Source organism: Falco rusticolus, chromosome 1 (genome assembly GCF_015220075.1).
Source record: "Falco rusticolus isolate bFalRus1 chromosome 1, bFalRus1.pri, whole genome shotgun sequence".
Taxonomy (NCBI): Eukaryota; Metazoa; Chordata; class Aves; order Falconiformes; family Falconidae; genus Falco; species Falco rusticolus.
The window spans coordinates 122,944,788-123,066,683 of NC_051187.1; the positions used below are offsets into that span (position 1 = coordinate 122,944,788).

Consider the following 121,896-nt stretch of genomic DNA (forward strand, 5'->3'; position numbering starts at 1 on the left):
ATAAAACCTTAGGCAACGTGCCCCTAACAAGCCAATTAGAAAGACAGGACAAAGCTGGGAACATGTTCCTGAGCTTTTGTGCCACCAAACGGTGAAGAGGAGCGGGCAGGGTGGGGGTACCTGTGGCCGGTGGCCCCACAGCCCTTGCCACGGCCCCTGGGCACCCCATCCACCTCAGCCTTTCTAAAACCAAAACTGACTGTACAGAAGAAGAGCGGGACAGACGGAAAGGCGATGCAGCAAGTGGCCCCGTGGCACATGGTGCTGGCAGCCCAGGAGCCCGCTTAAGCGCTGGGAGTAACACTTGACAAGGGCTTCATTCAGCCCCCGGCTAAGACAAGGGCCCTTCGAGGAGGGAAATAAGGAGCATTTAATTAAAGACCGGACCCTCACGCGCGGACAAAGAGACGGAGAGCGTGAGGGCTCTGGTGCCACTTGCCCTTCGGCAGAGCCCCACAGCCAAAGGCTGCCGGCGGCCACCACAGCTCCCTTACAGCATCTCTTCTTTAACTTGCAAGACCGGACGGCTTATTCGCCACCGGGAAGGGCTCTTGACTATACAATGGCACTCTTTGTGGGGGGGCAGGAGGTGGGGAGACAGTACTGGCTGCCCGTTGACCTTATAAATCCTTCACTTGAGTTGCACAATGAATACCATGCGTCAGTGTCTTTGACTTCGCTTCTTCACAAGAAGCTGCTTTGAGCGGAAAAAAAAAAAAAAAAAGGGAAAAGAAACGAAGTCTAATAGGTCGGATCTTTCTTTCCTGTGGTTTTTTTTTTATTTTCATAATACGTTCTAGACAACCTGCATCACTCTTGCAGGCCATCCACAGCTTTCTTTAAAGAGCAAAAAGCATTTCTGACTCCAAGATTTCACTCCCAAAACACAAGCACAAAACACACGCTGCGAAATCCGGCACTTTCTATGCAGCCCATACTCGTTTAGCTGCTGCCTCTCTCTCCCCAGTCTCTAAAAGCTGCTTTTACAAAGTACATTAAAGGCCCAACCCAACACTTGTGAACAACAAAGTTCTTTGCTCAGAGTTGGGAGTAAATTCATAAGCACCTCAGCCAGGCCATCAACATTTTTATATTTTTTTTGGGCTGCAATAACCACCTCACAAACATACAAAGTGCTTAGTGGATCTCTAACCATCTCTAAGTTGGGGTGGGACAGAAGGAGAAAAAAACTTGTAGTTTAAATCCCCTGAAGTTCCCATGGTAATAACCACAAGGCATACAAAAGGTGCAGATGAGTGTGCAGTAACCTCCTCCTCAGAGGTTTTATTACTATGAAACCTAATGCTCCCTCACTGAAAAGAAATTTTCATGATATAAAGGAGATAATTGGGAAGAAAAAAAGACAAATCACGTTTTATGACTGGCTATAGATGAATAACATTTGATGTCCGACAGTCTACACTGCACCATAATCATCCACTAATGACTCGAAAACTCACTGTGAAAATTACAGAACCTAAACTGGTGGGGTGTTAATTTAATTTTTGGAGGCAAGAGAGAACACGGCAGGGAGGGAAAAGAAAGGGAGCACTTAGCTCCAACTCCCAGCGTGGCAAAAAAATTCCTCCCCCCCCATGCCTGGCCGGGCAGGAACAATGCACAACAGCCTGGCCCCGCCGACTTTGCTGAATTATAACTCCTGCTAGTTAGTTTAATTATTGCACATACATTTCTGGAAAACTCCATTTGAACATCCGCTTCTAATTGGAGAAATTGCTCTGGGCATGACTGAAGGGTTATTATAAAGTTTGGACACTTCTTTTCAAGCAATCGTTACAAAAGGGCATGGCCCTTCCACGAAGCATATGAAAACCTCTCAAAGGTGCCCATTGTCCAAGACACAGAAATCAAGTGCAAGAGATGCAGAAGGAAGTCTCCGTTGGGAACACAAAAGGTGATGAAGACAAGAAATTGAGGTGCAACACCCTGCTACACCACCAGTGCCTCACACAGAAGAGCTGAAAGGGGGAAAAAAAAAGTAATTCAGCTTCCAGGATGACAAATATCAGTAAGTGCAAATGGAAGGTGTGTCAAAGAAAGAAACCTTATTAAAATACTAACGCTCATTAAAGACTTAAATTTCAAAAGCCTTACAAAGTTACAGGAAAGCCTCAAATCACTCTTACCAAAGACAACGAATTTCATCATGGGACCTATAGGTTTGCATAAGGCTTCCTTGACCCCCTAAATCAGCATATTTAGCATGTGCTGGTTTGGGATGGTTTTTTTTTCAGAAACTGTGTATGTTTCCCAAAGCCTCCCCTCCAGCCGACTTAAAAAATCTAGAATACACCCACCAATCTCCTAATACCCAAGTAACTCTTGATCGCTGCAAAAATGGATGCTGGGCAAGCTTTGGTGGCATAACCATTTCGTTTAATAAAACTTGCAGAGAAGTAAGTTTTCAAGTCACACACGAAACATCCCCTGTATCCTCAAGCCCTAAGGTGTTGGTGCTAAAGCAACTTTCTGATATGCTTTGTATTCCTGCCCTCTTTCATGGTAGAATCTTATTGTATAATTTGAGCTAAATCTCTGTACACTGGAATCTCACGTGGATTTAATCCATTTGCTTTCTGGCTCAGATACACCCACACCAAGGATACTAGAACTGCCCAGTCCCTGTTAGCTATAGATTACACTTCCAGGAACTTTTCATTATCAAGCCAGGGTCACTTAAACGTGGAAAGACTATTCAGAGACGTCTCTCCTCCCGGTTTACATTTTACAGTACCAGCAGCAGAAAACATGCCATGCATATTAGAGGTTTAGTATTCTTTCCTTCTCACCAGCTACTTTTTCCTCCAGTTATTATCCCTGTGGCCATCACAACCCATTACTCATCAGACCAGCCAAAGCTCTGGACCACAACGAACAAGAAATAGCAGCTACACCAGCAGAGGTTTGAAAGCCAGGCTGCGGTCGGAATTCCTGGGTCACGTTAGCACTTCACCATGTGGGTAAAGGGAAGCGTTGTCCAAGGCTCTCCGGTACCTGGGCACGGAGGTGGTGCAGCTGAGGAGGCATTTCTGTCCCTTGCCCCCTGCCAGGCGGCAGTGGGGAGTCAGGACGCTTTCCCCACGCTGCTTTTGGGGCAGGCAGCCTGGCCCCCAGCTACCCCGTCCAGCCGTGCTCCAGGGGCAGGTGGGGCAGAAAGCCACCCCCACCTTTGTGCAATGAGAAAAGGCAAGACCGACCCCACAGCATTGCCCGGGTTCTCTACACACCAGGGCCATGGGGGAAAGACCCCCATGCACCCCCTCACTGCTACACCCGGCCAGGGCAACCCCCTATTCCTGCCACGGCACGGGGGCTACCAGCTGGGGCAGAAAACAGCAGCTTCACGTTCATCAAAAACACCGTGCCCCTTTTTCCCCTTGATCCCACCAGTTATTTATTAACAGTAGTTAAGTATTACTGTTCCGCACCTCCCAACAGGCAGCTTTTCCCATCAGGCTGAGATACCTACCTCTGGTTTTGAGAAGCAAAAAGCATAGGGACTTTTTGTCTGTAGGTGTACTGTTTGCTTCTTTAATGCTACAAAGTGGAGAATAAAGTGTGAGAGCGCTCCTAAATAAGTCACAGCCATTTACACATTAGGCACCTAATTATGTTGAAAATACAATTACACACATTTAAGCAGCTGCTCATGCCCACGGGCCAGGCCCGTTACTTTGACAATTCTTTAACTACCTAACTTTACAGTAAGTGCAAGTTGAATCTACGTAGATACTAAGACCTGAATTATCAGTCTGGGTGTGGAAAAAAGGCACTGGGGGAAACAAACCAAAAAAAAAATCAATCAGTTGTTCTCGTTTCATTTAGCGCATCTAAGGACACTGCACAACAGGCAAGACTCCCACAAGGTCCCCGCTCTTCTTGCATAGCCTTTAATCAAATACTGAAAGGCAGTTGCTATTTTTAAAGTCGAATGAAAACTTTTGGCTCCGGTCGTGTGCAAATTCGCAGCAAAGATAACCCACCCCACCCCCAAGGAATGTATATTATTTACACACCAGCAAGCTTACTTATTAACGCAAACTTCTAGTGAAAGTTGTGTTTCCGTGTTTTAAAACCGGTCACAAAGACCTGTTTACATTCCCTGTCTGGCTTTAGTAACATCAAGGTCAGAGCCCAGCCTTCCACAGCCCTCCTGCGCAGTGGGCTGAGGAATGTCGCCTAGTGGGTAGAGTTCAGGGACACCCCACAAACCAAACACTGACCTTTACACTCCATCAGGTGATGGCACCCATTCAAAAGCTCTTCATCCTTGGTCCAGCTGGAGCCAAAAAACCCACATGAGCTACACTGAGCAGCTAGCGTTGACCGCTGCCCGAATCTCTACACTTACCAGCACACCCTGTTGCAAAAGTAAAGGCGTGAGGATGTAAAGCCCTGGGTGGAAAGCAGCACTCGCAGGTTTTCTCCCCTTGTTTGCTGGCCAAAAACAGCAACTCCAGCCAAACTTCTCCAAGTTCACTACCCAGCTTTCTACCCTCCTCTAAATACTGGTGGAATGCAGAAAACTTTTCTAACACTAGGACAAGACTTAACCACCTGCTCTCCAACACTGGTTTGTCATCAGAGGTTCAGAGGAAATTTCACTATAATGAGGGAAAAAAAAAGGTCCATCAGCTCATTTTTAAAGGGACGGCCCTGAGCTTCCCTACCAGCACGGAAGAAACGGTAATAGTCGAGCAAGTCTATGGGGAAATAGTGAGCCACACAAGTGTCTGAAAACCGTGTGAGAGACAGACCGCTGACAAACAGAAGAGATCAGACTCTGCATTGCCTGTTCCAGAAGGGCACTGACAGCTACAAACATTCAAAACTGAGACTGAAAAAAGAAACCGTGGAACACGGAATATTCAGACTTCGTTCTTTGCAGGAACCTTACACAGCTAATATTTTTAAAAGACTTGCAGGCGAGCATCCCACTTTAAGGATCTGAAACTCCCAGTGCAGAGCGCGCATCCCTAGCTCTGTGACCTGGTCCAGGTACCCGCTGCATAAGGCACAGATGACAGAGGGAATACTTAAGGAAGAGACAGTTTGCCTCACCATCACCGCTGGAACAGCCACGGGAAGCAATGAGACCTTTGCAACAATAAACCAAATCTTCACAGTTTGTCTCCTCTCCATAAGAGAAGCTGCCTGTTTCAATCTGTGAAGGCTGCAAGTTACCTTAAATCCTAAGGAAATCTTCAGTTCTGCTGTCCTTCACAACTCCCCGATATATACAACAAATAGCTACAGCTTTATTTCTTAGAGAAGGGGTTTTTTTGGGGGGTGGGTGTCAAAACAAGTGCTGCAAACATGTTTGCTCTCCATGCTAGGATTTTTTTTTTTTTTTTTCCCCTGAAGTCAGGCAGAGATGCACTCCTTCCCAGGCCGCTGTACACACTGGCGGGATCCCCTTGGGGAATCATGCCGTAACTTGAACCTCCAGCCCACCACAGAGCAACAGCCTTGCCATCTACCGCCTGCGCTGCAGCCACCTGCCTTGCACTCAAAACCGCCTTGCACCCCAAACCCACGTCCGCTCCTCATCTCCTGCCACTACCCTCACCATGGCAGACACCCTCACAGCAATACAGCGATACAAGTTTAAGCTACCAAGTAGATATAAAGCAAAACACTGGTTCAGCGAGCCTAGAAACGCTAGACCGTACTTTTAATTTTTCCAACGTTGGCAATTATTATCTTTGATTAACCGATTACCAGTCTGGGGAAAAGCTCGCATTCTTTGTAAGCGTGAGCAGTTATGTGCTGAACGGTGTGAAGGTCTGTAAAGGTCTGGTAGCGCAGGGGGGCGCGGGACCCCGCTACCGGGCATCGCCTGGGACCAGCACGCCCGAGGAGCGAGCTGCGGGAGCCGCCCGGCGGGACAGCGGGACAGCGGGGCTTCACCTCGCCCGCCGAAGGAGACGGAGGAAGGCGCCTCCCCGGCCCGGCCCGGCCCGGCCCGGCCCGGCCCGGCCCGGCCCGCAGCTCTCCTGGCGATCCCCGGCACCCTCGTAACGCCGCCGGTCCCGTCCCGGCTCACCCACCCCCGGCCCCTGCAGGGGCAGCTCGGCGGGGCCGCCGCCACCCGGGGCAGAGACACCCCCACGTCCCCCCGGCCCCGACGGCACCTACCCAGGCACTTGATGTGGAAGCCGCTGGGGGGCTTGAGGGAGCGGCGCGCCCAGCCCTGGCGCAGCACCTCCAGGTGCTCCTCCTTGCCCTGCACCAGCAGCACCTGCTCGTCGATCCAGCCCAGGAAGAAGGTCTCGGCCACCGCCGCCGTGGCCCGCCGGTCCCAGAAGTGCTGCATGTTCTCCCGCTTGAAGTCCGCGAAGATCTCGTAGCCGATGCGGTGGCGGCCCAGTTCCGTCGCCGGCCCCGCGCCGCCGCCGCCGCCGCCCCCCCCCGGCCGCCCCCCGGCCGCGGCGCCCAGGACGATGGCCAGGGAGTGCGGGGCGATCTGCAGGCACCGCTCCGCCCTGCGCGGCATGGCCGCTTACCGCCCGCCGCCGGGCATGGGCAGGGGCACGGGCATGGGCAGGGGCACGGGCATGCCTCCCCGCGGCCGCGCTGCCTCCCGCGACCGGCTGTCCGCCCCCCGCGCCGCTCCGCCCCCGCCACGACACGGCCCGGCACGGCCCGGGCCGCTCCGCCCCCGGCACACCCCGGCACGGCACGGCACGGCACGGCACGGCACGGCACGGCACGGCACGGCACGGCACGGTTCGGCGCGGCACGGCACACCCCGGCACAGCACACCACGGCACAGCACACCCCGGCACGGTCCGGCGCAGCACGGTCCGGCGCGGCGGGGATGCTGCCCCCCGGCAGCCGTTTCCCGCAGCGGGCAGGGGCCGCCGCCACCCGGCGGGGCAGCCCGCACCCGGGAGCGCCGTCCCCAGGGACGAACCGAGCCCGCTGCCCCGTCCCGGCGGGGGTGCAGGCTGCTCGCACCCGCCGGTGTCGGGACACCGCACCCTTCCCCGTCTGAAAGACAGGGGCCTCCCCCCGCCACCCCCGGGTTATCCCAGCAAGTCTCAAGGTCGCTGTATTTGTGCTTCTTCCAGTGGTTTCCCAGCTGCAAACACCCGGTGAGCTGCACCCACCCCGCTGCGCCCAAACGTCCGTCACCACCTTCGTCGCCGCAGCCATCCTGTGTCCCCCTGTCCTTAGGGGTGCTGCCAGCCGAGAGCGATGCTCGGAGCAAGTGCAAGGTTTGCTCCCGACTTCTGTGGCTTTGTTCCAGCAGTTTAATATTTTGCTTCCTCTGCGCTCGGGGTCACCACCTGCCCACCAGGCGCGAGGGAGAGCCCAGCGACAGCCGGCAAGGTGCGAGCAGGACTGGGGGCCCTTCCCGGCCTGGGCTGTGCGTCAAGGTGGCTGCCGAGGCGCGGGCGGTGGTAGCCAAGGTGCCGGTTACACTGGTGAGAAGGCAGATTGAGGAACCTCGCTCCATAGAAACCCTCCACCCCACAGTAAAACCGAGTCTCAGTTCTGAAGACAGGGCTCGAGTTCCTGAACCGGCTGTAGCTGTTGGGCACCTTGGTGCTGCGCCGACTGTGCTGGTGGCTCCAGTGGCACCCGGGCCCTGCCCCAGGCAGCGGGGCACCATGGCACTGGGGAAATGGGCGGTGAAGTGTCGGAAAGGTAAGGGACACCAGGAAGAAAACGGAGCCACAGAGAAGAGGGGCAAGAGTGGAGGCAGAGGAGTGGGCCCCAGTGGGAGGAGAGCGGAGGCAGCGGCTGCTCTGCCGGGCACTGTGAGAGCTGCTGCAGCCGCTGCGCTCTGCGCTGTGCACGAGCTGGGGTGGTCAACCTGTTGCTCCTGAATTCACTCACATCAACATCCCTCGTCACTTTTGGCCCCTTGAACTATCACCCATTCGGTTCTAACCTCGTTCACATCCTCTGGCGCTCTCCATTTGGTTTCATCCACATCCTTTTCCAGGGCACTGTATAACAGTCAGGCTCCTCTGATACCCCCCACTCCCCCACTTTTGGGGTTTCAGCCAGTGCTGTCTAGGTACTGAGGAAGGTCAAACTTACCAGGATTGCAAAGGGTTTTACAAGGGCACAAATTGAATGAAACCAACTTTACCAAAGGGGAAATCAAAGGTAAAATATATTATCCAGAATCACTGTGAGTCATTTCGAGCCGGGAGCAGAGCCTATTAAGGCTGGCTTGCAAGTCTCTAACCTCTTCCCAAATATCCAGCACAGCCAGATCTCAAGAGGCCCTTCATCTCAGCCAGCAATAGTTTTGATGGTGCTGCTGTCAATATTTCAAAGGAGCGCTTTCGCGTTGTCATTCAGCCCTAAACTTTGCAAGAAGACCCTCCGGCATCCTCATTGTCCTCCAAACTGCTTCCCAAAGTTCACCTGAGCCACTGATTCCCTGTTAAAAGAGCTAGTCTTAATGTGTTGAAACTACTGTCATGATCTCGTCATACTTGTGTTATTCTTACCTTGTGCCTTCCTCCTCTCTGCATTGTATCAGCCTTTTATCTTGCCCATCACACCTGGATTTCAGGTCTCCTGGGCAGGACTCACCTTTGCGTTGCCTTTGTGTGGAGCACATCACATTGACATCCCAACCGCTGATCGGAGTCACCAGGTGACTTAAGGGCCTGGATGGCTTGCCAGATTTTATTCCTACCTGCAAGAACAAAGGAGCCAAATTCATCCTTTTGATTGTTTTTAGGTTACTGCAGCAGATATGTACTGAGTGCTTGGATGCAGGGTCCCACGTTTTGCCCCCAGCCCCCAGATCCCGAGGGCTAGCCAAATCTGCCTGCGATCCTCCTGCTGCCTCTGGAAAAAGCGGGTGCTCAGCACAGCATATCTGGCAGCCTTTGTTCACGGCATCAGCGTTGCTCTCTCCATTAGCTGCACTCCTTTTCCTTTCAGTACTAATTTCTGAAGCAATTGGTGTGGCGAAACATGCCACGCAGTCGTTTTCCTCCCCTTGTGAGGCATTTGCAGTAACGTTGTGGGCTGTCAACATCTCTCCTACCCCTGGCTTGTTCTCCTGTAAAGGCTGGTCCTCAGCCTGCTAGTCCTCTCCCACTCGGCTGTCATCACCTCTTCCCTCACACTGCTTCACGCCTCTCCCCTGGGCTCCAGGCTGGCCCTCCCTCCCTCCATCCGCACGCTGCCCCTCGCCGCGGCTGGCACGCGTGCCACGCACAAGCGTAATGACAAGGTAAGGAAGGAGAGTATGCTATGATTTGTCCCAGACATGTTGGATGGGGCACCACGATTGCGGCACAAATCAAAATACACCATGCGCCAGGGGCCAGGTGCTGTCCCCGTAAGAGCCGGTGCCAGGACTGTCTGAGTGGGACCTCAAGGCCCTGGTTAAGAGACTCCCCTTCCTTCATGGGCCTGGGGAAAGGCTGTGGATGACAAGTATGTACTGAGTAAACTGTTCCTCATTCCTTATTCCCCCTTTTTTTCCCCATCTCATTCCCGTTTCAAACAATTTTTTTGCCTCAGCATTATTTTTTTGGGGGGGTGGTTTATTTGGGTTTATTTATATTTTGTTGCTTGCCAGTTTGGGGTTAAAGAGCATCTCCTTCCTTTTCATTAATTTTCACTTCAGGGGACTTCTTCCAAGCAATCAAGATCTATAGCCAGACTAAAGCTGATCTGGCACTTCCCGGTAAGAAATACAAGCGAGATGACAGCCTACAATCCTCTTAGAGCCGAGTAACGAAAGCGGGTGAAGTGGAACCCCCAAGTGCCTCTGAAGTGTTTGGAAAGGCAGAATTTTGCCTTGCTAGTTGGGCAAAACTCCTGAAGAGGTAGACATGTCCCTGAAATGCATCAGTGGTGGCAGGAGATCTGCAGCAAATGGCTCCGTTTATTCCAGGAGGGAGCAGAAAGCCAAACCAACCTGACCAGGCTGTGTTCTCCAGCTGCCTGTGCTGATCCCTGTGATCCAAGGCCACCGAATGGAAAAGAAAGGCTGAGCTGTAATACATGTATAATTAATGGTGGTTGTGCATCCTGGATTTGTACACAGCAAGGCAAGTTACACAGTTCCACAGCCTACGCGGTATTTCAGCAGGTGATTTGCTGCAGATGCTGCGTTCAGGTAGTAAATCAGCAAGTGCCCTACTCAAGATTTCTTCTGTGAGAGGTTTTGAAAGAGTATTTCCTATCGGAAAACTATTTTTTTTTGATCTCTCCAGTGGTTTTATACAGGAAGAAATGATACCTTCCCTCCTTGCTGTCTGCCCAGTGTTGTTACCTGCCGAGAGAGTCCAGCACACTTCCCAGCCGAGTCACCTCATTCCCAGGAAGAAGCTGCTCTTACCATTACATGGGTTTTCAGGTGGTTGAAGTGTGTTTGGCAAGAAACCCCCAGCTACAGGTTGGATTTATAAGATATTTCTGTCTGGGCTTCTTTTGAACATGCCTGCATCTATTCCCCTGCAGAAGGCTGCTGAAGCTGGAGACTCACGCTGGTGGCCCCGTGACACAGAGCTCGGTGTGACTGCCATCGTCAAATCCGGCACTTACTGCAGCCCCAATGAGACCAGAGCTTACAGACCTCGATAATAAACGTTGAGAAGGGCTGCCCCTTCCTCCTGCCCTAGCTGAGAGCTACGTGAGCCCGGCCAGAGTCACTTGGACACGGAGCCGATGTGAACTGGCTCCGGCTTCTGGCTTTGCTGCTGCAGGCGTGCAGGAGAAGGGGCAGGAGCAGGTATGCCAGCAACACGCAGGCCTGACGCTGCTCTTGTCATACCCTGAGAAAAACCAGCAGCTATCTCAGAGGAGTGAATGCTGTAAAACGGCGGAGATCATGAACAGTGACGGTGATTTGTATCTAAGAAAAGCAAGATGACAGGAGACGTGCTAGCAGTCCTTCCTTAAAACTCTGCCCAGAAGCGTGGCAGCCTTCGCAGATAAGTACAGCTCTACAGTCGCCTAGTTTGTGTTGCACGAAGACACTGATTTTGCCACTAAGACTTTCTAAACCAGCACCTCATTTAGCCTTACCCTTTTGTTTTGGTGACCAGTTTTTGTAGTAGGGGCATAATAATACTCACGTTTGTAAAGTCCCTTGAGAACTGCTATTAAAAATCATCCCAGGAATGGCTGTTTGACACATTCTGCTCTGGTAGGAGCTAAGTGTTTCTGCCTTCGGTCCTGTCCTGCGATCCTCCACCACAAAGCCCTGCTCAGAAGTCCTGGCTCAGGCTGAGTTCCCAGTGAAGTCAATGGGAGTTTCCCACGTGAGGAGTGATGAGCTAGGTCCAAACTAAACACCCAGCTAATAAGCAGCGTAAGAAGCAGCTGACTGCATCATTTTTAAGCTCTGTGCTTTTACCTGACTCAGACCTGCTGGCATCAACAAGGATCCCAGGGGCAGGATGCGAGCCAAGGGAGGAGAGGAGATCCCTGGTTGTTGCAGGTTTGCCCATCTTCCTCCTCAGGAAAATCTTTGGCAATGGCATTAAATCTTTGCAAGGAGGTGACTACTGCTTGGATAGGTGAGCCGGTAGGTAGACAATTATCTATTGTCTGCTTAACAATAGCCTACACATAGTGGTGAAGTTACGCTGATCAGGAGAAAAATCAGCTCCCAGCAGACATGGAAAACAAATTCCCACTTTACTCACAGGACATGTACAATTCAGGTACAATTCAGGTACGTTTAGACAGGTAAATAACACTGCACTAAAAGCCTGGGATTGGAAAGCCCTTTACTTTTATTTATTTACCAAGTTGCAAAGCGGGAAACAAGATTTATAGCTATTTTGAAGCCAAAAAAGCTGGTAAACAGCTCATCACAGCGCTGCACGCAAATGGGGCCAGAACAGATTCCCTGCATGGGAAATTCTTGACTGTACATTAAAAAGGAGGGAAGAGAAAGGTATGTTTATATCTTAATCCTCTAAATATATTTCTCTAGAGTAGAGAAATTTTTATGTGCCTTCCAACCTATAGTTCTCTTATCTGCTGTGATGCTGATGGCTGCTATCAGCCAGATTACAGTCAGACACTAAGGTGGGGGCTTAGAAGATGTTTTCGACAAAGAGAGGCGTTTTTTTCCAACTCTGCAGTGGTGCCCTACTGAAGCCATACAGGAGTCAATACTTGCAGGTAACATGCAATTTTAATTATGGAAATGGACACTAGTTGGCTTAAAATATCTGCTTGTCACATTGCTCTGCAGGAACTGCTGCAAACACGGTCGGTGCAGCTCAGGCACTGACAGACCGAAAGAACTGGGGTTTGGTTTTACGATTCCCCTGCAAGTACTGGAAAGACATCGTGAATGAAACGCCCGTTAATTTTCACGAGTGCTCTGGAAGAGAGAGCAATAAAATGCATTTCTCTACCTTTTTTCTCCCTGCCTTCCACAGCCCGTGGGCTGAAGCGCTGGGGGCTCTGCTGCCTCCTGATCCAGCCAGGCAAAAGCGTGAGGCTGATCCCTGGCGGTCCTCACATTGCCGAGTTAGTGACTCCACGGTCAGCCCAAGGAGATCAGAAGGTCTCCGCCAGCCTCAGCGTTCTAATCTGAAGTTTCTCTGCTTTGAATAGATGGGTTTCCTCCCACAGCCCTTTCTCCTGTAGCGCAAGTTGTGAGTAAGTGCTGCGGGCAGTGCGAAACTGCGCTCAGGAGAACAAAATTACAGCGAAATACGTATACCCCTAAGAGTATGCAAATGTAAATGGCTTACACAGGCAAAGTGAGGTAAAGGGAAATCCTTGTTCCTGTAACATGCATAGCTGAGAGCTGCAGCCTGTACTGGCTCAATTTTCCTGTAGGGATCCCACTAGACGGGGGACCAAAAGGATAGCTCGGTGGCCTGTGAGCCTGCGCTTTCGTTCGGAAAGTCTGTTCTGTGCTTAAGCCAGAACGTGAGGCAGAGCTGACCACTTCTAAATGAACAATTAAATCAACTCTTCCACCTTTCAGAAGAAGAATTTATGTAGGGGCTGCTGTTGCAATACCCACTTGAGGGGTGTGTGTGGGAAATTAAAAAAAAAAAAAATAATTAAAAAAGAGGATCCTGAGCGACAAGCCACTCTGCAGGCAGGGTGATCAGCCCACAGGGTGTGGGAACCAGAGCTGGGCACGGGCTTGTAGGCAGCCTTGGCTCTGCCCTGGCAGCGGAGCTGTGGGCGATGAATAGATGTCAGTCTCAGCTGAACAGCTCTGATGTGGGCTTGAAAAGCCTGGGCATACCACTTCTCTCACTCAAACTGGAGCTGTAATATACTGGGTTGGTGAGAACTGCGCAGTCCATCCCTGCAGGTAGAGGTGAGGGACCTCCACTTGTGCCCCCAGGCGTGGGGGGAGCTGGCACAGAATGCTGGAAAGACTAGTTCCTGCATGTTGGCTTCTTGGAAACCCCCTTGGTGGCACAGATCAGGGGAGGCTTTCCCAGATCACAGGATGGAGAAGCTCCGCGGTCATTTGGCGTGCCAAGTTTTGGATGACAGCACCTCCTTTCCGACTGGGGAAAGGGAAGGTGACCGGTGTTGCTGGGTTTCAATAAAAGCCCTTTGAGATTTTGCCTTGCCTTTCAGGCAGGCAGGCAGCCGTGCTGATATGCAGCAGAGGGATGCAGTAAATTAAGGTAAAAGGAGGCTCCACCAGTGCCAAGACATTCTTGCTTTTCCTGCTGGGAAGCACAGGCTGGCCAGAGGCTTGCCCTCTGTAACCGGCTGGTGACATCCCTCCACTCTGTGTGCACCAATCCACCACCACAACCCGGCTCAGAAAACACGAGCCAGGCTTACAGCCTTCCCCTGGGCTCCCCTAAACCAAGGGCACGAGTTTCCAACGCCAGAGCTTTGCAGGAAGAAGATTTCTGCACTCAGGGAAGGAAAAATGCCTGTGGGAAGGGGGACTAATCCCTACCACAGCCTTTGAATGTAGGGGAAGGCTGGATATAGCAAAGGGCATTGGGTAACGGACCCACCTCGGGTTTTAATTCACTGCCCCGCTTGCTGTTTCTCCAGCCGCTGACGTCCTACCAGCATGCGTTTAACACGTCTGTGTCTCTTCTTGATCAGAACATGGATTTCTGGCGTTTCTTTGCTTGATACAGACGCCTCTGGAAAAGGACAACACAGCTCTGAGGAAGAAATTACCATCATGGGATTTTTTTCTCTTTTTTACAGAAATCTCTTACTGTTTGCTGTGTTCAATAACCTTCTCTCTTCTCACTTCACCTCAGGCCTTAAGTTTCTTGCCCTCAACGAGCTAGTTCAGTCAAAGCCACGCTTGGTTTAAACATATGAAAGTAACAGGCACCTTACAGCTGCCTACAAAAAACAATTCTTACTTTTAAAAACAGTCCGGTACGGGTTACGGTGCGGTGCGAATCATCCCCTTTTACTCTTTGAACTGGTGGGGGGCTGTGGGATAGCCCAGCGCATGCTCACGTGTGCGGGGAGGGAAGTGCCAGCCACTTTCTCCAGCAGGACCAGCTGCAGCCCTTCCAGCACTGGTTTTGTACCCGTCGGGCGAGTGCCAGGAACTGGTGCACATGGAGGTTGCGGTGCCTGCCAGCCATCAGCTAGCTTCTCTGCTGCCCCAGTGGGTTCCTGTCACTTGGAGCAAAGAGAGAAATGCGAAGGCTGATGGGCTAGGTGCTCACTTTCAGGTCCCCTTTGGCACCACCAAGCCAGTAAAGGGGTGGTGGGCTGGGCGTAAGAGAATTTATTCCTGGTTTAACAGCCCTTCGTTATAGCTAAGCCCTTTGCGCAAACGGCAATTTGGCTCCCATCGCCTGAACGCTGCTCCCTTGCATTAGGCTTTTTATAATAGCTGTAATTACAGATGCAAACTCTGCTTTTATTTTATGGGAGCCGAGGTAAACCTGCCCGATGTCACAACCGGCGATCCTCAAGCACAGCCAAGTCTGTGAGGCAGCGTCTCCGACTGGGATTTCATGTGCGAGTCATAGCGCAGACCTGCCGGTTTCCACGCCAGCCCTGCCTGCTCTCAGGACCGATCTCTCTCACAGGTATTTTCGGCAGCCATCCTGCTGCTCTCCTGCCTCTTCCCCTTGCCTCGGCTTGTCAGGATTAGACGGTTTAACCAATGCCCCCAGTTGTCATCAATCTCAATATTGAATGCACCGAGATAATACAAGCAACTCTCTGCTCTGTGAAGACAGGCATTTATGAAGTATTTGTGAAATCATTTCAGCTAAAGAAGACAGACGGCTCTATTTTGTGTCTAGTATTGCCTGACAGGTGTGGACACACCCTGGGATAACTCTCTTGTCATCCTGACTAGAAGGTCAAGACTCTACATTTGACAGAGAGAATCGCCTTTGGCACTCCGACAGAAAAATGAGAACACAGCACCATCCAGAAAAAAAACAAACAACAAACCCCTTTGTAAACCAGATGCGCCAGATTTAACGTTTCCCAGAGCTTAATTCCTTTTAAATTTTGTAGCTCCCCTTTGAAGATTATCCACAGACCCAGCACCAGGCTAAACCAGAAAGTTTAGCTTTTGTTCTTCTATTAGTCATTATTATCGGCTTATCGTTCTGAGCATCCTGGGCACAGTGAGCAGCGGGTCTCTCTCCGCTGTGCTCCTCTTTTCTCCTTTCCTCCCCATCCAGCACCGCCCACCCTCCCCTCTCCTCTTCCTCCTTCATTTTCCTGCTTTCCCTAGGGATGTCCACGCCACCCTGCGCTTCCCCGCCATCCCCAGCGCCCAGCAGAGCTCGGCTATAGAAGAAGAGAGCAGGGGCTGGCCTTGGTCACGGCGGCGGCACTGCTGGGACCCACCACGGCTCCTGGGGGAAATCCTGGCCCCACCAGGATGCGGAGGGTGGGCTCAGGTCGAAAAATTTGCCAAGAGCTCAAGAGCTCTTTAGCGGGGCCATGAGATGTACCAGGGAAGAGTCAGAGCTCTCCTGGGGCTGTTTCTTGGGCTGGTGCAAATTTCAGCAGCTAAATCTGAGCCCACTTCACTGGTGAATGTCAGACCCAGAAGGAAACATGGTTTCCTGGTAAGGCAGTAAAGATGACTCCTATAAGTGAATTTGGTCTTGATTTTCATGGAAATGAGGTTGTCTGTTCATAAAAAATGGACACATCACTGCTTCATATTTATGCAGAGGAGAGTTACATGAAAGTATCCAAGAATCAGATCATTTCTTTGCAAGGAAGAGGTGGGAATGAATAATTTTTACCAGTGGTGTTATGGAATGAGCTTTGTGGTGGATTTAGAAAAAAAAACTACTTAGCCTTTTCCTTCTTTTTGCTGTACAAAATGCCGCAAGCTACAGAACCGAACAGCCAGCTTCTGTATTCCTGCTTCCCCACGCTGAAAGAGCCCATTCAGAGGTGCTGCAGCCATCGACCGTGGCCAGCCCAGCGTGACCTTGGGGTCCCTTTTGAGGCCAATCTAGTGATGCTTTCAAAGGGTGGGTGGTTTTGCGTGGTTCGTACCGACATGGGCACGAAGGAGGCAGGAGTTTATTGGGAGCGCGGAGGAGGGAAGAAACCTCAGGGTTTCCTTGCCTCCTTTTTGGCTCACGCTGCCTTCCTCGCTGTACGAAGCGCTCCAGGCGGTGCAGCTGAAGACCCCTGCAGGGATCAGGGCTGGATGTAACCCTGCTCTGACCGGCCGGCGGCTGTGGCGGCTCCACCGTTCTGAACATCCTGGGCACAGTGAGCAGCGGGTCTCTCTCCAGTACGCTCCACTTTTCTCCTTTCCCCCCCATCCAGCACCACCCACCCTCCCCTCTCCTCTTCCTCATTCATTTTCCTGTGCGGAGGGGAGCAGGGGCAGCTGGGGTGACTGCGGCTGATCTGAGCCTCAACCGCTTCGGTTTCCAAACCCGGGATCTTTTTGACATGCACGGAGCGCACGGGCACCCGCAGGGCTCCAGCAGCCAGGCCTGTGCCTTGCCCCCCACCCTTAGCCACAGGCACCCTCGGGGGGAACCCGAAAGCACAGAGCGTGGCTGGCACACCTGGCACTCACTGAAAACCAAGGGTGTAAGGAGTGTGGCCGATGCTGTTGGGGTAATGAGGGACCTGACGGACCTGCTGCTCCACCAGTGCTGGTTTAGGTGGCCCTTGGAGCCTGGCCTCCATTCCAACACCTTCCCCTTCTCCAGGGCCAGAGGAGGAGTCACTCCTCTTCCTGGGGATCTAAGCCTTGGCCAAGACTTCTTCAGGCTCCAAAGTGGGCAGCAGTACTTCACAGCTGGGGGTCCTCACTCCTTCAGGTCTGCAGTGCCTCGAGGTCCTTTGCCCAGTCCATTTCCATGGCCCATCAGGTTTTGCTTTCACATCCTTTAACCATTGCAGTTCCCAGCATCCAGGTTTCCCACAGCGCTGCATTTATCTTTCAGCAGATCTGGTCCTTTTCTGGCCATTTAAGAAAATCAGTGAACATTTTTCTGCTCTTTACAGTAACGTCCTTCTTTGCCCTGGCTGAGCTATGATTGTTTTCACTTGGTCCCTGTGCAAAGCTGGGAAAGAGGTGCCCATTTCCATCCGGGAGCACAGCACATAGCCCCTCCAGCTTGCACGGAGCGTGCCCAGGAGGAGCAGCAGCAGCAGCACTTTTTACCCCAGGCATTTTCCACCTGGTGTCCAGCCCTGGGCTGGGCTGCAGCCGTGCCTGGGTGCCTCAGCAGTACGGGTGTGTTCCCAACGTGCGTCAAGCTTGCCCAGGGCTGGTGGGACAGAGCATCTTGCTCACAGGCACACTCCAAATGGGCACCGTTTGGTCACTCAGCCCTTGTCAGCAGCGCTCCAGGCTGCAGGGCTCACACCCTACTGTGGCTTAGGTTGAGGAGGAGCAGGGGTTCGCCCCTGCCAGGGAATGCATCCAGGGAAAGCCCCAGTGGATGCTGCCTGGCACAGGGGACGCGAGGCCGCATGAGGGTTGAGGGTGGCCTGGCTGCAGCCACGGGTGTGCGCTGCCTGTGGGAGCCCCTCCGCCTCCCTCATGCAATGCAAACAGCTCAGAGCACGCCGCAAACTAAACATGACAGAGAAGCAGAAAAATCCCAGTTCAAGATTTATGTAAGCTGGGGGGGCGGGGGGGGGGGAAGGGCTTTTCTTTCTGGCAATAGCTATACAAAATCAATCACTGCTGTGCATATACCCTCAGGAGACTGTATCGGAGAGGCATCCCTGCAGTGCAGCCCCTCCTTCCCACAGCAGCGCAAACCCTGGCTCCAGGACACAGCAAACGCAGAGCTCCTGTTCTTGGTGCTAGCTGGCTTTCCAAGACAAGAGCATGGATAATACCCAGCTGCTTTTGAAATCCCACATGGTCACTAACATGTAATGTCATTATTTTGTGATTTACCGGCAGAACAGGTGAGGGTCAGTAGGACCCCTGCGCGACAGCACAGGCTGGGGAGGGAGCCTGGGGCTGCCGTCGCGCTGCGGGCTGCGGGCTGGCCTGGCTCCAAACAGGAATCCAGAGCACAGACCACATGCACCGACACCACTGGCAGAAAGACAGCCTGCAAGCAAGAAAACGAAGGTTTAACCAAGTATTTACCAAGTGCCATTAACCCAAAGAGAACTGAGAAAGTCTCAGTTCCTAGAAAGTCATTTCTCTGAGGCTTCGTGGACTCCAAACGGAAAAGCTCATCCTTTATTTTGTTGTTTTTTTCTTTTTTTTACCATGAAAAAGATCACCATACTTAGCAAACTGCGGCATGGGCTGTAGTCACCCTAGGAAGGTGTGCTTGAGGAGCGCTTGGCAGCTTGCTCCCGGGTGGACAGGAGCACAGCTTTCCTTCCAGCCTGGGGGAACGGGGCAGGGAAAAAACTCCAGGAGATCCAGATCCTGGTTTGCAGGGGACAGCCATCGGTTTTACAGCCTAAGAAGGCAAGTTACTTGCAGTGAAGCCATATAGCAGAGTTCAAACAGCCAGCATTTGTTGATGTCCTCATAGGGATAAATTAATAAAACATCAAATTAATTTGCCTAGAAATAGGACAGCAATCACAAGCCAAACTTTACCGCAACGATTTGCATCACAGTAACAAACGCGAAGCTTAATCATAGCTGTACATCCCTATTTCCCTATGGAAAACGCTACGCCCTCTCCTCATCATGGGTAGCTTATAACTGATAGTCCTTGTAACTATCACTGGTTTTCCCCTAGCAATAACATCCCGGGGCAATCCCACGTGCCCTGCTCAGCAGTGCACGTTTGATCCCACTGGCAAACCCTGGCACAAAGAGCATCCTGCCTAATTCCGCCAGGTGCAAAGGGGTACAGGTCCTTTCCAGTCACTACGGCAACATCAGGTTGCTCCTGCAAAGAGCACGGCCTCCCATGGACATGTAACTGACCTAGGAAAGAGAAAAACATTTCAGTTAAAATTACCTCGGGTACTCGGTAGTACCTGGCCGAGGGGGATAAGAGCATTCCTCTCTCACTACCTAAAAACTCCTTCAACCGGATTCATTAATCATTCTTATCAGCATCCCCTTCGTTCCTGGGCTAGAAGCATATTTGACCTAAAAACTTCTCAAGTCCAAATGCACCGTGTGGAGCGCTGAGTATCTTCAAGGTCATAAATCAACACAGGCAACTGCTGTGTTACCTACACAAAAGTCCTCAGTGGAGGAGCAGTGACCCTGAGAGAGAGAGACTTCATGAACAGATAACATTTGTCTGACCGCTCTGCAACCTCCTAGCCAAGTAAAGGTCTTATGAACAGGTTATTTTGTAGCAGACAGAATAAAATTAGTGTTTTCCTTGTTATAAAAAGACCGGTAGTTGAAAACTGGATTCAAATATTTTTATTTTGCTTTTTAGCTTCCCAGCGTTGGCCCACAGAAAAAAAAAAAAAACATACGGAAAACCAAAGAGTAAGCATTCTAACCTTTTTCAAGTGCATTTCTAATTTCCTTCCCTCTGTGATCACGACACATTTTTTCATATTTATTACAGCTGTTTGCTTTGTCACTTGTGGACTATCTGGAGAGAGATCAGCCCTTACAGCTCCTTACAGAGAATCTGTTACTGAGCACGTATGCCTGAGTACCAAACTTCCAGGAGATGTTAAGATGGGATTCCCTGACATCAACAACAAAATAAAGGATCTGTGTGTGTATATATCTATATACACGTGTACATACATGCTTATGCCACTCATAGCTGGTGACTCTGGGAAGGGTGGGGTACTGGCTGCATGGTTTTGCTCACTTTTTAGGGCTGGAGCAGGCACTTTGAACACCCCCAGCTGAGCAACCCCTACTACTGCTCTCAAAAACAGATGGCACAAAGATTTCTAGGATGGCACCACGTAATCAAACAGTGGGAAAAAAAAAATATCAGTCTAAGTTCATCCCATGCTGCAAGCTAATGGAATATCTTCTGCGCGGGACGGTGAACTGAAATACAAGGGGGTTACCTGCATTTGGGTGTTGATTGCTGTTATACTCAAATTTATTTATTTCACTGGCATACATAGGTGTGTGTACATATGCATGTATGTATATATAAAAGCTACATAATGAGAACCATTTGAATTCAATATATTACACTTGATTACTTCTTAAAATTGTATGGGATGAGAACTATCTGAATTCAATATATTACACATGATTACTTCTTAAAATAGTTTGGGAAATGAATTTAAATACTGGTTGAATTTCTTAAAAAAGAAATTCAAGTATGGAAAACAAAATATTTTTAAAAGTTCAAGCTTTTCCTTTAATAAGTTTAAAATATTCAAAACCCCCACGGTAATTGCCAAAGAATGCAGGTAAGACAGAAAAGCTAAACATTTGCATGCAAAATGCTTTACAAGGAGAAAGTATGTGCATGCTTTAAAGTAGAAATAGTGTTGGAGGATGAACAATTAAACTTTCAGAAAGAATTACTGAAATCTCAGCCTGAAGGTCAGCTTGGAATGTTCCAATGGAATCAGATACTTTTTAGCAACTCCTAAATGCAAGCAAAAAAAATGCCAGCTACGTGTTTTCATTTACTTTCCAGGGAGAAATCTTTGACTCCCAGATCTCCCTATCCCACTGACAAGTTCAGACTATGGTAACTAGCACGCATAGTTAACATAGTTTTACATTAATACAACACATCCTCTGAGCATGGCTATACAAACTTGATTGCCTTTGCCCAATATCATGTTCCCCAGCAAATTATCTAGAGATCTGGCAAGGAAATTCAACGTAATTTTCTTGAAAAAACTAAACCAAAATATTTACATTCTGTTCAAGTGAGGGAATTTATACTGTATTGAATAAATCTTTGGGGTGTTTTAAAACTCTATTCAAATACATAAATGCTGGGGTTTAGTTACCCAGCACTTACCATCTCTTTGGAAGTAAGATGACAACACTGAGAAATTCAGAGTTTTCCTTTCCTAAAATCTGATTCATTTCCATTAGCATTTGTAACTTGCTCCTTTCGCATCTCCCCCAGAATTAAAACTGTTTTTGTAAATGCTCGCAAAGACAAACAAGATTAATCAAGCTGATTCTTTTTCACTTCGCTTATCATGCCCAAATCTAACGAATGCAACACCCTGCAACGTGAAACAGTCTTGCATTTTTGTTAAGTTTCACTGGCAATGAGACAAGGCAAGGAATGCGAAGCCTTCTGTGGTAAAAGCCGAGGAAGGCTGGTTACTTCTAACCCGAGGGACTTTAAGATATATGACCAAATACACGTACACCAAGGTGGGAGGCTTTCCAAGCTCTGGATGGCATCCCTGGGGGTGTGAAAGAAGAGGTGGCTCAGAAACCGGATAAAAAAGGAGCAGAGCTCTTTTAGAGAAGTCGTTTAGAAGAGTCAGAGTTGCTTTCTCCCAGCAGGACTTGGAAACGGGGGAGAACGAGCGAGCAGCCATCTTCAACATGCCCAGGTGAGCTGGCACATGAGTACCACCCCGTGAGGAAGCCACGGTTGATCGGTAGGTAACCATCCTTCCTCCTATCAGCTGCTGTCCCTACGCCTAGTCATGCTACAAGGGGCCAGGGGACGTCGAGTGGTTTCCACCAGTCGCTGTGGAGTAAACACAGACAAGTCTCAGAGCTGCGTTACGACTGGCAACTTCTCCGAGTCCTGCACCCTGCCCAGGTACGCCCAAGTGGGGCAATACCAAACAGCATTCCCTCCTTGCCCAGAGCCTGGGGGAGCTCTCTCAGAGCAGGCTTATTATCACAGAAACCCACCGGCAGAGTCTCACAGCACGTCCCAATTCAACCTGCTGTAGAAACAAAGCGACGGTTTTCCCAGGAGTGCTTTGCCCTGAACAAGCAGAAAGCTAAGGCATGGCCGGCATCCGAGGTGCAAAGGACATTTCAGCCAGAGTTCTGGGGTCCAGGGAAGGTAGCAGACCAGTTAGGTCCCTGACTGATTACAAAAATCAGAGTTTATTCCAAAGGAAACTTGCAGAACTCTTTTCAGAAAAAAACAAACCAAAAACACCAACCCTATCAGAAAATACAATATAACGTAAGAGAAATCAAACAGAAAGTCACAGTGACTTCTAGAAGCAAGTACCTGTCTGCAGAGGCAAGCGAGCAGGCAGGGAAGCGCACGGGCTGGGTTTGAAGTGAACCTTCGAGCGATCTCCTGGAGAAGCAGGGACCTCGCTCCTGCTGAGCCCCCTCCGCCAGGGCAGCCAGTCACCCTCTGCACGGGTGGCGTCTTTGCCAGCAGAGAGAGATCACCAATATCTGAGCAGCGAAGCAGAACAGCTGGGATAAGTTCTGACCAGTTTGCATCTCTCGGGACCAGTCTGTGTAGCGTCTGCAGTCACCTCTGTGTGTTTTGCAGAGCACACAGCGGCGTAGCCCAGCATACGAGTCCTTAGACTTTGCCGGATTAAACAAGGCCCAGGTGGCACTTAACGCTTCCACTAGGCTTGTTCTTCCCTCGTTAAAGAAATTATATCAATAAATCTAGGGTTTACTTTAGCAGAAACCTCAAAGCAATTAACTGGTTTTCCCCTTACCTAGCTTTATCAGAGTATAGCACCCAGAACCATCCTCACAGACAGCTCTAAAGAGCCAATTCTCTAAATTTATTTCACACATCATATAAACTTATTTTCTGAACCTTCTTTAAGTGCAACGGCTAATTGGAATCTGTTTTTAATTTTTATTGACTACATTGTTTTATTTATCTGGGGTTTATTGCCTGCACAACTCGCTTTCAGCAGCACTTGACAGCTATTCAAATGACAACCACGTTCCTGGTGAGGCAAGAAGCCTTACAGCCGTCAACCGTTCTGTAACCCAGCGCGGTGGGGCAATGGGACAGACCTGCTAGGCTCCAGAAGCTGCCTCAGGACCCCAGTGAGCAAACAGCAGTCAGGGCGCACCCGACACCCTGAGAGCCAGAAGGTGTAGAGCAATCTGCACCGTCTTCCCGAATCTGGGAAGCTGAACACACCGGCGTGAGTCCTGCACGGGTCTCCATCCTCCACCTCAGTTAACCCGGCAAAACGCCTAGTCCTTGGGAGAGAGCAGAGATGACTGCTCTTAGCCCTACCAGCCTCTGCTCAAAAGCAGCCCTGGAGGAGGACTGGCCAGGCAGGCTGGGGTAAGATACTTTTACTGTCGCTCTCCTTTAGCTTAACAACTTCTTTATTAAAAAAAAAAAAAAAAAAAAAGCCACAAAGCAGGAGCAGCTCATTGTTTCTCAGAAAAGGAAGCAGCAGAGTAGGTTTACGGAATGAGGTGTTTTTGAGAGTTTTTTTTTTTTTTTTTTTCCTTCTTCCAGCTCTGCACACAGCAACCTCAAACCTGAAAGAGAGTCGTAGTAGAAGTATCCTCAGAAGCAGACTTCCAGTCTCCCAAGTGAAGGCAAGAGAAAGCATGAAGAGGAACACCTTGTTTATTAGGATACGCAAAAAGGAAGCTGGTAGAACCTCCAGAACCCCTGTGTAAATCAACAGTCCAATAAGACATCATGCTAAATTTCTCATAATTTTTTAGTGTTAAAATCTTTAAATTCTTCACATTTCCCGAGCTTCTAAGAACTAGAGTTCAGTGGTCAGAAGCAATGAAGGAGGGATGGAGCGCCTTCCTTTGCTCCAGACTTCACCATAGGCCAGGAGATTGGAGGTGATGGGACATGTTTTTCTCCTCTTCATGCACTCAGTAGTGTAAAAGGGGAGGAAACAATCTTCCTAGGGCTAAGTCTCCAGCTCAGCAGCAGTCTGGACATGTTGATCTCGGAGTTTTTTTTCCCCTGAAAGCTATTTTTAAGCTAGCCTAAAAGTAGCTTCTCTTTTCTTTGATGCTTAATTAGTTCCAATTAAAATAGACTACAATTTAAGTAGTGTATGTTGAAGTTTGAATGGTGCTCATCAAAATACAGTAAACTATAAAAAAATCTGCACTTAACACTGAAATATACATGCCCTTTTTATCTCCTCAAGACTTCCAAAAGGATTTGGGTTATGAATCACAAACATTCCGCTCAGCATCAGAGTCTCATGAGTCAGGAAGATAGTCATCATTAATCACTCCTCAAGTATTTTTAACGAGGTGGCTCCTGCTTGCTGCATGTTTTCATTCACATCAGCCATTTACATAGCAAAAGAGGTGTGCCTAGTGCTCGACAGACAACAAGGACAAAAGCCTTGGCTTTGTAGTGCTTACAGCTACAGTAAGATCACACAAAACAAGAAAAGATTCTCTTTGCAAATTAAAAAGTATACATTACAACTATGGCAAAGTATCAAGTAATTTTTCTCCACGGTGGGAGAAGCTTGTGTTTGTTTTTATACAGTTCCTACTTTTACTACTCACCATTTAAAGTAGAAAGCTACTTACATTACACACTTAGACTTTAATGTCATTGTCAGCATGAACAGATTTTATGCCATCCCCTTTCTCAAAAGGGATGCAAATCACCGTTCCGTTGTTAGACTGTTTTGGGGCAGGGCAAAGAAGGCACCCCAGTTCTCACCGAACACTTAACACCACTTGCATCAACATGCCTTTTAAGAAGCAGTAGCAGAGATGCCAGAGTTGCTGTAATCTCAGTGGCTACTTAAAAAAAAAATACACCTGGAAATGAAATACATTTTCCACTCTTAAAGAAAAGATGATACCTATTCCATAACTGCCACTCAGTTCATCCTATTTAAGCAAAGAATAAGGAATGTTTCATTTATTCTTCCCAGCATGGTTTGTCAGTCATCTTTTCCTCCTCCTCTATACACTGAAAAACACTCAGAATACAACTACATCTGCTCTCCATGTGCGTATATGCTCATGCATATTTTTTCAGGACTGCCAATTAGCCTACAGTCGTTTCACTGGCAAGGAATGTTTTACATGCTTCTCTAACACTTTTTTCCAAGTATTACAGCTGTTATTTTGGACTTCAGCACCCCAAACGAACATATCAGCCCACAAAACAGACCAGAGTTATAAAACAACAGCTGTGAAAACAATGCAATTAAGGACACAGTTTCAGGAGTACTCTGTCACAAGCTGTTTATTAGAACTTGACTTTGACAATAAATAAGGTATTTTTCAAGCAATCAAAATGTAATTATTTAGAAAATTATACTGAAGTTTTCACAATGGTTTTTTTTTAATATATATATACACAATTTACTGTATTTTAAACACCAGTTCATCCAGAGCTGTACAACAGTAGGATGTCCGTTTTTTAAATTCACATAGCAGAAGACTACCAAGACATCTCTTTCATCTGGAAGCTGTGTGTGTAAAAATAATCCAACACCATATCAGCTTCAGGTTGGATACTCCAACTGTTATGAATTAATCTCTCTGTTCATTAGACTAGCTGCTGAATTCAAATTTGGATATATGGCTTACCCAGGAGAAAGAGTGCTTTTTAGATTTATGGTTTTAAGGAACCAGTAAGCCGTGCAACTCCAACAGTACAACGTAACCATTTGCAGCTTACTGTGCTACTGCACACCCTGTTCTGCCCTCAACACAAGTGGCACAGGAGAAACTTCCATAAAGGATGATCATTTTCAATGTTATAAATCTCTAATAGTAAAGAGAAACTTTGCACTTCAACTTACTGCTACTTATGAAAACATTTTTTTCAGTTTCGGTCAAATGAATTAGCATTTCTTCACTTAAATACTCAATGCATTTAATATGCCTTAATACTTTCAAGAGTTTGACATTCAAAGTTAACTTCGAAAGAATGTTCCTGTTACATAAAGCACTGAGTTCTCCCCATATGTTTATTCCTTAAAGTCAGTCTATGAAAGACTGGGTTTTTTTTAAACATTATTTCTGCTAAGAGTTGCAATTTAAAAATGAAATTTAATTCTTATAGTTTCAAAGCCATGTTTCCAAAGTGAGCTTTACATATTCTGTGCAACATCCCATTTCAGTGCAGAGGTACAGGTCTCAAAGTTACGCAGCTGCAATCGAGTTATCATCTGCTCGACGACCCTGAGGCTTTAAGAAAACAGAGACAGAGAATTAAAAGCAAAAGCACAAAAAACCTGCCACAGACCCAGGAAAGACTAAGGCCATTACGAAGCTCATCCTGTGGTAGGTGACGTTGATCAATGCAGCTCTAGTACCCAAGCGCAGCATTAAGCCCACCCTCAACTCCTAATGGCTTCCAACAGCAGCACAGAGAACATCCAGCTGAAATTTCAGTTTGGCCCAGTGAGTACTTGGCAGAAGCCTCAGCTCCTGAGCTGCCCCGTTAAATGTCACCTCCATACACAGGTGGACAGCTTAGCACAAGGCCTGGCTGAGCGGAGTTCCAAGTATCACTGCAGTATAAAAAGCTGATCATTATCAATGCGTAAATAAGCAGTGGGACTGACAGTTTCTTGGAGGAATTTTAAGTAGAATCACCAGAGATGGGAGAGAGCAACGAAGCAGTTTTAAAGAAGAAAGGGCATCCTTAGAATAAGTTTTTTTCGAAGCGCTGACAGCTCCAAAAGCAGAAGGCAAGGCATTCTGAAGCCTGAGAGATTCCACAGGAGCATCGAGAACACTGTGCTTTTCAGGAAAAAAGCCTTTTGTATTGACTTTGGAGGACATCCTGACAACCAATCTAGAAGAGCCACTGATTGACAGCATATGCAAAAAGTTAGTTCTGCCTATCTCTTTTGGCTAAAACATAACTGAAAGAATGCCAGGCCTGTTTCCTGGAAACAGGATTACAGATGTCTGAACAAGTCCACCTCAGGTCATATAAACAAACTCTTCAGGCTCCTTGATCGCTAAGAGTCTGACTAACGAGCGAATACAAGATTCTGGAGACAGCAGCAGTGGAATGAGAAAGCATTGTTTTAGGCAACTGGATTTAAATGGTTCTTAAGAAGTCAAGAGAAGCCTGTGATCCATTTTTCATGACATGATCGAATTGTCTTCAGAGTCATACCACTTAAGAAAAAAAAAAATAACCTAGACTGAGTGATTCACTGAGAGGATGTGTTTTTAGAAGTTATTTAAAGAGGCGTGGGATGCTACAGTGTTTCTGAACCCAGTCATATGGACTGCTCAAACACTTTTTTTCCCCCCCCAGAGTGCTACAAATTATGGTATTGAAGTATTTCATTATGTTTAGCTCACTCCATTGTACTCAAAATGGAGACAACTTTAATTTTAGAGTAAGGCACAGAACAGGAGACAGGCTAAGCCCGTTCAGCTAGTTTATTTAATTGCAACCAAATACCTGTTGCACTAACAGATTTCCTAAGGATTTTAGTTGACGACACCAACGCACAACCAAAGACTTTTCAAAGCAAATAACTGTTCCAAGCCAGCCATTTTAGCCCGCTTAGAAACACTCAGCTTTGAGCAGAGCTAGGGTGGTAGCCCCCAAAAACCGAGCAGCCCCACAGGAAGCCTCTGTAGACACAAGGCACTTTTCACAGTCTTACCTTTACGAAAATGTGCGTTGGTATGAATCGTCTGAGCAACTGATTAGTGAAGTTTGGGAATCGCAGCAAGTTGACGTGAAGAGATGGTAACTGCTGGTATCCAGCCATCAGAGGATAGAAGTTATATAACATTTCCTGCTGTGTGCCAGGAAGGATTCTTAATCGGATCTTAAAAAAAGAGAAGACCACAAACATAGATAAGTTCTGTGACCAAAAGTAGTCCTCTGTTTATTTCTATTTATATACTATTTACTTTCTGGAGTTGGAAAGAGGGTAACTATTTGCCTATTCCAGTTAAACTGTCACTTCTACGCTGGAACACCATGCTACCCATAAGCAACACGGCAAATGGCTCCTGGTCAGGCTTCCACTTAGCCCTTCTTTCAATGCAGGCTGTATCCACGTGTTCCTCCAGACAGAGCTGACCATAATTTAAACATCTAAACCCCAATGAGTTTGTCCTCTCTCCACATCGGTGTAAGTCTAATCAACATATCCTTCGCTACCAGATAAGCCCACAGGATCAGTAGAGGTGACAACTTTGTACCTGTTTGAGGCCAGAGAACATGAAGGCATCACTGGGTTCCACTGACACCTCCACATCCTGGACTAAGTTGGTCTTATTTTGCAGGTGATATCTGACAGGCAGAGACTCTCGGACTCGACCAAACGATGGCAGATCTTTGGAAAGAAAGAAAGTAATCTCAAATACAAAATACATTTTAAAGTTCCATACATAAAAAATACCTGCAAAGAGCAGTGAAAAGTTTGAAGAAAAAAAAAAATATACAAGGCATCTAAAGCATTTCTGACAAGAATTTTCAGAAAAAGATTAAAGAACAGAACACAACTTCACTACAACGTTTCAATAATGCATCTTGAGCATCTAGTTACAAAACCTCCAACTGCCAACACTGTCCAGGAATGCTAACTAGGAAGTCACTTTGGTGCTGCCTGATATTTGCAGCTTACCAAAACCTTATCAGATACTGTCAGGAAGGTCCTTCAAAATAATTTAAGAAAGGATGGTGGAAGAACCTCAGTACAAATGAAACCGTCCTGAGGAAAGCATAGGAATTCTGTGTGTTTGGTGAGCATTCTGGTTCTGCTCTTGGGCAGGTGAAGTGCTAGAAGAGAAACAGTTCACCTGCCTGCAAGCTGCTCCAACCTTTCAGGCTTACTTTCCTGGGATGCAGCCAGGGTGTGGGTGGATGGAGTAATTCTTGCCTTAGATCTCTAGAGAAACCTACCGGGAAGGCATCATCAACTCTGGCATCTGTGCTGTCACACAACACAGGTCAATCCATTGACAGCTTTTAAGAACATACTTGTGTAACCACCTTCCAGCTCCTCCCTTAAATTGAAGGGGGGGGAAAAGAGGGGCAAGGCTTGAGGCAGTCTAAGCAACGATACAGTTTCTTTCACTAGCTCCATAACATCCAGCAACAGTTTTCTGTCTTCTGCTACCATAAATGCAAGCTCTAGGCACTGTGAAACTTTGGCAGTCCTAACAATTCCAACTGGGATGTGTATGGTGCCAAACTAATATTACCTGCATTAACATGGAGGGGAATGCTCTCTACAATCACATGTGGTAGAGTGATGACTGTACTAACGACAGGTACACTTTCCACAGGTGAACTTCTGCAGGAAAAATGTCAAACACAGACCGCATCGGAAGTTACACAAGATAAAGTATCAAGTACGTACACCAAAAGAACATCACTTACATTTGACTAAACTAAAATTACAGTAATTTCAGTGGTGGAAAGAAAAAGCCCAGATACTGATATTTGATTGTTTGCAGTGAGTAAAAGAAGTGCCACAGCATGGAGAGAAGACAAAGAAGCAAGTAAGGAAACTAAACAGCTCTAAAAATTAATAAAAGCAAACTAAGAAGATGGATAAACCTCAAAATTTGTCTTTGAAAAAACTGAGTGACACCATAAACCCACAATCTAGGGTGGGAAAACAGTTTTCCCATTTAAAAACTGTGTTTCTACTGCTGCAAAGCTATTCTTCTGACTTGGCTTCTCAAGGGCACTATTTCATAGGAGAAAACAGGGAGCAGAAGGGGACAAAGCAGCTTTGTAATTGACCTAATACCTTACCAAAAAAGCAAGCTTTGTGGAATGTCAAAACCATAACCACATAGCATTTATCTCAAGTGAAATACATGTTTAATCAAGTCTAATAAGCTAAACAGTAATTAGTAAGGTCCAAAGTCTAGATAACGCTTGCTACAGGAAGATCTAAAATAAAAAAAAAAAAAAAAGAACACCCCCAATGACCACTAACACCCAAAACAATAACCGTCCCAAATAAAGCCAAACAAGTCACTGGGATCCCTAAAAACTAACCAACTTATTTCCTCTCCCCATCCAGGCCAAAAGATACTCACCTCTTCCAAGAAATGATATAACATCCAGTTGCCACTCCACTAGCATTAGTAACTGGAGGACATCGAAGGCAAAAGCACTCACTGGCACTCTCACCTGTCTGTAAAACAACTATCAGCAAGATTTTGTTTAAAAATCAAAGCATAATCATTACTGCAGAAGCCACCAAATCTAAAAATCCAATGACACAAACAAGTATACAGCCAGAAAGGTCTTTGAAGTGCTTTGCAAAGCATACCTATGTAATACATGCATTCAATAAAGATTGTGAAGTATCCCAGTACATGAAAAGGTGATGTATACAAATGTGAGTTTACTTTCTGAACAGCACTATGCAGTCTTTCATACACACACAGAACAAGTCATTGCAAATGTAGAGTTTGTGCACACACACACACAAAAGCAAAAATAATGCCAATTCAAATTCTGTACTTCTCCCACAGCAAATTTCAAGACATCAGCATAAGACCTCTCTCATTTTAAAATGAAAACGAACATGGACATTTCTCCTCTCCCATCCAAACGAGTGAGAGGAAACAAGAAGAATCTACTAGCTTTGAGTTTTCACTCTTTTTGATTTTTTCTTTCTCTCTCTCCACTTGAATGAACTAAAGAAAAAAGTACCTTTTCACTTGGAGTGATTAAAAAAAAAGTACTAAGATAATAGATGTTCCGGTCATTCAAAATTAGTCATTAATATTTAGGTCTTACAAGTAAAAAAAAAATAAATCGTCAACAAAAAAGTGGACAGCTGAATAGCTGGTATCTGAAGGGGTTCAAACCTCCTGGCAGTTTGCTCTTCAGAAGCATCAACCAGAAGCCATGAAGCACAAGGTGCCAGAGCTGAAGATGAAACACCATAGTTTGAAGACTAAAGGACCTGGGAAAATTGCTTTTTGCCAGGTAATCCTTGAATCTACGGAGGAAGTAGAGTCTTGCAAGTCCTTGATTACACTGGCAGACAGCTGCTCCACGATCAGGCAGCCACCCAGACTGCTGCATTGTATTCCAAGTTTTGACAGAATACACACATTTTCACATCTCTGACTCAGCAAATGCAAAGACAACATTTTGCTGTAAGATTTTGGATCAGCTCTACTGCTAAGTAAGCCATTTATTTGACTTTAAAGTTAACATGCTGCACTCTTCAAAATTGAGACCTGCAGGATTTTTAAATTTTATTTAACATTTAAGTAACAAGTTAAACTGTTAGGATTAAATATATATATATATATGTTCAGTTCTAACTGTTCTTTATAGCCCAACCTGCTTAGCTTCGCATTTTTCAATTTCACAACTACAATCACATACATGGAACACTTCAGCCTTTGGATGCTGCCTGTATCAGGTGGTAAAGTGTTTGCATTCCAGAAAGTAAATGCACCTCAAACACTGGAAATATTGAGTATGTTTTCACATGGATATCTAAGAAGTTGCATATCAGAAGTGCTTTCAGGTGCTTTCCCTTAAGCCTGTTACATTTAAAATTTTGGTTACCATCCATCATTCAAGTCTATTTACTTGATCTAGTGAAGTAGAACTACTTTTTTGAAGCATACTGATAGTTGTTTGCCAGAACACAACTTACATTATTAACCAGCTTTCTTCCATTTAGAGTTTGATAAGCAAATGCTGCTTAAAATGTCCCCATTTCTTTCTCCCAACTCATGCAAACAGCATCCTCCTTATAGAGAGGATAAGCTAAGAAAACTTACCATTCTCCACGTAAGATTCCAGTTGATCTACTGGGGTCATGGAAGCTGACAGCTGTAACTGGCTGGTTACAATAGTGAGAGGCCAAGGAGAGGCACTCAGGATGTCAGTCATCAGTAAAAATGGTAAATCTGCAAATACTCTGTCCAAGTGCTCCAACTGTCAAGACAGACACAAGCTCTGGCTATTTTAACTAAACAGGGTGCGACTACCGAAAGTGGCGTGACTCCCAAGATATCAGCAACTTTTCAAACACATACCTTCGTGGAGACAAATTTGACAGCAACGTCAAAAGGAAATACTGTTTCTATGGTTACAGTTTCATCCTGTATAGATAACAAAAAGGGTGGGAAGAAGAGGGAGGAAAAAAGTTATATTCAGTTTCAGACCTGGCTATTGTTGTCAAAGGTTACTAACATAAAGTTATTTTTAATCTTTATTTTAACTAATTCCTCCTCAGGGCAGAATGTATCTTTAAGATATTTAACGAAACACTTATTCTGATTATTCTTACGAAAGTGCTCACCCTAAACTGGTCTACCATACAGCTAATTTAGCATTTTTTTCTGTCTACTAGAAAGGCTTCTAAGAGCCTTGGAATGACAGCCTTTAGATTGAGAATATTTCTTGTATTTCATTATCTCCAGCAACTAGTACATCTTTACATCCTACCCGGTGGCACTTGCAGATGATTTCTTTCCCCTCAACGACAGTGTTGACTAAGTAAGAAACGTAAACCAGAAACATTCTTGCACCAACTGTTCCACAACGAATGTATATTGGTTTTTCCAGCTGCAAAATAAAGGAGACAATATGAGCCAAACGATACCTAAATTATATTAACTGGGCCTAGAGCTGTCCAAAACTTGTTAAATATCTTACTTGGTCCAAGAGGGCAATAGCAGAATGGGTATTACTTTGACCATAAAGAATCTCCTACAATGCGTGATCTTAGTAATTTAGTGAATTACTTTAATCAGAGTAGCACAGCTCCAGTTGCTTCACTACTGATGCTTGTCTGTTACTTAAGGGTACAGGAAAAGAATCATTACTGTGTAATATACCCAACTTCTAATTTACTAGTCACAATTCCAGTTTGGTGCAACATCTGCATATTTGATCCTCTACCATGCCGAATCGCACTTGCTGACTATTATTATCTCCTGTCCGTTAGGCAGTGCATTTAAACTGCTGAGATTAGCCTCCTTATTTTATTTCTTATCTCCCAGCTGTTATCAGTCCCAGAACGTACCTTACTCCCAAATTTAGTCCAAAAGGGGATCTAGCTAAAGAAACTTTAAGTAAACAATAAGTATGCCATAAGCATTTCATTTACCAGTTCAGATATTTGAAAGTAAACATAGGTCCTTCTAAGAGTTTATTAGTTGATCCCCATTTTCTTCAGTGTGATATATAAAGAAGGTTTTACGCCTTCACCTTTTCCCCTGGTTGCAAGTCTCCTACAGGGATATCGGGAAGCAGTGCAGGAAAGGAGTCATCACATGCATCTGTTCCATGAAGAGTCACTTGAGTTTTCTGAGTCAGGTTGGCATCTTGCCCTAGGATTCAAAATAGGCTTCATATCCAACACAGGTTTACACCACTGCAGCATGAAAGCAGTAACTAAAAATAATAAAATATTCATCTCGAGAAGAAATGCATGACAAACAAACGTCGTTCCTTTGGTTGAGGGAATCTTTCAAGAGTACCAAGAGGGTAAATCTGACAACATCTAAAGTTTTCTGAATTGGAGAGTTCACATCCCACATGGGTCAGGGTCAAAAGGCCAAAAAATAATCTCAAAAATCCAGATGTTCTCTACCATACACAAAATACAACATGATTATGCGACCTAAGTTTTTCTTGGTACTCCATATGATGTAAAAAGGAAGTTTCACTCTTCTGTTTTCAAGAGCATGACTTAATGATTTTACATCCTTTAAAATTGTTCTGAATCCATGTCAAAGAGATGTGAAAACAAATGTATACATGTTAAATGACACTGTTAAGTCAGAGGTTGACTAGAATAATAGCATTACTGCAACCACGTGGGATCATTTTCAAAGCAAAACAAGGCACATCTTGCCAGAGTTGCAACTGTAAAAAAGTCACCTTCCCTATAAATGAAATGTCAGATTTCAATTGTTCTTTTAATGTAATCAGCAAGCCCACACTGACCTTGTATTACGTGTTAAGAGTCAAGACCAAGTGGAGAAAAAAATAAATGTCAAGACCAACAATTAAACACTGCTTTCGGAGCCAAGCCCAAGCATCCAATTAAGTAAGTTTAAAGAACACTCCACTGACTTTAATGAACCATCCAAATGTACAGGGAATGTGGTTTTATTTCAGAATACACAGCACATATTACATCCTATATGCTAGTGGCTTAAAAATATTTTTGCCTTTTAGGATAATTGCTACAAAGAGGTGTACCGAGTATGACATTTGGACTTCAAATATTGAAAACTGTCAGCAACAACTACATACAGATAACTAGGACATGTAATATTTGCATTTTTTCTTTTTAATTTGAAGGAATAGCGCTTCAGTTCACCACCAGTCCCCAAATGTCAAGTAGCTTGAAGACCAAACCATGCTGTCCAGGGCAAGGGGAAAAAAAAAAAAAAAATTGTGGCAGAAAAGCCACAGTGGCTATATTTAGAAACCATTTTATTTAGTACCGTCTTAATGCTTTCATCTCAGCAAGAAAAAGATCCAACTCTTGGGAAAAGAAAAATTCAGTTATGAGCAATTAAATAAAAGATTAAGGAGGAATACAAAAGCTTCCATGTTTTCTTTCAAGCTTGTAAAGACATGTTTTGAAAGTACCCATGTAGACAGCACTGACAAGCAGTGGTTAGGATAACCATAACTGAATTAGTCTGTTAGCTCTTCTTCTGACACTAGTATCTCGCCAGTCCCAACCTTCACTTTGGTTTGAGTCTTAATTACTGCAGGAGACCCTTTTACTCTTATTTCTCTGCATAGCATCAAGAACAAGGAGTCAATTAGAAGACTGCTGGATTAAAAGGAAATAACCCCAAATACCTGGCTTTAGACCTGCTGTAAGCTTAACATCTTTGGCCACTGTCTCCTCATGTGACTGGATTGTCACAATCAAACAATACATTTCATTAGTCAGGGCAGGAGGTTCATGACGGAGCTGAACAGAAATGTTTGGCACTCTAGAAATAATCCTTTAAGAAAAAAAAAGACAAGACTCAGTTATTGTATGTTTCTTAGATAAGAAGTTTTTAAGCCTAGTTTAAAGGAGATTAAAACAGCCTATTGTGTAAGACAGTCCTGACAACCACCGGCCTATTCAACTAGGATATGCAAGACTCCTGAAAAGCAACATGATGGGAAAACATTTTGGAACCCTAGTAACAAACATTAATGGTTCAGATGTTCTGCCAGGAAAAAGTACCCCCAACAGCAACTGGATTTAATTCCCTTGAATACATCTAAATTAGAGCTAGCCTATTTATTAATAATTATTTCCAATACATTTTCTTAGGGATTCTTTCTTTGTGTGATGGCTTTTGTAGAAGAACAAAACCACCTCCTAGTTTGCACAAAAATCTGGGAAAGTCTGCCTAGCAAGGTTAGGTGAAGGGGAGAACCAAAGCATATTTGATATACTCAGGGATAGAGGCAAGCTTTTCCTGTACATCTAGCTATCTGGAGCTTCAAAAGTCCTAAAGAATTAAGATAATACCTATCTTATCCCCAGTTAAGCAATGACATACTAAAAAGCTCATATTAAAGTAGTCCCAACAAATCTGTTGTCTTCTTTTGGGCAGAGTAATCAGGACTTCACAGGAGACTCTCAGGGATACATTATATACTTATTTTCAATTTTTTACTCACATAGTGCTTGCCTGAATAGTCAAACTGTCCCAGTGCACTTCATTATCTGGAAGCTTAGGTCTTCGCCTGAAGGATCGTGCTGCCTGCAATGCTTCTTGAGAAGAAGCAGCATCTCCACCTCCCCCACGCCAGTTCAGTACCACACATCGGCCAGATTCGCTTCCCAGGATCAAATCCACAGAGGTGATCTGATAGACACAAATTTAAACATCTACTGATCACTTTGTCTTCAGATCACCTCTGTAAGAATATAGTTTTCCAATACATACAGGCACAATAAAGATGGGTATCACCAAAAAGCTTCTGGCAGCCTTGCAGACCGAAGACACCTCACCACTTCAAGATTCCATTTAACGAAACCGTAGTAGGAAAAGTATCACTCGGGTGTGTGTGGTGTAGGACTTTGTAGTTTCCTACCCTCCCATAGTGCTACACCACCCTTCCCTTCATGCACCTCCCCCCACCAGGCTTCTTTTTAACGTATTGCACATATGAAAAAAAACCAAACAAAAAAACCAATCTTGAATTAATACTTAAGTTTTTGTGATAATTTTTTGTCTTGGCATTGTCAATAAAATTGCACTCATTTTTGGTACTTCATTTCGAGAATTCAAACATTTGGAAATGCAGTGACACTAGTAACTGCTGCCAGATTGGTGGCAGCTTTGTAGTTTTGAGTTCTTTGTAAGCACCAGTAAGAAAGGTGTAAAACAAGTTGACAAACCTCAATCTTCTTTCCTACATCTTCAGTTTTTGCAACGAATTTGAAAGTGAACTTTCTCGTTCTGCCAGGGACTAAGCACATCGTTCCTTGCGATGAGTGTTCTAGAATATCACTTTTTTGATAGGCTTCTTCTACCACACAGTATTGGTTGTAATCCTACAATGGAGGAGCGGGGAAAAAAGCTGGTAAATCCAGACTCAAGACATCTTTAGAGAGTAATGGTAGCACAGCAAATATTAAGGCTCCGTGTTACCAGATTGAACTATATGGATTCTTGCTGCTTTTCACACTGCTGAAGATGACTTAGCAAGTAATTACAATGCAATTCTTTGGTACAAGATACCAATTATATTAATGTAACTTCATGCAAGAACATCAAGAGAAATAAGACATTAAAATGATCTTTCTGAAACTTTACAGACAGCTTAGTAGAATAACGAGGATATAATAGATGAACTGCATTTGGGAGTTTTATCACAGTATCAATACACTTGTCAAAAGGAAAAGATAACGCAAAAAGAAAAAGCACCTTTCCAACTTAAATATCCATACAATCTTGGAAAAGAACTTTTGAATTTTTTTATGTTTAAAAACATTATTTCATTCTTATGATAAGCTTCTATCACTAGGTCAGAAATAGAACATGGTTACCTGATTATTGAAACTGATGCAGAGCTTCGAAAACCTGATAGGATGAGGACAATCAGCTCTCAAATACACATCAAACTGCACAGGAACATCAACATGAAAACTAGGAGCAAGAAATTTCGCTTTGCATTGCACTGGAAATAAAAAAAGATAAATAAAGAAGTAGGTGTTCAAACACAAACTACAACATTTAGTTCTAGAAGCACACTCTTCAAATAATTGTGTTAAGGATTGTTCTGTGTATACTCTTAAAACTTTACTTTGTAGGTAAGTGGCACAGATTAGGCTACTAACACTGTCACAGAAAGCTGATTTTCAGCACTCTGCCAAAATCTTTGCAGAGGAGAGGAGAAGCAGATGTCCAGCAGGAAAAAAACCAAACAAACAACATCCTGTATGTTTAGACTTCTATAGGTAATGCTCATTCACATTCCCCTTCTGTGGGAAGTACTACTTCACACACATTCTGCCCTTTTTCCTCAGAATCTGACTTCAAAGCACACCAGAATGACAGAAGTCTTTCAAAAAGCAAGGGATTCTTTAGTAATCCGTTTCAGGGCTAAGAGATCACTGGCTTCTCTCCCATGATTTCTTATCTTACTGATTTAGATGAAGAACAGAGCGGTGCTGAAACAAGTGTTTCAGTGTTGCTGCCTTTAATACACACTTTATATTTTTTCCTAATGAGTTATTTTCAAGATACACCAGATCATAAATTTTGACATAGTTGTAAAGTTGCTTTCTTACTTACCAAATGGTATAAAATCTTGGACTTCTATTGTAAAAATATTACTGCCTGCCAAGGAAACACGGTCAGCCCACAATTTTTGTGATGCTTTAACAGCAACTGCATCACAATCAGGTTCAGGATCAGGGCTTTCATTCTGCATCCAGACAGAAGATTACAAACAACAATAAAAGAAGGTTACCAAACACTAACACTCTTAAGATTATCTAAAAGGGTAGTAGGAGTTTTGTGACTTACCATTAGAACTTTCATCAGATTTTTTTCTATTCGTGATTTCTGATCTTCTTTAAGAGTAGATGCTAAAAAACAAAGCAAAACCAAAGCAAGTCTCCTTACTTTTTTTTTTTTGTTTGTTTCAAAAAACACAGTCTGGGAAAAAAAAATTGTAACATCTGTCTATCAGTAATGAAGGAGTCATTCAGTTTTCAGGACTTCCCCCTTCCTACATGTTTCCTCTTACTTCCACTGGAACCAAGTGAAACATTTACTGGTTAAGCATCTTATAATTTATTGGACAAAACCCCCAAGAGAATACTATCTATACCTTCTTGTTATTTATGTTTAAAAACTGAAGAAACAGTACAAAATCCATAACATGCAAAGAGGCAAGCTCAGATAATATTAGAAACAACAGCTAGAGAAGGTGACAGGAAGAAAAAGGACTAATTAAAATTAGCACTCTTCTCTTGAAGATGAGGAAAGGTAGGTTTGTCTCATTGGCTATTCTTGAATACAAAGCAGAGTACCCTGGCTAGCTAGGGGAAGGTACAAACCCATTTTTAAGACGCCTACCCAACAGTGGTATTAGTTAGCAGTTTAGGGCACAAAAGGACCTTTTCTGCAATGTCAAGTAACAAACATTATACGAAGCAGGGGGCTTGCATTATTACTGTACAGCCACCTTATGTCACATTTCTTCCCTGAAACACACCATGTGCATATTTCATCATCAGATTCCTAGTAAAAAGTTTAAGAGAAGCACATTTGGGATTTTAAAGTCCAGAAAAATTGTGCTAGCTTTGTTACTTATTAGGAAAAGTAGTTTTCACCTTTAGCTATGTTACAGTTCTTCTCCCATCCCAAAGCTCAGGAAGTTTCTGTTACATTATTTGAGCAGCCTCAAGCAAAGCTCTGTGCCTCAGATATCCTGATGCAGTCTGTTTGTATGTAATGAATTTTGCAATAGAAAAGCAAAAAAATTCAGCTTCTACCACACAAGCTAAGGTATTAAAAATCAGCACAGTTATTTTGTAGTCAAATAATTTGAAGTACTAATAAGCACTGTGTCTAACAACGATTTGTCAGGATTCCAAATACATGTACTTTAATATTTCTGTATAGGCTGAGTACATGTCTTAAAAGAATACCTCTACCAAGTAGTTCTAAAGAGTACGTTATATAATCTTTTAGCTGGGCCATCAAATATGAACATTTGAGAGCTGTCGTCAATATGGAAGTGAGAAGAGTCCACCATCCTTCACTGCGATATTCACACATAACATAATCCAAGAGCCTGCAACACAGTGAAATTGAGAGAAAACCAAGTTGTACACATCAATATTTTTTAGAAGCTTGCATTTATTTGGTATCATTAATACAAAATTAATCTCCACCAATACAAGCGCTAAATTAAAGTCTACTGTTTACATGTGGCAATGATTTATTGAAAATGGCATAAAAATATTGTGAAGAAACCATCTATTCCATGAATTTTCTATTTCAGGCTAGAACAAATTTCACAAGAGAGAACAACAGGAAAACTCACCAGTCTTCACATAAAGAACTAGCAAAACAACAACTGGACAGAAGAGTCTTAATCCCAGCATTGCATTAAAAATATGCTTTACTACTGAGTATGTGGTAAGTTTTAAGAAGCAAACCAAAATCCCACAGCAAAGTCCCCTTCCAATCTGAAGAATTTTAATGTTCCTTAAGCAGAGATGCTTCTTTTCCCTTCTAACCCTCTATCCCCTGCTCCCTTCAAGGGTTTCAAAGACCTGCAAACCACACATGCATCAATCTTTATGAGGCAAAACCACACATCTTGATACTGTTTTAATGCTGAGCAACGTTTGCTATTACTAGCAAAGCAGAGAAGTGATTTTGGTTGTTTTTTTTTTTTTTTTTTTAGAAAAACCTCTGTTCAACTGTTGAAGACAAAGAGTTTCTGCATACCTCAGAAAAATCTACCTAAATATAAGAAATGCTTGTACGTACAAGAATTAGGCTCAATATAAACTGATCTGCTTATCATAGCTTATCTTCTCCATGTAGCTTCCAGCCAGCTAGTAACAACAAACACATTTCTCCTACCTCAGACATGTTCCCTTTACAACATGTGATCTTTGAAACCTAATTAGTGGAATCAGGAGTGTGGGACTCCTGCGTAACATGACCATGACTCTGTCTCCCCTTAAAAATACATTTAAGAAACTAAGCATAAGACACATCCTTCAGAAAAGGTAGCTGTACCTCAGCACTACACTTTCCTAGCTCTGTAGTCATTAACAGCAGAGAACTACAGCAATAAAAAAATATTCCTTCTGCTAATTTCCTGGTATATAAATAAAAATTGAATTCATCTACATTTCCGTATTTCTTGAGTGTTGCAACTATAAAGTCAGTAATTAGATGTAACTATACTCATTGCAAGTTTCAGAAATCACTTTTGGGGGGTGTGTGTGTAGCACACGAAGCACACTCAATCAGTGTGCTAGAAGCAAATAATATTTGCCCAATAAGGCAAACTCCCACAGAAGCTTACAGCAGGAAGTTTTTATACTCTTAATAACTGACACATATCTGGTTTGCTTTCTTTAACGTGAGTGGAGTTCATAGACTCCAAAGCCTGTGCTTCGATCAAATCCAGCTACAAGGAGCATCTTAAATGAGCTTCCAACATTATTCCATAGCAGTAAGACACAGGGTCTTAGGAAGACTAGGACGTGAAAGAAGCAACCATGGATGGTACTCACTTCAAAGCTTTGGCATAGTCTTTAGCGTAGTAATATTCTTCTCCCATTTGAACCACTGATAAAAATAAAATATAAAGAACAATGTTCCAGATCAATACCAAAATCCTTTGCAAAATCAATTTTTAAAAAAATCGTATGATTATTTATACTCACTTAAATGACTTTTCATTCTTGGACATTTGTATTTCTTGAACTGCGCCACAGCATTACTCAACAAAGTGATTATTAGCTCCTAACAGATAAAACCATTACTGATATAATTATATATGCAAACATTAAGACAATGTCAAACACTAGATTCTTTTGGGTTTTTTTCAGAATAGAACTTACCGAGTGAAGGACATTTTTCTCTTTCAACTGTAGGGATAGAATTCCCATCTTCTCCTTTTCAGGATCAGAAAGATCAAAGCCTGCATAAGACAACGAAAAATCCATGAAATTAGAATTTTGTCCTGACCCAAAGGGAACTATTTACGTGATGAGCTATATGCCATTCACACTCCAATTCAAGCACACTCAAACTCTTCAACATTCTTTTGCCCAAGAGACTGATACATCACTTTAAGAACTCACCCATCCTCCATGTTCTAGAAGAGGAAATCTGAAACAAGTATCTTGCCTTTTGTTTAAAAGACTATCTGAAGCTACCCAAAAGTAGCAAATTACAGTAAGACAACCCCTAGTCTTTAACTGTATCTATTATGTTAAGACAAGTTTGTAGCCCTTTTCCTATCCAATCTCAAGAAAGGATTCAAACTCATTTTTCTAGCAGTAGAGAATGCCAGCATATGAAGAACTGTACAGGGATTTAAAAGACTATAAACTCCTGCGGAAACCAAAAAAAACTGAATACATTAAGATGAAGAGAAACTTTACCTGTTAAACTGCTTAACCTTGACAGTAGAGTCTAGCTAATTTTAAAACATTAATGCTTGAACAGAAGAGGTTAGACTATCTCTACAGTAAATGGAATAGTCTTTTAAAGAGGGCAGTGGTAAAGTGGCAAAGCCCAAAGGATATGCAGAGAATACAAAATAGGAGACCAAGTGGAGAGGGAGAAAGGAAAGTGAAACCACAGTCAACAATGAATGTATCAGAACTGTATGTATCTTCATAGATAGCTCAAAGCTGTACATTCAAAGTCTGAACTTCTGAGAAAGCATCCTCCTTAATATGAAACCCACAAACTCCTTTCTTAGATTAAAATCTAGTCATTGCATCCTCTCAATCCATTTTGAAATCCAAAAAGTTTTTTTTTTTCCCCCTCCCAGGAAAAATAAGAAGTCATGAATTCCTGTCTACAGCTGACAGGACACAGTATGGATGGCAGGATGAATTTATAACAATTGCATTCAAGGACATCATTACTTTTCCTTCTCTCCCCAGGAGTGCATTTCACTGCAGTCAGGCTTCCCTGCAGCACACTGATGACAGGTAGTTTAGGCAGCAATAGAAACAAACCAGCAGCAGAGCTTCGGTAGGGCTTATGCAACTTTGCTGAATACCTGATCCTGCATAAACCTGCGGTTCCTTTTGCTCTTTGTTATAGAGATCAAACACTTTGCATACCACCAACTAACGAAAGAGAGGGAGGTCCCAGCCCTGCATCTATCTCAGTGGACATTAGCATGTAACCCTTTTTCCACTAAGTCACCTGGCAGAATCAACAGCTAAAGAAATTTGTCCAACCACCACAGATAGAAGACACAGAAACATACTTAATATTCCCTGCCGCCATGGTCTTTGCCCATAGAAATCAAGCACTCCAGTTTGTGTTTCCAGGGGATCCGGACTGGGATATATCACAGAGGACTGTAAATTCAGCAAATATAGACATAAGAAAGGGATTCATGTTTCATTTTAAAGCATTAAAAGTGATTTGATGCTCTAATACCCGTGCACATAAAAGACGACATTCACTTTAAAACATATAACTTTGCCAGCCACCTGTACAAAAGCGGTTCTTCAGGAAATCCAAACATTAAAACACTCCTCACTCAGTCTGACATCTTACTGCATTCACCATCATTCACCTCAAATACTGTTAAAGAGTAACTGGGTAATCCTTTTTAAAGCTAGTTCCTAACAAGATAATCACAGAACAACAAATAAATAGCACCAATAAGAACAAAAATGTTTTTAAATAATCAGGACACGTCAGCTGGAGAGTAGCCTCATACAATTAGCATGTAAGTTTAATGGACCACAGAGATCTATTTTCCATGCAACCCCTTCTGCTGGCAAGCATCAAAAACAGCAACCACCAGCCACATTACACACACTAACACTAATGCCTTGTTTCTCTGCTTCCTCTAAGTCACCAGATACGGTGCATGTATTGAAAAATATACTGGAATAACAAAACAGCGAGTTTTCAAGTATCCAGAAACGTAGAAAGCATATAGATATATTTTAAAAATAAGTATTTTAAAAACATGTCAGAATTATTTGTAATAAAGTAAACACCAACATGTTTGTTCTGGACTAACTTTTCCAATACATAATGAATACTTTTAATGTTAGTAGATATCAGAAAAACATATCTCCTTGCCTTGGATTTAATTTATACATTATACAAATTATTCCACTAAGACTTGAAACTAAAACAACTAATTTACTACCTGTTTATTTGCAAAGCATTTTCTCCCTTCCCAACTTACATCATGGTTACAAAGCATACTTGCTAGTTGTTTCCGTTCCTGTGCATAGTAGGCTGCCTGCTGGTAATAGAAACCTGGATTCTGAGTTTGAATTGCTGTCAATCCCAGCTTAATCGCTTCATCAAACAAGTCACCAAAAGCCTGAAACCTATTAAAAAAATTCATAACCAAGGTTATGTACACAACAGCAATTTGAACTGAAAGGGACACAATTACAATTTCTGGTTAGCCTTAAACAGACTAGTCTAAAGTTCTTGTTAGTTTGAATTTTTGCATCTAAGTCCTATGGCTGTATTTGTGTCATCCCCTGCTATTCCCAGAGAAAAGCAGTCAAAAATCAGTGCAAAACAGAACACCATACAGGTGTTATGATCTAGTGTATCTCCTTCTTCGATAAAGAGCTCTGAATCTGTACCTTGCCTAGACAAGTAAAACATTGAACTTCACAAGGTTAATTAAAAACTAAAACCAGAAACATTATTAAACAGAAACATACTGTTTAGACATCCAGGCAGCATGCTCAAAAGCCAGTTCTGCACTTCCTATTTTTTTCTTGCACAAGTCAATATGTTTCCTGAACTGAGCAATTGCATCCAGTGGAGTATTATGCTGAAAGCAGAGGCGACAGATCTAGAAGAAATCAAAATAAGAGGAAAAATAACTGTGTTAGGCTGCCAAGGATTAGCTTTAAAAAAAAAAAACAAAACACCAAACATGCCACTCTGGAAAAAAAAAACCACAAACGAATTTTACCTATTTCTGAAGAGCTTAAATAGCATAGAAAACAGAGAAGAGATGTAAACCATAATGTGCTATACCTGAAATCATGCAGTCCTCTATTTCATCTAATGTTATTTTTCTTTCCTTTCTCCCCCAAGCCATCAACGGAGAAGTGCGTAACTCACAACCAAATTCAAGACGGAACTGAAGAGCCACTAGGAAGATCATTATCTTCAAAGTCTGCAGTCTACAAGTGGAATTTGATGGAGTCCCACTCCAGAATTGTTGTCAATGGTGGAAGAGTTTTGTTTTACCTAAAAGCCCCCATAATACCACAAAAGTATTGTCTGATTCTTAGAGTTACTTTCTTCCTCCTAACAAGTAGGAACTGAACTATACTGGCTTAAGCTTTGCAAGATGACAGAAATATTCAAGGAACAAGCAACCCTTGTTTCCACTCCCCCTGGACAGAGTGAGAGTTAAAGGAGTCTAGTCTTTCAGATTACTGCATCTCAAATGAACTCCAACCCTTCAAGATACTCCCAAACTTCAGCTAAGGATCTTTCTTTTGTGTGGAATTCAGAAATCCTTGCAAGTTTGAGTGTAATTGGTATTCCACCAATAGCTGTTTCCAATCCATCTCCTTAAAAGCAACACAAAACGGAACTTTAAAAACTTCACACGTTAGAGATGCATCAACTTTACTAAAAAAAAAAGCAAAGATTAGAAGTACACTTGTTACCTTGTAGTTTATAAATCCTGCCATAGTCTTGATTTCCAGCATGTTTGTTTCATGAGCCCTCAATTCATGGACAAGATTATAGGCAGTTCTGTAATTCCTAAGCAGGAATACTTTAATTACATTTAAATCATACAAGATAATAAAATTGAAGAACAGGATTGCCAACAGCAGAAAACAGCCTTCCAATCAGAGTGTTCTTCCCAGAGAAGAACTCACCCCTTACATACATGTTTAAATACTTTTGCATTCGGGAAAATATTTATTGCAGTCTATGGCTTAGCAATAACTTGGAGTAGAGAGGGTGAGGGAAGATTACATGAATCTTACTTGAGAGCATTCTGCGTATCCTGTTTCAGCTCACTGAAGAATGCTATTTTGAACTGGTGTCTAACAAATAAAAGCTGCAAAACACAACCAGTGTACATCATTCAAACATCTGAACATACCTGTTACCTACAAAGGAGATACAGGTGATAATTTCAGAGACGTACATAATATAGCAGTTGACTTGAAAAACTGACTATGCAACTGTTTACCCAATAGTACTCTCTGCCACCACGATGCAGCAGCAATCTCTCAACAGATTTAATCTGTTCCAAGCCTTTTACCCTGGAACAGGGGAGAGGCTTTGTAACACCCCAAAGCCTCTACACCAGCAGAATTGATTGTTGGTTCGGAGCTCACCGCTTGGACCCCAGCCTCCAAGAGAGGGAAGCTAGCAATCGCAACAGAACCTTGTGTATCTGAGCGGGTATTAACAATTTAAAAAGCAAAACTCAAAGTTGCACTAGATTTAGCTTTTTAAGTTAAAAATATCTATGGGAAGCACTTCCCAAACTTGTTAAGATACTACATTCAAATAGGTTAAAACTATATAGATAAAAAACCCAAAAGTTTTTAGTTAATCTGAGAACTTAATATTTGGGCTGCAGCTCTTCCTCTAAGGAAGATAGGAGAAGACAAAAAGTAAAAACAAGCCCAATCAAAATCAAAGTTTAAGTTGCAGAAAATAAAGCCAAATTTACTTTCTATACCGAGAGAAGGCATCTCAAGTTGGAAGCGGGGAGAACAAAAATGTTTAAGCAACAAACCACCCTTATTTTCATGTTTTAACATGCAATGTAACTTGCACAGTATGTCAAAAATAGGGGAACATTACCTGATGAGTGGTTTTGTTCAAGAACTCCTTATGAGATTTAACTCTTCGTATTTCTGTATAATAGTAAGTCTGTGCATGCTCGTAGAAAGCATTTTCCAACCTGCAACAAAGTTGCTTATAAGTTCCACTAAGTTTCTCCCACATACAAAGAAATTCTGAAGCTCTTCAGAATAAGTTATTTTTAATTATTTTTGCTTTAGGGCTGGCAAATTAGCTTGAGGTATTACTGAACTCTTACCACACAGGGTAAGAGCCTGCAGACAAAAACTCATCACACAAAACCTTACACAGGGGCACCACAAAGTAGAACAAGTAGGTTTGAGCGCTTTTTAGATCGATTTCTCATACAACAGTCTCTACATTTAGTGTAAGACAGTCTAAGGATAAATTCTGACTTTGCAAGGCAACAGAAAGTGGAGAGGTGCCTCAGTCAACACAAACCAACCTTGCTGAGGCTCCTGGGATAAGTCTGAACAGGTCAAGATCTTACTTGCTGGACTGTGGTGGGAAGAGTGGGAAGGTAAAATTACGAGGGAACAGACTAGGTTTCACCATTCTGTCCCAACATCATCAGCTACCTGGGTTGCACAGGTAAAAGTTGAACTTGCATTTGCAGCATAAATAGCCCAAAGGTAAGTCACAGAGGGAGAACAGAAAGACAAAGAGGCCCAGAACGCTGAATACAGCATGAGGCTGAGGAAGATCCAAGCAGCGTATACCATATGATCAAATTATAAAGAGTAAAGTCAACTAGAACAAGACCAGAATACAGGAGACTAATACATTCATTAGCACTGACACACACAGGAAAGAAAGGATGAAGTACCATTTCTGTGATTTGGCCAAGAAGAGATCGCTGCAGACTTTGACTAAGGCAGATCTCAACTTGTGTTCTGCTTGCCACACAACAGAGAGGACTGTGACAAAAACAACGGGACAGACCAACGGACAGCAATTCTTAACTATGAGTTCAGTCACAAAAGGAAGACAAGATCAGTTAAATATACTTATCATACTTATTTTAGTTTTATATTGTGGCTGAGTAAGAAAAGACAAGTCAGTCTGAGGGGTTAAAAAAATTAGTCTCTTTTTTTAATTGAGATTTCATAGTAGTAACTATCAAAAAAAAAAGACTACTAATACCAGAATTTCTGACATTATTATGTGCTCAAACTTATGGTGGTTTTTTTTTTTTTTTTAAACATCATGAAGACCTATTAAGGCCTAATGATATAGCTTTATTTCCACAAACTTGGAAGGCAGTTGCCAGTATTGTATCAAAGCACAGTTATATGCAGTTTGCAAAGGGTTACACTAGTTAACGTGCAGTAAACATTCTCTTTAATACTGAGCAAAATATGAAAAACTAGAAGTAACTATTACTCTATTTTGACCAGTTTTAGTCACTGTTTGTGAGCAGCTTGGATATGACAGCAGCAGCATTAGTTCATGTTGACAACTTTACTGTTTATATAAAATATGAGGGTGAGAGAAGGAAGAATTAGTCTCTCAGACCATGACTCCTCTCCCCAAACGTACCTGGAAAAATTGTAACTCATCTTAATAAACCATGATTTGCCTTAATTTGAGCCCTTCTTTTTAGATCTACACAAGACTGTCTTCCTTTCCCTGTTCTGTTTTTGAAATGCCTTCACAATTTATTTGAAGCTGTATTCTTTGTAAATATTAAAACAGAAAGCCCAAGAAACTTAAAAAATTACATTTTTAAGTCATTTGCAATCAGATAAATGCCACTTCACATAGAGACACCTATACAGACTGGAAGTAGGGAGAAAAAAAAGCAAAGACCTGCCAATACAGAGTTACACCTAACAAAACATTTGTAGGGAAAATTATTTGGAACCAGCGGGGCCACAATCACTGTAGAGGTAGAAAAACCCACTTTGCCTCTACCTGACCTGAGGAAAGGAAAGTCTTGAGATATCTAATAATGTTTCCTCAAAAGCAACATCTCTGACAGTCACTATTCAGCCTTACAGAGAAAGGGGAGCTGTGTGTAATTCATCAGGTTGCAGAATAACCTGAAGAATTCCAGCAAACAGACAAAATATTCACTGCTGGTCTACAACAAGCGTGCCACATAGCAGTCATCCTAACCTATCAACATCTCCATTAGAATCATTGAATCATTTAGGTTGGACAAGACCTCAGAGATCATAAAATCCAACCATTAACCTAACATTATCAAGTCCACCACTAAACCATGTCCTTAACCATCACATCCACAGGTCTTTTAAATACGTCCAGGGACACTGACTCAACCACTTCCCTGGGCAGCCTGCTCCAATGTTAGACAACTTTCATGAAAGCATTTTTCCCAATATCCGATCTAAACTTCCCCTGGCACAACTTGAGGCCATTTCCTCTTGTCCTATCACTCGTTACTCAGGAGAAAAACCAACGCCCACCTTGCTACAACCTCATTGCAGGTAGCTTGTTGCAGCACTATCAAAACTAGCCAGCTGCAACAAGACTTTTACCATCACATACCAAGTTAACTTCAGTTAACTAAGTAGTTAGCAGGCCTTGCCCCAGCACAGCCACCAATCCCCCACAAGGTCTCAAAAGTCCATCTACTGTCCGTGCCGTTTCTTCATCCTCTCCAGGCCAGCCCACCCTGCTTCTTGCCTCTGCTGCATCCAGATTCTTCCTTCTCCGGGCTCCTCTTCCAGCCAGCCTCTCCTCATTCAGGCCCCCTTCTCCCAGGACTTCTCCTTGTTTCTCCTACATCCAGGGTGCTCTCTCTCTCCCCTCCCTCTGCTTCAAGGTCTCTCTTCATCCAGTGCTCCTCTTCCATACCCCTTAGAGCTATTTAACTACTTAGTAGGAACCAGCCACAGCTGCACATTATCCACATCAGCCAACCCACAGCCGTTTTTTATCAATGTTAATTAACCTGCCTTCATTCCTTTATAATTCCTCTACAGTAGCTGAAGAGTGTGATAAAGTCTCCCCCGAGCCTCCTTTTCTCCAGGCTAAACAACGTCAGTTCCCTCAGCCACTCTCCATATGATTTGTGCTCTAGACATTTCACCAGCTTTGTTGTCCTTCAGACTTGCTCCAGCACCTCAATATCTGTCTTGCAGTGAGAGGCCCAAAACTGAACCCAGGATTTGGTGTGCAGCCTCACCCAGGGCAGAGTACAGGGGGACGATCACTGCCCCAGTCCTGCTGGCCACGCTATTTCAGTTATCAGCCAGGATGCTGTTGGCCTTCTTGGCCACCTGGGCACACTTCTGGCTCACTTTCAGCCAGCTGATGACCAACATCCCCAGGTCCTTTTCTGCCTGGCAGCTTTCCAGCCACCCTCCTCCAAGCCTGTAGTGTTGTGTGGGGTTGTTGTGGCCCAAGCGCAGGACCCAGCACTGAGTCTTTCTGAACTTTATCGAGCTGGCCTCAGCCCATCAATCCACCCTGTCCAGATCCTGCTGTAGAGCTTTCCTACCCGCAAGCAGATCAACATTCCTACCCAGCTTGGTGTCATCTACAAGCTTACTGAGGGGTGTACTCTATCCCCCTGTCAACATCACGGATAAAGATACTACAGAGAACTGGCACCAATACTAAGCCCTGAGGAACATCACTTGTGACCAGACACCAACTGGATTTAACTCCATTCATCATTCCTTGTCAGGCTGGCATCCAGTCAGGGTTTTTTTTTTACCCAGCTAAGAGTACACCTGTCCAAACCATGAGCAGCCAGCTTCTCCAGGAAAAAGCTGTGGGAAACTGTGTCAAAGGCTTTACTGAAGTCTAGGCAGACACCATCCACAGCCTTTTGCTCATCCACTAAGTTGGTCACCTTGTCATAGAAAGTGATCAGGTTGGTCAAGCATGACCTGCCTTTCATAAACCCATGCTGCTTGGGCCTGATCACCCAGTTGTCCTGTATGTGTCATGGGATGGCAATCAAGACAATTTGCTGTATAATCTTCCCTGAAACTGAGGTCTGACAGTCCTGAAGTTCCCCAGAGCCTCCTTCCAGCCATCCTTGTAGATGGGCGTCACATTTGCTAACCTCCAGTCAACTAGGACTTCCCCAGTTAACCAGGGCTGCTGATGAATTATGAAGTACCTTAGCTTTTTTCTCATCCTTTGTCACTACGTTTCCCCGCTACATCCAATAAAGGATGGAGAGTCTTCCTTAGCCCTCCTTTTGTTGCTAATGTATTTATAGAAACATTTTTTATTGTCTTTTATGGCAGTGGCCAGTCTGAGTTCTAACTGGGCTTTGGCCCTTCTAATTGCCTCCCTGCATAGCCTCACGACATCCCTGTAGTCCTCCTGAGTTGCCTGCCCCTTCTTCCAAAGGTCATAAACTCTTTCTCTCTAGTTCCAGCCAAAGCTCTCTGTTCAGTCTGGCCAAACGACTTCTCCACCAGCTTGTCTTTCAGCACATGGGGACAGCCTGCTCCTGCACCTTTCACATTTCTTTCTTGAAGGATGTCCAGTCTACCTGCACCCCTTGGCCATTCAGGACTGTCTCCCAAGGGACTCTGTCAACCAGTCTCCTAAACAGGCCAAAGTCTGCCCTCCAGAAGCCCAAGGTGGCAGTTCTGCTGACCCCCACCATTACTTCTCTGAGAATTGAAAGCTATATAATTTTGTGATTGCTATGCCCAGGACTGCCTCCAACCACTTCCCTGTTCACAAAGAGGTCCAGTGGGGTGTCTTCCTTAGCTGGCTTACTCACAGCTGTGCCTGTACATTATCTTCCACAGAATCCAGGAACCTCCTAGACTGCTTCCTCTCTTCTGTATTGTATTTCCAGCAGATACCTGGTAAGCTGAAGTCTCCCATGAGAACAAGGGCTAGTGACTGTGAGACTTCACCAAACTGCTTATAGAATATTTCATCTGCCTCTTCATCCTGGTTGGGTGGCCTAGAACAGACTCCCACCATATCTGCCTTGGCCTTCCCCCGATTCTTACCCATAAACCCAACCATATCACCACCAATATTAAGCTCTTGACAATCAAACCGCTCCCAAACACACAAAGCTACTCGACCAGCTCTCTCCTTCCTTGCCCATCCCTTTTTTTTTTTACAGCCATCCATTGCAGCACTCCAGTTACGCGAGTCATCCCACTGCGTTTCCAGAATAGCAGCTAAGCTACAGTTTTCCTGCTGTACACAACACATCAATACACCTTGTGTTCCTGCTGCTGCACGGATCTCCACCCCCTATTCCCTACTGAGACAGCAGACCGAAGGACCTCACTAGTATCTCGTCCCTCCAACACTGGTGTCCTGCACCCATGCTTATCTCTAGCAAGCCTGGCTTTATCCCTTTCCCCCTTCAAATCTAGCTCAACGAGCCCTGCTAACTCTGTGATCCATTTTCTCCCTTCCAGACAGGTGTACCCCATCTGTTGCCAGCAGGCCTGGTGTCATGGAAACCAACCCATGATCAGCAAACAGAGCAAAACAGTGATTAGCAAAGAGCAAAACAGTGTTTTACAGTCACTTACCTTATAATATAGCCAACAAGATGATCAGTGTGTGGAAGTACAAAGAGGGATTTTCCAGAAAGGTCACAAGCATTACATAAAGCCGCTGCCCTCTCTGATGCAATAACATCTTCACCTAGTGAAGTCAAGGAAAGCACAAGTAAGCAGTATGCAGTGCTGCAACATCAAACTAGCTCTAAAAGACTGACCAATACAAGGTCTGGGAAAATCTAATACAGATTAAGACCACATTCTTTCTTGCTTCTTTTAGAGTACTATGTGCTTCATCCAGCAGAACACATTGCAGAAACATTCTAGGAGTGGCTTAGCTAGCAACAACCTACAAGTATGACAGAAGTTTTTAATCTCTGTCACAGAATTAAATATCCTGTATCTTGAGAAATACAATAGCATCCAGAAAACACAAACATATATAGCAGGTAGAGGGGAAAAAAAAAGTTTGCCAGACTCTAGAAAGTAGGCAGCTATAACTGAAGCAGAAGCTCTACAGAAACATAAGGTTAAAATCTATGACATTTCACAGCTCCACTTGACTCCAAGATGTTATTGATTAAAACAGAGTTAAACTAAAAAGCTTCTGTAGGCATCAAATACCCTTCCTCTACGTTCTCATTGCATTTACAGCTTTTCTTGATCTCAAGCAAGGTTTAAAATGCAACTTGTTTCAAAGGAGGCATATCATGTGTATTAACACTAGCAAACTATTTTTGATACTGTGTAGACTTAAGAGGAAGAATTTAAGGATTATCAAATGTTCAAGGCCAACTGGCTGGAGCACTCTTTCCATTTGTAAACCTTTCTGCAGCCACAATGCATTTAATGTATGTAGATGACATTAGGTCAAGGACTACAGATAACATGATAAATGATAACTCAGTTGATCAGGCCTTCTGCAAAATGAGATCACCACAACTGTGCACAGACTTTCCTAGTACCTGGAGGTAATGGTGTTTTTTTCTGAATCAAAACCACGGCAACTTTCGTATTTCTTCCCTGCAAACTTTGCCTAAAACAAAAGCAACATAACACAGCATCAAGGTTTCACTTCTTATTTCTGAATTAGAACAAAACGATATTCCAGTCTAGATGGAAACAGTGAAAGAATGTTACATGGTTAAAACACCGAAGAGCAATATGCTGCATCATCTACAGAACACAGTGTTCCTTTTTTTGTTCAGATGGGACAGCTGAGTTTAACAAGCAAAACTTCAGGGGCTGTTTTTACTTAAGTAACTCTGACAAATAAACCATTAAAAGAAGTTTCTTTGCTGTCAGTTGCACGTTAAAAAGCAAAGTTCAATTTTCCATTAATTTGTGTCTAAGAAAAAAAATTGTATATATTTTAAAATGCAAAAAGGATTCTGCAACTCACACCACTACCTCATAGTACATTACGAACCAAGTGAAAAAACTCTACCTGACAATTTCAACTCGAGTAGCACATTCCAACTGCTTCTCTTTCCATTGTGGCTCATCCCAGTCTAGTTCATAGAACACCACCACAAGTGCTGGAACCAAATTCAGGTGTTTGTTCATCCAACCAGTCTTCAGGATTCCTTTTGGAATATACCATTCATAGGACGTCCTCTGAAAATATTGTGGGTATTAAAGCAAGCTACCACATCCATTTACATACAATTATAGCAGGAGAAAGATAATTGCTCCTATCACTCTTGTCACTTGAGGATATGTTTGTCATCTTTCCTTTAACATTCTTTCCCTCAAGCCTTTGCTTCCTATTAAGTCATACCCCTTGTTACCTGGCCTCCGTGCCTGATATCTGAGATAATCAGCATCAAAGAACAGATTCCAGGTAGACTGGAGAACAGGCTCAAGTCCAGAAGCACACTGCACGCACTTAAAAGAAACATTAGGCTCTGTTTAAAATGGGGCTCTGAAACAGAGCTGGGAGAAACCAGTCTGGATTCTTGTTCTTTGTCAGCATCACAGAATTACTAGTTTTCCAAGGGCTAAACCCATTAACGTTGCTTTTTAGCTGCCACTGCAAGGCAGAAAGCAGAGGAAGAGCGATTCCTTCTGCCACACTTCACTTGAAGGCTTAACGCTTGTTCAGAATATACTGATTTCAAACACCTACCTCCTTCCAGAGCTAAACTCTAGGCTTCATTCAAGCTCAAATTTTACAAGCACACCTTAACGCTGACTAAATGAACACCAAGTGCCTCAAAAAAGTAAACCGTACTGGCTTTCTCTGCTTCTGGCTCATGAGCTAAGGCACCCTGGTTTCCCACGCCTGGCAACACCCCTGGCTTCCCCTCAGCCCTGGCCGTTTTTCTGACTTCACGCTCCCAGGCCCCCTCCAGCAGCGGGGGAAAGGCGGCAGGAGCCCGGCCCAGCGCCGCTCGGCCCAGCCCCTGCTGCGGCCCTTCCCCTCAGGCAGCCGCCGGCTCCCGCCGCGGGGCGGAGGCCTGAAAGCGCCGTGGGGCCGGGCCCGCCGGGCCGGGGAGCAGCCGGGACGCACGCCGCTCGCTACCTTCGTCCTGCACTTGGGGTACTCGTGGTCGCCGGGAAGCACTTTGAAGGAGATGGGGACGCGGTCGGCCCTCCGGTTGGCGCAGAAGGCGTCCCACACGGCCCGGTGCACGGCGTTATACACCACATCCAAGCCGGTGAGGGTGACAAACGCCATGGGCCGGCAGCACAGCTCCACCGGGAAGTCCCACTGCGTCGGGGTCATGCTGCACCCGGGCAGGCGGCCTGCGAGGCGGCAGCGGAGCGGCTCTTAGCGCGGCGCCTTGGCGGCCCAGGCCGGCCGCTCCTACCCGGCCCGCCCCGGCTGCGGGAGCTCCCCGCTGGCCCGCCGGGCGCTGGCACGACGCCGGGCCCGTCCCCCCACAGAGGGGCGCCGCTCACCGCCCCGGGCCAGAGCTCAGCGCCGGGCAGCGTCAGCCGGGAGCGGCCGCAGGTCACGGGAGACGCCGCGGGCTGGGCGAGGGAGGGCCGCCGCCCCAGGAAGCAAGCGGCGGGCATCGGAAGGGCAGCAGAAGCGGCCAATCGGCGCCTCCGCTCCGCCGCCGGGCCAATCAGAGGGGCCCGCACGGAGACGTCACTGGCCAAGGAGCCAGTTAGCTAAAGAAGGGAGCGAGGAGAGACTGGCTGCTCTGGCCAATGGGAAGACAGGGAGGGGGTGACTAGGGGAAGAGGCGACCAATAACAGCGAGCGGCCGGGTGACCCGTGCTGTCCTCAGGGGAGGTGTGTCCGTCGGGCGGGGCCGCTCGGGCCTCCCCGTGCGATAGCGGCTGGGCCGCGCCGCGCCAGCCAGGCCCGCCCAGCCCCGGCGGCGGCGAGGGAGAGGGGGAGGGGGACGGAGAGCTCCGCGCGCTGCCTCCCCCGCAGCGCGCGCCATGGCGGCCAACGAGGACCAGGAGGTGAGTCCTGGGCCCTGCTCACGCGGGGGGAGGGGAGGCCGTGAGGCGCCGCTGCCTGAGGGAGAAACGGACCCAGGGGGCTCCCCCGCAGCGGGCCCGGGGCCGGCAGGGAGCCTCCGTGTGGGGAGCGGGGCCTCGGAGGGGAGGCGGCCCGGGGGCGGGGGGCGGGAGGAAAGAACCGGCCGCTTGGGCGAGCGAGGAGGCGGGGGGAGGGGGGCGGTCAGAGGAGGGCGGGAAACCGGCGGGGCCGTGCCCCTTCGCAAACCCTCCGCGGCTGGGGGCGAGCTCCCTGTGCTGGGATCGGTAACCCCCGTCCCTGCTCTTGGCCACAGATGGAGCTGGAAGCGCTGCGCTCAATCTACGAGGGAGATCTGTGCTTCAGGGAGCTTAGCCCCGTTTCCTTCCAGTACAGGGTAAGGCAAGGCGAAGGGCTGCGAGTCGCTGCAGTGCAGGCTTCGCCTGGAAGTTACTCTGCTGTCTTCTAGTTGACGTACCAGGGTTTTCCTAAAACAAATGGGTGTTTGACGTGCAGTAAAAGCTAGATCCTTAGGCCGTTGTTTCAGGATCTTTGGTACGATGCTGCTCGACAGCACGATGCTTCACGTTTAGGCATCTGCCTCCCAGTGTGGGTTTATTATCCTCTTAGCTAGACATCCTACTTACAGGTCTGTGTACTGCACAACTAGAACTGTCAAGCTGGCTGAAGGAGCCAGCCTGCTGAGAAATACTTAAACTACCTGGTCAGAAATGTCACTTATAGAGATGTTTATATGTAGAGCTTTCAACCTTCCTTATTGCTCAGTTACAAGGTTCTAGTCTCTTGTGCAGAGGTAGTTGACATGCCTTGTCAACCTGCTAAAGAGAAAATCCACAAAATGTGCGCTGATATGGACAGGAGAGACTTACAGGGAGTGCTGAGCTTGAAGTATGTGATTAGATTCTGGCATGAAATTCTTGCCAGCCTTCCCGAATTTTAAGACCTGGAAGTTCAGAGCATGGACTGAGACAGATCTTCGGACAGCCAAAGAACTTTGCTGATGAAAATTTAGACACCCATGGGACAGAAGGGAGACTTCTGAAAATGTCATATGGCTGTAGTGGGGAGGAAGCATCTAAAATCAGCTTTTTGCGATTTCTCAAATAACTTCAGAATAACATCAGTAATTGTAATGAGGCATAGGCCAATTTAATTAATAGCACTTGAATCCCATCCATGTAAGTGCAGCCTTCCTTCACTGATCGGAGCATTCTTAGTAAATTTAAGTTCCTCAAAAAGAGTGAATGTGACATGCCTACAAGCCTACAGTGTATCATTCTACATTTTACTAGCTTTGGTCATTGCTGATTTTTATAAGGCAAAAAATAATTGTCAAAAGTTAGGGTAACTCAATTTAAGTACTGTAAAACTTAGTGTCAGATAAAGGCAATAATAAATCATTCCCATGAAGAAGAATTTGTATTATGAGAAGGCGTAATGCAGGTAAGTGCATGAGAAGGTAGAAAGAATTCGTATGCCACTTCGCTAAGCCTCGTGTCTCTCGCGTCTCACATACAGAACACAGCTGTTTTGTGATCAGCGTACTATGAAATTGAGATCAAACAAAGATTTTTCAAATACTGAGGAAATGTAGCAGCACCTTTTAAAGTGAGGCTACCCAATTTTTAAGGTTGCACTGACAAGGAGGAGCACGGTCATGTAGCTTTCTGTATGGATTTGCCTAGAGTGCAGGCAGTGCTTTCCTGAGAGAACTCCGCACCACCAGTTCTCCTCTTGGTAGCAGGGGGAAGTGGAATGCAACACTGTAGACGACATCTTGAAAAATGTTGCAGATTCTATTGCACCTCTGAAACAGATGCTTCTCAATGTCAGTGAGTCCACTCTGCTGAAAAAGACACTGTAAATAAAAAAGCACCAACTTTTTTTCTTTTTTTCTTTTATTTTTCCTTTTCTAATTTTGAAGTACAGTAGCTTTACCATCATTAGAACTTTTCTTCTGGCTACACTTCATTCCACGTAATTTGATGAATCCGGATTATAACTATTCTGAAATGAGGGAAATGTGAGAGAATTTTCAGGTGGTTCTAGAATACAGATTTAACCAGCTTTGTTGTGCTAGTCTTCCAAATCCTTGTGGGTGGGAAACAGTTATTTCTGTTTGTACAGTATGCCTTTGGTAATACCTATACTGGTTTTAATTTTTAAAAAAATATTTGGGTTTTGTTTATTTTAACATAATTATAAGGACTTTATATGTAATTGGGGTTCACTGAATTGATGTGCATGATCATTTATATTAAAATCTGCCTTTTTTAAATCTTATGACTTTTTTATACTGTCCCATGCTACTGACTTCTTAAATCTTTTACTACTCGTGCTTACTTATAGTGAAATAAAATATCTGTAGGGCTGACACATAAATATTGAAATTCTTATCTGTTATTTTGCTATCTTAGGTCACTGGTTTATCATCATCTTTATTTCAACACTGTCTTGTGTTTTGTTTTCATATTGCTCTGAGCATGGTTGGGGGTGGGGGGGAAGAAGCCTTCACCTTTTCTCTTCTCATATATGGTTGTGTAATATTTGGCTTGTAGGTGCTACAAAGTAGCTTTTAAAACCAAGCAATTAAAAAAAATCCAAAAACATAAAGACAGCTTTGAATGTTCCTGCTGCTTTTCCTAGGGTGAAAACTGCAGGGTAGAGGTTAATATTGATGTGAGAAATGTAATACTTTTTCTAGATAACAGCTTTATTTTCTAATGGATAATTTTATGAAAATAGTTGTTATCTTCAGGAGTCTGGATAGTCTTAAAGAAGCAAAAGACTTGCATATTGGCATTGTAATCCTTGATAAGTGACTGGAAACTGTTGATTTGTAAAGTTTTTCTTTTCACTTCAGATAGGTGAAAGTGGAGATCCCAAAGCCTTTCTAATAGAAGTTTCTTGGCCAGAAACATATCCACAAACAGCACCAGTCATATCGATGGATGCGTTCTTCAACAACACAATGTAAGCTCTTACGACAGCTTCGCTCCCTAGCCTCGTATGTGTTGGCTTTTCAGTTAACAAGCTTTTCTTCATCTGTCTAGATTATAGTTGAGTTTTATGATTTCTTTTAGATCTTCAGCGATTAAGCAAAGTATATTGGATAAGTTAATGGTAGAAGTTGAAGCGAATCTTGGAACTGCTATGACATACACACTTTTTGAATATGCCAAAGATAATAAAGAGGTGTTCATGGAAAATCAGCCTGTAAACACTGTGGTAAGTAGATAGAACCATAGAATATCTCAAGTTGGAAGGCACCCGGTAAGGATCATTGAGTCCAATTCCCTGCTTGATAAATTCAGATTTTAATCTCTTGCTTTTATAACTGAAAAAAAATTATTACAACTCTAAATACTTCATAGCTCTGTCTTTATGTTGTTAATGAGTATATTGGGTATACACATGTTAGTAGCTAAACAGTGACACACAGAGCATAATGCCACAATGCTCTGCGGTCGTAGTTGTTACATTTAATTGTTATTTTGCTGTTACACCAAAATGTTGGTGGGCTGCATTCTGTCCCACTGAATAACATAAAAGTTGAGACTTGGAGCAGAAGCAAAACTAATGAGAACTGAAACAGATTAAAGGCATCTGGGGGTTGTGGGGGGTGGCAAATTACTGCAACCTTGCTGGGATGCAATGGATTGCATAAGTGCACCTCCAGGGTCTTGAATGAGTCAGGCTGTGTCTCTTTGTGGCTTCTTGTTGTGTAAGGAAGTTATTGGCCATTGTGGTGCTGCAATTTGCCAAATTTGGAATGGTTTCCATGTTTGGTAAGTCTGAATCCCTTCTGACTAAATCACACTCCGTGATTAAGTTTAAAAAGTGTTAAGAGGTGCCCTTTGCAACTCTGAAAGGGAATAATCCCAGTCTCCAACACATGCTGTTTTAAAACTACAGTCATGACTATATGTTGATTAAAAGCTGCAGACTGCTTGGCAGCATTGCTTCTTTCTTCAGGATACTTCAGTATGTCGGGTTCAGTAATCACACAGAGAGGTGTCTGTGAAACTAATACGCAAAATATTAACAACCATTTTTATCCTTGTCAGACTTCAGTAAGCAATAGTATTGCAACTGGAACTCCTGATGCACCAGCAAGTAAGAAAAAAGATAAAAAGGAGCAGTTATCCAAAACCCAGAAACGAAAACTAGCTGATAAAACAGGTTTGTGTTTTGTTTGAGCAGTATGAGAATCCAGATTTTATCGCAGTGACATCTTGCTGAAGTCAGAATCCGTGGTCATTTGGTTATAAGATTAACTGTGGTCTCTGTTTTGCTTGTTTTAGATGAATTATTCTTCCCTGAGATGTTAGTTCTGGTCAAAGCAACTTTCTATAGAGTATGGATTTCAAGATGTCATTGCTTTTGTTTTATTTTTTTATTTCAATTTGTAACAAAAGTGAAATTTTGAAAAAATACTTGTGGGAGGAGAACATTTGGAACTTTCAAAAAGTCACTTTCAGCAAAAGACATGGATTGTTGATGAACCCTCGTAAATAATTCACGTTATTAAATACTTTCATTTAGAAATTACATATTTGGTTTGGAACTGAAAATAAAACATTTAATTTAGTTTGTATCCTAAAAATCGAGGTGCTTCTGCAAATACTTTATGCTTTCAATGAAATGGTAGGGTTTTGATTGAAAAGCATTCAATATTTTAGCTGATCCTACTGATGACTTTTATGTGTTCAACCTTAATTTTTAATAATGATCTGGATAATGCTATCCTATTGCAGCAATAAGTTGTACCCTGTGATAGTCATTTCGGCATATCATTCACCTAACCTAATGTATAATTGGCAGATTAAATCTTGTATGTATGAAGGAAAAGATGTGCAAAATTCTGTTCTCGGACAGAGTGCATTGTTGCTGGTCAGCCCAGCTTGTGTTGGAGTTGCCCTCTAAATTAAATGTCAGATGGACTGAGCTGTTTTTATTTCAACAGAATTATTTTGAAGAACAAGAGGTGTTTAAGACATTAATATCTGGTTTTGTCGTCATGGCTTTGTAGTGGAAAAAATAAGGTTTTGAATCATTAGATTTGTGTGTTGATTTTAGAAGAAAGATAAAGATCCCCCTTAGCGTGTGTGTTGAAAACAAAACTTTCTTATTCTGCAGATAAGAAAGGGGAGCTTCCACGAGGATGGAACTGGGTAGACGTAATTAAGGTAACAGGACTGTATTATATGCGGTATTATGAAATTCCTGCATATGTACATTAAAAATAATTTGTACTTATATCTGAAGAAAACTAATCTGATGTTTTTTCTTGGTTTTCTTCCTAACTTTGTTTGGATTTGACTGTGGTGACTGATTCATTTCTGTGTGCATCTAGCATGTAAGTATTTTCAAGTTACCTTTTATTTTAATGTTGAAAAGATTTGCAAGAAATAGTATGAAACGTTGCTCATTTGGGATTCGTATTTACATATTTCTCAAATGCTTAGTGTGGAGTACTAGAGTCAGACTTTGATTCCTCTTTGTTGGTTTAGTATTTCTTTTTTATTTATTGAGCAATTAAATTTTCGTTTTACGATGAGAGGGCTTTGCTAGCTAAATGCACTGCAAATATTCTGTCTTCATATGGCAACACGATGTAAAATAAAGTTAGTGGTGCTGCCACGTTTTGGAGGGCAATGGATGAGTAAGCAGAAAAAGGGAGCTATCCCAAGTGGGAGCTCCTTCCAGTCTCCTACAAGCCAGATCATTCTTGGTCACAGCTCCTCCAGTGAATAATTATTTTCTGCTTGCTCCCTCAGCATTGTTCTTCCACCCTCTTGTCTTTTCTGATTCAGTGGAAATTAGTATAGCTGCTTGACAATTTTGAAAGCAAACTATTTTATTTTATGCAACTATGAGTAATTTTTGGTGTAAGATTAGCACCATTTCCAATTGTTAAATAAGAGCAAGTAAATTATGATGGTGGGTTTTGGCAGAGTCCTTCTGAGTTAAAAGTGGCTATTTGTAGTGGATGTCTTTTATTCCAGACAGATTTCGCAATCATGTGCACTACATTTAGTAATTATAAACTTAGTTTTAAAAAGTGAGAAATAGTAAGTTAATGTTTCATTTTGTATTGTGTAAATTTCTATATGGAATTCTCTCAGAGATCTGTGAAGATAACTTTTTCCATTCTTCATCTTTTTTATTTTGGAGAGCTGGTGACAGAGTCTTCAGATTAAATAGAAATGGTACCCTGAGGTTTTTCTGGGGAGTGGGGTGGTGTTTTTTTTAAAATCAACTTCCACGTTCAGGAAATAAGTTCATTTAGTGTTTAAGCTTAAGAAATAATTTTTGATGCTTTTCAGTCTCCTGGTACAGTAGTGCAATCAGTCTGTTTTATTAATTAAGTATACATATGCTCTATGTAAGATGGAGATAATGTTGTTCTTGTTTCCTAATAAATGGAATGGCAGTCTAAACTTTGAATACTTTCTTTTTGTGTCTCTTTTATAGTTAAGCAAAACTGGTTCTAAAGATGATGAATAAAGGACTTTGGTACAAGGAAACTCCACCTTTTAATACAGTGCAATTTTGGGTCACCATCTTTCTCTTAAATAACTTTCCTATTTGTTGAAGTAAACATTTTATAAAGCTCGATTTCCTAACTCACAAACCTAGTCACACAAGTTTATCTAGAGACTATGTGGTCTTCTTTGGAAAAATAAACCAACAAATTTGCCTTAAATGAAGGTTAGAATGTGACAAAGGATATAGAGAGCCAATGTGGTGAAGTGAATAGTGCTGTGTGCAGCGTTTATTAATTTATATTTTGCTCTGTAGTAAAATCCTGTTATAGTGAACCCAGTGATACTGTAAACATTTCCCGATGTTCTTATTCCAATTGAAGAAAAAAGCACTATAACAGTGATTGGACACTTGACAGCATAATTCATCACAATAAATTATTCCATGGAAACAAGACCTTTGTCATTTGTTTAATATGAATGTAGAAGAACATAAAAATTGTTACATTGCAATACAGACTAGAGCTTGTGGTCCCGTTTTCACTAGTTACTGGCTGAAATAGTAAATACTAGGGAAAGCAAGGCCAAACATTCTAGTCTGCTCAAAAATGAGTGGTTATAGCAGGAGTGTGTCTTCTTTATTCTCTGCGATATCCGTTAAGTCTTTCTCCAGTGTACATCTTTGCAGGAGGTCGGATGTCTGAGGGGAGGGAGAAGTGCTTTCTTGCACATGTCTCAATGAGTGTTGGGATTTTGTAGCTCTTTCATTGGAGAAAAGGGCATTCCTTGGAGGGACTTGCTGAGTGAGTGGTGGGAGAGTGGAAGTCAGCACTCTGCCAGATGTGTTGGGAGAACTTTTTTTTTTCCCCTAATCTGCTCTCTTGTATCAGAAAGAGAAGTCAATCTTTACTATATGAACAGTTACTGAATACAAGATGCCTTAATGTCCTTTATTTTGGTTTGTTTTGAGATGAACTTTAATAAATGCCTATTTATCTGCTGTGGTATGTGTTTATTTTTGTAAAATTTTGTATTGCCTACTGCACTTCCGGGCCAAGTTTGAACTTGCAAAGGATTTTCTATTACAAAGAAAGCATTCTTAAAAATGGGTGGAAGAATTCTATCTTCCCTCTTGGTATATGTTGATGTGTTTTTCAGGGTAGCTGTGTTTGTTATTAACGTGAGGGTCAGTCATCCCCCTGAGAGTCATAGGAGAATATCGATTACCTTGAGTACACGCAGCAAGTCCGGTGTCTCCTGGCAGGAGTGCACTCACTGCACACGCTAGGCACAGCGTTTGGGGAGGGGGAGAGGTGAGGTGAGAGGCACAGGCTGTGGATGCTGTGATCGGTGGTGCTGAGAGCCTTTGTAGCCCGTACAGGATAGCTCCTGTGACTGTCGTATCAGGACTTCAGTTGATGGAGTGGAAGTGTTTATGCTGCTGCCTGTGTCGAGAGAACTTATATGCAACGTACATAATAATACTACATAATTGTATTTATTTCTGTTTTAGCAAGGGAGGATACACTAAATGTATTGCAAAATTACTGCTTGTCTTCACATATATATGTATTTTAAAATACATTAAAAAAATGTTGCACGAAATGTGACTGCAGGTGAAGGAAAAAAAGTTGACTTTGTTCGTTGTTTTCAGTCTTCTGAAGATACTGTGAAGAGATCTGAAAGAAATACGGTCTGTACTGCTGTCATCCACCAAGAAGCTGTAGATTTCACTGCAACACCTGGGTTAAAATCAAGAAATGTATGTGCTTCTTCAAGAAGGAAAATACTATTAATTCTTAAAGAATTGTTAATTTTAGAAAGTCATGATTTCTTCTGGAACTCACATTTAGTAAAAGCTGGTAAAGTACACAAGGAAGGACATTTTCCAAATGATTCAGTGTTGCCTTTGACATAAATGGGAGGCTCATGGCTGCAATCTGAGCAAGAGTGCCTAGCAGGGAGTGAGTAACACTGCGGGGAGAAGTTACTCTGGTAGTAACATGGTGAGCCTGTAACAGGGAAGGTCATTTAGCTTTAGTCTCTGCCAGCATCAGAATGGGCAGCACTATCTTCTATTCACAATGTCTCCAAGGGACATCGACTTGTCTTCCCTAGTATCCTTGGTGTATAAATCAAGTTGCCATGACAATTTGTCTGAATAGGTTAGTTAGGGAGGGACAAATAAGAACCACATCTCTTGCTTTTTTAGTATTACTGTGTGTGATGGCTAACTTGTTAACTTTGTGAAATGCCTGATTTTTCAGCTCCTCGTCTGCCTGTAAATCACATGCTCTTGTGAAGATATCCAGGCAGTCTCCTCTGGTTCTGTTAGTAATCATGCACTTGTTTGGAAGTCTACTTTAAAGGGAAATACTTTGCATTGGGAAATTTTGTATCAGTTCTTTGCTCCTGCGTAAATTTTGAAAGGTAATTTGTGTCATTAAACCATTTTCTTGTATGATGTGATGCTTGGAACAGGGTCGTTTCAAGAATCTACGTGATATTATGGAGAGGCCTGGGCACTGACAGCAGAGGGGAGGGAAAATGTAATAATACTTATCAAGAAAGTCCCAACTGTGAACAGAGATCATGACTATCGAGGGAATTCTGAACACTGTTGAAAAATACACCACCACTGCTGCCACCATTTTTTGAGTAAGCACCCATTGGCAGTGGAAAAACGGTGGTTTAAGCTGTATTTCAGTAAATCTCTCGAATGTAGGACTACACTGCCTATTTAAATTAATTGATTTTGCAGTAGAGCTTCAGTTGGCCTGAGAAGACAAGTGTCAATACTAGTAACAGTAAAGTAAAAGTAGCAAGTGTCCAAAATACAGGATGATTAAAAAGGAATTTGTCAGTTTAAAATTTTTCTATACTGCATGGATACCAATTGCCTTACTGAAGCACTAGTTGAAAGGGCTTTTTTTAAAAATAGTTCTTTTCTGGAGTGTTTTTGCTGTAACCATTTGGAAAATCTTACCTGATCAAGCATAGCTTACTTTTTTCTCCTTTTGAAATTTGTCTCTTCGCTGGGACAAATTTTATGCAGAAAATTGAGGTGGCAATACCAATGCTTAAATGGAATACAGATTTTTTTTAGCTGAAATTGTTCTCTTCAGCCTTTTAGTACATATTTGAATTGGTTAATATTCCTAATGCCTTTGAAAGTTAATTAATTTTAAGCTATGCATTTTTATTTCTTTCGAAACTTTTCTCAGTGGGCTATCATTCTGTGGTTTGTTTGCCTGCTGTTAAGGGAGCCAGGAGTCTCTCTCCCCACCCCCTGCCTTTTTTTCCCTCTCTGTCAGTCCTTGTGGTGCCCTGGAGCACATCACTAGGCAGTGTACTTTCCAGCCTCAACTTACAGGAGCTAGTAGCGTAGGATGTATAGAGTTTTTGCTGTAAAATTATTTGGTCTCTCTAAAACACTCTTGAGGAGCGACCCTTTTCTCAAAAATCTGTCCCCCTCTTTTTTTGTTGTTGATATGGGTATCTGAAGACTGCGCCAAAAAGAAAAAAAAAATATGGCAGGGGCACAAGAACTGTCACTATTGCCTTGGTATTTTATACCTTATTTCAGATGAAACTTCATAGTAGTCTTTAGTTGTATTTGCATGAGGTTAAAGACAATTTCATTCAGTGCTGTTAGTACCAAGACCAAAGATGCCTGGTTACACTGTATGTACCGAATCCCAGGGAATAATGCAAAGTGCTTTTAAGCAGGTTGAGTGGTGACAGCTGTGATAATCCGGAGCGTGTACCCAGTATATTCTGCTCACCCTGCTGGTCAGCCTGGCACAGCTGACACTGAAATAAAGCTGCTCATGTCTGCAGTACTGCTGCAACTGGTTGTATGTGGGGTGGATAGATAAAGTGTGCCCAGCTGATGAGCGATAAGGTTTTGGTGAATAAAAGAACAGTAGGAAAAAGCCAGCAGTTCTACATATAGGACCTTCGATAGAAGTGCAAATGTAGGGAGACTATACTCCTTTCATCTTGGGCAGTACAAGTGGTTTGGGGTTATACTGTGAACTTCGTGCTGTGAAAATCATTGAACTGGTCTGAACCAGAAACCATTCCCCTTTGGAAATTGTTTCCTTCAACTATGTTTTGTGGCTTACGGTGTGGCACCCTATGCACTCGTAGTTAACAGCAGAATGAAGATGGTAAGAAATGTTCATTCAGCAGAGAAAATGCCAGAAGTATGAGAATTCTGGGTGAATTGGAGGAGGAAATGGAGGGGGAAAAGCAGCTTCACACGCAAAACTAAAAGAGCATAGGGGATGAATTTTCATTGCTGCAAGACAATACAACAAACCAAAAGCTAAGCTTATGGCTGCGGAGCTGTAAATTGTGGCATGAGGTTGGGTTATGGTAAAAGACTAGGACTGTAGATTTTCTTTCTGTCACTGTCGCCTATTCTTTCACCAACATGGAATTGGCCTCATCTCAGAATGGGGCTGCTCTGTGGTTGTGAAAACTTCTGTTTGTTTGGCTGTTGTACTTCACGTTATCTCTTTCTGAGCCCACAGAAGCAACCTCTGCAAGTTTGGCGTACTCTCAGAAAAAAGCTAAGACAAAACATATTGACTAGGCACTGGAAAATCATGTTAGAATATTTCATGTGTATGAAAGAAAGAATTAACTTTCTCTTCTCTTTACTTTATTCAGAGCAAATTGAGGAGTGACTCCAAATGGCTGAATTACACAAGACATAGGAGAATCTGTATCCAGACACCAGTGTCCTATGTCAGAGTACAAGTTTGTCCATCTAGTATAAAGTTTTACATAGCTATCCCTTGCGGCTGTGTCTGAGCATTCATGCTTGTGTTTCCTACAGTAGTATGTGTTTTAAGTATTCGTGTTTACAATACGGCAGAAATTTGAAAACTTACTGTGATTACCTACTGCATATTGGTTATGTTGTGAGATGAGCAATGAGAGAGAAAGTCGAATCGTAACTGCACAGCCTTAGTGCAGAGGAATGGGGTTGCGTGGGTGTCTCTGAGGGCATGATTTCTTCTGCAGTATCTTCATTACTGGTAACATTTGGAAGATATCATTCAAGAAAAGATAATCTTTTCCTTCTCAAACCATTATCTGTTACAGTGTCACTAAAAGATGATAAACATAGTCTTGTATGGACTCACTCTTCAAAGCAGGATCTTACTTTAAATCAAGTAAGTGTTTCTGTCAGTAGAGCATTTTACGATTTTCTGCAGGAAAAATAAGCAAGCATGAAAAAAGCATTACTGTCTAAAGACCTGCTGTCTCCACCATGGGGAACCATTTGATCTGTACTTATAGGGAAAACTGTGGTTCAATTGACCTTGAAGAGAGTTTTTAGAATAGTACAGGGAAAATGTATCAGCCTGTTGATAAAAAGTACATAGCCTCTATAGATGTTTACCAATTTGCACAGCATTATCAGTTTTACGTTTTTCTCTGATGATCAGCACTAGAATATTACCATGTTTTAGTTAACTGGCATATAGCATGATTATGATTATGATTCTCCCCCCCATGACGTATGTCTTTAGATGATAGAAGTACAGGATGTAGTATAGAAATTTATTTCCTAGGTTAAAATAGTGCTAAAGTTACAAATCCACTCAAAGGAAGGAAATCAATCTCACTGAGAAGTAAGGATGTGCCAAAATTAAAGCTGCCTATCTTATGTTTATATGAAAATGAATGCATGGAAAGATTTACTTTCTGTGACTACATGCTTTTTGGGTTTTGGTAGTGGGGTTTATTTCCCCCTGGTAGTTACCAAGCAGATGCTTAGTGTTTTGCTTCCTAGTGTCTCTATAAGTAGGAAAGCAGTACAAAAACTTGAGTTTTAATATGCTCCTAAGTCTGAAAAGAGAAGTTTTCACTTTGCAAAAGTAAATAAAGTAGCAGAACTGTCCCTGGAACAATTTGAAGCAGGACGACAAGGTATAGAGTCAAATGAATTTGCTGTAATAAAACTGACTGGATCTGAGTGGCTCTAGTGCCCGTTTCAGATCTGTCTCCATGCAGTGGCCCTGTGACCTAAATGCTTTTGGATAATTTTAGGTTGACTATATAGCTACAGTCCATGTGATTAAGCATTGCTTTCAATAAATTTTTGTTACAGAAGTCAGTGCAGATTCTAATGCATTGTTAGTGGGCTCTAGTTCTATCCCTCTTCATTTGATGGAAGGAGAGGACATATACCGCTTACTTCTCTGGGACCAAAGAAATCCAAATGAATGCTGTCAACGAAGGCTGCCTGGAGTTGGTTAACAGGCATTACAATTGGTCTGAAAGTGTTAAAAAGGTGAAGTTCTACAAGGTAAATGTGGTGGCTTATATGAATGCGGATCCACTATTTTTGTCTATTCCTTTCTTGGTTAACTTGCTTATTGTGATGTTTAAAATGCTTTGAGTCCAAGCATATACGCTAGCTGGCATGTGTATGTGTCAAGTAACTGTTCAGTCAGATGAACGCAAGAGCAGTTACCTTGTCTTTCCTTATTTCATGGCATGATGGGAGTTCTCTAACTCTTTTCGTGGTGCGTACCTACAGATAATATCCCTCCCCTGGTTTTCTTCCCAGCATGGGCAAAAAGTGGTACTCAGCATCACTGTGTTTCTTTCACAGCTTTTATATAGAAAGGTATATTGGATGGGGGAGGAAGAAAAGAAAAAAAACAACACTAAACTACTGACTGGTACCAAAGCCACACATTTGGAACTAATTAAGATAATTTGTGTCACATTGCATATAATATGCAAGCTGCAATATGTCTTCCTCCTGATTTATTTTCTCCTGTTTTAAATGTATATACATGAGACCTCTACTACGATTTCTGACTGTAAAGATGGGACACAATCTCTTTGTGATCATCACAGTAATCTTTGTTTCACAGACAGATCTCTGATAATCTGTTATGAACTTGAAGCAGGAGTGGTCAGTGTCTTGTGGGAAGAAACATATTCTATGAGGAGACACATGCTAGATATGAAAAGCAAACACTGAGCTTCTTTGGATATCTGTTCAGGAGAGAAGGTGAAAGAAGTATGGAAGAGGTGAAAGAAGGAGGGAGGAACAGCTTGAGGTCTGGACCCTTAAGAACATGGCTGGTTACTCTTCTAAAAAATACAGTTGATAAACATACATTGTTTCTCCACATGTTAAAGCATCTTTAAAGTATTTTAAAAGATGATAAAATATTTTGGAAGATTTTAATGATAAACCATTGAGGGGAGGAAAGAACGTCACCGAAAGAGTGATACACAGGAGTGAATCTGGAAATTCTGATTTGAAACTGTGAGATTCTTGTATACCAAGCAAATGCAATTTGCACTATGTGAAGGGATGGAGACAACTCTAAAATCTAGCTTCATCTTTCCTGCCGGATTCTGAGTAGTGCAGTATTTTGAGTGTTGCAAGCTTACAATTTTATCTGCTGGAAGGAAGGGTAGTGCACCAAATTTTATTTAGATGTACATTTTGCACATGCAAATTTGGCTCATTGGTATTTAAAGCTCCAATTAAAGTGTGTGTCTTGTGAGCAGAGCAGTTAAAATGTGATTTGCCATGCTTGTGCATATATGCACAATCTTAGTAAGGTGCATCATTACATCATATCACTTAATTTACAGATCTACAGAGTATATCCTCTGTAAGAACATCTGTCTTAATTGAGAAATATTTATCCTGTGATTCATTCAAAGCTTTGGTTGCCATCAAATGCAGCAAAATAATCGAAACTGTAATATTTTTATTTTTTTTTATTACAACAACCTGATCACGTTATGCTTATTTGTGCTAGAATCAGAGGCAGAAAGACTTGCATTAATGGAAGAATCCTACCCTTAATTACACAATTACCGTAAAGAAAGAAGCTGTAGCTCCGTCTGACAGGCCTGAGGTGAGGGCTTCCAGGTGGTGCCAGGAGTGATCACCACAGTGTTTTACTATGCTTGGAAATGTTGAAGACGTGTCAAGAGATGAGACATCAAACACTTGTTGTAAGGTTTTCAGGATCTTTTTATTTAATTTTGCAATTCGATTGAATTGATATTTTTAGGGTACAACAAGTGTATTACTGATTTTATTACATAAAGAAAGGGCATATTGTAAACCTAGAATGCAAAAGAAGAAGCGATAGTGAAGCAAATTCTTGACTGATACACACTATAAGAAACCTGTTAGGTTGGCTTCTGTGCTGTGGTTAAATCAGGGTTGTATTTGTCTCCTTGTGCACGTATTCTTTTTCTCATTGCTTTCAGGTTTTGTTGGGTGAAAGTCTGCTGATCCTGTCATCCCAGGAATATTTTGAAAGAAAAAACTTAGAATTAATTAAAGGTATAATTGGAAGAATGAAACTACCTGAAATAACGCAAAAGCAGAAAATGTAGTGTATTGCATCTCACGGGGAATCAAAAGAGACAGTTCTGACTGAAAAAGTAATGCAGATGGATGACAATCAGGCAGGTGTTACTCAACACTTTTTTTGGAACTGGCACATCATCAAAAGAAAAGTATAACTGGAATTCACTCTAACAGAGAATCAGTCTCAAACATTTCAGATGAGCAGGATCTGTTTGATGTGTCATCTTCATTCCTCAAGCATAAATCTGCCACTGAATGTGACAAAGAACTGCAGCTTCTTAACCAGTGATACAGACAGGATGAAAATGTTTCAGGTATTTACAGACCGCAGCCTACCAGGTTCGTGTGGAGTTCCTTCTGTTCAGAAGTTGTTTGGTAAAGGAATAAACATGGTTTTCCTTCCAGTCTGTTAAAGAGATTAATTTATTCCTCACTAATCTGAAAGTGGTTCACTTCTTTAATCACTGGAAATTCTACGACTAAGCACTTGCATGAAAGAAATACTAAGTCTGAAGAGTTTCCTTCAACATTCTATCCCTCAAATGAATAGTATATTTATTTAAATGAGCAGCAGTGCTCTTCTCATTATAAGTGCAGCATTAGAAGGTATCATCTGAAGGAAGATTTCCGCTGAATCTTTATTAATGATGCTAGTAATACTATCATCAATAGGCATATGAGATTTTATCCCCATCTTAGAGATGGAGTAACTGAGCCCAGCTGAGATATACAGTTACTAAAGCAGAGGTATAAGTAAAGACTCCAGCCTGTATCTGTCCATCTGCCAAACTGTGCAGCAAATTGGTAGGCTAGAGCTGCACCTACCTGCAGTAATGGTATTCTTTTATCATGCTTTATGATTAGAGCAGCTTCTTAATTTTCCAGTATGTTCTCACAGCTTGTCTTTTACTCATCTCAATAGCACATTTTACAGGGATATTTTCAGCAGTGATCCTGCACAGAGGCAGCAAGCTAAGAGCAAATGGCTGAGCTTTTCCCAGAAACTACGTAAGATATTTCAAAAGTATGCTCCGCTTGCTCTTGGGGAGGAAGCATCCACTGAGCTTGAAACAGGTGAGACTAGAAACCCAAACCGAAGAGAAGGGCACTCAGCTGGAATGATCAGCAATACATTATTTCCTAAAAGAAGGAGTTTCAGTAATAAAACTAGTTTTAATAATAAAAATCAAAATAATAACAGTTAAAATAATATTAGTTTCAGTAATAAAATAAGTTAAAGGAGTTAGAGACATCACCAGTTTTGGTACTCCTCAGCATCTTGCGGCAGGACAAGCAGTACTTAAGTAAGTGTGTTACTGCTGTAATAAATATGTAAAATAGACAGAACTTCAAAGACATTACTTCTCAGTAACCCTAAATGCCTTTTCCTGTTCAATGTACTGGTTAGTCCACTCAAACACATGTAACCTCCTCCTACATCTACAGGCAACTCTTCAGGCTCTACTAGAGGAGCAAAAAGCCTGGAGTTTGGCCAAAAAAAATAAACCGCATGCTGTGAAGTTCTGTTTAACTGTAGAGAATAAAATGACTACTGCAGAATAAGCTTAATAATGCAATAACAATTTAACACACATTTCATGTGCTTTTTTACAATTTTTTAAAAAATTGTTTTTCTGGTTTTCATATGAAGAACAAAGGAGAATCAAATGTTTTCTCAGAGGTTCAAAGTGGTTGTGCATCAGAACTAAGAAGGTCATTTAGTAGTACTTTCTGCCAGCCTTTCCACAGTACAATTAACAGTTAAATCATTCAGAGAGATTATAAAGCTATTAGCCTTCAATCCACCAAAGTAAGTTGCTCCTCCTGGAATATCTTTGGGGTTATTTATGTATTTGAAGACTACCCCTGTTGGTTACCGGTTAATCTGAGTTAAATCGGTTTAGTTCTTAATCAGTCCTCGTGGCAATTTCCCCATTAATCAAAGCGGTTTGCTGATGTTCTTGGCCTGCCCTCCACTTTGTTCATGCCTTTCCCTACCCTAGTGTTTTATAAGTAAACTGCAAGTTCATATGCCAGAGCCACACTTGGTCACAAATAATCGATGCCCTGTTCCATAAAAAGAACAAATATTTGAGTTTAGCACCTGGAATGACACAGGTCTTTTCTTGTGTCCATAATAATGTTGTGATGTAGATATTTCCACGCTCTTTCGATTTCACTCTTTCACAGCATGATTATTTTGTAACTTTTCTCCATTACTTAACATGTTTTCCTGTTCTTTTACCCTGCCCAGACCAGTTAATTAAATTCCAATCAATACTTTGTTTTATCTGAGTTTGTTACAACTTTTGTTTCACAGCTTTAGAGGAGGGTCCGTGTTGCTGCAAGCATACCAGGATCTTTACTGCCATCCTCGTGCGTGCTGTTCTCTTCCAGCGTAATCTCTTCTTAGATTATTTTGATAGTAACTTTTAAAAGATGGAGTTGAGAAGTGAAACATTTTTTCTCTCTCAAATCTTGTAGCAAGAGGTTGATGGAGGATTCAAGATTCAGGGCTCTCCAGAAGATCACTGTTACAGCTTCAAGAGGAAGACCTGTGACTTAGAATACAACCTGTCAAGCAAGCAGTCTTCAAAATGTTTTGACATTCACCTGGTGAAAACAGAAGTTAATGAAAAGAACTGTGAAGCACATCAGAATATCACAGAAAGCATCCACGCGTAGGTATGCCAACCATTGCTTTATTCACCTTTGCCCTGAATGCCGGGAATTTCTTTTCATCTTATTCTAGAGCTATAGACAGGGAAAACCTGAAAATCACAGTATTTTTTGTCTTGTCTTGAGTGTAACTGTATTTTTAAAGATGTGTCCTAAACCTGCAGTAATTTTATACTCCCAAGTCAGGTGCCCTCACTCTTTCTTTAAATACCTTCTCCAAGTTCCCTTCTTTCAGCTTAATTTTCCCAGTTCGGTGTTTATTCTGGTGTTCTTTATCTCTCTCCCTTAATAGGCTGCAATCTTCTAGGACTTACTGAAGACTAGTCTTCAGTTTGTTTTGCCTGTTACTCAGCTCTCAGTATTCAGGAAAAACTGTACAGAGGAGACTCCATGTCACTTTAAATCCCTAGAGAAGCATGCTGAGAAAGCTGACGGGTTGTTCTTAATTTGCCCTGGATACCCAGCTTCATCAGCAACCCATCAGAAATGGTGGGATTGGTGTGGAATTAAGGCAGTGTGAATCGAGAATCAAAATCTTATCAGAAGTTGTTAATTTGTTTAATTAAAATCTGCATCTTCTCATTTGTTGCTATTAATTCTCTGAGTTAGTAACAAACTCAGCTGTGTCTTGCAAATCTGAAGAAGCCAATGAAAATGTTAGGTATGGCCTAGAATAGCTCTTTTTCTCTTAACTGTAAAATGAGATCTGAGTGGACTCATTCAGCACTGGGGTTTTGGTGATGCTTTTCCGTTACATGAACTCACAGCCAAAACACTGTATTAAGCTGTTGAGAAAAGAAAACCAAAACCACGAGACACGATGTATCTATTTTTGGCTTCACTTTATCTTAATTCTTCCCTTCAATCCTAACTTAGATCACCTTTCTTGTCTGTGGGTACGTGCTCCTGGCTTTACAAGTTTATAAAACAGAAAGTACATTACTGAGCACAAACCTGCTCTGTTTTCTGCCTACCCGGTCCCCTTTAGATCCCCTTTATCTCCTCTTTTGCATCTCAATGAAATGGGTTTGGCCATTGCTTGTCTTATCCTTCAGCATACTCAAAGCATGCGTGAAGGAATGTTATTTTATTTTCTCGTTGCAAACCTAAAATTGTCAGATAGCAGTGGTAATGCACCAGCTATCCTCTAGGCTTGTTAGAAATTAATTTAGTATGACTTGTGCAGAAAGAAATACTTAGCAGTGTAGTGTTATAATGCAGACATTACTTTGTTGTAGCTTATCACTGGTTGCTTTCCAGTATGTTTTGATTCAACTAGTTTCCAAGCTTGACAGGTTTATTCTATTTAGCTTCATCACACCAGTATCTATAAGGAAAATGTAAGCTAAGGCAAAGATGCAATTGAATCCATCAACAGCAGATCCCGTTCCTTCTACCTTGAATGCCTAGGCAATGATTTCCAGAAAATTGGCATCGCTCAGTTCCACTGGTCTGCTCTTGATGAGGACCTTATCTGAGGGAAAGTAACAAAGATCAGAAGATGTAGGAGCTGCAGACAAAAGGCTGTGGTTTAAGTACTCTGAAAGGTTATAGTGAAAAAATCCTGTTGCACTTATTGAGTCTGAAAATAGTCTTGAGACTGAAAAAACATGGACAATTTACCAATGGTGTGAAGTGAGATGTTTCTAGTCAGATGACAGCCACACACCGCTTACCACGTAAGGATAAAGTTTACAATGTATTTTCATTTTATTAATAGAAGAACTGAAGAATGATTAGAAAATCAGCTTGGTAGGTTTGAGGATGACTAAATTTTGCCTTTCTTATTAATTTTTACATTCCTTTGTCTCCATGTGGCACTTAATAAAAGTATATATATTTTTTTTTTTGTTTGCAACTATACACATCTATTGGGTTGTAAGCTAAATGTCATATTAGAGACCGTACTAGAGACTTTGACCTCTATCTTTGAACATGATTAGAGTTAACTAGGTCAGGTGAAGAAAATGTCATATTTTAGTGTGTACTTACGAAGGGCCTGTCTCTGCAGTTTTACAAAGAATTTGTAGATAGGGCAGCTGTTTTAAGAACAGTTTGTGTATTAGGTAGCTTTCATGTGTGCTTCTAATGTCATTATGAAATAATGGTGTTTGGGGTTGGTGTTCATGGGTCAGAAAGAGTTACTTGTTTACTTGTAAGACTGCTGGTAGGTTTGTAAATAAAGGAAAAGGAACAGGTGTTTAACAAAGGCTTTCTCTTTCTGTTTACCTAGAATGATCAATTCCAAGTTTTTCCTCAGAAATGCTACGTAGCAGGAAGAAAAGGGGAATGTTTACAACAGGGATGAGGAAATTCAGGTGCAGGTTCGGCAGGGTCAGGCTCTGTGAGTTCAGCAGCAAACTGCTGTTTATTTTATTTTAATTGGCACAAAGCCAAGCGGAACATGGTATGCTGAGAAAACTTGGAATATCTCACCTGTCTGTAAAAACCAATGAGGTTTTTTTCCTTTTGAGAGCAGCTGTTTGCTTTTTTCCCCCCGCCCCTTGCTCTCCCTCGCCCCAAAATAGGTTCAAAAAAATATGTGTGATTCATCTTAACAACACCCCACCAGTTTATTACAGGAGTCCTCCCTACGATCCTAAGAAGGGATGCTGCTTTCAGTGCTTCAGGAGCAAAGAAAGATCCTCCAAAGCTGTAGCTGGTCTGATGTAGGAGAATGATGTCTTGATATAAAATCTGACCATATGCATGGTCTGCAGCTTGGGAGTTGAAAACTAAGGATTTTCTGTGCCACCTCAACGTACTGCCACCGTTCCCCTCTCTTACCCCAGCTTGTCTCAGTATTTCAAGGAAAGACAAAACACCTCTCTCTCAAGTATATCTAGTCTCAAATATAACTTGTCTCAAATATTTCTAATATATGTCTATGTACACAAATACATCAGTACCTGAAAGGAGTCAATTACATATATGAGGGGAGGAGCAGGCTCTCTCCTGTGCTCTGCAGACGAATGCCAGAAGTGTGAGATTTGTTTATATCTGTTGTCTTAGCACAGGGCTATGAGTGCTGTTAAGCAGGTTGATACAAATCCGGTTAGTGCCCAGTCCATGACATACAAGCAGGAGGATTCAGAAATTTACGGATTAATTAGCCAGCAGAGGCCACATGGAGGATCCAGTCCTACGTATCTACAAACAAGTAAGTCAGTACTGTATATGACTTGCTTGTAAGCCCCTCACCCCATAAAAACCTTGTGTAAGTTAATGTAAGATGCAAACATATGAAGCAGCATAAGGGGGGAGGGAACTAATTAAAAAAATTCTAGGTGAGGTTTCTAGGGTATTCCATCCGTTGCTGAGAATTCCAATTAAAACTACATATCTAGTGAAGAACTTCTGATATCAGACTCTTATTTGTACCTGACAGTTGGATGGTTCCCTTTTTAAAAGGAGGAAAATATTAATTAGAAAGAAATGTCTTTTATAAATTCTACAGTTTTCTTTCAGAATGAAAATTGTGATGAAAAATACATGCCTGCAGCTTAGTTATCGTAGATTCATAGAATACTTGTGAATGGAAGGGACCTTTAAAGGCCATCTAGTCCAACCCCTCCGCAATGAGCAGGGACATCTTCAACTCAATCAGGTTGCTCAGAGCCCCATCCAAACGGACCTTGAATGTTCCCAGGGATGGGGCATCTGCCACCTCTCTGGGCAACCTCTGCCAATGTTTCACCACCCTCATTGTAAAAAATTTCTTCCTTGTCCCTAGTCTGAATCTACCTGCTTTTAGTTCAAAACCATTACCCCTTGTCCTATCGCAACAGGCTCTGCTAAAAGCCTGTCCCCATCTTTCTTATAAGCCCCCTTTAAGTATCGAAAGCCTGCAGTAAGGTCTCCCTGGAGCCTTCTCTTCTCCAGGCTGAACAGCCACGACTCTCCTAGCATGTCTTCACAGGAGAGGTGTTCCAGCCCTCTGATAATTTTTGTGGCCCTACTCTGGACCTGCTCCAACAGGTCCATGTCTTTCCTGTGCTGGGGACTCCAGAACTGGACGCAGTGCTCCAGGTGGGGTCTCACCAGCGTGGAGTAGAGGGGTAGAATCACCTCCCTCTGCCTGCTGGCCACGCTTCTTTTGATTCAGCCCAGGGTATGGTCGGCCTTCTGGGCTGTGAGCGCACATTGCTGGCTCATGTCCAGCTTTTTGTCCACCAAGTTGTCTTTAAATATGATGTAACTCCATAAGCAATCTAATGAATAGACTATACAGTTGTTTAAGTCGATCCTATGCCTGAACAATATGGACTTGGTCCACTGGAGAACATGCACTCGTGTGACCATTCTTACCCCAAATGTTCTCACGCTCGATTACTGTTTTCTAATGGGAACATTGTTATTTTTCCAACAAAACAATTGTCAGTATGTGTTTCAGATCAACAAGTAAGGTTCCAAAAGAAAAAAAAATCAATTTATTTCAAGAATAATAATAAAAAATATTTCAATAATATTCTCACATCTCAGGGATGTGAGAGTTATGATTTGATTTATTGTACCACTGGTGATTAATTCTATGATGCTCTGATTCTAAGTTGCAGCTTAAAGCTCTGATCTCAGTTATAATCATTACTCAGCTGGTGTATTTCTGTATACTTTAAGAAAAACGTAGCAACCTGCATGTTGTTTTGTTTCGTGGTGGTTACCTTTACCAGTAGTTGCAGTTCTCTCTGGAGTGTGCATTACCCACCAGAGGGAGCTGAAGCCAAAAACTGTCCGATTTTCATAGAATCATAGATCATTTAAGTTGGAAAAGACCAGTAAGATCATTGGGTCCAACCGTTAACCTAACGCTACTAGTCCAGCACTAAACCATGTCGCTAAGCGCCACATCTACAGGTTTTTTAAATACATTCGGGGATGCTGACTCAACTGCTTCCCTGGGCAGCCCGTTCCAATGCTTAATGACCCTTCCAGGGAATAAATTTTTCCTAATAACCAATCTAAACCTCCTCTGGCGCAATGTGAGTTGGCCTTTCAATTCTGTGGGGTTTCCCCGGTGAAAGTCCGCTCTTACATTTCACAGGGCTTTGGATTTGGGCATCTATCCTCAGGTTAACTTGGGAGCAGATGGGAACCAGGCAGGAAATCAGTGCTAAAATACGACCTCTTTTGGGACATTACTTCGGTGTCAAAGCAAGCAAAGCAAAGCCCTGTGATGTACATATTGTTCTTTGGGGTTTATGTATGCTGTTCTTTATAACATGAATAAGGACACCAAAGTTGTATAAAAGAGAAATAACTTTGAGAGTAAAAGAATTATGCCTGAGAAAAATTAGGCCAGGTAGAAGCAAGGGTGAATAGGTTATCTGCCTCGAAAAGGAAATCTCTCAAAATTCCTGACTACAAACAGGCTGGAGGTTATTTCTGCCATATTATTAAACTGACATTTTGTTTATCAGTAAATAAATTGGCTGAAAAAGGATAGAAGGTGTAGCTCATGCGTATTATGTGTGTTGATTCTGTTCAGCACAGGAATATATGTCAAGTGTCTAAAATGTTTATTTTGACTGAGAATTTTGGAACTAAATGTTTAAGTGTTTTCAAACTTACATATCTTCATTTTTCCTTAAAAATCACAGTACTCTGACATACTCGTTTATCCCAATTCATGATGATATACTGAAGAATGTTCTGACTTTTTTTACTCAGACAATTTTTAATCCAGCTCAAGTGCTGTGGTTTCTTAAATGTATATTGATAGAAGCTTGTTAAAATTCAAGCCATTTTTTTTAATTTATCAAGGTATATTTTCATTATTACATGTAAAAACTCCAGGCCTCTAAAATGATTTAAAATTGACTCTTAGTGCTATGGTGGACAGGTTAGAAGCCTGAAAAGTCCCATGAAAAGCAATTTAAAAAAAAAATCTTGAGAATGTTGATATAGCTGATTTATTTATCAATAAACATGAAGGATTAACACACACAACTCCTTGCTTTGGGTGTGCCAATACTGACATGGGCAATGAACAGGGAACTCTTTGTCTGTTGGTTTTTTTTTTTTTTGTTATGGTAATCAGTTAGTCAAGGTGAGAGGAGTTTTCTTGTTCTTGTTCTTGGTTTTCTTGCTGCTTATTAAATCGTAAGATCAATTTGTATTTCATTATTAGTAAAATTCTTCATTTGACCTAGAAGGCCTTCTGGACAAATGAGCTTCTTCCCATGTGTTTCCTTCTGCACTTGGAATAAGTCATCCACAGAAAAATAAGTAGATGTTGAGACATGGAGATTAACAGCTGAAAGGTGGCAAGAAATACCTTTCTGAGTGGTAGTGGACCATATGAACATAAACAATGTTTAGGAATAGGTAGAGTTGACGTCTTTGTACTACAAAAGGCAGGGAAGCTCACACAGTTAATTATAGCTGAGCAATCATATACAAAGCTGGTCCTTATTCCCTCTAAGCTGCTTGCTGCTTGCTTGAGGCATTTGTAATTTTCAGTGCTGTGGCATCCTTTGACTTCTGCAACACCATTAGTCTATTGGTCATTAAGAATTACGGCCGATGGGAGACACTCAAACTTCCCTAGGTAGTAGTCAAATTTGCTTTCTATGCCCCAACTGTGGGGAAACAGCCTGTTAGACCTCCTATGGGATTTTTTTTCAAATTCAAAACCTTGTAATACAAAAATGACAACAGTCACATCAAATAACCTCAATTTCAGCTCAGATTTCTGTTGACAGTATTTTGTCATGTCCTTCAAGGGAAGGTGCAAGACAGTTTGTATCACATTGCTGTCTAATGGAGTTTGCTTTATGGCTTCCTCAGTTAGAAGTTGTCTTATGTAGGTGGAACATGAGATTTTAATAGTTTTTTTTAATGTCTGGATCCTCTCTAACTTACAAAGGGCTCATTATCCATATTCCACCATTTCAGAGAGGACAACTTTTTTATTTATTTTGCTGTCAATTTAGTTAAATAATGGCATAACTTGTCAGAATTTTTAATAGGCATTTTCCAACATTTCAATGAAAATTAAGCTGTCAAATGTAGTAAATAAAAAGAGAAATGTAAAAACTTCAAAATGATTAGCAAAAGACTCATGAATTTGTAAACCAAAACAAACCTTAAATTATTCAGTTTACAATTATACCTTCTCAGCAGTGGCTGTTGGATAAATTACAGTGCTCTATGACACTTTGAATGCATATGCTAGGATTTTCTTAATTAAAGAAAACAGAGGGGGAGAAAACCTTACAACTTTTTTGGAAGAGGAGATACATTACAATTTCTTTCAGATGCAGTTAACTAGCTATAAAATGACCCTTCACTTCTCTTTTTTTAGTTTTCTTGAATTACTTTTTACAGTCCTCATAATTATTTTTGACAGCTTTTTAGTTCTGTCTCTGCACTTCATTCCTGATGTCATTTCAATCTTTGTTTCAGTTGTCTCTGTTGTTTGGGTTTATTTTTCTGACTTGCTTTGTGTGGGGGTAACACTTTCATTTTCCCTGTTTTCACATTTGATTTCCCTTCCCTCAAAATTTTATTGCCTCATACTTCGTGCTGAAGTCAGGAAAGGGAAAGGAACGTATGCCAGCTGCATACTCGGGAAGTCTTACTTAGCTCTATGTCTGAATCTATGCTTATTTTTATTATTTCAGGGTTTTGATCATGCCAGTTGCTGCATGAAATACACATTTCTTCAGCAGATACTCCTTTACACAGGGATTGCTCCAAACTTACATCAAGAATTTCAGTGAAAGATTATATTCTATGTGCTTATAGAGTAATAAGAAGTATTTTTCACCAGTGAGAATTTAGGGTTAAAAAATTCCTCTTCATAACTCAACTAAATGTCAGCCTTCCATCATTACATTTTTGTGAAGATCAGGTCTGTTAATAATTTCTTTATATTTACTCCATTGTTATATATTTGATGTATTGTCATTATATGATGCAAATCCAAATGTTATAAGGGATTAATCCTAAGGGCTCATTTTGCAGGCATGAATTCCCTCATCCTTTCAACAACCTGCTATAACTTCTACTAACAAACTGCTGCTCAAGTACTTCTTTCAAACATAAGTTGAAGGGCATTCTTTCCTGGTTTGATAACACCAGTCCAGCATGCAGCTTTGCGCAGTGTTTGTTGAGGTTGTCATACTGGAATTTCTGAGAAGAAGATTTATGCCAGTGAAATGCAGGAGTGTTCTCCCAGTTGGTGTCTTACTCCCAGTATCAGCTGGGAGTTCGTTATTCATCTTTGCTCTGTGTAAATATTGCAGCCATGTAAAAAAATGATAGGTTTTCTAAGGGTGACTAGTCCCCTTCTATAGCATGTAATGGTAGGGAAGGATAGTCATCATTACCTAGTATGTTTGACAGGATTTGAATGGTAAGGCTTAGGAGAAGTCCAGTGTCTGGCACTCACATTAATTTGATTTTCAAATGGCACTGGCAATATCCTGTATCAAAACCAGAAATAGTTTCTAAAGGCAAATCCAGCTGCAAGGAGTTGAGACAAGTGTTAGAAAGAAAACTGATGAAAGAAGAAGGAAGCAATAGGCCGTGCATAAAATAGATGATAAAGTGCATCATCCAAAGTCAGTCCCCTATTTTATCACTGGTATGTCTGAAGGGTTTAAAAGCTAGATTTGCAGATGGTAATGACATTGGGAGCACAACAAATCATAATGTATGCTGCATATAGATTCAGCGTAGATTCAGATCTGAAAATATTCCAAAAGAAGAAAAATCAAATCACATTAGAAGTCCCAACGACTGTATGGGACAATCTCTTACAGCATTAAAATGTGCAGTTAACTCGCATATTTGACAATCTGATAGCCTTTTTATTCCCGAACTGTCACTGCCAGAGCACCAGGATTGCCCTTCCAATCCTTCCACTCCCAGTTGTGTCATAGTTGGTATAAAAAGTCTGAACTGGGCTGCATCGGAGCATCTGGGCTTTATTCTGTACCTTGCTCATCTACTTGATTCTGACAGTATAGACCTGATGTTGTTACATACCTCTTGCACCGGGTTGTGCATATACATCTGGTAATGATTCAGTCTTCCTTGTACATGCGCTTATTCTTCAGGTTTTATTCAGTAGTATGACAGAATAAGGCTGCAGGTATGTTTTCTCTTTTAATTGACTCTTCTTTTGTACAGGAATAGAAAAGAAGCCATGGCGTTCAGTGCTAGCAAAGATGTGGTTGTTAAGCTGATATGCCGAGACTCTGTGTCTGCTGTTCAGGGTGAAGCTGTAACTAACGACTACTTCCTTGTGATCTTTAGGTAATGAATGTTTAGGAATTATATTCTTGCTTCTCCCGAAAAGGAAGTTGTGCCCAATTTTTTAAAATAGGTGGGTGGCCTGTGAGGTCTTTAAGAGCATCTTTTGGAGTTTTTGAAAATCATGCTGGCAGCCTTCCAGCAACTTTAGCTGCCAAATTCCTCCTAAAAATCTGGGGGTTTACCCCTACCTTTCTCACTTAGCTGTGTTCCATCTGAAGGCAGAACGTTTCAGCACTCTCATGCCTCCGTTAAACCTTCCAGATTCTGGTACCCGCATCCTATCATGCCTGGCAGCTAATCCAAGAGCAGCTTCTGTGTTATTCCGTTACTTTCGAAAGGGTCAGCAGGGCTGTCCTTGCTTTACACTGAGGTGATTTTAACCCTAAAATATTCTTGAGAGAGCACATTTTCTTTTCAGATAGCGTTGCAGTTTTAAAAAAATTGCACTTTTAAAAGTGCCTGTAGTGGCCTATAGAAACCTCTTGCTATGAACAGGCTGTTCCTTGCAGCAGGCTATTATGCAAGCAGAAATTTTTAATGTTAGCACCTTTGCCTGCTCTCATGCTTTTCAGGGTTGCAGCAATTACTTTATTTGCACCTGCTTCATTAATCATCTGGGCTATCATCTTGTGTCATTCAGCTGTATTCCAGATACGAATACCACTGAGATAATACTCTGGAATGCAAAGACCACAAGCTTGTGGCAAAGTTACCTTCAGTTTGTCTTGGAGGTGAGTGGTTTCTACTTTTTCTATTATTTAAGTTCCTACTCTTTCACGTGAACATCTGTAACAGGATTGCAATGACAAGTGGCGTGCCATGTAACGGTTAAAAAAACGAATACCAAGTGACCTGAGTGCTCTGAAATCAACAGTGTGACAAAGGAGACGGGCTTAAGTGATGAACAAGTGTATCCACTCTTGTGAGAATACAAAAGATCTAAACCAAATTTCATATGAATTTTGTGGAACTTTAAGAAAATTTAACCTCTGGAACTTAATTTATGATTACTCCTTATCACTAAAATGTACTCTCTAATCCTAAAAATCTCCACATTCTGGAAACCAAAGATAAGATTCTTAGTGCTGAATTCAAGCTTCTGTTGCTATCTCAATACTTTATCGGTAAACTGAATACTACTATCAAAGATCTATAATTGCATATACATTTTATATCTTCTTGTAAATAATACGAGATTCAAACATGTATTTGATGGCGTTAAAGTCAAACAATGGCTTGTTCTAAAAAATGTCCCAAGTCCTTAAATCCTGTGCATCTTAGCTCAGGAAAAGAAACATTCCTTCTGAACACAGCTGTGCTAAAACAGTTGCGGAGAGAAAATTCTGCTAATTTCTACATTCTTTGTAAGCCAGATCACATCAGGTTTCATACATAGTGGTCAGAACCCTGTATTTCACTTAGAAAGTGAAATGTTCACCAATGCAGACATTCGTGTACCTGATCTTTGTGTACTTACCAAATAGGCGGACAGCAAAATTCAGGTAGAACATTTCAAGCAACCTTATAAGATAGTCCTGGTAGAACAACCACAGACACGTGTTAATTGCAGAATATTCTATTCCTGTGCTGCAGATGCTTTTTTTCCTTTCTTTTGTGGGTTGTTTTTTTTTTTTCCAATTTAACCTTAAATATATAGGTGGTTGTCCTGAACTTCTTTGTTTAGCCTTTTGTGGTAGAGGGAACTACCTTCAAATGTGGAACTTGGCTGCACAGATCTATGACTGGTTTTTGACTGTTACTACAAACAAGGGGAAAAAACCCAAATGGAATTTGAGACATTGTAGCTACAAAGAATTGTTACAGGCAATTTCAAAATACAGGGGTGTTTGATGTTTAAACGTTCCCTTTCTTTCAGATTAGGGCAGGTAGCAGAAAGACAACATGACAGGCACAAAGTTGCATTTGAAAATATGACTGAAACCTTTAAAAAGTGGTTATGCCAAAAAGAACAGACAAAATATACTAATTTCTGTAATTAGTGCCTGAATTGCCTTGCCTGTTTCTGAAGTAGTTTACACATTGCAAAGGTTCAGAACTAACGTAAATGAACACAATGCTGAGCACTGCTGCCATCACCCAGTTAAAACCAAGTTGAACTTAAAGAGTTAGCCAAAGGACTCATCCTTGCAACACCTTGATATGGAGATTTTTTTAGAATGTCTCAGGCAAACTGTAGCAAAAAAAACCTGAAGAAAAATAATTGGTTTTAATGACAAAAGCTCAGAACTCCAGAAGTGAACTCCTGATTCCCACTGGTTTCAGTGAGGCCAGGATTTCAGCCCTACATTGCGACTGGGTACATCTATATCTCTGTTGGGGAACTGGAGATCAGTGTCCATGGGATTGTTCAGAAGATTCATAAACCAAGCCACTTCAAACTTTAAAACATAAAGAGGGACAACAATGTAGGCAGAATACCTGCTAGACATAGATGGATGAGTGTTTGGGGTTTTTTTTGTCTTGGAGATAGCATTGTATGCAGGACTGTCAGTGCTGGAGTGATTACAGCATGGAACATAGTAAAATCAAAATGCCATGTTGTTAGAATGGAAAAAGGACTTGTGGAAAACACTGAAATTGTGCTGGGGAGGGATACAAAATTATTTGTCTTTATAAACGAGGGATTGGCCTCTCTTCCAGATTCTCTTGACACTCATTTTTCAGTTACTAAATGCAAATTTATTCAGAAAGTATATTTGGGGTGTATGCATGCTCATGGATTTTTTTAACATTTCTGTAAAACCTAATTAAACAAGACATTTACTTAGATAATTAATTGCACAAAGCAGGCAAGCTGGTGGGGTTTTTATATATATATATTTTTACCAGACTCTGTTATCTTACAACCTTTGGAAAAAGAAGTATGTGAAGAAACAGTCAGGTCTTTACACTGTTCCTTGCCAAAGTAAAGAGTACAGGTTCCATAAGGAAAGGCTACTGCTTGGCCTCCCTGAGAATGGGTAAGTGTCTCTGGCCCCGACTGCATCATCCACAGATTTTTACATATAGAACAAATCATATGCTCATGCTCTGTACAACTAACGGCTAAATACTTTTAAATAGAGTGATTGTTCAACCATCTTAAATTTCTAATTTTCTTGAGTCACAATAGTCATTAGCATAAAGGGCATTCTCTTAAAACCCATCAGATACTCACGGAGGTGTCTCTAAATAAAGTTAAAATCTGAAAATAAGCAATTCTTTACAGTATATTGTGTATCTGAGTGGAAACTTTAAGTCCGGTTCAGCTCAGCTGTACTTACTAGTTTCAAAGCTACTGTGGGACCCAAACTGTGAGATAAGGCTTCCTTTTCCAGAAATGAAGGAAGACAAAAGTCATCAATTTCTGGGCATAAAACCCTCTAACCATAATGAAAACTTCACTGGAGCAGAAAGATGCAACTCGTTCTTCCCTGTGCCTGTTGGACTGGGTTCGTTTTCCCTAGCATTTGTGAGATCTGTGAGAAATGTTTGGATAAGATCTTTTGGTGCTGTTCCCAGAACATGGTTCATGTGATATCAAAGAATTCTGATGTTTTGCCAGGGACCTCTTTGTCACTGGGAATTTAGAGGCTGCATTTGTAAAGGGTTGGCTGAGCTGAAATACAAAGAAAACTCCTGAGCAACCTATTCTGGCAGGCCATCTTCTGTCAAAGGCCACCAGGGACCTGTACCAAAGGCTTCACCCGAAAGGAGAATGAGCAAGGGAGCAACAGGTGACAACTTTGACTTCTGTAGCGCTGCAGAGCTGGAGCTGAAACAGTGGTTGTGCAGGCCATGAATTTGCGCTGAAATACAAATTATTGGAATAAATAAATGAGGTCATTGTCACCTTCCTTAAAGCCAGAGCGTCCTTGTCTTCAAGTGGGGAGATCAAAAAGACGCAGACGAGACTGATGTACAATTATTACATTCCTTCAGCTGCAAGAATTAGTGACTGTAGCTGCCTCAGAAGTGGGAAGGAGGAACTGTGACTCTGCTCACTTAAATGCTATTTAAGCAGCATTACTATCTCTCTAGACATTGGTCTAAACCAGTGGTTTCCAGTCTTTTTTTTCATCTGTAACCCCTAAGTTTTGTCCACTGGCCAGGCAGTTCTGGGTGAATGGAAAGTAAGCACGCTGACAGTTTTCTTCACTACTTCCCATTCACCTCTTAAAGTCTGGAGTTGCAGACAGCCTATTTTGTCTTCTGAGTAAGTGCAAGGAATTTACCTTGAACCCACCATTGCATATAATAAATAACTGTATTTGTACAGTAGTTATTTAAGGTGCAGTCTATCACCACCTGCTTACAATATACAAAAGATGAGAAGGAAGCAGGTTTTCCAGAAGCCTTAGAACTGTAGTGACCACCCATTAGGTAAATCGTGCATCCTTCCTGCTGAGGAGTTTTGCTTTGTAATTGTGAATTATGAATTGTGAACAAATGAATGTAATCAAAAGGTTGGAGCAGGTGACAAATATTAACGTTTAATATTTTTTCAGAACTTTGGACTCCATGGGAAAGGTGCAAGGAAACTAAGGCGGAGAAGGAGACTGGAGAAGAAGGTGAAACAAGAAATAGAAAAAAAGGAACTTACTAGTGAAAAACATAATGCCATTGCTCAGTACTTGCTTAGTGGAGATGAAAAGGTGAGAAACAACATCTTAATGTATCATGTTTATACAGTTTCTCTCAAATCTTAAAATACTGTTCTGCTTACTGATGGATATGTTATGTAATGACTGTTAGAATGCCAAGAAGCTATTTTGTTCTACTTTGTATTCCTTTTTTTGAAATTATGTCACTTATTTCCATCAAGTTTTCACTCCATAGTTTCCATTATGATCTGGTACCAGGAAGGTCTCAAATAGGTAAGTGTTCTGGGATCATAATCATAATTAAATCCACCTTTTGATTGCTTAATTTACACTGATGATTTATTTTTTTAATCAATAATTTTTTCTTCCTAAAGACCGAATCTTAAATTGTAGTAAGAATTCTACAGTTTCATTGTGTTGTAACTAGAATTCATTTTTTCACAAGTTTGCAAAGTCTATTAATAATCTTTGCTATTTACTGTCATCTGCATGTATAAAGTATCACTGGTGGGCTGTGTTTGGCTTTACTATGAACAGTTTCCCATCTGACTTACTGTAGATAGACTCAGCCTTGTGTTCGTTTGACATGATTTACCTTGATCTTCTCAGTCATCACTGCATCAGATCAACAGACAGATCAGCTGGAGAAGTTATTACAAGTGCATATATGTACATGTACAATAATTTATATGTCCATGGAAGGACCTATGCCTAGAGGTCCATTTGGTTTTTATAGTTCATTGACCAACAAAACTGCCACTTAGCTACTTATATACATAAATACGCTAAAACTGAGAAAAACATACATATTTTTAACTAGATATAAATGAGACAAAAAAGTGCTGACATATATCTGCAGAAAAGTTCTTGAGCTTGTGACTGACTTGCCAGATGATCTCCTGCTCCCTAGGTCACAGCGTGTTCACGTCACACGCACCATCTCCCTGAGATCAGTTTGCAAGCCCTGTGCCAGCTCAGTCATCTTGAAGCCAGCGCATCCATAATCTTTCTATACACTTCTGCCTTGACCTACATTGGCCACTATCTGGTGCTTCCCAGCGACACTGAAGAAGAAAAAACTGACTATATCAAACTGTGGAATTTAGAAACCAGAAGGGCAGATATTTTTTTTTGTAAGCTTAAATGCACTTTTCATGTTGAAAAGTGACTGCTAGATGTGGTATTTATAAAAATAACCAAGGGTTTGGATCGTGAATATTTGCATGAAAACTACTCAGAAATGATCAGCACCGTAAGGATTACTTACTGAATATGTTCTATAGTCGCTAAAAATTCATGTACTCATTTTGCCAGTCCCTTCCGCTAAAAATTAACACTTACCAAAGAAAATACTGTGAAATATTCTAGCGTTTCTTCAATAGGTAGGAACCAAAGTATAGTATCAAGGTTTGCTGCTTAAAATACCTAAATATCTATCAAATTTTCTATAAGTGTGGAAAATACAAATTTTTTAATGAATTAATTACATACGCAACAATTAGAAAGCAGAGCTGGAAGTCCATTTAGGAGATCAATTATTTCAACAGTACTGAAATTTATTATTATTGGGCCTGTCTTTCTACTGTAGTAGGATAGGCCCTTCATATATCCCAACATCCCTATTTTCACTTCCAGAAATCGGTGGTACTTCTGTACAACAGCTAGAATCCTGTCCCTGGGTAGCTGTGTTCTGCAGCCGTCACCTGAATCGCCAGGTATCATTAAAACCTTCCTCTCCCTGATCCTAGTCTCAATGCCCTGGGTGATTGGGCCATTCATCACATCCTGTGCTTTTAAACGTGCCTGAGTTGTGGATCCGGATTTTGCTGGGAAGAGAACAGTCAGCTTTCCCCATGGACTTCGTGCATCTGTGGTAGCATAACCTTCAACTCAGTTCAGCTCACTTTTGCCAGGGGAACGCACAGAACATGCAACGAGTGTCCACCCCGCTGGCCACCGGCGATGCTCAGCGTGTGCCCTTAGGTAGGGTGGATCTGATGGCTCTGCTCTCCCTCCTGTCCTGCTGGCTGAGAGTAAATACTACACTCTTCAAACGATTTTCAGAAAGAACTTTCAGGAGAAAAGGTAGGAAGAAGGAAAAATCTCAGATTAAATTCTCCTAGAGCTTTGTCTGAGCCTCCAAGGATATGTCAGTGCCTTCCCACAGCTCAAGAACTGCTGATCCAATCCATTTCCCCTGCCCAAGGGCAGGATCAGTTATAATTAAACTGATGCTGACATGATTGTCTAGCCTGTCTTGTAGCATCTTCATCACCGGAGATCTTTACTTTCCAAAGTAATATATTCCAGGGCTTCACTGTCATTACGGTTGGACAGTTCTTTTTTTTGTTTTGTTTTCTCCCTAGTGTCTTATTTAAACTTTCAGTGCTCCATCTGAAGGACATTAATGATTGTCCTTTTCACTTAGACAGATTGTCCCTTTCCTCTTGGAAGCAAAAACTTTCGCATTACTGAGGACTACTGACTTCAGTCCTTTTGTTTCTAGGCTTTGTTCTATTTTTCATTAGAAGTCATTGTCTTCTACACTTCTTCTCTACCTTGTAACTTATTTGAACTCCCTCCACCCTTAAGTGTGGTGTCCAAAACTGAATAGCATATAATAATTTAGCAGGTCTTAAACCAGCATCCCTATCTGTTCGTCTCACAAGATGTGGGGTTTTTTTGCAACGGCACAGAATTAGTGACATGATACTCTCTTCAAATCCTAGGGGGGGTTTATTGTCATTAATTATCGTACTAAAATAATCATTACAGTCCTATTCATTAAGACTAATGTCAAATTAAAAGCAGAGGTGTTTATCTGACAAATACTTAAAATTACTATTTTTTTTTTTACATTTTAGGTTTAAAAATTATTGAAAAATGAGCCATATGTGTACTGCTTGGCAGTTACAGATGATGCCAGTAGAATCGGGTTTGGAGTCATGATGGAAAGATGGGTAAACTCCTGAATATGTTCCTCTTTTGTTATTACATGAATGTAATACTCCACAATCATGAAGTCCCTCTACCGAATCACTTACTCAGAAAGGAAAAAGGAGGAAGCTGGCTAATGCTGATAAGGTAACCATGAAATGCAAAGAGTAAGTTAAGAGATTTTGTGCTTCTGCTGGTAAGTCAAGGATTTATAATGTTTGTCAAAATTACTTGGAGTTATATTTTCAAACAAAATGCCTCATACATCATTTTTTTCCACCCACTTGCATCCTTTCACTAAGTATGATAAAACTACGGTTGGACATCTTTGCCAGGTTTTTGCTGCCTTAAGAAATAAGACAAATGACAGATAACCGATGGTTTAGAATGGCAGATATATTAGTTTCTGCTTACATGTTCTGATCTTCTTAACTGGAAATGAGCAGGAATGCTGAGCAGTCATTAGTAAAAGAGTTGCATGATTCGTTTGAGATTCAGCTTTCTCACGTGTCATCTTTATTAAGCAGCACTTTCTTGACATGGGACTCAGGTTTTAAGTATGACTATTTGTGAATGGCCCACTCTTTTTCCCGGCTGAAGTAGATGATGACCATTCCACTCGAGTAGAATGGGTCGCCAATCACAGTGACACAAACCACACAGGGAGACTCTAGGCTGAAGAAGGTACAATTCAGAAGCACAAGCATCAAACAAAATAAAGGGATCTAGGGAAAATTTAGTCACGAAGGCAGCCAGCCATCCCCAACCACCCTGTGAGATTCCAGTATAAGGTGACAGGATTCCAGTGTCTGTATAAGTACAAAAATAAGACTTAGAAGATTCTAAGGCTTGCACGACCAAGAGCAGCTCTGCTTGCCACTTATTTAGAGCTGTTTGAAGTCCAGTCAGCCTCTGTAGTTGTGCTGCGTCATGGTTTTTCCAAGACTAACAGCATACGTGGTGATCTCTAACGGGTTTTATTTAAGGTTTAAACAGAGATCTGCTTGAACGGATACACTGACATAAAACTATGCCAAAGCTATTATACAGTCTGTTTTAATGGAGTTGTTTAGATCGGCACCATCTTCAACTGAAACTCATAATACCTCTGTTAAGTAGTGTATCTTCCTACTGGCTCAAAAAGCATGGCAGAAATAGCAATACCACAGTTACTGCTTCAGTTACTTCCCATGGATCGTTAAGAACCCTGATCCAGCAGATCAGCCATAGTTTTGAGCCTTGAGTTAGACGACTGTAACTAGGGATACCTTAGATGCTTTCAATTGATGCACTTAAAACCTTCAGTAGAAACTTGGGTATTATTTTGCTGAAAACACAAGCAGTATCTTACAGGAATGAGGTTAGTGCCACCTCATTAGTCAGCGTTTGCATGACTGGCTTTAGAGCAGGAGCTTGTACCCAGTGTCGCTCCTCAGTTTTGCTATGCAAGGCAAAACCAAACAGTTTCAACCTCATTATGTAGTCATGGCTTTTCCAAATTTTTTTTTAATAGAGGCAGCTTTTGAAGAGAGACAGAACCTGCTTTGTGCAGATTCCCTATTTTGCCAAACCCCCAACTGAAAATTGCAGCTTGGTCTTATCAGTTATTCAGGCTGTTGAATAGGAGATGAAGCATCTGCTGAAGAGAGTGTTTGCACAACACCTTTGGAGGAACGGGCAGAGAGGAAAGGCACAAGCTGTTAGAAAATAGTACCAGTGGCAAAATAAAAGGTGGTTGAAAGCACAGTCAGCCTGAAGACCTTTGCTTCAGCTACACAGAATTGAATGGAAGTATGTCATTTTTGTATTCATCAGATAATTCCATTTAAAAGCCACGCTTAATTTAGTGAGAAGGAAAACTAGGACTATAATCTGGGCATATTTTACATATCTTTATGTGCAGATTTAGTTCAGCCATAAGGCTCAGGAAGGAGCTTAACAAATGATCTGTTGTTTCGGCAAGCATACTAACATGATCTTAATTTAATAACAACTTTTTCCCTAATGAGTTTTTTGAATAAACTTCTGTCTCAAAGACAGAATTCCTGTATTCCAAAATACCAGGATTGAATTGTTGGGTTTTTTTAATGATTCATCCAGAGACAGAACAGATGCAGAAATGTTTCTGGTTACAGTCAGGATGTTCCTTCTGTGAAGGAGACTTGCATGATTGGAATTATTAAGGGAAGTTTTAAATGTCTCTCCACTTCATTTAATTTTCATAAGTTTTAACAGGCTTTTACAGTAGGCAGTTACTGAAGCCGCAGTTCAGTCACTCTGGTGCACTCCACAAAGTCAAGCCTTTGAAATCCGTGGGTGCTTTCTTCTCTGCTGTTGTACCTCATGCCAGCAAGTACAGATGAGAAGTTATTAAATACAAGAGAGAGGCGTTAGGAAAAAAAATTTATTAAATACGAGACTTATGTCTGACCTGCTTCCCCCAAACCACTTCTCTCTCTGTGGCAAGAGTCACAAGCGTGTGGCAAAACATTCAGGATTTCTTTAAAGAAAAATTTAAATACTTAATATGTCATTTTTCAAGGAAGCATCATATTTTATCCTTTAGCATGTTTCAAAAGTGCATAGCATGTTTACAGAAAGACAAGTCTTGTGGCTTGTAAAGCTTCACCAGCTAATGCATTAAGTACAATCCCCACAGCATGCAGGGCCGGGCCAACTGCTGCACGGGCGTAAGAATGAACACACGCTCTGTTAACTTACCTAATCTGATTACTTGATCAGGTGAGGTAAGATCTGTTAACTTACCTCGTATCTGGGAGTGGGGAGGTATGTCTTCTGAAGTCGGGTTTAAAACAGCTCTGGTATGATAACCACAAATTTTATTGCAACATTCTTTACATAAAATCACCCAGAAGTAAACCTTTGTGGTTTACTACAAATAGCATGAGAGGGGAAAGACTCAAAACTATTCTCACCTTCTATTGCTGAATAAAATGTAATCATAACATGGATTAATTTGCCACTCCAGTGTATACTATCATTAGATTAGATTACTGCATTGAAAAATCATAACCAAAGTATGCATTTTTATTTAGAAAATGCTCAATGCTATGGTTCTGTATGATTTAAATTATTACCAACATTTCCAAGTTTTATAAAATTAATATGAAGAGTGCACCGATGCAAATTCCAGCAATCTGACACTCAGAAATCCAAGTAATTTACCATTTTCTAAACATCTCTAAAACTCTCCTAAAAGCCATTTAATAGCGAGATTATCTTGCATCTCATGTTCCAGCTCTACTAGTTAACTTACACAACTCAGTATGTTCAACTAACAATTCAATTGCTTGTTAGCATGTCGGTATTACACCTTTGGGAAAAAAATATATTTAGTTTCTTTCTTCTAGGATTTACTATCTATATGTATTTGAGTATGTTTTTGTTATTTGTTCACAGGATAAAAGTTTGGGATCCATTTGAACACCAGCATACCATTACTCCAGGTTATGAAGGCATACGTCACCCGCAAACTCCAGCTGCTGGAGGAAAGGGCAAAAGCAGTCCTACTTGCAGGTCTGTAAAACCAATTATTATTCTGGTAATGCTTCTACAATTCTATTTCTCATCCTTCTCCAGTAATAGATGGCACATTACCATTAAACATTTACAAGGCAAAATTTCCAAGTAGGCACTCATGTAGGTATATAGTGGGCTGTAACTCTAGTATGGTTTTGATGTTATCTTAGTTTTATTTTTTATTTGAGGAATGATAGGTACTTTCTCCTTTTAAATGGGATATTGGGAACTTAAACTTTGCTAACTGATGAGGTCAAAAGGAGCCCCAGAATAATTCTGTGGGTGTCCAGTAGCAGCCGACAGACTAGGGGGCATGCAGCCCCACCTTTGGCCATGCACTGGACAGCGGGATCAACGATCCCAGTTAGCAATCCCTCCCTGTCTTGGGCACCAGGCATGGGTAAAGCGCCCCTCAGGCAACAATTAAAGGCATTCTTCAAGGCCTGAAAAGCACATAGTCCAGAAAGGAGAGGGTCAAAAATAGTCAAAGAGCAAGAAAGCAGAACTAAGGAAATAACAGTACCAGATAGCCTTCATGCAAATAGCTGAAATTTGTTTACCACAGGTTCCCTTTATTCTAGGCTTTCAGTCTTATATGCATTTCCACCACTCAAAATAATAACCAGCGAGAAAGCAGGATCTCCATACAAGCCTGAAAGGGACACATAGCTTTCGTGGCACAAGTATGAATGCTGGGGCACCTGTGGGCAAATGAATTAATTGCAAAACCTCTGTCCATCTCTCTCCTCTCTCCTTAAAATAAACAAACCAACCGATAGCGTTCCTCCACTGCCAGCAAACGCAGCTCCTGTGGTAACCTCACACAGTACCTGTCTGGGCTGCTGTCTCCCAGATGAACCCTGCTCTATTCCTCACTAGAAGGTTACAGTTGCAAGTAAATTGCAGTCTTTTTCCCCAAAAGCATGAAACAGATTTACGCACCTCGAAGTTGTCAGATTTTTAAATTCATACTGCATATAATTGCGTAGCATCCAGTTTGCCTCCCACAAAAAAACCTCTGCCTCACTGAGACCGTGCAGGGGCAAAATGAAGTTTGGTGTGGTATCTATAAGCCTACCATTTCCTAGCCTGACTGGTGACCTAAATAAAACTTTCAGTATTAGGTTTTTCCAAGATGTAATTTATACTATGGCTGTCAGGAGTTAAGATAGCAGTTGCCATGGAGCTTTAATCTTTTTTTAGGCTTTAGTCAAAGGAAGCTGGAAATCTGTATGCTGGGTAGAACCCTGCTCAACAGAATTATATTTAAATTGGGACAGGATTTTATCCTAATTTCTCTACTGAAAGTTATTCTCAAAGGTTCTAGAATTCTTTTTATTTTATTCTGTTTCTCAGCAGGAGATTAAAGTTTCCTTTTAGGCTTCTTAAATCACACTACATTCAACCACAGAAGCACCCAAGTTACTTCCCCTCCACTCCTCCAACTATAAACTGTAACTTTCTACTAGTCTTAGTAGAAACGTGCGCAGCTAATCACTGTAGTGAAACTCATTCACTAGTTTTTCCATTTTCAGTGGAGGTATTCCGTAAGTATGCAGAAGCGAAACTTTGGGGAGGATTTTATTTTCTATGTGCCCACTAAGCACTAATCCCCCTACGCTGGAAAACAGGCCTTTGGAACAGGAGAAGTAATTACACTTTGAATCTGTGTGTATGCTACTTATAACCTACTTGACGTATATTTCAGGAAAAAAAGCAGCATGCAACTCGTGAAGTGCATCCCCAAGTACAAAATTGGCCATGCTATAGTGAGTGATGTTCTGCTAGAACACAGCTGCAGCACAACAGAGATGCAGTCCAGTGTAATACTTGCCGTTAAAACATTGCTGACTTAAAATTGAAGTGGCCCTACCAGGTAAACCAAAGGAAAGCAGAAATAGCTGGGGAAAAAAATTGCAAAATTTGTCAAAATAAGCCTTTAGAACAACTGCCCTACCCCGACCAAAAATTAGAAAGGGTTCAGATGCAATATGAGCTTGATCGTAAGAGGCGACTTGGATTCGAAGGCAAATGACAGCTTCGTTTAATGAAAAATTTGGTAGAATTTTCACTAAATAGAACTGTTTACTGGCCAGCTGTAGTGGAAATCCATAATCCTAGAGTTGTTCCAAAGACTGCAGGGTAATCAGGAAATTGGCACAAGAGAGGATTTAAAACTATTTCAAATCTTTTGTGGCATGTATTATAAAAAAGGCATGATAACAGTAAAAAATAAACATCTTTTTCTTTCTAAGATGTCCAAGTCTGTGGGACTTGAACACTTGCACAGTAGCATCTGGTTTTACCACTGACAGTCAAATGTCTTGCCTAACTAGCACTGGACAGAAAAACTATTCTTGTGGGTTTGAGTGACAGCCCTGCTCATCTCGAGAGGCTGTCCAGCTGTCCCTTCCACTGAAAAAACACTTCTTTGCAAGGTATCTGCTAGCAGCCAGGAAGAACCTAAAGAAAACTGTACTGTCTGAAAATGAAAGAAACAAGGAGCATCTCCAATCTCTTGAAGACAGCTATTCAGAGATGGAATTGTTCACTGTGCAAAGCTATGCACCTGTGAATAGGATTCAGAAAGCCGTGACGGTCAAGGATTCTGCTTGAAGTAGCTCAAAAGAACTTTTGAGAAGTGAGGTGAATAAGCTAAGAAGTGCCTGGCTTCAAGAACAGATGCTTTACTTTGAATTGCAGGGAGATACCCGTCTCCCTTCAAGGTTTTCAGCCTTTCTTGAGTTAGGCTCCTATAGGAAACTTTCACAAAACAGCAAATGTTACTACTTCCCTAACCTCATCTGACTGGTCTAGCGCAGACCTTCCCAACACACATCTCGGTTAATTTGTTGGGTCTGTGGCATTCCACAGGTCAAACCACACTTGGCCTGCCTCAAGTCTCCTCTGCAGACAGCCAGGGTTGCTAGCCCTAACAAAGATAAATATGCTGCTTCTAAACTGTAGCCTTAACAAGTTGCTTTTCCTTTGCCCACAATAGATTTCTTGGCTGAGACCGAGTAGACAGGCTGTCTTTCAGGACTAATACATCTGCCATTTGAGTTTAAAGCAGGCTTCAGCAACAGCCACCACAATAGCATTAGCTTTGAAATACGCAACAGAACAACTTCAGACATATTACCTGATGTGATAAAGTACCTTTGCGATTTGCAGGAGCTTTTATCACTGCTCTGTTAGATTCAGGTATATAGGGGGGGGGAGGGAAGTATTTAAAGCAAGTTGGGCTTTTATATGAAACCTGCACTACTTTTTCCAGTTAGAGGTGCCAATGTCAAAGACTTGCAGAGCTACAGGAGATAAGACCTCTTAGTAAAAGAAATATATGTGCAGATAAGAGGGAGAAAGAACTCTAAGCCCTTAACTTGCTGGTGTGGCAATCGCTGTGGTTTTGTCCCTTTAGACTGGCTGGGTTTTACAGGAGACTGAACAGGGTGCAGTTCAGCACAGCTGAGTAAAGAATAAAAACCCAGATTAAGACTTTTAAGAATCAGATCTGTTTGCAGTCAGAAATGGTAGAAGCCACAGAAGTGCCAAACTGCTAATTTTAAAGAATTAAATCAGACAAGCTGTAGTAGTTTCCTTCAAGCTGAAGTTAGAGGCTTTTAAATGAAGGGGGGGAAAAATATCTTCAGAGTTAAAAAATAATACCTTCTTTACAAAGGCCCACTTCAGTGTTAAAAGAACATCCAAAATGGAAAATCCTTAGGTAAATTCAGGCAAGAATGGGGCATTTCACTTATTGTTCTGTACCAGTTTCAAGACTTGTCAGTACCACATTACCATTTCTGGATGTATAGATTAGTTAATGCTTAGCAGGGAAATACAGTTAAAACTAGTTTAGATACAGAGGTATTATCACTGTGCTTTTTAGCAATGAACAGGTATGAATGTACAACAGCATGCAGAAGACTACACTACAAGAATTTGTACCTATCATGGCCGGTAATTAACTGTATTTGGATTCACGCAGCTTACACAACAGAATAAAAAGTAACACACGGCAACTGGAGGAAACCTGTATTAATCTTGTGTACTATTCCTGAGCTGGCAGAATTCCAGAGTCCAAAAGAAATGCATCAACTACTGGGAGGTAGCAAGATGGCTTTTCGTACGTATACACAAATATTATTAAATTGCTCATTTTGCTTTCAAAACAGTACGGTTTCTATTAGGTGTATTTTTTGTTTTGCTTTAAAGGTTGGTTTGATTAAATGATTAATTTGTCAAGATTAATCAAAGTGGCCCACGGGACAATAATCAAAAACCACTCTTGATGTGATACCATTCCTTTTAAATAGTTTGTGGGGACCTTCTGCTACTGGTGAACTTGCGTTACTTCAAAACTGAAATGCAAAAAGCAAGAACAAGTGCACCATACTTTCAGATGCTTCAAGAAAACAAAATGTAACCTACGCTGAATTAGGATGTTCCCAAGCAGTAAGCAAAGAAGCAGTTCCTGTGTAGTTACATGTACTTCTATCAACTTCCAAAGTGTTTATTGCCAGATATTTATGTTACTTAGACTTACTTCATGACACCTTCAAAACACATATTGGCTGAACTGGTTTAACAGTGTTTACTTTTCATTTTTACCTCACTAGTGAGGTTCATCCTTTTAAGAAATGGAACTCAACATTAAGTAGCAATGTTAAGAGTTCTCTACTTACCTTTCTGATTTCATACTAACATCTTATGCGCGTCTTCAGCAATTACCATTGATCTATGAAAATGGATGCAAAACCACAAAATCTGGGTTTGGTCAAAAAAAAGGTGGTGAAATGCTAAATACCAGGTAACATCAGATCTTTTCTCATGTAAGTTTTTGCAACAAATTAGCCAGGGTATTTAAAAGAGAGAATTTTAGAGGCACCCATGAATATTTGGGGCACGCTGCTAACCTGCTTATGAACAATTATTTCTGCATTTGAGCCATTTTATGTATTAGGCAAGCAAGTGCCATCTCCCCAGCAATATTTTCACTGAAAACCTTAGGAATTCATATTCCCTACCAGAAGAGACATTAGCATAAAAAAAAAAGCATCCCTGCATTAGAGATATTTATCTGGACCACTCAGAATATAAAATTTTCTTTCTGTAACCACAACATATACGTCCTACTTTAGCAATTACTCCAGATGAACAATTATGTAAGGCTCCCAGCTTTCTCTCTGCCTTGGAAAAAAATACTCTTGATTTAGCCAGTAGAAACTCAAGCATACTTTTCAAGATAAATTAGTAATACTAACAGTTACAATTTCTCTTGTACTTTGTTCAGCAACTTTGGTGTTTAAGAGATGTTTGGTTTTAATACTAGGGAGCATTGCCATTTTAGGTAGATATCAGATGTTGATACAATCCCCAGCCCGAGGCTACCAACCAGTCTTTCCAAGAAGGAAATTTAAGAGTCATTAAGCTGTAACAAACAGAAAAAGGAGAAAAATACACAGAAGACCGCTTATAACACTTGTCTCCAACATGTGAGCTGGCCTGGTTATTCTCCACCAGTAGCCATGATCCAGCCCCCTCAAGAAAGCAATTTTTGCAACCTCAGATTAGCTACTCGGCCTGAAAAGCAAGACAGGCCCTTGGCACAAGGTTCACCTTCTCTCCTACCCTGCTGATGGTCAGGGCCCTTACAGCAGTTTCCTGCACGAGTTGTTTACTTACTGCGGTCCAGGTCTCCCCAGTGGAGCTAGTCCACTTACACCTACAATTTTAGAGCAAAAATTCAAACCACTGGCTTTACATTCGTCTGCCATATGTTAACTAGCATTACTTGCAAATGCTAAGTCCTGTTAAGGAATTGGATCATAACTGTGGGAACAGGCTCAGTATTTTACATGGCTTATAACTGTGCATCGATTCATACCATCTGGCCCCAGAGCACCCAGGCTTTCTTTACCCCACGTGCAGTGCATTCAGCCCTCCAGCCCCGGGGCATCACAGCCCTCTAGTGGGGATGGCAGGAGGGAATTTGGGTGGCATTCATCCATTGTGGCTTGCTTTTTGCTCATCTGCCTTCTGGGCTGCTCTCAACTCAGCACACCTGCTTTTCAGTCAGGCTCGGCCCTGTCAAGGGAGACCATAGCAGCAAAGAGCAGAGACCTGTGGGGACTTCTGAGCACCTGCAGCCCACCAAGAGGTAACCCCCCCCACCCAGCACTGCAGAGCTGCTCTGTCTGCCTTGCCAAGCCCACCAGGACACAGGCAGTCTCAAGGAAGAACATTACTGAGCAGGACCCCTAAGTGCAAGCTTTGGTTCACCACTCCTCCATCAGCATCTCCCATTGCAAAGGAACAGGTACAGCTAGTTTCATCTTTCCCCCCCCCCCACCTCCTTTAAAGCGTGGGGGTGAGGAAGTTTTACTTTTACTTACGACCCAAGTAATATTTAGATACTACTGGCTTACTCCAAGACAACGCTGTTACATAGCCAGTCAGAAACCAGCTGGGATTTATCTAATTGCTCTGCACCAGTCATGCTCATGTTTTGGGGATTTTTTATCTATCAAAACTTTCACTGAAAGCTTTTGCTTTCAGGCTTTTTGAATAATTGCCCAAGTCCAAGAACTGTGCCTAAAGCCCAGTGTGGCCACACACATACACAAATACCACTTAAAGAAAAACAAAGTTTACATCCCAGAGAATACAAGTCACTTTTCAGCTCTCTAGAGATTGCTCATGATGAAGGCTCCATCACATTTGCAATTTCTGTTCCCTGAGATGGGATCCCTTGAGTGGAAGGGATATTGACTTCTACCACTTCAAGGCTCATATAGGCAGTGGCAAAACATAAAACTATCAGGGAAATAGTTTTGGCATTAGAGAGACCATCTTAAACAATAAAGACCACATCAGGATGCTCAACAGAATGCAGACAAAATCTACTAAGAATATCCAAAACTGCTTATGCACTATAATTCTACCATAGCCACGAACTGACTCCCAAGTGTAAAGTCACAAAGACGAGTTTAATATTGACAAAAAAAAAAAAAAGCGCTTAAGTTAGTGGTATTTTCTTCCTTGAAATAACACACTGGTCATATGAAAGTCACTGAAGAGGTCTGCTTTTAGCTCGGAAGACTTTTACAGTTACAGCTGAATTCAAAAACCCCAATTCCAAATGTGTGATGTTAACACAAAAACTGAGAACTCAAGACCTGGGATAAAGAACAAATTCAGTTGTTAAGATTCTAGCAGTTAGGTGAGGCCTTTCAAGGCCTTTCCCAAAACATGAAAAGTTCTTCAGTATCTTTCCCACCACCATTATTTCAAGATTCACAATGTTCTTTAAAATACTAATGGGGCTAAATTGAAACCAAGCGCCATATGCTTGTAATGTCTTCTGTGAAGGTCTGAAGCCACCCTGTATCAATTATTTGGTTATTCAGTGCAGAAAGTTAAAGATCACAGAAGGTATAACAGCTTTTAATACTCCATTAATATTATAGATTAAAAATTATTGCATAGTCTTATGCATTTCCTAAAACAGCATTCTCTGGAAATTAAACATTTTAATATAAAAAGAGCAACTCTTTAAAACATGAATTGCTTTCACTACCTCGATCTTCTATCCTTTTTTGATTTGTCAGTACATTTGTCCATTGTTTTCTCATTGTCTCCTCTGCACTTGGGGCAATACCACTTGCCCTTCGGTTTGTAGGTGAGTCCAACACATGAGAAGTGGAACCACTCGATAGGACACTGTTCGTTGTCACATCCTATCATTTCGCCATAAGACACTTGGTTGCATAAGCAGTAAGTTGGTTCATTGGGATCAATTGCAAACTCTACAGGTGAAACCTCTCTCTCTTGTTTGGCTTTGGAGCGCTTTTTCTTCTTGGAAGATTTAGATCTTTTTTCTTTAGGTGGCTGATCATCGCAGTCATCAATACCATTTGCTATATGGCACAGATCACGGCTTTCGCTGGTTCGCTGGCGACGAGGTCTACGCGAAGATCTCTCTGGCTGGCAGGACTCCATCTTTGCCTTTTCCAGAGGCTTTTCATTCTCAGACAGATCTTGAAAACATTGAGAGTGTGTTTCCATTTGCCGGGCTCTATTCTCTACCAGTTCTAGCATTTGAGTAACTATTTGAATTTTCTCATCTCCAAGTTCTTGGCTGTTGATTAATGCACGCTGAAGATGCTGCTGCAAGCGTTTCTTCTGAACAGGATCATTTTCTGACTTGTATTTTTCATAGACATCATCTATTTCTTTTAACGCTTCTATAAAATAAAGATAGTAAGAATAATTAAACAAGATGGAACATGCTCAAGAAAATATAGAAATGTATTTTTAACTGATGAGAAATAGTACAAATTTTAATTATAGTATACCCTAGTGGGCTAGATTGGATATTTTATTCAAGTTACCCAAGGTCATCAAATCAGTGTTTAAGATCACAATCTGTTCCAAGAAAAAATTCTTAAGTTCCAAGAAAAAGCAAGCTTATTTTAGCCATTGGAAAAAGAAAGGATAAACCAAGAAAGGGAATCATAGCTGCTGGAGCACAGATAGTCCATATCCTGGCTCCATCTGAAAAAGCAGGAATTTCTGTTGAGAGCCCTTACCACAGTGGTTCCAAAACCCTGGCCTACAAACTAAAGCTATAGCTTATTGTACCACAGGAAGAAACTCGGAATTCATATCATCGTTACATAATATATAACACTCCACAATTAGGATATCCAGATTCTCTGCCTTCCCCTTCTTATTCATCTAAACGTTTGGTATTACACTTTCAAGTTGATGTTGTTATAAATAAGGAGTACGACAACTGAAGTTACATAATAGTATAGTTACAATCAGGATTTAAATCAACTTAAACCACTCAAAATGCTTTTCCTTTTTTAAGCAATCGGTAATGAGCGGCTCAGTCTGACTTCTAAGCTTTTCTTCTTGCACGTCGTGCAAAGTAACTGGATGAGTGGCTGTGAATCTTTAATAAAATTTAGTTCTTGAAAGCGAGTTTAATGAACCCAAACAGGGTTAACAAATGCCTTATAAGCCAGCCTTAGTCTGTACTCTACTTTTCTATACTGCTGGATTTTAAAATAGTATCTTCAGATCAAAACTTACACTAGATCTATACGCGAAAGACAGAGAAATTGCTAACGTGGAAGGAAATAGATTCGTAGAACTGACAGTGAAACCTGATGCACAGTGTTAGCTACAGTACTGGTTCCTTCAGAAACAACTTAAGGATTTTATTTAAACAGGCAAGGGAATTTATGAATGACACTACTTGTTTTAGAAGTAAAAAGATAGGCAGTACAATCTATCCCTTCCTGAAAGCCTGCGTTTCACAAACCGGCTTTCATTTTTTAAAGTATTTGTCTGTTGTACGGTTGTGAGATGATTCAAGCTTGTGCTAAATGGGAACCACAGATATTACCTCAACATTGTTCAGAGTGATTATTTTTTCCTGCTGACATCTTGAAAGAGTAGCTTAAGCATGAACGGTCATTTTTTACTATAAATTCTGAAACCTGTATGACAACAGTAGCCAACAGCATTTTGTTCTGTTTCAGACCTTCACTAGGGGAAGATAATCACTACTCTGCCTGTGCAATAATTCACTTAACCTATTTTTTCTCAATACTAGCATTTCAACTACCGTTAAAAACACAGCTTAAGTTTCCCTGCATCTTCAGCTGCATTGCTTGCCTGTTACCCTGACAGCAGTGGTGGTGAATCTTACTCTCTGCTCCTGAAAAGGATGGAGTAAGGTATGTTGTATGTGCTGAACTAGAAAGGCATAACCAGCGTACAATATTCTGCAGCCACATTACCTTCCACCCAGCTTGCTTTTTTTTTTGTGTGTGTGTGTGTTGGGGGGGAGCGGGGGATGGGGGTGGTGGAGAGGAGGCAATGTAGGTGCAGTTACACAGATTTCCCATAGTGGGAATGCCCTGCCTAGAAAAACCCACAAGCAGTAACTGTTCACTTTTTCACACTGTGACAAAGAAAAACATTCACCCTATGTTGACTGTTCCCTGAATGCAGCCCATGAAGATATCCTGAAGACTTTAAATGGACCACCACCCATTAAAAAGAACTTGTGGACTGACAGAGATAAAAGTTCACCAAACTCCTTGTTGGTCCCCAAGATTAGAGGCGGCATCCCATCCATCCATCCAGCTAAACAGCTCTGAAACCCCTGCTACAAACCAAAACGCACACAAAAAACCCCAGCACAACACAAACCAGGGCCAAGTGTTCATTACAGATAATCTGATTAAGTTTGGTGGAGCTAATAAAAGCTAAAAGGATTTCAGTTTTCCAAGCACAGGAGTGGCTTTGTCCCTCCTGCATGAGCTACCGCTACCTTTTAAGCTAGCTGAAATTATAGAGTAGTGCTTTTACATCTTCAGACTCGGGCCTAAAATATTTTTATGCAACTTTTTGTTGTTGATGACATTCCGGAGGCTTTGGTAAATCCGGCAACGAACTTCTGCTTTGGCCCAGTATCGTGTTAGTGGCCGGAGGAATAAAATCCAGGAGACGGAGCCTAAAGAGGAGGCGGAATGTATTCCAGGCAGACGCGGAGTGATGGCGACAGGGCAGGTAAAGAGCGTGCCAGGCAGCCCAGCCTTGACCGAGAATTCAAAACGCTGCAGACAAGTCTACGCCCCGTAGACTTTAAAACCGCGGAACACTCACAAAAGCTCCGTTCTTGCATATCTTCCTGGGTAAATTAGAAAGATAATTGAGAGAATCCGTTCACAATAGCCGTCTTCTGAGGCGGCCCATTTAGCGGCTGAAAGGCCTTAACAGCCCCCGCCAAAAGCCACGGGGAAGCCAGCCACGCCAGGGGAAGGGGGGCCAGCTCCAGCGCCCGCTCCCCGGGACACCCCTCGGCCCGGGCCCCGCCGCGCGGTGCGGGCGGCAGCGCTCCGCCGCGGTACGGCCGGGCGCAGGGCGGCGGCAGAAGGTGCCGCAGCCGCGTCGCCCACGAGGAGGAGGCGGGACGGTTTGATCGGGATTTAATCCGCGTTTCGGCAGAAGCCGGAGCCCGCGGTAACTTCCCGCGAGCCGGGGAACGCTCCGGGGAGCCGCGCCTCAGCCCCCCACGGGCAGCAGCGATCAGCCGCGGGACGGGGACACGGCTCCGCCGGGACGCGGCACCGCACCCCCGCGGCGGCGGGGCAGAAAGGGCTGGAAAACCGATTGCCGCCCCGCCAGCTCCAGCGGCGCCGCCGCCGGTTCGAGCACCGGGGCTGCTCGGCGGGGGAAGGCGGGGCGGGAGCGGCCCCGCACGGAGCCGGGGCCTAGCGCCGGGCACGGAGGCACCGCCGGCTCCCAGCGCCTCCGGTGACCGGCCGCCGCCCCGCCGCCGCCGCGGGGCGCCCTCCCCCGGGAGGGACCGGCCGCCGGCGAACGCGGCGCCCCGGCAACGCCGCCGGCTCAGCCCCGCGCAGGCCCCGGCAGGGGGCCCACCCCGGCGCCCACCCCCCTTGCACCGGGCCCGCCCCAGCTCCGGCCTCTCCGCGCCGGGCGCATGTGCGGCGGGAGGCCGCCCCCTTCCCACCCCCCCGTCCGCCCGGTGCCCTGTGGCGGAGGCCGCGTCCCGCGGCGGCGCCCACCTTGGCACTGCGTGTCCATCTCCCGCAGCAGCGAGGCGTTGCGCTGGATGTCCAGCGGCAGCGACTCCACGCACTCCAGGTAGTCCTGCACGTAGAGCGAGAGCAGCCGGGCCCGCTCCCCGCCCGGCGCCGCCGGCCCCGACACCAGCTGCGGCCCCGCCAGCATCATCCCCCCGCGCCAGCAGCACATCCGCCGCCGCCGCCGCGCCGCCCGCACCGGGCGCGGGGTCCCCGCGGCGGCCCCGCTCCGCTCCCTCCTGCCGCCGCCCCCCTGCCCGCCGGGGGCCGAGCTGCGCGGGCCGCGCCGAGGCGCCGCGGAGGGGCGGTGAGGGCTGAGCGCACCCCGGGCCGGGCCGCCCCGCCGCGGGGTCCCGCGCCCCTTCCCGCCGCGGTGCCGCCGCCGAAGCAAAACCCCCTCGGAGCCCCCGCCCCTGGCCGCCGGGCTGCGCGCATGCGCGAGGCCCTGCCCTTATAAGGCGCGGCTGGCGGCGCTGCCAGGGGTTCGCATTCTCCCGCCTTCCCCGCTCGCCCGCTCCTACTGGCCCGGCGCGCGGCGAGGGGCGGGAGCCAGCGCGGGGGCGGAGCCTCTCTTAAAGGCGCACTCCTCCTCCCTCCGCGCCCGGGCGGAGCGGTGACCGCCCTCGTGGGGGGGGTGTGGTGTGTCGTGGCCGTGGCGGGGGGCTGCCCGCGTCCCGCAGCCCGGCGGCAGCGCGCAGTGAGGCGGCGGCGCCCGAGCGGGCCCGCCCCGCCCCGCGCCGGGTGCCCCGGCGGCGCCCGTGTGTGGACGGGGGCGCGCGGCCGCTGCGGGGGGCGCTGAGGCGCCACGCGCGCGGGGCGGGAGCTGCCCCAAGGGCCGGGCGCGTGCGTCCCCCGGGCACCGCCGTGCCCGCCCCCGGCCCCGCCGGGCAACGGGCGCCGCGCCCTCGCCGCCCTCCCTGAGGGGCAGCCGGGGCCGGCCTGTGCCCCCTGCCGCGGCCCTGTCGCACCCCGGGCGAGGGCGAGCCGAGGAGCGCAGAAACGCCGGCCGGGTGTGAGTAGTTGCGTTTTACCTGCAGCTTTCAGTCAGCTCCCGCCGCTGCGGAGCTGTTGGCAGGGCAGGAGCGGCGCCGGGGCCTGGCTCCGAGGACCGGGAGTGTCACCAGAGGGAGGCCCCCGGGGGTCCCTCAGGCGTGCCTCCTGCTCTCGCCGGGCGTGCTTGTTAGCGCTGGCTAGCGCCTCTCGTTGGTCAGTCGCCCCCGGTTTATTTGCTCTTCCCAAAAACGCTCGCTGACCTTGGAGACGCTGGGGAGTTTACCTGGAGGATGTGTTGTGGCTGTCGCGGAGTGCGCTTTGTTCCCTCTATAGGCTGCGATGCTCTGCACTGTGTTTTCAGTCGTAACCCTGAAGCTCCCCACATTTTCAGGAGATAATGGCAAAGATATCAGAGCTAGCAGAAATGTGCAGGTTTACGTTTGATGCTGAAGCCTTACCATTTGCACCGTCCTCTCATTTTCTTGGAGTATTTTGGCATACAAAATAATCTGCCAGCACTCTCGAAACACGCCTGTTCGGAAGGCATCGTGACTGACAGGAGGGGGATGCGAGTAAGTTCTATTGCAATAAAACGTGTACGCGCATTACATTGTTTGCAGGCGGCTTGTGTATTTCTCTCCCAGGCGCTGTTGTGAGCTGTATGTGCAACAGTTTATTTCTGAAAAGCATTTTCCGTCATGAGGTTTGTACCCGTAGCAGAGGGACAGGCTACGTGCAGGGAAGGCAAGTTTAGTCTGCTACACAAGTGTGCTCCGCTGCCAAGCTTTTCTCACTGCAGCAGCTGATAGGGTGCGGCATCTAGTTCATTCATATCCTCCAACTGCAAGAAGCAGTAGTTTAGACTGCTCTTACCCATGATAAAAGCTACCTGATTTAGCTTTAAAGAAGAGCAAAGTGATTTCTAATAAACTATCACTTAGGGAGGCTGAGTGACATTTTATCCTGAGGAGTCATTTCAGAGAATTTCAAATAAGGCATCAAAGAACTTTAGCCTTTCGAAAGCCGCTTGCCTGCCAACAAACCTCCCAAGTTTGACACTGTATCCTGTCTTTCCCAAGGCTGTTGCAGAATTTGCATCAAATGTTGGCTACAACAAATATAATAGGAAATAAAAGTAGAAACACACTTTTCAGCTACATGCTTTTCCCTACTGGAAGAATAATACAAAGCAGATTGAATTATTAAAAGGTTGAGATTTCATCCCCACCTCTCTGTCAGGCATTTCTCTGATCTTTACTACATGAAGGATAATCGGTAAGCATCAGGGAAGAAAATCTTGTGGAGTCTTGAAACATCCTGACAGGACCTGTACGTTTTGCAGTATGTTGCATTTATATTTCAGGAACCTGAAAAAAAGCGGGGAAAATGCAACATCTGGCAAACAGAAAAAACAGCATCAGAGATGAGTGAATTCAAGGGTAAAATGGTGCGTGTGTGTAATCTAAATTCCCCCAAACCCCTTCTGTCTTGAATTCCTACCTGTAGGTAAGTGGCCAGTGCTGAAAGAGTACCGGTACTGATCCTGTAGATAACATTTTAGGATGGCATGATCTAGAGTAGTGGTTAAGTAGCAGTACAGGTTGCTCAGAGAGGTTGTTTAGTCTCAGTCCGTGGATATTTTCAGAGCCTAACTGGATGAGGCCTGGCACAACCTGATCTGGCTGTGAAGCTGGCTGGCTTTGATGGCCTCCAGAGGATTCCTTCCAGCCTACTTTTTTTCCTGTGGTTCTGTGAATACATGTTCTGTGCCAGGTAGTTCCATGGCTAGTCCTACGACAAAATTAGTGTGTTGAACTTCACTGACTTTGTCTGGCCAGCCTGCATATTACCATCTCACATGATGGCAATCTGAAAGTGTTATTTTCCTAAGACCCAGGAAAGTATTTAAACACATTCTTATCTTTCAACTCAGGCAGCTGCTAAGCTGGTATCCTACAAGACAGTGATTTTCATACATCTACATCTAAGATGTGAAGTAATTGTAGCTGTAGACGGGCAGCTTTGCCTGAGTCAGCAGTGTGTTGGCAAGTTCATAAAAATGATGAAAACAAAGTTGTAGGCAGTACTTTCAAAACATTGTTACTCTGATGTCACCAGCCAAAAAAAACAGGAAGTAGTTTGCCAAAACTCAGTCTGTTCATATTCTTAAGAGGACATCTCCATCTTAAAATCTGTAACACCAGTAAAACCAGCTGCTGCTTTTTTGTGTGTCGTGACAGCTCAGGTTAATGAAGCTAAGCCTCAGATCTTGTCTCATTTTTGCACAAGCAGATTTGGAAAGTGAAAATAACCCAGTTCCATGGGCAGCGAACAGCTAAAACTTAATCGTGTTGTATTCATTGCTGTCACTTCTGAGTAACTGAAGCCTCTTCAGTTTAATTTTTTCATATAATACTAACATATAATTACCATATAGGCAAAAAGCACAACCTGTATACCAGTGCCAAAGGACCTAGATTAAGTGATACAATATTCTTTAGAAAGAAGATTCTTTCTGTTTCAAGGGGATGTGTTTCTGCTTATAATGAGCTTCAGTGGCTGTACTGTTCTGCCATGTCATGAAGAAAGCAAGCTGAGAAATAGAGATTTCCCCTACAAAGCAGAAAAACATAGGAAAAATGTTCATTAAAAATTAACATGTTATTTAAAATTAAAAATTATTTACTATTAAATGTTAATTTAAAAGTAACATTTTGGCATCCCTCTTTTCTGACAAGAAACTAAATATGGGCCACTGGTAAAGAAATAGCCAAGAAGGTCTTTTTAGAATAATTTCTAACATTTGTGACAGGTGGTTTCTGTGCTAAAAACCTGCTGTATGTCACTATGGGGGAAGCAATATCTAAGGTACAGCAGAGATCTGCTAATGTTTGCTGAACTTAAATGTTGTCTGCTGCTTTCGAGCCCTAAAATAAAGTTTTAAGTTTTGAGTAGTCTTAAGAATGCAGCAGTAACATTAGACCAGATTTCCATAGGAAAAAAGAAGCCTTGGCTTGCTGCATGTTTGAAGCGTCAGGGACATGGAAAACAAGAGTAGTGGGCTAAATTCTCCGGTTTGATCATGCCTCAAAATGGCTAGAAGAAAGCACTCGAGAATTTTGAGGTACCGGACTCAAGTTCACGGGTTGATAGCCTCTGTGACGCAACTATATCTCTTCGTTCGATGCCTGTGAGAATAATCTGGAGAGAAGACAAGGCACGGTAGAGCAAAATCCTGCTATTTGTGGAGGTGGACAGGCAGAATGACCATAGATTTCCACATACCCTCTCCACTAAGTGGAGAATTGTCAGCTTGATGTCGACATTCACAGTGGTATCGGGGATATGTTATTAGGGTGTATTACATAAAACCCACCTCAATGGTTGTCTTCCAAGAGTAATAATACACAGAAGTCCTATACTCAATTTATTTAGATTGATTTATATGTCTCTAAACTACCCTCACTTTTCGTGGAGAACAGATCCCAACAGCTTTGTTTCTTTACTGATAATTTCCCAGTACGGTTTTTCAAAGTTGCAATCAGAGAATTTCCCTTCTTTTTGTGAAAGTTTATTTCCTTATATTGTATAGATTTTGATATGTACGTGTATATATATGTATATGTATGTATATAAAAAAATATTTCCAGATATTTAGTCCAAATCTTATTTTTCCGTTTTGCAGTTTTGCCTCTCATCTGTGGTAATCTTGATTTTATATCCTCAAATCGTAGCTGACTCCTGTCCCGTTTCACCTGATAATACGCGAGTTGGTAAGATTTTGTTCAGCATTCCATTGATAGCATGGGAAGAGTTTCAGCCTGTGGAGAACATAATGAAAAGCAGCATTATGGATGGGGACCAGTCTGTAAGGGGCTGTAATAGTGAAAGACCTACTTAGCATTTAGTAGAAACACTCAAACGATGATACCAGGGTGCTTCCTTTAAGCAAATGGAACAGAACTTTTTGACACTCTACGTTTCTTGGTAGGCTTGCTTCTCTAGTTTCTGTGAGACAGAGAGGATGAAGAATTCTCTGAGATACCAAGAAAATGCAAAGAAAAGAAAGAATGAGTACAAGCCAGGTGGGCCTTTTAGAAGTCAGCTGAAGAAAGCTATAGGCCATAGAAAAGTTGTATGGAAAGGCCATAGCTGACCTTCATATAGGCAATATTCCAGAAAGAGGCTATCTCTCCCAGAGCTACAGAGGTAGTGGCATGTTTGTCTGGATAAGCTGTTCTTGAAAACCTCTCTAATATCAGGTCATCCAAAAAAGATACTTCCCTGTAATGGCAGACATTGCTTGTGATTTTCCTTAAATATTAGGCTTGATTTATCTGGTGAAATACAAATCATATGGTATTTTGCTGATTGACTGGATACCGAGCAAAACCAAATTCCAAATCAAATACAAGAATAAATGCAGTTTATTATACTACAACACGATACAAGAAAATAGCATGCAATATGACAAAAGGAAACAGTCCTAGTTATTAATCACAATATGATAAAGGAGCAATAGGAGCGAAGCACCAAATCATTATTGCAAAGCGTTACAGAGACTGAGAAAAGGACACATCACCAGCTACCACCTTAACACCATCCAGGCCCACACTTCGGCTGGGAAGCCCCGCTGCAGGTGGCACCAGGAGTCTCTCGGTAACTGGGAAAGTTCCTACGTGGTGTGTCCACCCGTAGGTGAGGCTGCTGTCCAGTCCTGCAGCTTGCCTGCCTTTACACTCAGTGAAGAACAAAAATAGTTTACACACCTAGTGTATGTAAACTTTTAAGTTTAGGTGAAGTGCAGGCGTGCGCTGTCTCATGGTTGGTAAGCTTCACACACACCAGGGATGTTGGCCAAATGCCCAAGCGAGGTGGAGTTATCGTCATGACACAGCTGCACACAGTATTTACTGTCTGGATGGTCCTGCTCACGTCTTGCTTGTTCAGGGGGCTCAGGACAAACACCACCTGCTCATTAAAGTTGTCTTAGAGCTCCCTGAGCTCACTGTCCAGGTTAAACAATTCCTAATTAAAGACAAAGACTTCTTCATAAGCAGTAATCAATTTCATAAATTTTTCACCATGTATGGAAACAACCATTATTATTTTTCTCTTTCGTTTACACAAGTGTAGGACTCCTACAAGTAAGACATGGACTAAGGTCAGACCATTTCAATAAGGTGATAAACTAAACCAGTACATTTCCTGAAAACACTGGCATGTGTTTTTTTCCCATCTAGCCTCCTGCTCTGCTGTATCAAACAGCTGTCTAGCACCGAGTAACAAACTTCCCACACTGATCAGGAGATGTATGTTCTTCATCCAAATGCAAACATCTGTTCAAAACTGGAAAAGGTCCAAGTTTTCTGCTAATATGCCTTAAAAGAAAATAATGAGTGCAAATTAGTAATCAGTTGACTTATATTAACACGTAGAGGAAGGCAGCTGCAATATCCAGCTCATCTTTTTCTTCAAGCTGATGGGTTCTGTTTATCTCACCATGAGCGGAGTGAAAAATGGAATAAAGTTTGCAAACTAGGGTTTACTTTGTGCTTTATTTTGTAATGACTATTTATCTATTTTTACAGTTCTTCCCATTCAGCTTCCGTATTCTAATCCCACGGCTGTACCCAAAAGTGTTTTGAGAATTTGATAGGCCAGGGCAGGGCCTGTTAAGGAAATTCACTTTTATGTGAAGTCATTGCTTCCATCAGAGCATGCTGACACGCTGTCGCTCTGCTTTGAGCAGAACCACACTGCTCCTTTTTGAGAGTATCCGCTAGGTGCTATGGAGCATGCTGGCTGGCATAGCTCCTTAGAGGAGGGGGACACTGCTGACCAGCCGAGGGGCAGTGGATGGCTGCTGCAATGGGTAGAGCCACATGGATCATTCCCTGTCGTTTAAAACATAGATCTGTCTGCTCGTGGCTAAAGTGACATGCCCCTGTTTTCCTCTCCAGGAAACAGCTTTCAGACAGTGACTCTTCTTCCTCACCTACCATTTTAAAGCATAAATGATCCGGTGGATTTGCTTTCCAGCTCCAGAGCCAATCACCATGCCAAAGAACTGGCAAAGTGTGCTAACGATGTTTAGGGAAGCCAGGTGAAGAACGTTAACAAGTTAATCTTATGCAAGTAAGCGACAACCGTCTTTATTGTCTTGCTTGAGCCCTGAGGCTTGATCCTCTTCCGTTCAAGTAAATGGAAGAATCCAAGTGACTTTAACGGAAAAGAACTGAGCCCCTTTTGCCCACAATAAACAAAGGATTTTTTTGTGTGCTCTTACCTGAGCTACACGCTAACATGCATGCTGTGTTTCTGTGATTCTGTTACTCAGCGCAGGTCATGTGAAAAACACGTTCTTACTTCTTCCTCTTACAAGAAACAAACATACACAATGGCACCTTTGTAATCAAGATTGTGAAATGAGGGCAGGCAGTTTCAGTAACTGATGGTTTAAGACATTCGTAATACTCTCCCCTGTGTGGATATTGATTTTCCTTTCCAACTCAGGAAACGAAGGTGGGAGTCATCCAGCCAAATATGTCGAGTGAGAGAGAATCTTAGTATAAGTAGGTCTTGCCCTAAAAATGTCTCCATTGTGAGGGGAACCCAGGTCTGTTGCTGCAGATGTCAGTGAAATGAATTCCATTCCGTATGTGGAGATGGGGTAATTACATGCCTGTAGTTATCACTTATAATTTCAGAGTTCCCCTGAAATCTTGAAGAGAGTTTTAGCATATGTCATTACAACTCCAAGCCAAACAGGAGGAAGCTTCATTTTATTTCCCTAGTGTGGATTTTTTTTTTCCTCTTTCAAATCTGCTTAGCCAAACCTAGTACAAATGTTTAATCTCTAGTGCAACTGAAATGTCACTGCAAATAGCACCAGAGTAACTTCCTATCTTCAAAATAACTAGCACCAAGTCACCTGCATTATGTGTTTCTTAGGGGTGCTGCTGCTATGCAAGTTTTCTGGTGCAACCACTTACTCCAAGTTACCAAAAATTAGTATTATTCTATACTACTAACATATGATTGATGTACACTTTCTTCCAGGAACTGACAGTTTACATTTGCTTTATTATTCAGCTGTAATTGTGAGAATAATTATTGGTTAAACAAGATGAAGAGATGCCTAGCCTCCCAACCATCCTCTTCCCCAAAATAATAAACAGAAACGTGACGTTTGCTCCAAACTAATGAAGAATTTGGGGTGGAAGACCACTGTCAAACCATGGGCAGCATCTGGTGGAATATAGTTTGTCTCTTCGACTGCAGTTAAAATGTAAACACCAGAGGATTTAGAAAATCAGGCAAACATTGGTTTGATCAGCTTTCTTAGTAGTGACAAGTAGCTTCTGCAGAGTGTGGTTCATCTCTGACAGAGCAGTCCATTTGGGCCTAACAGTTAATGTTGCTTGACCATCAGTGACTAGTCAAACTTCAAAGGGCTGTAGGCTCAGATGTCAGAGCCAAACAATGCTTTTTTAGTTGTAGGAATGCTACCAGAGGAACAAAATACCTAACTGGTAACCACTGGAACTCAATCGTCCATTGCCTTAGCAACAGGCAGTTGTGCTCAGAAATTACCATGTGCCGTTTTCAAAATTAGCCTACGATGTATTTGAAACTATTACCAGTTATCGACACAAAACCTGCTTTTGTGAGCGCTCTTACGTGTCTTCAGCGCAGGTGGAAACCTCTGCTGCCATTTACAGAAGGGCAGCCGTATGTCTGAACAGTCACTTGCAAGTGCCGGCAGCACTCTGCTCAGGCCGGCTCTGCGCTGGCGAGTACCCTGGCTCAGCAACCGTCTGCCTGCACTCACGGGGCTTCCGTGAAATGGCACAGGTGTAAATTCACGCAAGGAAGAGGAGCGGAATTAGTCACAGCCTAAAAATGGATACTTCCTGACAGCAGATTTAAAATGGGAGGCGGTGCAGTGGTAGCAGGCATAAATGACAGTATTTTCTTAAAAACACGTAACCGAGCTAGTGGGAATACCTTTGCTGTGGCAACTAACAGAACCACCTAGAAGGCACGCAAATACAAGTGAATTGTTAAATGGACAGAGTGTGCCATATAACACACCATGCGGAACATGGCAAAAATGCACATTTTAGCTGAAAGAAAACCTTAAAAAAATATTCTACAAAGCAGATATTGCTGTTAGTGTCTCTGCAGTTTGGAACTTAGAAATCGGGGTGACAGATCTGCCTAGTGAAAGAGAGAGACGGCATCAAAGCCCTTTCAATGCGCACTTTTTTTCCTCAGGCTCTGGATTACTAGACCATGTCAGCTCACTGTCATCCACAGTCAAGCCAAGTTTGATTTTTGAAGTATTCTCTCCTGTTAATAAATTTGGGGACCAACATTTAGCATAAACTACGAGTGAGAGATTTTTGTCCACACCAAGAAAACCAGCCCAAATTGTTAAGGTGCTGCAGTGCAATCTTTAGGGCCAAAAAAAAAAAAAAAAAGAAAAAAAAAAAAAAAGAAAACCAAACCCACATCAGTCACCAGCCACTGCACGAGCTTCAGCTTGTCTACACAAACTTGTCTGCGGTCTTCAGCCTGTACCGCACGTGCTGCCTGCACTACAGAGGGATGACAGCTCATGAAACATTAGCTGCATAGAGCCTTGGATATATCCTTCTTAGCAGATGAAACTAGGACACTGGGATTTCATTAAAGTTTCTCAACCAAAAAACCCGAGAACTTCTAGAGCTGTGCCCTAGTTTAGTTGTTTCTTTTGGGATGGGTTCTTTGATAGCATTTTAATTTGTAATCTCCGTTTTCCCATGTACGTATAGCTGATCAGATGAAGAATTATGGGAGAAAAGAGAAAGCCGCTCGAGTAGTTCAAGTGGCTAAGACAGCAACCAAAATGACAGCTCCAGCCAGGTGGTTTGTCAGCCCCTCGTGCACCCTCGCAAAGCTCTCGTGTGAAGCGGTCAGAGCTGTCGTAGCTAGCTGTGCCCAGAGCTGCTCCCCGCTCTGCACGTGCCGGGCACAGGGGTCTGACACTGCAGCCAAGATGTCACCGTGAGGGTGTTGCTGGAGGATGCACAGCAGACACTGGAGACCAGCAGGGTTTGCAAACGGTAGCGTGCCCGCGTACAGGCCACGTGCCTGTAGCTCGGCCGAAAAAGCAAGACACTGCTAGTTTAGCAAACCTGGCCCCACCACAGGAGCTTCGTAAATACCGAGGGAGAGGAACCGGAAGGCAGCGGTGGCTCTGGGCTGCTGGGTGCTGTTTGGGGAAGGGGAGCATTAATCGTAATGTTCTGGGCCTGAGGTACCTGAGCTTGGGTGTTATTCTGGGGATGTCTGCCAGCGCTCTTCTGGCCTATTTCGTACCCAGACACGACGGCAGGGCAGCAGAGGGCTGAATTCCGTGGAGCCGAGCACAGCGATGTTAGCTGCTTGACATACCAGACGCAAGAACGGCGCTGCCTATGGAACGAACGTGGTGTATCAGCACGGCCGGCACTTACGTGCAGGACTGCGGTGGGCAGCGGCATCTTGCATCAGGGACCCAGAGCGGGCAGGTAGCGCCGGCGGCCCTCACCGGTCCGGGGTGCCGGCCTTCCCCGGGGAGCCCCGGCAGCAGCGTAGGTGCTTCCGTCGGGCAGGGAAGGAAACCCTGCGGGCAGGGGCGGCAGCGGCAGGCGCTCCGCCAGGCGCACCCCGAAGCCCAGCGGCTGTCAGGAGAAGCGGGGTCCCGCCACCCGGAGCCGCCGCCGGGAGAGCAGCGAGAGAGCATTTGCGGCGGGTGCCGCGCCGCCGCCGCGGGCCGGTAAAAGGGGATGGCCTGAGAGTGAGCCCCGTTCTGTTGGTGCGCCTGCGCACTACCTGCGTGTCTGTGGCCGTGACGAGAGCCCGCCCCGCGCTCACCCGCTCGGCCCGGGGGCGTCTCGGCGGGGAGTGCGTGAGGCCGGGGCGGGCGGGGGCGCGGGTAGCGCCCGGCACTCTCTGCCGGCGGTCCGGGGACTTTCCCCTAGGCGGGCGCGGGGCCCGTGAGGAACCGTGTCCTCCGTGCGTGGCCTAGCGAGCAGGTCTTCAGAGCATCCCGCCCTGCTCCCGGGGCCGCTCCGCCTTATACGGCACGGCAGCCGGGAGCGCCTGCCGGCCAGGGCGAGGCGTGCTGCCGCCCCGCCCCGCTCTCCGCTGGCCCCCGCAGGCGCTGCACAGCCCGGCAGCCGGCGGGCCGTCCCCGGCGGAGCCCCACGGGCACGGGTGGCCGCGACCCGTACCCCACCGCGGCGCGGCCCCGCCCCGCGACAGCATTAAGCAAATTGAGGGCCGAGGCCCCGCCCCCGCGGCGGCAGCGCGAGCGGCTGCTGGGCGCGCAGCCACGCCCCCCGCCGCGCCCCGGCCGCGCCTGCGCGGAGCCCGGCAGCCGGCGCCCTCTAGCGCCGCCGTGCGGCCAGCGCCCCCCGCGCGGCGGAACCCCCGAGCTTCTGCCCGTAGCCCCCCGAATCGGTACGGACCCGGCCTCCCGCAGCACCGGCAGGACGTGCTTCGGCTGCTGTAGCAGCCCTCAGAGGAGACGGGAGCCACGGCCGGCGCCTGCAGTCCCCAGCACTCCCGCAGGGACCGGGGCCAGCCAGCTTTTGTTTCGGTTGGTTTCACGGCCCCCCCGGGGCAGCTCTGCACACCCGCGGTGTCAGCGCGTTCGTTCTAGCCGGTCCTCACCAGCCGCGCCGGGCGATTCAAGACCAGCATCCCACCGGCTGGAGACCACGACGGCGCCTGGAAGGGAAACCCAGGGGTTTTAGAGCTGACAGGACTATGCAAACCCTTCTTGCCACAGCCGGTTCTTTGAAAAATCTTCATTTCTTCCTCTAGAGTTAATCAAATGTTAATAAACTCTCATTCAAATACTTAATGCTCACTTGCTTCTACGGCAGATTCTGCTTGTTGAGCTGCTTCCATGCAGAATGTGAAATAAAAATAACACACTTCAACTTTCAGTTTATATTAAGAGTAGCTATAGACTCGTCCTTTAATGAATCACAACCAAACATCAAAGAGGAATAACATTCAAAAATTTTTTAATAAAGTAAGCTAAAGTCAGGACTTAAAAAAAAGGCATCTAGCACCTCAGCCTTTTAACACAGTTACCCCCCCCCCGCCCGAGGTCGGTCAACACCACAAACTTTGCTTTACAGATGGGAAACACAGGGTTTCACAGGGCAACACAGGCTGCCGTTCTCAACCGGAGACCTGGAGATGCCCAAACAGCCAGCTAGAAAACACTGTACTTCAGAGGGCACAGGACACAACTCCTGCTCCACAAAAACAGTCATTCTGTGTCTCCACCTGAACGAGGTGAGGATTTAAAAACAGATCTCAACGCTTCCTGGCACAAACACCACGACTCCTAAGTACAGCACAAAACTTGCTCTGCACTAGAAGCACGCACCAGTTCCTACGTGGCGAAAGACGCAATGTAATGAATGTGTTGCGTTCCGAACATCAGGCGGTGCTCCAGAAACACCGAGGGGAAAACTCCTGAGAAACCCAACCAGAGCGAAGGGCGGGCGACCGAGGGCGCAGAAGCACAGGGGTCAGATGGAGGAAGCTCTCAACCAGCCATCGGGAAGCACGAGCAACTTGCCGGCTTTCAGGTGCTACAGACTGGACAGCCACTGCTGTTCAAAATCTTGTGGGTACAGTGTAACACCAGCATTGTGGTTTAAAGTCCCAAAATCACACACAAAAAAAAATCTGAAGTCTTTTAAGTGGACGTACATACTACCGAGACCTCAGGAATTCCTATTCGCTCCTGTAGTACTCGATCAATGGATCTGTCAGGTGTAAGGTTGCCACAAAATGATGCTAACTACTGTAATTGGACAAGAAAAAGTCAAAATAGCACTGAAGACATTATGGTTTACAGTTACATGTCATTATCCAATAATATCAAAACATGCAGTTTGTGCAGGTATTTCAGTAACATTGAAAATAAATGTTATTTATTTTCAATGTTACTTTATATATTATTGAAGCAAAGAACCACTTTCTTTGCTTCAAACCATTCTGTACATCATGTAAAAACGTAGCAAAGGAAGGGCTCCGTCAGTGTGAATGCTTCACAATACACTCGCTGTCTCTAGCAGACAGCAGCATCTTCACTTTGCTTATCTTGGTGGTACAAAAGCAGAAAGATATTCCATAGGTCCACTCTATTGGTTTTACAGTATCTCAGCTATGCATCCAAAGAAAAAAAATCTCATCCTTGTGGGAGTACGCCTTGAAGCCACTCAAAGTAAAGCTTTTCTTAAAGTATCGCAAAGTTATTGAAATGGCTACAGTATTTAATAATCAAACTCAAAGTATTATAAAAGCATATCCCAGAGGTTTTGTTTCAGTAGCAGTCAAAATATGCTTAGTATAGAAATCCATATTTATTTGGAAAAAAAACGTAAATTATATTTCACAATATAAATTAGAACTGCTTACAGAGTTTTGGTGGCTGAAGTAGCTGTGACTGGACTGCTAACTGGTAATTTGACAGTGTAACGATAAATGGGATCTAACCTGCTAGTACGTTAAATGGGATCAGGGTGTCATTTATATTGCGAGCATTAGGTAAACATCCCATAAAAATAGTCAACCAACTATGTACTCTCCTAGTATGAAGAACAGCGAACGTTATGAACAACAAGCCTGAAACAGATGATTCAACTTTTTGATTGAAATTCTTAAAACAACTTTCAATCGTTCAAGTATTATGGTCCCTATATACATACTTCTATGTGGCTAAAAAAGACGTTACGGTAGACAACTGAGCACACTGCCATCAAATCGTAAGAATTACAAAATTGTCAGGTTTTAAACAGCAAGTTGTACCTTAATCGTTTAATTAAAAATAGAAGAATTAGGTAGACTATTTTGCAAATAAAACAGCACACTGGTGTGCTATATATTAAGGCATACCTTTAAATGCGCACTTGTTGTCTCTAACAAGTTTTATACAATTGCTACCAAGTGAAAAGACTATCATTGTCTTGCAAAACTGAGAAAGAAATACAAAATATCTGGAAGCCTACGTTTTTGAAGTACAAAACGAACCTTCAGTCCTTGTGTTGAACTACTACTATACAGGTACAAACTGCTATTCTCCCCTACAAGATCTCACGAGGATTTCTTAAAGCTGGAGGTAAATTTGAAGGTTTTGATTCTTCATCCAGAAGTACCAAATCTTCAATTTCACTACCTTTGTATTTTCTTTTGCATATCTTCACAATAACTTTCTTCTTGAGGAATAACTTCAAAGCTTCTCTTGAAGCAACCGCTTTGGCATTTTCCATACTTTTACCACAGCCAGTACCCAAGTAGACAGACTTGCACCTCAGTTCACAAACTATATTTTCTAGAGAGCTCTTATTTTGAGGCAAGTCTGCAAGTTCCTTCAGGGGAACAAAAGCAACATCTAACGTAGCTTTTACAGACTGAATAGATGAGTTTAGAAGTTCTGCGTGGTTTACGTTAGGACTGAAGCCTCCAACAGCAACCAGCTTCCAGGCTACAGCTTTGTACAGTCTGTTGAAAAAAGGCTGCCTTTCCTTCGCATCTTCACTGGTCAACGGCTTGCACAAAGCCTTAGCAGGGCTTTCACCTGCCTGCGAGCCACTCTTGGAAGCCTGCTGCAGTGAACCTGCCTGCGTGCCGCTCTTGGAGGCCAGCAGGGAAGCACCTGCCTGAGCTCCACCCCGGGAGGCCAGCGACGAGGGACCTTGCTGAGCGCCGCTCCGAGCAGCCAGCAGTGAAGCAGCCACCTGAGCGCTGCTCTTGGAAGTCAGCAGTGAGGAGCCCTGCTGAGCACCACTCCGAGCGGCCAGCAATGATGCAGCCACCTCGGCACTGCTCTTGGAGGCCAGGAGTGAGGAGCCTGCCTTAGCAGTGCCCTTGGAGGCCAGCAGCAGCGAGGCGCCCGTCTGAGTGCCGCTCTTGGGGGCCAGAAGCAGCGAGCTGCCTGCCTGAGCGCTGCTCTTGGATGCTGATGCTGGGGCACCGGCTTGTGTTTTGGAAGACACCAAGGTAGTGCTTGTTTGCGGGGTGCTCTTGGTGGTCGGCGGCACCGTCGCTGCCTGCGGGGTGCTCTTGGTGGTCGGTGGCACCGTCGCTGCCGCTGCCTGCGGGGCGCTCTTGGCAGCTGCTGGCACCGCCTCTGCCAACGGGGTGCCCTTGGCAGCTGGTGGCACTGCACTTACTGTAGTTTTCTTTTCAGGGGATGGCACGTTTTCAGATTTGCTTTCCTTAGGTGGATTTGAGCAAGGCTTCTCTCCTGACTCTTTTTCAGATGAAGATGGGGTTTGTTCAGTCATACTTTCAGCATTAGCAGATTTTTGTTCTGTTTCTACGTCTGATGCGGTGACCATTTCTTGATTTGAACTGCAAGCTGACTGGGAGCCTTCTGGATCTTTGCTAGTATCTTTTCCCTGCTTTTTTGGCGATGCCCGCTCTGTTTCCTTCAGGGCTTCTACCTTGGTTGTTTTCACATCCTTTTCAGTATCCTTACAATCTTTGCTTTTCTCAACAGCTCGCTTCTTGGAGGGCTCCTCTACCCCTTCTGCAAAACAAGTAAAGTGTGTTATTTTCTTTAATTTCTACGCTATGAAATATCCATCTAGAGACAATTTATCTGTTTTCTAAAACTTCTAGCAATAACCTCTGTGAATTCAAAAAGTAGGTACTAGGAATAGACGTGGAACTGTAATTGCAAGTATGAACCTACTGTTTCAGGAAATTTTAGTATTTTTTGGCAATAGACCAAAAATACTCAGGTGCAAGATTTCAGGTTTTGGTTTGGGAGCCATAATGCATTTCTATTCTTGAAGTCCAAACCAAAAATTACCAGAGTACATTAAACAGGCTATCTGAGCTGACGAAAAAACCCCAACCAGCCAAACCAACAAAAAAGCGTACTTTGTCAACTAACATCATAAACACATCCTTTAAAACCCCACTTTAAGAATTTCTTTAAGCAACTAAGTTTCCCACAAAGCAACAACACCTGACTGGCGCTTAAAGGCAGAGTAGTTAAGAACGAGTTTAAGCTGGAGTACAACAGCAGACGTTGCGTTAAATAAATAATCAGCTTAAAGGGCGCCAGTTGTAGCAGTTCAAAACAAGAGCTCCACGTCACCAGCGGAATGTGTACGCATTACATCTCTTTGACAGGTATTATTTGAGGGGGAAACAGCACAGAGAGGGGAAACGGTTAAGAAGGAGCTTGAAAAGTAAATTATTTCGACTAGTTTCTAAGCCCGAGGTAAACGGCGAACATGAAAAAACAAGCATTTTCTAGACTCCTATGTATTGTCACAGCTATGATCTGCTAACCATTGCTACTTGATATGCCTCTTTTCTTCACCTTGGCAACCAGTTCATCTCTCGTGGTGCGGACGGGCGCGCCGGTCACCTGGATGCCATCGGCCATTTCCAGCGCCTTCTCCATGACCTGCGGCGGGTACCTGGAGGGGCGACAAGGGGAGAGCAGGGGAGGGGAGGGCAGGCGCGTCAGGCGGCCCCCGCCGCCCCCGCCGCCGCCGCGGGCCCGCCGCCCGGCCGCACTCACCGGCAGCCCAGGAAGACGTGGTTGGCCCACACCATGGAGAGGGACACCAGGCGCTGCAGCTCGGCGCTGCCCGCCGCCGGCGGCGCCCCCACGTTGCGCAGCAGGAACTCCCGCCGGTGCCGCCAGTGGTGCTCGGGCTCGCAGGCCCCGCGCAGCGCCTCCGCCCACGCCACCTCCTCCGCCGTCCGCCCCAGGGGCTCGGCCGCCGCCTTGCCCGCCGCCATGGCCGCCGCCGCCGCTCCGCGCGCGGGGCCCGCCTCCGCCCCCCGCAACGGAAACGGCCGCGCCGGTGCTTCCGGCCGCGCGGGATGACCTCACAGCCGGCGCGCGCGGCAGCCGCCGGCCGCTGCCCCAGGCTGCTTTGCGGCGCGCGCGCCGCCGACGGCCCGAGGGGGGGCCGCGCCCGCCCCGCCCCGCCCCGCCCCAGCCCTGGCGGTCCCTAACGGTCCCTAACGGTCCCTGGCGGGAGGCGGGAGGGGAGCGGGGTCCGCTGGCGGTGGGTGAGGGAGGGCGGCAGACGCCGCCCCCGGGACGCCCCGCCTGCCGGGCTCGCCTGGGCGCGCTCCCGCGTCGGCGCGTCCCTGCGGCCGCGGGTGGTCTCGGCGCTTCCCGCCTTTTTCCTTGTGTCCGCGCTGCGGGTGAAGCGTG

General features: G+C 43.4%; 5 protein-coding genes across 13 annotated transcripts; 1 reads left to right on the forward strand and 4 right to left on the reverse strand.

The window, feature by feature from the left end:
* Positions 1–1,093: 1,093 nt before the first annotated feature.
* Positions 1,094–6,615, reverse strand: LOC119153106 (storkhead-box protein 1-like). The gene is made up of 3 exons (XM_037398999.1): positions 6,160–6,615; positions 3,491–3,558; positions 1,094–1,979 (listed from the first exon to the last, which is right to left on the reverse strand). The coding sequence occupies exons 1-3, from the start codon at positions 6,515–6,517 to the stop codon at positions 1,869–1,871; spliced, it is 537 nt and encodes a 178-aa protein (XP_037254896.1). The 5' UTR covers positions 6,518–6,615; the 3' UTR covers positions 1,094–1,868.
* Positions 6,616–25,451: 18,836 nt separating this feature from the next.
* Positions 25,452–54,693, reverse strand: TRAPPC11 (trafficking protein particle complex 11). Of its 3 annotated transcripts, XM_037399068.1 has the most exons (29): positions 54,221–54,691; positions 53,144–53,313; positions 52,662–52,732; positions 51,727–51,841; positions 46,235–46,334; positions 45,403–45,476; positions 45,076–45,172; positions 44,110–44,243; positions 43,614–43,761; positions 42,672–42,765; positions 41,284–41,363; positions 41,107–41,185; positions 40,954–41,008; positions 39,346–39,491; positions 38,216–38,277; positions 37,982–38,114; positions 37,234–37,364; positions 36,583–36,738; positions 35,859–36,046; positions 35,037–35,185; positions 33,423–33,544; positions 32,658–32,777; positions 32,246–32,311; positions 31,988–32,144; positions 30,275–30,383; positions 29,426–29,517; positions 28,421–28,554; positions 27,874–28,041; positions 25,452–26,428 (listed from the first exon to the last, which is right to left on the reverse strand). In XM_037399068.1, exons 1-29 carry the CDS (start codon positions 54,422–54,424, stop codon positions 26,384–26,386), a joined length of 3,399 nt encoding a protein of 1,132 aa, XP_037254965.1. In that variant the 5' UTR covers positions 54,425–54,691; the 3' UTR covers positions 25,452–26,383. The 3 variants fall into 3 exon arrangements, with proteins under 3 accessions (XP_037254965.1, XP_037254973.1, XP_037254982.1); XM_037399076.1 differs by lacking the exons at positions 45,403–45,476; positions 46,235–46,334; XM_037399085.1 differs by lacking the exons at positions 25,452–26,428; positions 27,874–28,041; positions 28,421–28,554; positions 29,426–29,517 and having other exon boundaries at positions 30,275–30,372; positions 54,221–54,693.
* A 252-nt stretch (positions 54,694–54,945) lies between these two features.
* Positions 54,946–97,210, forward strand: RWDD4 (RWD domain containing 4). Of its 5 annotated transcripts, XR_005106082.1 has the most exons (19): positions 54,951–55,116; positions 55,449–55,529; positions 58,017–58,126; positions 58,237–58,381; positions 59,221–59,335; positions 60,293–60,342; positions 60,510–60,512; positions 63,909–66,827; positions 67,769–67,966; positions 68,544–71,086; positions 72,497–72,697; positions 81,827–81,952; positions 82,525–82,683; positions 84,803–84,933; positions 85,518–85,689; positions 86,461–86,607; positions 88,305–88,641; positions 89,421–89,516; positions 92,914–97,210. XR_005106082.1 is itself a non-coding variant. In XM_037399142.1 (8 exons), the coding sequence occupies exons 1-8, from the start codon at positions 55,093–55,095 to the stop codon at positions 61,354–61,356; spliced, it is 603 nt and encodes a 200-aa protein (XP_037255039.1). In that variant the 5' UTR covers positions 54,949–55,092; the 3' UTR covers positions 61,357–61,603. The 5 variants fall into 5 exon arrangements, 4 of the variants coding, with proteins under 4 accessions (XP_037255072.1, XP_037255039.1, XP_037255061.1 ...); XM_037399142.1 differs by lacking the exons at positions 63,909–66,827; positions 67,769–67,966; positions 68,544–71,086; ... (7 more) ...; positions 89,421–89,516; positions 92,914–97,210 and adding an exon at positions 61,282–61,603 and having other exon boundaries at positions 54,949–55,116; XM_037399164.1 differs by lacking the exons at positions 63,909–66,827; positions 67,769–67,966; positions 68,544–71,086; ... (7 more) ...; positions 89,421–89,516; positions 92,914–97,210 and adding an exon at positions 61,331–61,603 and having other exon boundaries at positions 54,952–55,116.
* A 2,799-nt stretch (positions 97,211–100,009) lies between these two features.
* On the reverse strand, positions 100,010–115,801 carry ING2 (inhibitor of growth family member 2). 3 transcript variants are annotated; one of them, XR_005106077.1, is made up of 3 exons: positions 115,157–115,801; positions 105,692–109,474; positions 101,178–101,282 (listed from the first exon to the last, which is right to left on the reverse strand). XR_005106077.1 is itself a non-coding variant. In XM_037399107.1 (2 exons), the coding sequence occupies exons 1-2, from the start codon at positions 104,830–104,832 to the stop codon at positions 100,612–100,614; spliced, it is 861 nt and encodes a 286-aa protein (XP_037255004.1). In that variant the 5' UTR covers positions 104,833–105,050; the 3' UTR covers positions 100,010–100,611. The 3 variants fall into 3 exon arrangements, 1 of the variants encoding a protein (XP_037255004.1); XR_005106078.1 differs by lacking the exon at positions 115,157–115,801 and adding an exon at positions 114,962–115,150; XM_037399107.1 differs by lacking the exons at positions 105,692–109,474; positions 115,157–115,801 and adding an exon at positions 104,643–105,050 and having other exon boundaries at positions 100,010–101,282.
* Positions 115,802–116,636: 835 nt separating this feature from the next.
* Positions 116,637–121,511, reverse strand: LOC119153145 (CDKN2A interacting protein). The gene is made up of 3 exons (XM_037399091.1): positions 121,249–121,511; positions 121,014–121,144; positions 116,637–120,240 (listed from the first exon to the last, which is right to left on the reverse strand). The coding sequence occupies exons 1-3, from the start codon at positions 121,470–121,472 to the stop codon at positions 118,793–118,795; spliced, it is 1,803 nt and encodes a 600-aa protein (XP_037254988.1). The 5' UTR covers positions 121,473–121,511; the 3' UTR covers positions 116,637–118,792.
* Positions 121,512–121,896: the final 385 nt, after the last annotated feature.

Excerpts from the sequence above, each read along its gene's own strand:
- TRAPPC11 (XM_037399068.1), bottom strand. The coding sequence starts at position 54,424 with ATGACCCCGACGCAGTGGGACTTCCCGGTGGAGCTGTGCTGCCGGCCC. Across the intron at positions 36,739-37,233 it reads GCATCAGTTTCAATAATCAG|GATTACAACCAATACTGTGT; the intron begins GTAACCATGTTC and ends CCTCCATTGTAG. Across the intron at positions 32,778-33,422 it reads ACTTGCAACCAGGGGAAAAG|CTGGAAAAACCAATATACAT; the intron begins GTGAAGGCGTAA and ends TTTATTTTGCAG.
- LOC119153106 (XM_037398999.1), bottom strand. The coding sequence starts at position 6,517 with ATGCCGCGCAGGGCGGAGCGGTGCCTGCAGATCGCCCCGCACTCCCTG. Across the intron at positions 3,559-6,159 it reads CTTCCACATCAAGTGCCTGG|CATTAAAGAAGCAAACAGTA; the intron begins GTAGGTGCCGTC and ends TCCACTTTGTAG. Across the intron at positions 1,980-3,490 it reads TTTGCTTCTCAAAACCAGAG|CTCTTCTGTGTGAGGCACTG; the intron begins GTAGGTATCTCA and ends TCCCCCTTTCAG.
- LOC119153145 (XM_037399091.1), bottom strand. The coding sequence starts at position 121,472 with ATGGCGGCGGGCAAGGCGGCGGCCGAGCCCCTGGGGCGGACGGCGGAG. Across the intron at positions 121,145-121,248 it reads CACGTCTTCCTGGGCTGCCG|GTACCCGCCGCAGGTCATGG; the intron begins GTGAGTGCGGCC and ends TCGCCCCTCCAG. Across the intron at positions 120,241-121,013 it reads AGGCATATCAAGTAGCAATG|AAGGGGTAGAGGAGCCCTCC; the intron begins GTTAGCAGATCA and ends CTTGTTTTGCAG.
- ING2 (XM_037399107.1), bottom strand. The coding sequence starts at position 104,832 with ATGTGCTGCTGGCGCGGGGGGATGATGCTGGCGGGGCCGCAGCTGGTG. Across the intron at positions 101,283-104,642 it reads GATGGACACGCAGTGCCAAG|AAGCGTTAAAAGAAATAGAT; the intron begins GTGGGCGCCGCC and ends TTTATTTTATAG.
- RWDD4 (XM_037399142.1), top strand. The coding sequence starts at position 55,093 with ATGGCGGCCAACGAGGACCAGGAG. Across the intron at positions 55,117-55,448 it reads CGGCCAACGAGGACCAGGAG|ATGGAGCTGGAAGCGCTGCG; the intron begins GTGAGTCCTGGG and ends TCTTGGCCACAG. Across the intron at positions 58,127-58,236 it reads GCGTTCTTCAACAACACAAT|ATCTTCAGCGATTAAGCAAA; the intron begins GTAAGCTCTTAC and ends GATTTCTTTTAG.